Source organism: Pagrus pagrus (genome assembly GCF_965226575.1).
Source record: "Pagrus pagrus genome assembly, chromosome: 16".
Classification (NCBI taxonomy): Eukaryota; Metazoa; Chordata; class Actinopteri; order Spariformes; family Sparidae; genus Pagrus; species Pagrus pagrus.
Window position 1 is genome coordinate 27,756,866 of NC_140200.1, and position 144,179 is coordinate 27,901,044.

Here is a 144,179-nt window from a genome sequence, read left to right on the forward strand (position 1 = left end):
TTAATTGTTACGGGCACTTTACTTAATAAAATATAATTTAGGCCATAAATCTAAATTAATAACTTGTAGTTCTATCTATCTATCTATCTATCAGTAAGGCCTTCTATATACAGTAGGTGTAATCAGATGTCCTGTTTTTTTTAGTTGCTTTGTTTGTTGTTTTATTCTGCATGTATTATGAATGTAATAATAATGATATTATTTTGTCATTACAAATGATATATCAGCTTAACAGTTTTAGTGACTGTCTTTCCTTGACAGCATGCGCAAACTGTAACCCTAAACCCCTGGTGTCCCGCCATGATTTGACACTGAGAAAGGCCCTCTTTGCTTACAATAATACAAAAGAAGAACAATAATATAATAAACTAAATTCTCAAACTTTCAGATTTTTTCCATGTTCACGTGACAATATTTGAGCTTTTCAATGTAGTCTCAGACTTTTGGACCCCACTGTCCGTATAATAGATGACTCTTTACACAAGTGAAAGGCATACATTCTTACAGTCTTCAGTGTATGAACAGTCTCATGGCCAGCCAGCAGAGGACAGCATTTTGTATCAAATTCATAAAGGCCTCATCGTTAAAAAATGGTTGGCCTCTTTTTGAGGTTCATGTTTTATCAGTGTTGGTTTTATACACAAACGCAAACTGAGCATCCGCCTGTTTGTCACAGTGAGGTTTCTCAACGAGACAACCTCCATGAATTCGTTATCACACACCCATCCACCTTCAAGTGTTTTGACCAGGCCAGACAACAGGTCACTTTTAATATAAGGGAAGCCATATGGAGCACATCTGGAGGTGATTATCTGCTCAATCATAACAAAACAACCCACAGCATTTTTGTGAGGAGAGGAATGGAAAGATCTTCTTCTCATTTCACTCACTCCCTGGTGCACTGACTCTGGAGTGAGGAGCTGGTGAAATTCACAAAGTCAACAAAAGGCCAGAGGTTCTCAGCCAATGATGCTTCTCAGTTACACCAGAACTCTGAACACAGTAGGGCTGCCTCAGTTAAAAAAAACAAACCAAACAAAAAAAACGCACCAACAAGACCAAACAGTGGTAGACATGAATTATGTTTCTTTCAAATCAAAAGAAAAAGTGGAGAAACAGAAAACACCAAATTACTGTGAAAATGAATTTATTCTGCTGGTGATAAAATACAGATCCCTGATTGGTTGTTTGCATGGGAGTGTTTTTGATTACTGTTTATGATTTCAATCCAATGTTATTTACTGCCTGGAGAAACACTTAAATAAGACAGCTCCAAGGCACGTTTCTGCACGTGAGGCTTGAAGGGCGAGGGCGAGTCCACTGTCTAGACTGTGTTGACTTGCAGAGTTACAACAGATGTGTATCAACATTGTCATTAAATAAAAAAATGTGTTCTGTTCACGAATCCATCACTGCTTAGACAGGCTTAATGAATTTCCCAAGAAAATCTGTTTGTCTGCAACATATTTTGAACATTTGAACAATGTGTTTATTGTAATGCAGCACTGATGCTACCAGTAAGTTGTGTAGGTGTTTAACAAACAAAGTTAGGGGTGTGTTTATAGAGGATGCAACAGTAGTTGAAAGCCAGTATGACTCTAAATGACCTCTGAGCTGTCTTTCATAAACATTCGCTTATGGCTACGTCTTAAAAGTATGGTAGCCACGAGAGCTCAACACACTGCAAAAGACACATTTGGTGATGATCTATAATTTTCAACAACCACCAATGAATGCATCTACTAACAAATATTGTGTGTGCTTTAAAGCCTGATATAGTCTATCTTCTCCATCTGTGCCACAGAGCTCCATTGTTGTCCAAAACTATTAAAACACATTAATGAGCCACACTTTTGCACAGTCAACACCTTGAGTTCAGAACAACAGGCCAAAGGCGACCATTTTGTACCTGCCCTGATGGAGGCCTCAATGGCTGAAATGCATAGGCATGTTTTAACTGTTGTTCAGATTCAAAGCCATGAGATATGAAAGGCTTTTTCTTGAGTTCCTCAGACCTATTCATTTATTCTGGAGTAGTAGGATTCCCAAACTGAAGAGCACCAGGGACACCATTTTCATTTTGTTCGTACTCTTCGCTGTGGCTGCTGTTATCAAGTAGCTCAGTTAACTGTGGAGCTAAGTGGCTCTATTAGCTGAGGGGAGTCTGCCGTACCACAACCTCAGATGACGGGGGGAGGGACTCACCACGGGCAACAGGGTTAGGGTCAACTGGGCTCAACCACCTTTCAGGGAACATGGCTGAACACAGCCTCTGAGACTAAAAGATGCCAGTTTGAAGACTGGGAATACAGTAGAGAGGTGACTTACAGCAGCTCTGATCAGCACTATGACTCCAGGGATGAGAAGACACAGCAGGTGGAGACAGGAGAGGCAGGAAGTGCGAGCAGGAGTCCAGCACCAGCAGCGGGGGAAGATGGTCTGTAGAGCTGGAATAATTTTACATCTTAGTCTGTGAATTGAGGATTTATTTCAACCAAACCAGAGGTGATTGTGAAAAGACCAACCAGGACTGTTTTAAGGTAAGTTTTACTTCATTTACGTTTGAATTGTGTGTTTTACAATGAATTAATGCATCACTTGTCTTATTTGGTAAGAGAGAGAAACTTGAATTCAGAGTATGGTTGTATTTTTCTTTTTGATACAGAAAATAGGTGTAACTATCTCCTTTCTTGACAATTTGTGTTTATTTTGTTTACTTATTAGAATAAGTAGTGAACTTGCTGCATTTACATCTCCCAACTGAAACTACTGGGCTATCAGGCTAATAGCTCTTGAGGTACAAAGTAGTATTATGGGACAGGACAGGCCGGGGCTTATTGGTTAGCATGCCAACTTCTGTAGACATGACTGCAACACAGCACATAGACGGTTTTGGTATAACGTCAACATTGTTGTTTTCCTCACTCTCTGTTGATAATGTTTGTTCTTTTTTTGAATGTTTGAACTAAAATTATGGTCATATATTACACATAAAGGAGGACAGATGAGCATGCTAGTAATTATGGTAAAGGCTAGTGCTAGGTGCTTTTTCACAGCAGACATTTTGACTATTCATAGTAGGAAAGTACTGGTGTAACAGAGTGGCTCTTTTCTCTTCCAAGCTGAGACAGTGAGCCAGTACAAACAACATCAGGACCCTCAGACAGAAGCAGGTAAATGGAATACAGCCATCAATCCTAATATTTACAGCTGTGCTTTTGGTCCTGACAAACTTGAAAATGTCTTGTGTGAAAAGGGTCCATGAATTTACAGTATTTGTCAGATACTCCCCCATAATTTTAACTTGTGTATAACCTAAATGCTGAATGAACTGTATGTGTTGTCGAAGTGGTGAAGATCTCTTCTTAATTTGTTTGTTTAGTTTAAGTTGCAGTGCGTAGATTTGTCTTGGCCATTGCATTATAAATATATTTTCCTTTATTTTTCAGTTCACACATTCACTTGACACATCACACAATGGATACATATCTATGCATGTAGTAAATTTATTTACAAATGGTAAAAAAAAGAGACCATAAAAATATATCTTGCTTTCACATATATACATTTGAATGTATTTCTAAGAACTATGTAGACAGGACAAATCTCTAGTACAGATGAGGCAACTGTATTATAGTGGCTAACCTTGAGATCTTTGATACAAGGCATGACCTCTGAAAACTACAAAGAACAAACTTCACACAGACTCGGTTCTCAAGCTCCACAGAAGCTTATTACATCAGAGGAGGTCTGGTTTCATCTCTGCAATTCATCAATTCCTATTTGGAATCAGTTGTTTTTCCTGAACACCCATTAGGATCTTAATAGATATTATGAGTATTAGGGTCACTGTTAGGCAAAAAATCTGATATTTAAAGAATGAAGTCATAATTATTTGTGGAAAAAAGTCATAATATAAAAATAGAGAGGCACTCCATCCCCTTCTACTGTGTCCAATGGGACCTTATAGCAGAAAAAAATTGTATAGTAGTCAATGGATGGAGACATTGACCACTGTACTGTACTGTACATTTTTGATTCCGTATGAATTACACATATGATGTTTGCCAATTTAAAGATAATGTTGCAAGTCAAGAAAGTCGCTGTCATTGAGTTAATAAAATACCATTTAGTTAAGTGTAAAACCTCTCAGTGAACTATACTGTCTGGCTCAATAAATGTATATAATATACGGTAATACCAACACGAACACATCATCTTAATACAGAAAAAGTATTGATAAAGGTGAAAATCTGAGTCTGGCCTTACTGACAGCTGCAGTTATTCAAAAGGAAAGGTAGTCAGTTCTGTGAGCTAGCTAATGTACAGTACCGACTCTACAAGGTTTAGTTATGATTTTTTGTTTTGTGAGTGTCAGATGAAATGATGTCTCAAACACGACTGTTGGTCGTGTAGTCTTTATGATTCTGTATTTTCACAGTCTTAACCTTGATTCATTTTAAGACAAACTGCGACTTTCTGAAGTTGAAAAATTATCTTTTACATTGAAAAACACATTTGTAATTCATTGAACAATTCAAACAGGATCAAAAAATGTCTGTCTTCATTCACTACCATACATGTTTTTTTCTGAAGTAAGGTCCCATGGTGATCACCAGAAGGGGAAAGACTTTGCCTTGATAAAAGACATTATGAGTATTTAGTCATACTGTACTTTCAAGAAAAAGTCAGAATATTAAAACAAAAACTTTTTAAAAAAATTTAAAAATTGAGAATATAAAGAAAAATTTATATTATGAAATATAATGAATTCTATTATCAGTAAAGGGCAATAATTTCAGGGAAAAAGTCATAATACTACAGGATAAAATTCAAAATATATAAATATTTACAGAGATTACAATTTTACAAACATTTGAAGAAGCATCTCTAACATTAAGACTTTCTTCAATTATGTGAGTTTTTTCTTTTATGATTATGACTTAATCTCCTAACATTTAAACTTCTTTCTGGAAAATGTACAACTTATTTCTCAAAATATCACAACTTGTGACAACTTTTTCGAAATCTCAGATTTTTTTTTCTTCCTAAAAGCAACCCAAATATATTGTCATAAGATCTGGCTCAGACTGAGGTGTGGGGTGCATTTACAACATTAACAACAGCTCATTCGATCTTTAGAGAGACAGCCCCTCACAAGCTCATGATGTTAACACTGTGTGTGAGAGCAGGAGGAGTAGAGGTACAGTAAGATGAAGCAGTCGATCAGAAGGATGGTGTAGAAACACCTCTGCGTATGCAGGCTTCGACCCCTCTGAAAGCGAGTCAGTATCACAGCCAGCAGCAGAAAGAAGGTGGCAGTGTTCAGGAGGAGAAACAGCCTAATGTAGGAGGCTGTGCTAGAGAGACCCTCGCTTCCTGCCGTTGCCACCATGTGAACCTCCTTGAATTTGCGGCCCTTCACAAATGCCCCTTTCCTGTTTTTGCGGCCATCTGTGTAATCCATAAAGGCCCTTGACTCTGCATCGCCCTCCTCTGGACTGTCCTCATATGTACGCTTTGAAGTCCTCTGTCTCTCCTTCTTCTCATTCAACTCAATCTGTGCAAAAATGTCAGGTAGACTCTCAGAAAGCTTTTCTCCAAGGTTCACTTTCTTCCCCCCTTTACTCTTGCCCTGTTTCTTGGACATAGCAAACATCTTCTCAATGACCTCTTCCGTCTTCTTTTTGTCGGAGAACTGAAGGAGGCGCTCCGCAGTCTTACGGAAGCTGGCATTGTTGAGAACTCGCCCGAGGATGTGTCTCTCCATCTGCTGGAAGACTGGCTTGACGTGTTGGAGGTTATCCTCCATCACATTGACATATTCCTCTACTTCCTCAGGCGAGCTGTCCATCACAGCCGCTGCCTTCTCAAAAACAATCTTCTTGTTGTCCAGCAGCACCATGGCAAACAGAGGCTTGCTGGTGGCCTCTCCGGTCAGCAGGTAGATGGTGTAGGTGTGATCCTTGGTGGCCAGATAAATATCCACTCTCGTGTCATCGCCACGCAGGCTGAAGCTCTGTATATCCACGCCTGGTCCAAAGAAAATGTAGGCCACCCTTGTGTGAGGGTATCTCAATGGCATTGTGACGTTCACATAGTTTGAGCCATTGTACGGGTACCCTCGAGGGTAATTCCAGTAACCTACCAGTCCCTTGTTACTGTAGCCTGTGTCATCCATCCAGAACATCTTATACTTATCCTCCCTGTGTGATACAAATGCTCCATGAACACCATCTATCTTTGTACCCTGGAATGGAAGTTCTGTGTTGTGAAAGAAGGCACTCATTGCCCTCGTTGGGCTGTCTGGGTCCAGGTGGATGTGGTCCACGAGGAGCAGGAGCTGTGGATGAAGAAGGAGTAAATTTCTTTGGAAGTTCCTGATCTTCAGCTCTGGATTATAAGCCGAATGTCCCTCACCACGGATGAAGACCATTCCCTGTCTCTCCATAGCAGCTTCTACTCTGCCCTGGGTATCAGCAGCCAGCCCCACCTTGTATTTCAACCACTTGGAATCACAGGCTTCCGTAACTTGTCCAGTCCATGGTTTAAAGCAACTCCCTGACATGGCTGAGCTAAACAAAACTGCATTATTCAACAACGTGTACTTGGGTCCGTACAGTGCCTCAGTGATAAATGGGACACCGTTGGGTGCAAAGGTGAAAGTGTTCTGATCAGGGTGCTCATGCCCAGCATTGAAGTTCCTCCACCCTTTGATCCACTCTTTGTACTTGTTCCTGTGAACAATGTCAAAGATGGCGCGTCCCCCCAGCTTCCCTGACTTGAAGGAGAGAAAGGTGTGGTTGGTGCCTGTAGGTAAAGCACTGCCATATGTCACCACGCCCCAATCCTCAAAGTAGTGGAGTTGGGATGTCCCAAAATCTGATGGAGGCTTGGGAAACAGGCTTGGGTCATACCTGCAGAATACCATAAGAGAACAGATATCGGATGGATTAGATGGTTTTCTTTATTGGTGTTCCCACATTTTAATAACCTGCCCCATTTACATCTAACATAGTTATGTGAGTCCTTATGTTTTCCCAGAATGCTTTTTGAAAACCCAGAGAGAGCAGCTGTATCATTGCTACTTTAAAGTTTCAATAGTACAGGTTAAGATCAATAATTCTCTTCTGTCTGCAGCACAAGGTACTTTGGCTGATGATATGATATGATGGCCAATGTAGGGGCCATCAGTGAGTCCTAGTTCCTGCCCTGCACCGTTGACACGAGTCTGCCTTTGTGTGCAGCTTTTTGGCCGACTGAGCATGTAGAATCTGTGGCGGAGCCAGTCGCTGAGAGAAATCATTCCGATTGGCTGTTCAGCTAAGAAAATCAGTGCACAAGAAGAGAAACAAACAAGGGAAAGCCCTTTCAACCTGTCACTGTAGTGTCCATGATTGTGTGTGATTGATGAGTGTGGTGTTTTTCCACCTCAACCTCTTCACCAGTGCCATTTGAAAGTTTTTATCAGACATGTTCTTGATTAGAAGTGGCTACATTAGCAAGAGGATAGGGCTGGGCAGTATATAATATATATCTTATGAGACTATATATTGTCTTAGACTTTGAATATTGTTATATGTTGATTTGACATCAGTATTGTCTTTTACTGGTTTTAAAGGCTGCATTACAATAAAGTTATGTTATTTTCTGAACTTCCTAGACTGTTCTAGTTGTTCTAATACTCGCCTTTACCCACTTAGTCATTATATCCACATTACTGATGATTATTCATCAAAAATATTGTTGTGTTAATATATCGTTAAAGTACCAATAGTCATCCATACAATATTGTTGCAATATTGACATTGAGGTATTTGGTCAAAAATGTTGTGATATTTGATTTTGATTTTGTCATCCAGTCCTAGCATTAATGAAGGGCTTTTTGCAGTACATATTGTGTATCGCGATATAGCCTAAAAATGTTGTAGTATTTTAAGGCATAAATGATAAGTAAGTATGGCTTTATCATAACAGCAGTTTGTGTATCTTTAGTCCTGCAGACTTTTATCATACCAGCATTTCTATATCCAAGTCTTACAGTTTCCCTTTTTTGAATGATGATTACAGACTACCACCACCTGGTGGTATGGACAGTTATTTCCTCTCATACAGGTGCAGAACATATATGAGTTTGTTGGCCGTCAGCTGTAGTCTTTGCAGTGTGTTCAAGTGCAGCTTTTTGGCTGAGACAAAGGCGACATGAGCTGATGCAATAGTCAGGCTTCATCGCTGCTAGATCGTTGATGTTGGTTTGGTGTGTCTGGGACCAAAGCCTGGAAGCAAAGGAAAGAGCTACCCTGTCTGCACAAAAACCAAAAGATTAAAACAGCGACTGGCTTCACCACTACATGTCATTTTTCCAGTTTCCATTTTAATTAAACGAACAAGATACGTGTCAATTTGTGAGATTCAGAAAATATTGATAGATGGATTTTTAAAACTTTGAACCAAGTCAGGTTTGCTGTTTCCTTTTGCTTCCAGTCTGTATGCTGTATGGCTCTATCTTCATATTTACAGATGTAAGACTGATATAGACTGATGGTACTTTCCCAAGAGATAGAAAAGCTTTTGGTTGATTTCCATTTTAATAACAGCTCTAAGCAGAAAAAAAAAAAAACCTGTTGTCAGTCATTTCTTATGACACATTATTAAACCAAATTGAGAAGCTCACCAGATGAACTCTGTGTGGAGAGTACACCATCGCTGGCCCTTTCCAGCCTGCCCTGGCCCTTCCATCACCCTGTTTTGATGAATCAGGTCTGCCAGCCAGTTTCCACTGCCATTACGCAACACATAACGGTCCAAAAAGACCAGCTGGCTCTCCGGCCCATAGAACCAGTTGTAGTTGGAATCTGCAATGGCTACAGTGCGCTGAAATCCTGGTGAGACAGTGAAAACACAGAGAGGACAACTTCAGTGGTGATCAGCTGTCATCCAGAAATATCAGAATATTGTAAATAGTGGTCACACAAATAAAATGCTCATGTGCTCATGTATTTAACCAATATGTGAATTCTTCTCAAGTCCTACACAATACCAAATGCCACAAAACATGGCCCCCACCTACATAAACCTCAGTCCCCTCTGCTGTGACCCAGCTCAGTCCCAAACCATGCGCAAAGTGTTCACACTATTCACTCTCGTCTGTAATTATGTAAGAAAACATTTCACTCTGGTTGTGTGAGGGTTCTTAGAAACTACAGTATATGCAATCGCAGTCACACATTGGTCAACATTCATAATTGACAACAGACACACTGGCTAAACAATGAACAAACTCTTCGATAAATTAATTACAGAAAGGAAGGTAATGCTATAGCAGGTTAAGCACAGGCTATTTGCAATGCTGAAAGACAAAATGAGCAGTGCTTCCAACATTCAGTGATGGAATGTAACCAAACACATTTACTCAAGTACTGTACTTAAAGGTCATATTGATAACATTTTTATGTAGACAAACCATTTTTCAAAAATAATACATCTACAGAGCTTGCAGAGTAAAAGTATCTCTTTTCCCCAAATTTTTTTTATGATTGTGAGTCAATAATTTAAAAAATGTGTCTGGTCCAAAATGATTTGATTGTATTTATCTCTGTGTAAGAATTCTGAAAAGCGTAAAAATGGCTGACTTCTAAAGTATGTGCCCATCATACTGTACTGTACCGGTGACATTCATGTTGGCTAGTATTAGCAACGTTAACGTACATGGCAGAGTTGTGTCACTGCCACGATCAGCAAGAAAATGCAAACTATCACCTGCTGCTGAGAGAAAACTGGTCAGTAGGTCAAGACTCAGCCAAAAACCACCAGAAAGCAAGTCTGCATTGAATTAGAAGCTGCTGGAAGACAGGTGTCAGTGTGCACAGCCAAGTGTGTTTTACATCAACATGGGCTGAGAGGCTGCTGTTCTGATCACATGGACAAATAAAAATCCTCCTGGAGCAAAACTCTGTGGTCAGATAAAACAAAAACTGAGTTGTTTGGCCACAATGAGCAGCAATATGTTTGGAGGACAGAAGGTGAGGCCTTCAACCCCAACAACACCACACCTACTGTCCAGCATGGTGCTGGTAGTATTATGCTGTGGGGCGGTTCTGCTGCCAGTGGATCTGCTGCTCTAAAGAAAGTAAATGGAATAATGAAGAAGGAGGATTATCTCCAAATTCTTCAGGAAAACCTAAAATCATCAGCAGAAGATTGGCTCTTGGGTGCAGTTGGGTGTTCCAACAGGACAATGATCCAAACACACATCAGAAGTGGTAAAGGAACAGATCAATCAGGCTAGAACTGAGCTTTTGGAATGGACTTCACAAAGTCCTGACCTGAACCCCATCAAGAACATGTGGACTGTGCTGAAGAAACAAGTCTGTGCCAGGAAGCAACAAATGTAGTTGAACTTCACTAGTTCTGTCATGAGGAGGGGTTAAATATTCAGCCAGAGGCCTGCCAGAAGCTTGTGGATGAAGATCAAAAGCATTTACTGAGGTTAAAATTGCCAAGGGACATATTAGAATTACTGTATGTACAGTGTTTGACCCAGCAGATTTGGTCATATTTTTATTATTCAACCAAACTTCATTAATGTTTTTGTGACAAAGTAGTGTGTGTTCCACTCATTCCATCACAGAAAAATGAGAGTTATAAAAATCATTGGAACTCAAGACAGCATGATATACATTTTCTTTACAAGTTTATGAAAACTTTTGACCATGAAGGTATACATCTGTTAGCGGCATCAGAGCCAAAGCATTTTCAAATGATTAATCTTATTGACAATTGATTAAAAAAACACTGACTTCAACTGACATTGGACCTAACAGCAACTTCTTTCAGCATTCCCAATTCCTACCCCTTTAACACTTTAACTTACACTTGTTACTCACATAGACATTTAAACTTTTTAGTTGTTTCAACTGCAATGTTTTAGCAAAGGAGAGCACACATTATTTTTCTAAAGAAAATGTAATCTTTTCTCGTGTGGCTTACTCTATGATCACCATTTGCTTTCTGTCAACTGTCTGCAATCACAGACAGGGGGGTAGAAAGCTGCTATTGCGGCTCCAGAATCATGGCTCTCCTGGGTGATGTAATTAGAGGTGTTTTTTGAGTGCAGCAGTGCTGCCCAGCCACAATTCAGAACTGTTGGCAGGGGGCTGTGAAATGTCCAGCCTGACCTAGGGGCCCCTCCTCCACTGCTGCTCTCCCCCTGATCCCCACCCCCTGCAGGTCTCAGCTCAGCTTTGAAAGGCATCCAGGAAGGTAATGACTACACGCATGCATAACCCATATCAGTGCCAATGTGGCAGCCTAAGGTTATTTTCACATCTAAACTAATGTATCCAACTTTTGGGACTAGCTGGATGAGTCAGCCATTCATAGTTAAGTAAACACTTATGCACAGATCGTTGACCCGCTCTGTATTTGGCTGCCTAAATACTGTACAGTATATCAATGCAGAAAAAAATGGATCACATAAACTTCACCGCTTCTAAAAAGTGAACGTGTGTAAGCCACAGCAGATGACGTGATAGTTACCGGGCAGGATCGTCCTGTACAGGAAAGCAAAGTGTTTAAGGAGCCAGGGGTGGTCAAAGTGGCTGATAGCGAAGTGGCGCTGCACCAGGAACATATACTGAAACAGAGAGCGGGTGGTGTAAGTCCCGTAGGCCACTCCTTCATACAGCGAGCCATCAGTCACATCCTGCAGAAGGACCATGGACTTCTCCATGATGGACAAGACCTGCTTGGTCCACAGGTAGGCCTCCTGGAGGTAACCTGGAACACAGGAAGTTGAAATGGTTTCAGTTTGAACACAGTCTGAGATTGGCAGGTGCCAAGTTCTTGTCAACTTTTACAGTGGAGCAATAGAAAGCATTCTGACTGGTAACATTACAAACTGCCATTGGTACCATCTACAGAGCATCAGTGATATCGGTGAGATGTCTGCACATAGCCCAAGGATGCTAGAACACAACACCCACCCCAGCCACAGTCTATTCACCCTGCTGCCGTGGCAACACATACAGAGATATCCGCTGCCGTACCACCAGACAGAGCAGCTTCTTTCCTCGGGCCTGAAACTACATCTTCAACACACCCTGATGGCAGATTCTCACTAATCTAAATAATCAGTATCAGATCCACATTTGTATATAATTTGGTCCAGACAGACCTTTGGTAATATTGTGGAAGTAATACTGAAATATGATTGGCTGACAGTTGGTATGACTTGTAGAGGATGTCAAAATCCTATCAAATAGCTGAAACGCATCAGACTTTAGGCACATAGTCATGTAAGATTATGATGCTGCCATAGTGCCAATTATAGCAGCATAACTAACTAACAAGGTGGACAAACTCTTGGCCCTGGTCAGTGGACAGCGTGAGTACTGGGAGTGCAGTATGTTATGCCTGATGGAGACATGGCTGAACACACCAGTTGGGGTAGACAGAGACAAACAGAGTGGTAAGAAGTTGAGTGTGTGTGGGGGATATCTTAGATATCTTGTACTATAATTATAAGAAAGAGAAGAAAAAAACTCTGTCAGTATAGCTATAGTATAGCTTTAATTACAATAGTCATTTACTCTGTTCAAGCCATGGAAAATGCCCATGCTGGAGAGGAGAATAACATTTTTGCCATTTTTGCCAACGACAATGTGAAAATCAGAAAACTTGCAGACAGAAAGTTGTATACAGCATACTGTTTTTCTTTCCAGGCAGGGTCTGTAAAACAGTTGAGCTTATGGAGAATCATTTTGCACCTAAAATGAGAGACCAGAGGCCTGTACTATGAAGCAGGTAATTTGTGTTGCAGCTGAAATAATAAGGCTAAACCTGTCAAACACACCATCAGAATATATCTAAGCAACATCTTATTTTAATGGAATACACAAGTGTGATTATAGTCAGGTCTACTTGTGGCCTTATGATGGGCCAGTTATATTATAAGCCTTTTAATTTATGCATTCACACTGTGATTTTTTTTGTCAGTTGTCTTTCCTGCATTTGCCAGCTGTAACTCTGTGTTTTTAGCCTGGATTATGTGTTTGAATGTCATCATCTTTTTGTCTAATAATTTGTTTGCCCTTGTTTTATGACATATTCCACTCTGCTGGCATATGTCCTGATTTTAAGTGAATTTGTTATATCACTGATGGAATGAATGAAAAACAGCATCACAGCAAACAAGGTCCTCTAAGCCTGTTACCTAAAGAAACCTTCCACACACAACATTTAGCTTTAACTACGGAAAGCATGACACCACTATGGCACACTGCACCATACACCCTCTCTGACACACACACTGGATCGCACACATAGAGTTTACTATGTGAACAAGTGACCACATAAACACTACAGCCACAGTTCTTTGAGGAATCCCGGGACCATCAGTGGTAACTGGCCAGCACCCGCCCAGCTTACAGAGTCCACCCACTGGAGCAGTCCCTAACAGTGTTTGGTTTGGGCTTGGGGGACCACTGGCCTACACAGAGCAGGTATTTACCATCAAACAGGAACTCTCAGCACACACAAAGACCATATTTACACAAACAGAGCTTCACCAGCACTCACTCAGTCCAATACACTTCAGAGCACTACAGGCCTTGAGACTCTTCAGTCATTTTCCTCAAAAGTAAAAACATTTTATGAACTTTTAAATGAATTAAATTACCAAAGCCTGAGAAATGCTCAACAATCTGATCAAATAAGTTAAATCATTGATTTACAGCTGCATTTATTAATTTGTTGGCCACATGCAAACAGATGAACAAGTCTAAATGACAAAATACGGCATTTTATTCTCCCTGTTTCTGGCTAACACTAACTGTGTTAAACTGTAACACTAGCTAGCGATGCTACAAACTGCTCTATTCATTTTAAGCTATACCTTCATTAAAATAATGAAGCTACACTACAATGCACATAGAAAGAGTTGACTAAGAATAAATGCACTCATTAGTACGCATAACTAAATCAATTTATTCTGCTTGTTGGGCAGTTGGGTAACAATGTAGCTGTAGGTATGGTAGGCTATTGCTAGTAGCAAACAGTTGCCTACTTTTTCCCGTCTAGTAAACCAAAACTATCATTAATTTGAAGCCCTAGCCACATTATGAATCTAATTTTATTACTCTTTTATACTATACTTTTATATAAAGCTAAAATACTATTTTTTAGCTTTGTTTGGTGCTCCACCAACCTCCAAACATCTAGCTTTTTAGCTACATATTATAAATATGTTGCTTCACTAGCTAGTTGCTAACCTTGTCTGCTGTTTGACAAGTAGTTTAAAGTTGGTTTATAAGATCTTTTTAAATTACGTATATTTTTGCTGGGATACATCAGTTACATTGACAATGATTATATTATACATGTTATATTTCCAGTAGTAGCATCAGCAGCAGTTTGTTAGCAACAAAAAAAGAACTATTCTATCACCATGAAGGAACAAAGAAAAAGACCAATGTCATCAAAACCCATGACACAGGGCTGAACATACAATTAGACTACACCAACACAATCACTTTAATACCAAATATGCAACAAAAAAGAGAAACAAAAGGAGAATCATCAGCCACGTCAAAAGGAACACATACCAGACCAACTACATCACATGCATGTAATGTACAGTAACTCTCTAGTTTCAGCTGAGTCTGATAATGTGGCTAGTTTGCTTTTTTCCCCAATAGCATGCAGGCTTGGGCCTTAGGCCCATCTTTGGTCCCATGCTGTTAAGCCAGGGTTTTGGGTCTGAACATCCAGATTCTTCCATCTAAAGAGTTGAGAGGTGAGCCTGTCTTAATCATTAGCGCACCATCACCCTGCAGTTCAGAAGACTGTGAAAGGTCAAGGGATGTGTTTTCTCCAATTACGCTATTTGACTCGCTCATCAGTTTGTCACATCACACATGGTTGGTGAAATTCAATTGCAAGGATCTTGTACATAACTGACCGTGGAGCTGCTAATTATTTTCCAATTTATCTAATTATAAGAGGACCACCAAACTGCTGTCCTACTTACTGTTACATTTAAATAATGAAATTACCATCACTAAATTCTTATGAACCTTTTCACAGTGTCCATGTTTTATTATCGTTTGTCTTGTCAGTTTGAGTTTCCATAGGTCCCCATGGTCTCAAGTGACAATTATAGAATGTCTGTAAATGCTAATAGGTAGAGAGGGGTCACAAAGTCAGCAAAATAAGTTTGGGGTGTCTCTTACGTACCAATAGCCACACCCATGATCGTTTCCCTGGTAACCTCAGTCAGGAAACTTGCGGAAACTGGTCATAGTTCTGGTCAACAGTTCTTTTAGAAGTGAAGTCTTGTTTCAAATGAAAAGCAGTACAAGAAGAACTACGACAGAGCCAGAGGCGCTGGGTGAACAACATTGAAAATGTATGAGACTAAAATAAACTCCTCATCGTAAGGAGGTAATAACATCACAAAAACATTTTTGTTTCAAGCAGAAGCAATGCAGAAAAATAGCTTAATATTCTGATGCTATTTCACACCAATAAATATCTTTTCTAGATATTTTAAAACGTAAATTGCACCAAATCTATCGAGTTAAAGGTGCATTTTCTAAGATTTGGAAAACCCCTATCAACAGCGTGTGAAGAAGTAACGTAGTGTTGTGTGGTTATTCTGACTGTCTGTTAAAGGTTCAGCATTTTGGTCAAGTTTTGCATGTTCTTACTCTGCTGTCAGTTATTCATTGCCTTTATTTATAACAGATGTTGACACACTTTTAGACAGACTGAGAAAATGTCGTTCAATGCATAATGTTATATGTTGTGTTAGATTTGAGGTTGGAAAACTTCACTATACATTTTTGAGGACATGACAAGGGTGCGTGTCTCACTGTAGCAATGACACTGTTAAATATTGTGTACAGTTAGTAAATGATGAAATTCTTGCGGAAATGACCAGGCCTGCAGAGCTGGAAGATCCTGCTGCATCAAGCTTTAGACCGAGCGACAGTGACTAGTTAAGTCTAAAGTGGCTGAAGATCTCAGTTAGTTGTTACTTTGTAAACTGTGTACCCTGTGAAAACCATGTGGCTGTCTGATGAACTCGTTTCTTATCTGCAGTCCATTTTTCCACTATGTGACGATATAAAATCATTAGTTTTGTACACAACTGTTCCTTACTTTCTTGCTGAAAGAGGGCAGATGGGACGGTGATTTATGTATTATGAGTACTGTCATCAGCAGAGTGAAATAATGAATAAATTGTCTGTAATATTAAAATGAAAGATTCTACTAATCAGATCACACATGTACAGAAGGCTTTACAAAAAATATTCAAAACAATGTGGCATTGTAACATGTTGTAGTAAAAACAAGGTGTTGTAACTAAACTAATTGCCCTACCACATCTTTGTCTTTTTAGGACTAAAATTCCAGTCCAGCCACCCCCAGTGGTGAATTACCACCCTGCCCTACCCTATACTCATCTGCAGCTGGTCTCATCAACAAGCCCCCCCCAGTGGACATTTGTCTCCATACATTACATCAGCTGACATCCTTGACCATCATCCCATGACATATATTCTCTACACTGTGAGCTTTTGCACATCCCATGATGGAGAGGTTTGCATAAAACTTTGTTGACAGCTTTGTGAGTCTAATGTAAACATTATTGCTATACTATTTGTTATACTATTGATGTTTTTATTGTAAATTTTATATTTATGTTTGTGACTGTTGCAGTAATTAGCCTTCATTTTTCATGCACCAAACAACAAAGCAATGAATGAAAGTTTTTTTGTGTTGACAGTAACTGAAATCAAACATTCCAACCTGCTGGGAAGGCTTTTGTGCTGGCTTTACTCAAATGTGGGTTACAAGGGTTGCGTAGTATGCCTGCTTACACAGACCTGTGTTTGTTACACCAATAGCATGAGCTGTCTTAGAATTTAGTATCAATGTTTACCTCCAAAAGTTTTATTTAGTATTTACTGTGTAGCAAAAAAATGCAACTGCAACTGAATTGGTGAATATGTAGGTAAATATATACATACATATTAGTCATTATTTCAGTCTTTACAATTTTAAACACTTGCAACAATGAATATGCAAAGAAACAAATGATAAATGACACTGAGAAGGGGGGGAAATACTGCCCCCTATTCGTTTGAAGCCGGTGGCTGGGAATTACAAACAGGTCCTTTAAATGGCTTATTAAATCAAGGATTTAATGAAAAGGAAAATGAGTTTGATTTGGCTAGCTGTAGTTAACTAGCTAGTTTTAAGTTTTTTTTAGCTCCGACAGAAAATAAAATGAAGAGCGTTTACTCATGCTATGCATCAACTTAGTAAATATAGCTTGCTACTGGAAACATAATTTTGGAAGTAGCAATGCTTCAACAGAAGGGTAGCTAAACTACTAGTGTTGCTACACGTAGCACTGCATGAGCAAATAGGAGCTTCACCGCTGTTAAACTTTGATATTAAGATATATTCTTAGTCTTAAATTCAATTACAAATGTGGAATGTGGGACGTAAGACTACATCATCATTACTTGACTTTCCACTTTTCTAAACAGGATGGCGAGCTGTTTCATCACAAGCGCCAGAGCCCACAGCATTGACATTGACATTCTTAGTAAGTCATGCATCACTCTGGCAGACATCATACTGTGTGTGGCCAGTGGGAGGGATATGTGACAGACAGGGGAGATGACAGATGTTCACTATAGATGAACTATGCACAGTTCTGTTCAATCAAACATTTAGCCTCAAGGCACCAACACGCAGACACATGTATCTGGAATTCACTTCTCTAAGCTGCTGCTGCCTTCTTATCTGGCTATCTAAACCATGTCTGTCAGAATGTCCCAGGCGGCAAACTCATATAGACAGTACGCATATTTCTTATTTCAGTGAGTGGCTTGTTCAGAGCATGTTATTACTGGGCACAAAGTAATGAAAAACTAACTACTACTTTGTTGAAAAAATGTCAGCACTGGGCTTCATGTTTGTGTCGATGAAGAAGACAGTGTTTGTTCTTTATTTCTGGCTGTGCTTATTGGAAACTTTCCATTGATCACAGCCATCTTGACAGAATAATATTTGAACGTTATGTCATCCCTTTGCACAGGAAATGAATGACGCATATATGAAAATGGAATGCAGTCAGGCTTCTGCACAGTATAACACGTGACACCCGAGAGAGGCTGCAGCTAAAATGAGAGTGGCTTTTTTATCATTGCAAAAACATAATGTGTTACACTTGCACAGGGCCGGCTGTAAAGCAGTCTTTAAACAAATACAATCTGTCATAAACAAAGCAACCAAGCAGTGCCTGAGCACAATCTCTTCCCAAGGCAACACAGAGCTGGAGGAAACTCACTTTTCCCTTGGATCAACACAAAATGAAACAAAGCAAAAATAGGTCAGGCTATAACTCTCCAGAATGTTCACAGAGCTTTGTGTCTGTTGTTGTCCTACCAAAAAAACCTCAAATAAAACCACTGTGACTACTTCGGTTCTCTGTAAGCCAGCTGCCATTTAGTTCACATCAGGACTGGATCTTTTGTACCAGAAATCAAATCCCAATCCGAAGCAAAGCAAGCTGTACTGCAGGCTTTTCAAGTTCTGATGGCCTTTCTCTGCCGCTGCATTCATTATTTAGTGCAGGATATTGCAGCTTCAAGAAACTTTATGCAGTGAATAAGGTTTCACAAGGGAAATGCTAGTGAAGATGGACCAAACCATAATTCATAATGTGTGTGAGTTATGTGGAGAACTTCATCTGGAAAACAATTACAAAGAGTTTAGAGTAGCAATTAACCTCAGGCAGACTACACTGAAATTCCAATCAAAGTTTCCCTCTTAAGTAAATCTCACGTGCAAATCAGTTTCAGTCATTAATTAGGGGACAAAACATCAAAATACGTTAAACATAATGTAACAAAAGAAAAAAGAGAAATAAGTAATACACACATTTCTGATACATTATTTTTAACGGAAGGCCAAGATTTAACATGCGATTCTGTAGAAAGATTACATTTACTATAAAACATTATACTAAACTGGAAATCAGTGTTGCAATTAACAACTATTTGCATGATTAATTAATCTGCAGATGTTTCTGGAACTAATCAATCAATAATTTCAACAGGAAATAGTGTCAAATAGCCTGACGGATACCAGAGGAAATTCAGCATCTTTGCATTATATAACAGTTTGCAAAATCAGTCCTCTGGGGATGTCCTTTAGTGTCTGGCACTGGGATGTTTGTAGTGAATCCTTTGGGTCCTGTATGTTGCAGGGTGGGGCCTGCATGGATCAAAATTGTTCCAGCATGTCCCACAGATGGTCAATCGGATTGGGATGTGGGGAATTTGGAGGGGCCTTGGGCTCTTTTTCATGTCCCTCCAGCCATTCCTGAGCAGTTTGCAGGGGATGTACTTGGTCCACAACAGTGTTTGAATGGGTGGTGTGTGTCAAGGCATCCACATAGATGCCAGGACCCAAGGATTCTCAGAAGAACATGGCATTGTAATGAGATGATCAATGTTATTCACGTCACCTGTCAGTGGTTTTAATGTTGTGGCTGATCGGTGATACATGGTTTAAGGACTTAAATTATTTTCACAAAATGAGGTCAAACTAACCTTTAGATCTGTTAGTTAATCAACAGACAATTAACAAACAACTATTCTGAAAAATGATGAATCATTTTAGTAATTCTTCAAGTAAAAATGACAAATATTTACAGGCTCCAGCGTCACAAATGTCTCATAACATTCTATACTGAAAATCTTTGGGCTGTGGAGTGTTGGTTGAGACATTGGTTGAAATGTTCTGAAAGAGCCCATTATTGATTTGAAAAAGACAGGAAGGTCACTTGGAGCCAGTTCATAGCTGTTACAGGTCCAAAGATCAACTGTACAAACAACTGTTTGCAGGTATAAAGTACATGGTACACTTGTGTCACTGCCACAAAACACAAACATCACCTGCTGCTGAGAGAAAACTGGTCAGGATGTAAAGAGTCAACCAAAAACCACCAGAAAGCAAGTCTGCAAGGAATGAGAAGCTGCTGGAAGACAGGTGTCAGTGTGCACAGTCAGGTGTGTTTTACATCACCATGAGCTGAGATGCTGCTGTGCAAGATTATAATAGAAGTTCAAATATTCAGCTTTCATGATGGCTGGGTTTTGCCGATTGTTCTGCGGGGAGGGCCAGGTGGAGCAAGGAGCAGGGCCATTTTAAAGAGTCGGCCAGTTCTAGAGGAAAGAGTCGGATGCAGAGCCAGACCTTCTGGAGGAATAAACACCTGGGCTCACACTGGATGCTCAGAGACAACTTTTAATATTCTGGGATTAAAAAGTGGATTCATCTTCATTCCTGTTTATCAACCTGACTGCAGTAGCATTCTGTGGAGGTGGCCTGTCAGGTGTACTGTAATTATTGACTGCGGACTGAAGCTGGAGGGGAAATGTACTCAATGTCAATGAATTTACAGAGGAGAGGGAGAGAAGAAGAGAGAGAACCAGAGCCACTGGTGAGTGCTGAATTCATTGAGAGGCTTGACTGAATTCAAACACACAGACACACATGCCCTCGATGCGCACTGTTGCTCGCTAGCTTAGGGTGAACGTGACTCTTTGATGTGAACAAAAACTTGCACGAGTACTACGAAGAAATGCAAATGATCCTGCAATCAAACTCACGTGAGTAATGCATGGTGAAAATGGCTTTGCATTAAGAGTAAACACACCCCCTGGAAACATCCTGGGGACTATGAATATCTTATCAAATCACATGACAGTCACAGGCTGCAGAGGTTTCTTGCTCTTGACCAAAGTGTTGGACATAAATATTGACCAACATTCTCTTCATCACCACAAGGCCAAAAACACGTACACATTACAAAGACTTGAATCCTTATTTACTAACCTTGGGTCATGTAAACAAGGCTTCCTGTGAGCAGAGCAACACAGTTGGTGGGCTGGTGGTTGTGCAGGTACTGGAACCCCCAGCCTCGGACGTAGGACTTCTCATACATGAGGCGTGACGCATTGCCGATCACCTGGATGAAACGCTCCTGCTGGCCCTTGTCCAAGTACTCATACAGGAAGTCATATGCGGTGGCAAACCCAACTAAAGAGTGTGCCAAAGGGACTTCATCCCAGGGTGCATCTTTGACCAACCTGCAATTCAAACAGCAACACAAAGTTTAAGGCAAGGCATCAAACATATGTGGGGTACATGGAAACTAACATTCAATGGTAAGCAGGTGGGACATTTTCACTCTTTAAATGAAGTCCTGGCAAATGGTTTGTCATGAACAAGCCTTTTTCTTTGCCTTTTAATTATCTTTTACACAGCTATAAAACATTTATTCACTTTGAAAGCAAAATAAAGATGCTAAGTAGCATTTTACGCCATAATTACAGCTTCACCATTGCTTACCAATAAACTTCAACTTACAGGGAGACATTAAAAGTGTAGTGTGTGCAAATTCTTTGCTGATTTACAGGCGCTAAGATCTGAGAATGCTGATGTCTGTGAATTTAAGGAGTGCAAAGTGTTTGTGTTGTAAAAAAGTGAAAGGTGTTCTGAAGCGTGTTCCAAGCGCTGTAGTATAAACTACTAGTTGCCTCAATGCTCACATATACACACAGATTTAGTTAAAATCTAACAGAGCACTAAAGACATGATGTCATCTCCAAAAGGTTCAAGTGAAACACGTTGTCAGGGTTCTATCCATGATGGATATTAACTTTAATATTCGCTTTAGCACTTCATAGTAGAGGTTGAAATCTTGATGATCTTAAGCAACGATTCATTTGTTAGCATTCAAAAAACTTCAGCTCCCATAAAAATGAATTTATGCAGCCCACAACTACAATATCCACCCCTGCTCTATACAACTCTGAGCTGTAATCTCTGCTATAAAAAACACCATTCAGACCCCCATGTCCATTCGTCTAGCTCACTACTTGACAGTTTGTGTGTCTGGTTACTTTTAACTTGCAACAGTCTTAGGCTCATGGGAAATGGTGCTCGTTAAAAACTTCTAAATTGTCCATGGTCTGAAATAGCCACTTATTTCTTGAATGATGATTTAGCATCTAATTACTAAAAATGGTGTGGAGAATGCACAGAAGAAGACAGTAATGTCAGATGTAGGCCTGTGTATTTCAACAAAGGAAAGTAAGAAAACAATGAAAATGTCCTGTTTTAACGACCTTTGTGGCCATTCAATATAAATCTCTGAGTTCACAAATTACACTTAAATTTTCAACGCTTTGCTGTGCCAAGTGATGTAGATTTAAGCTTTTACGTGATGCACCTGAATGTATCATGAAGTTCATTAATGCAGCTTTAGTTATTTTGAATGTAACTGTGGGATAATGCCATGTTTTGCTCTGACATCCTTTAAACACTTTATCAGTGCCATTTAATTTCATGTTCAATAAATTCAACAAGATAATATTTCAAATTTGCTAATTATTTTTTTCTTTTCTCCATGACAGTCTTCATACTTGATGAATAGTGTGAACAAAAAACACACTATAGAGGATGGCTGTGTTATATGGCTAAATCTTGTAATTTGCGTAATCTTCCAAATGCCACTGTGATTTTTAAATGAGGTTACTCTTACATCTGGTTTGGTTTCACTTCAGCTCTCTATAGACCTTAACTCCTGAAACGCTGAGCTGCTCCATTAACTCGGTCAATCAACGATACATGGATGGGTGGGGAGGGAAGGAAGGGTATTTTGTAATAATATAGAACAGAATCCACTGACTGACTGACTAAAATGAAATCAATCAAAAATGTTTGGACAGATTCATCTATTTGATGTTGGTAATACATGGTTTCCACATGTAAAGTGGCAGTTAAGGTTTATTTGAAAATCACTTCCTGTCTGGTCATGCAAATGAACACCAGATGGATTAAGCTTCTTTATGTTGTAGTTTGCACATATGGCAAAAAGGAAGACTGTAGTAAAATGAATTCTGAGTCACAGTTGGCTGTATATTGAACGATGCCAAAGCACACTACATCTCACTACTGTATGTTTGCACAGAGTGTGTAAAAAGGAAAAAAAGAAGACCCAGGCACCACTATGCCACAGAGCAGAAGTTCTCCACTGGAACGAGGTCCCTGGAGTTGTCGGAGACATAATTGAAGGTCATGAATACTGCAGCTGACTGATTCCTGGAGCCACTCTGCACAAACCCTCTGAGGTTCAGCGACCACAATAAAAGTGTGGCCATGGAGAAAACTCACAGTGTGTTCTTAAGATGTGAAAACACATGCTCAGTGGCTTCACATTTCTGCACTGTGGCTCACATACTGCTATTGTGAAAAACGTCCTGCAAATTACACTAATACCACACAGACTAAACCCCCTAGAAATTAGCTGCTGGAAAATCCCCTTCCTCCTGTTCAATGGCTGGAGGCAACACAGCAGCCATGCAACAAAATGAGAGGGATTAAGCTGCTTGACCCCCCCTTTACTCCCTCCACATGGAAGATGAAGAAAGAGGGGGGAGTACCTGTAAGAGAGAGCGAATAGTCCCAGAGTTCAGTCAAAAAATGTAGTAAATTTGTGATTCACTTCAAGATTAACACACTCATCTGCTGCTGTTACATTCAGTCTAACAGAGGAACAAAGAATCTGTTTGATGACTAGTTAGTTGTTCATACTTTAAGCAAAGTAACATGTCACTCTTGTGTAGAAGTGGACCAATTCAGTCTTTATATTCTGTTTCTCTCATACTATTTTCAGACTGGAGAATACATTGGTAGAAATTCTATTTGATGCCAAAATGATCAAATCTTAAAAAATCTGTCGGAACTTTACTAACATCAACAAAGAAGAAAATGGCTAGACAGGGCTCACTGGAAAAGACCAAAGGATACAAAATCGCACTACAAAGGGTGTATGTAGTCAGTGGATAGTCACATTTAATCCTACAGTATTGTGTAAAAAATTAAGGCAATGAAAATGCATTATTGAGTATTGCAACATACAGCACAGGCCAGAACAGGAGTGAGCCCAATTCCCCATCTTCCATTCATCATTCACAACACAAAAATGCCGTTTATCATGTAAGGAAAGTGGCCTCAAGGATGGAAGTAACAAAACACAATTGGCAAAAAATGGAAGTGATGAAAATGCAGACAAATTAATGATGAAAGTGATAAATGTATGAAAAACAAAGTGATAAACTGTCAACTAATGTGATAAACCACCCAAAATATCAATCAAACATCCACTGACCAACTGATCAAACTTTTGGCTCTAAACTTGCGGGTGTGGACCGTTTGTGAGCTTTCTCGAAATGGCAGCAGCAAATCGAGAGGGGAAGGTGAAAGAAAGTCCATCACCTGGCACTTTGCAGTGCATCAAGCAGTTTTCTGAGTGAGCGTGATTTGGATTTTACCAAAAATTGCACGCCGCAAACGATAAATGTCAGTTGGGTGTTGAGAATGATGAATGGTAAACATTAACACAGCCCAGCTGATTATCAGAGCAACTCTTTTAAATAGAATGTCATCAAGTTTTATCAAATCAATTCACAGTTTATCACCGTTTTTCAATTCAAACACATTTCATCACTTTCCTGATTAATTCACAAGCTTTTTCATCACTTCAATTTTTGTCAGTTATGTTTTGGTACTTCCATCCTCGAGGCCACCTTCCTTAAATGATAAACAGCATTTTTTTGTTGTGAATGATGAATGATGAATGGAAGCTGGGGAAATGATAGCCCTGTTTTCATCATGTCACAACTGTTTGATCAAATAATGTTAGTCTGCTAACATTACCTAACACTAGCCATGATACAGTACTGGTCATACAAGAACAAGGAAGGCAGAAAGTTACCATGGAACCCAGCATTGGGTACAACCATTCTCTGAGCATCGTTTCCTTTGGTCTTTACAATAAAAGCTGTGGAAGGGCAATGGCTTGCAAAGTTGTGAATGGCTCTGATCCACTTCTCAGTCACTTTGCATTTGCCAGGCAGAACTAATGTTCATTGAGCTTAATCAAATTGTTAGGGAAATGAGGAAGCACCGTCGATGGCTGATGCCTGCATGATGTCCAGCCATGGTTGACCCTGAAAAACCGAGGATTGTCCAAACATGGACTAAACGACGTATGGTCAGGATGTTTCCAAAGGATCCAACAGAATCCCATGTTTTAATTCATATATAACTGTGATTAAAATCTACGAGACTGTAGTGCTTCAGGGAATATTATAAAGTGTGGTCCACGCCAAGAACGATCACTAAAACGAGAATTATTTGAGCTTCTTCACTGATCAACAATAACAATTATGTGAACAGTGGTGCCAAGCATGCACTGCGCACTCCAGCTGTGTTCGTAGCTTAGGAAAATGGATATTAATGATCTATTCCTGCTGAAAAACAAGCAAGCAAAAAGCCCAGAAAGATGTGGTTTTAGTGAATTTCTTCAAAGATGAGAAGAGTGAGGAGAATCTAGAACTCCATTACTGTAGTTGTCGTCTTTTGAGGATTTCTTTTTCACGCTTTTGTTTGAATCAACATCATTCATCTATCAGCACCAAAGACGGTTTGGCAGTATTTCTCAGGTAACATGATGTTTCTTGTTGTGTAATTTGCAGTCTGCAGTTACTAAGTTGTATAAATATCCAAGTCTGAGTTATTAGAGTAGACCATCTAAAAGTGTTTCCTAAATGCCATCAATTAGCTTACAAAGAGGAAGTAGGCTACAGTTCAAAACCAATACAAACCAATATTCTAAGCACTCATGAAACATTCATTTGTTGAAAACGTCCCAAAAAACAAATCATTTGACAAATGATTGGCCTGATAATGAAAAATTTCTATTAACAGCAATCCGCCAATAACAAAATTACTAGAGCTAAATAGAGCTAATAATATGAAGCCAAAGTGCTTTGATAGATTTAATAACTGTAGCGTCTACACACTCTGATACAGCAGGTGGTGAAGAAGAAGAAGAAGAAGGAGAAGAAGAAGAAGGAGAAGAAGAAGGAGAAGATGAAGGTGGTGGTGGCAGAGGTGGAGGTGTTTTTCAACGGTTTCAAAAAGAAGACAACAGGGGGATTTGCAACACATGTCCACAAGGGTTCAGAGAGGAGGGAAAATATATACAAATCTTAAGAATATTGAGTCATCCATCTGTGCTCACTACATCTTAGCCTTTCTTAAATTCAGATTAATTTATGAACTTCATTTTAAAATGCAAAAATGTGGAATCTATCTTTTGTCCTATCAGAATCAGCCACAGTTATCTGGATCAGCTGAAAAACATCCATATCATATCATATCAGACATTTTTGAAAATTAGGGCAGAGTGGAGTCAATTCCTGTCTGGTCACCTAGACCCTGAGCTCCAGTCTCAGTTCAGGCCACTGTAGAGAGCTATTCAGCTCACATCTGAATATTTCATTTCCTTTCATCGGGGGGAGGGCAGCAAGCAGCTGCTAAACATATTTCCTGGACCACTGACTTATCAGACTACAATGCATCTTTACCAGAGCTCCACCCACAGACAACAATGAGAACACTCTGAGGGTCGGACTGAATAGAAAGCCTAGACAGGAGGATTTTACATTAATACCTGGGTGATGCACGTCTTTAAACTCTGAAGTTATTTCTATTAAGGTTTTTTAAGTTATTTATTTAAAACTAAACATAAAGGAAGTCAATCCTCAACCTTTCTTATGTAGATTGTTTCACAATGAGCAGATTATTGCCTTAAAGGAACAGTTCACAAAAAAAAGCAGTCATTATCTACTCACCCCCATGCTGATGGAAAGGCGGGTGAAAATTTGTAGTCCACAAAATTTCTGGAGCTTCACAACAAAACAGTGTTGTAGCATTCTCTTAAAAAAATTGAAATAGATGGGGACTTGCACAAAAACAGCTGAAAAAACCCAAAACTAAACATAAAACTGCTCCATACAGCTTGTCCGGTGTAATCCAAGTCGCGGGCGGGTAAATATGGTCTTTTCAAATCAATTTGGGATTCGAAATTGAACAATCTTTGGTATATTTTATCAGAAGTGTTGAACTGAACATTAGGGCCCTCTCTCTCTGTCTAGTCCCTCCCACCCTCTCAGTGAAAAGTTACAGTGAAACATTAGTAAAATAGTTAGAGTAAATTTAGAGTCTTTAATTTGAGTAGTAAAGCTAGCAGGAGCTGTCTGTTTGATATCCAGACACAACATCTGGAAACATGTGATTTAGTGGATTACATTGTTAGAATCTGCTGTCTTTACAATGGTTGATGAGCTGTTCTGTGGCTGAACTGGCCAGGATTACTTGTGCATATTCCCGGGGTAAGGAGGATCCTAAAGTGTGTGATGTCATTTCATGAATGGATGGATAGTAACGTTGCTGGATTATTTGGAAGAGAGAACGCCACATTGGTAAGTACAGAATTAAGTAACGTAACGTTAACAGAATGGTTTCTGTTCCTGCCTGGCTGGCTGCCTTCAGTGTCCTGTCCCTATCGGGGAAAGGTGATGGTGTTGCGTTATATATTCAAGACTAGATAAAGTAAAACGGGTCAGATGAGAGAGGTCTGGCTATGCAAGACTAGATATGACTTGAATAAAATCAGCTGTTTCAGCTTTTAATGTTACCTCGGGACCACAAAGATTAACATCAGCCCATATGTTCTAACCCTGTCGCCAGAGTAATGCGTGGAAGGTATGTCATGGAGTGGAGAATTACTTTATGAAAAAAATATCTCTGATGTAACGTTTCTCTTAGTCTCATGTATGGCTGCTGCATATCTAACATTAACGTACTAGTTACCTGTCTGTATCAATGTGTCTACTTTAGACTGAGAGGGAGAGGGAGACTAAGAGGATTTAGATTTTTTCAGCAGAAGTGGCCTTCAAATAATGAGGATTGACTCAGTGTATCCTCCATGCACAATGGTGACGTACTCCCCCGCAGTCGGTGGAGGCTGAGCAGCCATCGGCAACTATCAGAGTCAAGTTCAGCTGATAACAATAGTTTGTAAAATGTCCTTTCAGCACTGATTAATCAGCCAAACCGATTAATCGGTGGACCTCTAGTAGAAAATGACTGAGCTTTTCCTTTTATATCTCATTGTGTCAAAATAGATGAAGTAATAAAAAGACAGAAAATGTACCAACTAGGCTGAGCCGCCATTCTCTCCATATAGTCCTTGGCGAGGTCGACAGCTCCGGCCCTGTGTGGGTACAGCAGGCAGAACATGGACAGCACACCCAGGTTGTTTCCATACACCTCGTTCCAGCGGGCGCTGAACTCTGCGGGGCTCCAGGGGGGCAGGTACTCCTCAGGGTGCTCCAGCATGGTTTCACCAGCCTCGCGGATCCTCCTCGCCATGTCCCGATGAGTCCCTGTGGCTGCATACTGCATCTCCTCCACATCCCCCTGACTGAAGTACAGCATGGGATGACCATTGTAGTTGCCTCCCATGAAGGGGATTCCTCTGCTGGGGTCCACCTCCACTGCTGCTGCCACCACCACCGAAGAGAGCAGGGGCCACAGCAGACTTAAGAAGAAGACTGTGGGGGCCCCGCGGGTGTGGGTTCTCATGGTCTCATCAAAGAGGGGACTGTGACATAGCCGAAGGAGCTCAGCTGAGAGGGAGAAATGGAGGGAAGAAAAGGATTTGAGAAAGCCAGCCCATATTCTGCACAGCCTTTTCTTACAAAAGCCCTGCATTCCTTGAATAATTAGATACAGCTGTAGTCCTGATGATGCAGGCTTTCCATACTGTTGTAGGTCATTGTTGAACGGCACAGTTACGTCTGATAAGTGATGGGAGTCAGTCCTTTTAAAACTTAGATAATATACAAATTCTAAAAAAATTTCGTACCAAGAATATGATGATAAACTTCTCCCAAAAAATCTACACTCACCACTACCAACTAGCAGCCAAATGTGAAGGTTGTTCTACACCTCTGCACGCTGTGTTACCTAACATTCACTCCCCAAGATTTATTTCTGAGTTGCTGTTGTCAGACAAGTCTAGCCATGCACACCCAGATGGCCAGACGAGCAGGCCTGGAGGTCATAAATGGCCCATTACTGCAGTAACATTACTCTGGTCAACTGAAACAACCTCTAAACCAAACTGCTTTACTCCATAGAACAGCAGGAGTCGGCCCTCCGTCTCTGCTCTGAACATGAGAGTAAATTCCATGACCTTAGTGCAGCTCTTGGCAAAGGCCTGGTGGAAAAGCCTTTGGTAGTGATTTAAACAGCGTCTAGACTGGAGTCCGTTCTTACACAGTGAGCTGTCCTGGGTGTTCATGTGTTTTTGTGTTGTGTTTGACAAACAAGGAAAGCTCAAGTTGGGACATAACAATGAACTTTATTCATATAGCACTTTACTTAATGATGTAAGCTGATAAAATGAGAACAAGACTGAGGGACATGAGCATGACTTTGACCTGTTGAGGAGTCACATTCCTCTGTGGTGAACGTGAAGATGGTGGCCAACTCTGGACTAATGTATCACACAAAATCCTGACCCGTATCAGGAGCCAAGGCTCTATTGTCACAGAGAACTCCTGTAAACCGGAACAGGAAATAAACACGTACTTCCTTTAGACTTTTCCACTCCATTCAACTACAGCTGGACCGATACTGGATTTTTTTGGTTGACGTCAATAATGATATTAGAGAGTAAAGGTTGTCATATTGGCAGATATCAGACATACAGTCAGGACATTCAATGGATGATACGTTATAGGGACTTGTAGGTCTGAGCTACTCAAAAGTAATTTTGAAGAAACCTCATAGCGCCTTTTAAAATCTGCAATCGTATCACTGTGATGTATATTTATGGGTACTTTCAACCAGGGGGTAGCTAGAGTTTTAGAAATACCAACTCCCCCACCCCCGCCCCACTTAGTTAATCGATTGGAAGAACAATTAACAGATTAGTGGAAAATGAAATTCACTGTTAATTTCAGGCCAAAAATGATCTTTCTTCAAATGAAGGTGTAAATGTGTGAGTTTAAAGGCGTCTCCACAACGCCACAAATGAAATGCTAAGTTAGGGCCGAGTGCCAAACCTCAACATTTTCTGTGTCTGTAGGGCCTGTAGAGGATCACAACGTGTGAAGTATCAAAAGTTTTGTTTGTATGCAATACTTTGTCAGAATCCTGTTTACTGATTCTTTGATATGTGTTGTAATACCCACCCCTAATTCATTGTTAATCCATTTCTCTATCCACCTGAATGAGCCAGGAAAATACCTGAGGTGTGTATGTTTGTAATGTCTCTTGTTAAAAGCCCCGAAGTCCCTGAAACAACCGTGGATGTGAGCTCAGGGTCCTGGTGTTGGCTGCAGACTGCAGAGTCTGCTCCTCACTACACTCAGGTTATGGACTCATCTGATGCAGTAGGCCTGTGGCAGCAGTCAGCTCTGCTGGGACTACTATTTTGTAAAAAATACAACTAAATGCAGTTATGTGGTCACTGTAAACACACACAGACTTAATGTGCTATTTAAATAGTGTTAACAGTTACCAGACTGATTGATTGTGTCCTAACAGCAGAGGTTCCTCTGGTCTGACCCATTAAAGGCTTCCCTCCCTCAGACACTGGTGCCTCTTCTGCTAAATCGGAATCGGAACATCCTACACTTACTTTCCCAAATTCTTTGCTAACTTTTTGTTGATTCAGTCTTTCAGCTCTGTCAGAGTCTCATATGAGGCAGCGTCTGTTTGAGAGGCAGAAATTCCTCTCAACCGAACATTTAGGTGAACTCTTACAGTACAATCAGTCATCGATGTTATTGATGATCCAACCGTGCGCACAGAAGTCGCCTTGTTTCTGACGACCACTAACACACAGGGAGCAGTGAGGAGAAAGCCGTTACGTTACCTGTCAGAAGCGACGCTCACAAATCCGTATTCCAGTCGTCACAACCGTCATTTCTTCCCAACACAGCGGATGAACGTAGACAGATTATCAATAGGGTTGAAAAGTGAGTTGTGGGGACGGAACAGCCAGAGAGCGGAGGAAGGAATGTGGAGCGGAGCGTCACGCTGCAGGACGAGGAGGGGCGCAGGCAGAGGCTTAAAGGAGAACTAATGGATTAAGTGTGGCCCTCCTCCCGGTACCGAGCCACAGGTACTGAAGGAAACAGGGCCGAACTAATGCCGACAGACCGGACACACACTATCTACTGGACTCTACTGTTTACAACACTTGATATCACCTCTCTTGACTTGTTGATGCCTTCGACTTCTTCATAAACCCCCAGCAACATTATCTGGCATACCTATATGTGTGTGTGTGTGTGTGCTTATACATAAGGATGTGTTATTTCCTCTTCCAAAAAAATCTTCTTTAAAAGAAATAAATCAAAAATGTCATGGTCGTTTAGAGCAGGGTGCCCAAGCCTTGTCCTTTGGGAGCGCCACAGCTGAAACAAAAGCAAGAACCTACAGTACTGTATTGTATTGTGAACATGCACAAATGGTTCTATGCAGAAGCTGTGAGAGGCAGTGAGGAAAGAAAATAATCTGGTGATCCATGTTCGTAGTCTGATCCAAATTGTTTTTTCTCCTTTGTTCATGGCTTGAGACCACAGGTAAAATGTCTTGCCAGGATAGTGTTTAGAAGTTATTTTCCTCACTTGTATCTCAGGGCTTCCTTACTACCATCCCAAGTCTAGGATTATGTAACTATTTAATACGTAGGGATCCTACACATTTGAGGAGCATACCTCACAAAAATAGGAAATCATAAACAGTGATTCATGTTATATATTTTTTGGACCACAGGTCCCACTCTGGCCAGCCCTATTCTACAGCCCTACTTTAACTCTGCAAGTCTCAGCTTTTCCCTGGACTTTTGATTATGTTTCTTTTTTTGAAGACTACCTCTAGGGTGGTCATTTATTTTAAATATAGGAAACAATTTCATTTATGATTGTAGTGACTGGCGTACCAATAAATTACACATATATTTGTTTCAACTTTTCCCACTCACACAAATTAGCTCCTATTTCAACCTTTGCAACTGATCTGTTACTCAGTGTGTTTAGTCCAAGACTTGCCAATAAAAATGAAAAAAGAGAAAGCCATATATAGGAAAATTGTAGAACATTTTATTTAATTGACATTACTTCAACACTGTAACACAGAATTGAACTGTCCCTGTGTTTTTAAGAACTTAAGACCACAAATGAATCCAACATAAGGCAAATGTGCATGTCAAAATTTCCAGGTCGGATGAAAAAAGAAGAGTACAATCACAACAGCTGTATGCATAAAACACTTGCACACACAGCACAAGAAATAATTCACTTATGATGACCAATCTCACATACATGCTAAAAGTTGTATGCTGCTTATTGTCGAAATATTCTCTCTTCATTTGTGAGATGGTGGTCATCTTAAAGGAACACTTTAACATTTGGGAAATTTAGTTGATGACTTCCTCAGAGTCAGTTCAGAAGATTGAAACCAGTATCATCTTTGTGTGGATAGCATCGAGACAGATCCGGCTTGTTTCGCCCAGCATAACACAAGGACTAAAGTAAACTAGCTAGCAGCTAGCCAAGAAACTAGTCCTACGCCGTCAAAACTTCCAAAAAACTTGAATCTAGTTTAATTTACATGTTGTGTCTTGTTTATGTAACACTTTAAAAACCAAACAGCTAGGTACAGTGACTTCACACAGTATGGCTGATGCATTTTAGTTGAAATTCAAACTGTAGTTAAGACATGGAATAAAATTAACATTAGGTATGTAATGATTTCTCTCAAACTGGAATTCAAGTTGTGTAAGTGCAAGCTGCCTACCTCGTCCTCCAATGAAAGGCATTTATATTTGTATCTTTGCCTATAGGCTATTGCTGTTCCCTTAGCTAACTAAAAATGTAGTAAACTAGCTAACTGTGCTGAACAGATGTGGGACATGGAAGACTTTTGGATTCGACAGGAAAAAGTCATGGACAAAATTTAGCAGTTTGCGGCCTTTCTTTAAATTATTTCAAACTAAATGCTTGTTAGCTAACCTTTGTTTGAATCAGACATGAGTTGACCATGTAGCATCTCAAATGTCCTCTCCCTGTCCTGTTGCCGTGTTGAGTCACAATCTTAAATTTTAGGCCCGATCCCAAATGGATTGGGCCTAAAATAAAATGTTCTGTTACTATAGACCAAGCTGATGATGGAAGACCTCCAGTTTGCACAGTCTAGCTACCTCTGCTGTCAATCAAACCCCAAGTTGCTTTTGGGGGTTTTGCTTGTGACAAACTTGGTGCTATCAAGATGAAACAGTTTGACTGTGGTCCGGTCTTAGTTCAAAGTGAGGCTAAACACCAGAGATGAACGAGAAATCAATCTTCTGTGACTTGACAGCAACAAACAAATCCACAATTTGTCTATGCACACCGACAAAATAACCATTCAGAAGTCGGCTAAAGCATATCTCAATCTGATACTGCATATGAATGAAGCACAAGTAGTCCACATTTTTACACAATCACTCAAAAAGCACATGTCACTGTTGCACCAAAAATAATACAGAGAACATCTAGCATAGTCTTCATCATTAATTATTATTATTATTATTATTATTGTTTCCCAAAGTTGTGTTTTTTGAACAGCCAACACAAAGGACAGCATTGTGCCAGTTCTTTAGCAACAATGACCTGAAGATTAACAGCCTCTACGAAACTCACACAGAAGAAACATTAGACCTTTAACCTCATGTTAACGTTACTAAAATGCATACGGTAAAACTATATTTAAATAGAAAGGAATCACAATAGCTGTGTTATACAGCAATACTGACACAATGATTCAAACGGGTTTTTGGGACAGACAGACCCAGGGTTTCCGCTATCCAGTCATTACTGTGTTTTTTACCAGTAAAATCTACGACAAGTACGACATATTTAAATCTCTCCGGTCATACTCTCAAAGCGCAATTTGAATTGTATTAAAGGAGGAGGAAGCAATTCTAGAGAAAGCATATTTTTGAGTCTCATTCCCAGGTCATCATATATCAACGCTCTAGGTATCAGTTGTTTCCGGGAATTGTTTTAAAGCTCATTAAATGCAAATAATATTTTACTATCTCCCATTTGTGCATGACAATGAAATCTTTCAAGACTCGTGGACGTGCACCAAATTGATTTGACAGAAACCCTGCAGTAACCATCTGGGTAATGCTTCTAGTGGATACGTTCTTGTGGTAATCACTTCAGGGATAAGGGGACGGTAGAATTTTTCATTTTACTTTGGAAAAGTTAGAAGAAGTCAGAGTTACCATGGAAATGACACATGAAACAATAAAAACACTACATTTCCTATTATTACTGTATGCAGACACGCACGCACACACACACACTTGTTATGTCATATTTCCACATGTACAGTACAATAAACCACGAAACAACGTTCAGATGTAGGCATTATTACAGAGAGATACTGTGGTTTACATTCACATGGTTTCTCTGAATGGGTGAGGAGTGTATGCTTCCTGTGCTCCACAGATGGTGGCGGGGTCAGGTGGGAAACTACAGGCAAAAATGGAGGCACATTCCTCTCCTGAGGCAGAGGGGTAAGGGAGGATTTTTTTTTAAACTTTTTCCTTTTTTTAAAAATTCTTTACAACAAACTCTCACACCTCTTCAGCAAAGAATCTGGAGGCCTTGGGTAGTAGCCGGTGGTGCAGGGCTTGTCAGGAGAAAACCTGAGGAACTTGTAATCCAGAGGGAGATCTAGAGAGAGTCAAATCAAACAGAAATGTCAACTGCAAGTTATCCACTACATGTGCAGGCCTCCTGTATGTTTAATTCACCACTGCTGCTGAAAAGTAACAACAAATGTTCAAGAATAATAATTCATTCTTCAGTGGAAAAGCACACTTTGTTCTAAACAGCAGGTAGTAATCACTCAGGCCAGAGAATGTTGGACTTGCTTGTGTTTGATCCTTTGCCTCCAGAGAGAAAACAACAATAAATTACAGCCCTGCTAACTCAAGTGGGCCGAAAAGTGACCACGAGTTAGTTTCAACATACATGGGCCTTAACATCCACATTGGCTGTTACATAGAGACAGAGAAAAATGGCAAGATGCAGTTTAGGATGTGCAGATCCAGGAAGCAAAGGTAATAATTTATTTTTTTTCTGGTGGGCTAACACATGTCAAGAAGCTACAGATGTGTGGGTTTGAGTAAAAGGTATGACTGTTTTGAAGTATATCAAACGCAGCTAGCTACAATGTCCTGGGCTGCACCGTGCAGAGGGTCTGCACCCTGACAATCCTGCTTCTACTGGACAAAGCTAAAGTTAGTTTGATTTTGTGGCTGTAAAAACCTGATTGATGAACTTGGACATCCTGTACACTTGAAATTGCAAAGCATTACTCTTTGAAATGGGCTCAGTGACTTGATAGTATTTTCTGTTTTTTGAATGCAACTATCTGTGCTATTACACGTAATTGACAAAGAAGTGTCTGAAATGTCTGAGTAGCTGGTTACTCATATCTTTTTCTCCATAAAGTTACAACAGGTCTGCCAAACCAACCCTTCCAAAAATGAGGAAATGGAGCCTGGAATGTTTTGTCTTCAATACGGTATTAATAAAAGAAAAGAAAAAAGATCTCAACACTTTGACTGCGTTCACACTAGGACTGCAGACCCAAAACTGGAAGTCGCTCAGCAATAAAACTTTGGTCACTTTTGCCGAGCCCAGACAGAGAAACTACGCCCCTTGAATAAAGGCCTCTGTATGCTTTAAAGGCACTGCGTGAGGGATCGTCATACCATTTCTGCAACTTTCCAAAATACAATCTGACAATCAATGCTCACTTCAAGCTGCAATTAACCTGGGTTTGAAATTCCTTCTCAAGTTCTATTTTCTCATTCCTCTTACAATTAACTTTCATTTGACAATTGAGTTCAACACCATGAATGAAATGAAAGAAGGTTATAAAAGCAGTCTTTTCGCCCACCAGTGAGTGTCCTATTCAGAACAGGTATGAACACTTTTACAGGTATGAACACTCTTCATATGAAGAACTCTAAGGGCTTTAAAGCCTTCTGAGGGCGCACTCAAACTAGGCAATGCCTCAGCATTGACTAGCGGAGTGCTCTGTACTGTACTCAAGCACGGTACACTTTCTTGGCCCTGGCACGGTCAGAAGAGGTGTGTTTTGGCAAAGTATGATTGCACGAGCAGAAGCACAGGTGTGCAACGTGGACATGAAGTATAATCATGTGTATTACACCACCTTGCATAATCAAGAAATCCAGGAGTGTGACAGGGCCATCTATGGCCGTCTGACACAAAATAAGCCACAGAAAAGTCAGTAAAGTCTTGTTCTCTGTGCTGTTCTCCAGTGTGCTGCGGCCATGCTACGACTTGATGACGTTTGTACAAGAGGTAACCGTGGCTTGGCCCGGTTTCAGCCGGAGCAATGTGAGTGCAGGCCAGCGGGGGACTGGGGAGGAGGGACAGTTGTGCTTCAGCACATTACGGAGCAACTGGGCCAAGTGTGAGTGTGCCCTGACTGAGTTCCAGTCAAACTGTGGTGTGCTTTTGCAGATCAACATGATGATGGTGAGCTGGGACGATTTCATTCAAGCTCACACTCAAAAAAATGATCAGTGTGAAAATAGCCTTAAGCTCATCATTTTGTTGGAGATTGGTGCCATTTTCCGAGGAACTGCTCTGCAGCAGTGGTGGTTGGAGCTTATTCCAAATTTGGCTGCACATCTGCATCTGGTTCAGTTTCTGACTTGATTCTTGTGAATGTTTCTGTGTTGAAATGATGGTGAGAAAGTGTTTGATGTGGAAATGAATATTTTTAACCACTAAAAGTTTAACATCAGATTGTTTGCTCCTGTTTCTACATCATGACTTTGATTCTCGGGCATGTTTTGGGGAACATATGGGTGCATTTACAGGAATACACTGGAAAACATTCACATTGCTTGCTTTTAGAAAATAAAACATGAGTTTTGCTTTTGTCACCATGTTTATAAACTGAAGAAAGTTAGTGTAACAGATTTGTTCCTTTATCTACTGAACTGCAGAGAAAAAAAACAGGTTGATGTGAGAGTAAAACCTTTATTCCTTATTTCCTGTTTCAGTCTAATAGTAAGAAGCCGTCATCTTTTATGATTTGGTCCCAGTTTAAACAGCTTTAGGTTTATTCATACCTATGTATATATTTATCATTTTCAAACTTTGGTTGATGGCCAGTTCAACATTTCTTTGGTGGGCTGTGCTTAAGGAATTATGCATTTCTACATCCTGGCTACCTCCCTGGCACAAATAGGGTGAACCTTGCTTTTAAGTTTAAGTGACTGGAATTATTTAGTGATTGATAACAGTATCTGTGTTAAAAAGATATAACCTGAATGGTGAATAAGACTTGACTCAATCGTTATTTGTTTGTTTTAGCCACACTCACATTTATTAGTACTGTTTTAACACTGCACTCTGACACTGTCTGGAACAACGTTTGTCTCCTTCCACATACCTGCTATGTGCTCCACACTAGGGATGGCCATGGTGCTGTATTTATGAATGCAATGGCAGCACCAGGTCAGCTTCTGGCTCTCCTCGTCCCCTCCTCCGCTTTTATGTATGTCAACAAAGTAGGAGCCCCACTGATTGGACACGGCAGAGGGGGCCTTCATGCCCTGATCCTGTTGAGACAGTCGACACAAAACTATGTAACTGTGTTTCATTTTCAAACATGTACAGACCTGATAAGAGGAGAAGGGAATTCTACCCTGAGCATGGGTAATATAGCAAGACTTTTAACTGGCTTTAACCCAAGCTGCTTTGAGGGTAAGTGTGACTCCAGCTTGAATCATTAATTCTGAGAAATCCCCCGCTGTGTTACTCATAATCACTCTTAGAACATCAATATATTTTAAACACAGAAACATGTGATGAGCAGCGATCATTGTGAAAACAGGATGTGGTGTAGCAAGACAGAAACCTCCCAAACCAAACTGATACATTTGTGCTTTGCTAATGTGTCATATTAGCTAATGTGAGCAAGAACTACTCAGAGATAGGATCAAAATATCTGTGATCATCAAGTTGTCATGGAGGATTGTACCCAATACATTTTTGAAATAACATTTGGAAGGAACCAAAACACAGAACAAAACAGGACTGCCTGAGGTATTTATAAAGACGGGGTATTAATACACTTCAGCATGCTGATGCAGAACTCTCTCACCTAATTCAACACAGATGACAGGGTTGGAACTCATCACAGTATACTGCTTACTCCTCTGCAGTATTAAGTGCATGCATGGGAATTAGACCACTGACTTGTCACTGCCATCAGATTGGGTATTTGAGATAATGCTGATAAATGAAAATACGACAAGCCAAAGGAAAAGGAAGTCATCTTTCTCATGAACATCAAGATTGCAACAGTGTCAGTAATGTTCTCATCTGGCTCGATTTAAAGGAGCTGATCTGTAAGACAACGGCTGTGTTAAACTCAAACAGAATTATTACTCAACAGAATTTTTATACCCATTTCACTAATGCTAAGCCACCTGTCATATTGGTGTTACAAATGTTCCTCTGTGCTTATCTAAATAAAACATTTACATACTTACTTTTAAGATAACTCCTCTTTAATACAGCACTAAAACTGGACTCACCAAATAACTGACCTCTCCCCCAAACAGTGATCATCAAATCATCGTTAAAGATATAATATGTAAGATTTCTACATTAAAAATGTCTAAAAATAACTAGACCTTTGTTATGTATTTTGTTATGATGAGTAGAATCCGATGTGTTTATTTCTCCAGAAGTTCAGGCTTTGCACCCAACTCTCTGCCCACTGTCCGGCTCTGAGCTGAGCAACACTCTGCAAATGTCTTTTGCTTTGTTTTGTTAGAGAGACCCCCAGTGACAGAAATTACATACTGGGCATTTAAGTGACCATAACTACACAAGCGGGTGTAAGGAATGGATTAATGCGCTAATGAAAGCTGCAGTCATTAGCATGTCTGCCTAACTGCCTACAGTGCCAAGGGGCAAGTAGTGCCACCCCAGTTATCTAGAAAACCATAGAAGAAGTTGGTCATGTGACCACATATTTTTGAAGAGGCATCCATTTCGCTCATCCTGCAAAGAAGGGAGACACACGGCTTGAGAGGTAAGCACATTTAAGTTCAAAAAACTATTTTTTTGCCCTCCAAAGTAAAATTTCTATGATCAAGGTTTTTTGATGGCTGTGTTTGAACAATTATAGACAACTCTGAAAACAGTTCACACATGTTTTAGTGCTTTAGTAAGCTACACCATGAGTCTATACAGTTAACATGATGCTAGCTCAAAACAGCTGGGGATGCATTTTATTCAAAATGGTGGGCTTGGGGTGATTTGTGTCAAAGGGCCTGGGTTAAGTTGTGCCAGTGGCACATGATTATTTACTATATATTACTTTATTGTATTTTATTGTTATTGTAAATTGTATTCTTACATTTGATCACTAAAACTATAAGACATTCTTACTTTTAGACCAAAATCCATCATGCCACGCAAATTCAAACAGAAGACAGACAGGGTTAGACAGGGTAAACTGTCTTTAAGTAAACCACCCACACCACAAAACTTGGAAGTTCATATTTCCCTGCAGCATTGACAAGTAGGATGTTAGGTTGTAGGCCTAGTAGGCTGGATCTGTGAAGAGTAAGAGTCAGTTAGGTGTTCATGTGATGGTATGGGCCTTGTTATAGAAAAGTGGCCTTTGATGTTGTTAAAACTTTAAATAAACGTTAAAATTGGTAATTTTGTATTGAATTTGTCTTGCTTTTATATAGCATTTTTGTTTGTGAGATTAAAATGACATTGTTACTAGAAGTAATTAGTATGAATGCCCAAGAATTACATTACTGTAACTCTCTATTAACTTGTGTTTGTAATTTAACATTGTCTGGTCCAGGAACAACAGATTAGCCTGACAAATCTGCCCAAAGTCCCTCAGGAAATGAAAAAAAAAAGACAGATAAGAGTTCATAGTTGGGGTGACACATTTGGAAATGTGTCCCTTTTTTATCTACAAAAATACACAGTGCACCACCCACAGATTTATGTGAGTTCACCCCTGTCAGCTGATATGGGCGTATTTCCTCTTGAAGCCAGCTTTGTTAAATGGTGCTATCAGACTTAACTTTTATTGTCAACTCAAGGCCTCTTCCTCTAAGCTCTACCCTGACTCCTTTGTTCCATCCACAGATCTTTGTTTAAACATGAGCTGCTGTTCTAGAATCCCTGATAGGTTCAGTGAGCCATCCTGCAGATGTACTTTGCCCCAGAACAAGAACCTGATCCAGCGTGGAGAATTTCATTTTGCTTTTATTTAGCTTGGTAGCAATATAGTAGATTAAGACAGGACAGTCCAGTTATCCCCACTTGGAGGCTGTTACGGAATCTAATTTGCCCCACCTGACCTTGTTGTAACAATACCTCAAGGTTGCATTACCAACTAGGTAATGTGGGCAAAGAGGATCTGTTTAATGGCCAAGGGGCCCTAGAAGCCTCATGTTCACTGCTTATCATTTGATTTGGATAATTTGTTTATTTGCGAAGTTGATATGGAATTTGCACCACTATAATACAGTATTAACAAGGGTATTTGTGTTTGATCATCTGTCCAGGGCCTGGTCAGCAGGACAAGCAAGATGGTCCATTTCCAGCAACATCTTCCAGCTCCTCGTGGGGAATCCCACGGCATTCCTAAACCTATTGAGATATAAAGTCTCTCCAGTATGTTCCGTGGTCTACTTTGTATTTTTACAATTCACACTTTTAAAGGAGCCAAGACACATAAAAACAATGATGCAAAAGAACCTTATAGGGATGCATCAACTAACACCAAGGGAATATGGTGGCACTCCATGGTGGCCAGAGGAAGAGGAAGAAGCTCACAGAGGTGGGGGTGGGGGCTGGGGATTGAAGGGTGGAGGTTAGCGTGTAGAAACTGTTGCTAAATGGAAACAGCTGCTTCAGTGAACTTACCTCAAACTTTCCCTTTTTCTCCAACGGCTCCACTTGGGCCTCATTGGACATTGCGGCGTCGCTCTTCGGGACACCCTCCCCCTCCATTTCCTCCACGATCATCACTGTCTCCCACTTCCCAAAGCTACTGGCAGGGAACATGTCCGACCTCATGCTATCTCCAAAGTACACTACCTGCAGGGTTAGCAAAAAAGAAGGTGACAAACAGGACAGCTTGTTTAATTTGAAGCGCTACACATTAGTGCTGTGGTCAACTTGCACTTCAGATGAATTCCTCTCTTAGCAAGAGTCAAAGTAAAATGACATGTGTTATGGCCCCCCAGGGTGATCTAGACCAGACATGACAAGTCTGAAAAAGTCATCACAGCCTCTTTGACCATCACATCTCTTTTGTCCTCTACGTCTGGAAAAAAAGCAGGCTGGGGCAGGCTTTACTGAAGCACATTCCAAAACTGCAGTGCAGGTGCATGTTGCTCAAAGCTTTAAAACCCATTTCCACGACCGCTTATTTCTATTCCCTTCCCAGTGGCAGAGGAAATGGAGTGAGGAGAGGAGAATGCGGAAGATTAAAATGAAACAGAAGTCTGCTGAACACAGGGAAAGGGCTTTACAGTAAAAGCAGCTAAAAAGTGAAAAGACAACAGCTTTACTGGTTAATTGTCACCACTCCATACCAAAGACAATTATTACAGTTAGTTAACAAATCCTTTAAACTTTTAATATATGACACAAGTGCTTTCTAGTCAGTTTTAGATTTTCTGATGCTCTTTCTTTAAACCATTCTTAACCCTTACCCTGACAATAACCATTAGTTACCATCCATTTCTGTACAGTAAGGAAATAAGACTCCCAGAGGTTTCTTTACTAACATAACCCATCAAATCAACTGGTGAGCTTGCACTCATTTTAGTTAGTAATTGTGTAGGTTAAAAGTCCTTTAAACAAGAGTCTGCCTACTGACTTGATCATTACATTACTGTTTACTGCAGCTTTCGTATAGTGTAAGACCTTTCTGTTTGCCACTGCCTTTCACCGAAGCAATTTTAAGGCTATGAACTGCACTGTAACTTTTATTTTCTCTGTGACTTTTGTTTTCTATTATTGTGCGTAGGAAATCTATTCTATTTTAGCCTACTTTCCTATTTCTTAACCTGTTTTAATTTTTTGTTTTAATGTCTATTTCTTAACTTGTTTTAATGTTTTGTTTTAATGTATTTTAAATGTTTTTACTGTAATTGTATGCACCTGTAAAGCACTTTGAGTTGCCTTGTGTCTGAATTGTGCTATACAAATAAACTTGCCTTGCCTTGCCTTGATCATTTCTGTCTACTCGAGCAAATTTCAAGAAAGTGGTAATAGATCTTTATACCAAGCTGAAATGAATCGAATTCAGGTTCAGGGGTCCTCGAGGGGCTTCCAGGGAGGTGCCCAGCAAAGAGGGGAATAATTGTTTTCACTGTAATTCAATCCATTAATAACACAATGGCAGACTATATGACTATTTTGTTCATGGGTTTCATACACTTCGAAAATGTCTAATCAGATGGGGGACAACGCAGAATGCTCAAATCTGAGGGCAGTGGTGTCAGTGGTTACCGACAACAACAAACATGGTAATGATGTAATGATGAAACATGGTAATGATAAATGTGCCTGTTGAGAAAGAGGCAAAAGCGGAGGCAGCGCAGTCGGAGGGTTAGGGTTGGTCTGTGTGGCCATTAAATACATTGCAGCATCAGAGTTTTTTACACTTAACCAATGAAAGAAATTGATGACAAATGCATTTCCAGTACTTTCAGATGTCTGTCATTGGTCTAATTTATTTTCTGTGTCCTATATTTGTCTAGTTTGAACCACTGACAACACTGCCAACCACAATCTCTGGTGGTGTTGCACATTCCAAAGTAATCCCTTCAATGTGATCTCTGGTTGTCATATTCAGGTCGCAGCTCAAGGCTGAAAATTTTAATATTTCTGTCTGTATCTCCCCAACCCAAGCCAATATCCAACCTCAATGAAATCTGAAGACCTGAACCTTTCATTTAGCCTCATTAATGTGAGTAAAACTTACCTACGTGGAAGAGCCATCTAGTAAAAATCATGTTCTTTATCATCATCAGAAATCTTTAGGATGAACCTGATAAAACGGAAAAATGTAAACTGTTTATGGACATCACAAACAGGGATGACACACATGGCCGTTTATGTGTGTGCATGTCTTACTAAATCGACCTCTCTACAGGAGTCAGAAGGCTCTACAGAGGATGTAAGGCATTTCAGTAGCTGTGTCTCATCCCTCCCCCTCACAGAGTTGTGCTATGTCTCAGGCCAGCCCTCCACATGTAAACAAACAGATGGGCTAATCGGGGTGCTGTGGGCCAGGCCTGTGGGGAGGGGGAGCTGCAGGAATCACATTTCTACCAGACTTTCCCAGAACTGCCCACAGCTGGTGTTCGTACCCTGCACCTCTTAATTCTCAGCAGTGCTGCAGCCAGAGTCATGGGATCACTATGATAAATATTTACAGAGGCCAAGGATTCCAGCATGGAGGCAACATGTTATAGAAGAGATTCATTGTAGATAAATACAGCCACACTAGCCTGAACAAGACTGAGCTCTGCATGAGGGAAAGCCCCATGAATGGAATCAGACTGCAGGCTACAGTTAAATCAGCTGGGCAGATGCTGATGACACTGTTCCCTATTTGTAAATGCAGCTTTTTGTTGTTATCTTTTATCCTTAACTCTGACCATGACTATGCTTTCTACAGCACAGCTTATGGTGTAGTGTCAAGTTATCAAACCCTTGCTGAACAGCCCCATGGTAGGACTACCCAATACAAAGAGTGTTATGCACAGACATTTACTGAGTGCTTTAAGTGACATGCTGCAAATAATCTATGTTTCTGTGTTCTTAATCTTTAATTACTACTGATAGAGTCAATTTTATTTCTGCTCAATGTTCATTTTCAGCTCTATAGATTTTTCATAGATTTCTACATTTGATGTACTTTAGAATTAAAGCTGAGGTTTAATCAGTAAACCCCGCCCCCTGCACTCAGGCCTCTCTCCAAAGCCACTCCCCCCCAAACCATGAACACACACTGTCTGATGACTGCCAAATAGTGTGTGTATCGGTGCATCGTTTTCATCACAACATCTAACTACAAGCAGCTACCTCATGTCTCATCCACCTGTAAGTAAACGCCTCATATTATCATATTGAACGTAAACAACAAACAGAGCCATTGCTAGTACTGATAGCTGTCAAGCTAGCTTTGTTAGCATTCAGACATTGCTTTGAAAGTGTATTTTGATGTAACTTATTGCTGGTTAGCTAGCAGCAGCTGGCTATGGTAACGTTAGATATGGCAAAGCTAAAACATCAAGATTAGCGGTGGGCCTGCTACACTTTTCTTCTTACCCTCAGTGATTCACAGACGAACGTGAATATCGTATTGGACTCATGATAATACAATGTTTTGCATGTTAGAGCTTCCATGATGAGAATATCATTGACTGATGATGAAGATACACCAGAGCGAAGCACATCATCACGTCAGAGAGGACGACAGGAGGGCAACCAGCAGTGTCCGAGGAAGTGGAGGCAGAGGCCGTGGACGTGGGAGGTCACAGGTCAAGGAGCAGATGTTCTCAGAAAAGATGACGTACAGTAGAAGATCTTCAAGCTCAAAGGATTGCACATGAGCAGGTCAGCATCTAAAGTAGAACATTGCTGGTGCTTTTATCCTGATAAACACCACCTACAACTATTTGTGTTTGTACAGTATATTGACCAGGCATGTAACTTGGACCCAAATCAGAATCACATTGTTTGCCAAGTAGTTTTTCACCATTTGAATTTGTGTTTTGGTGCATAACAATAAACACAGTGAGGAGAGAAATGTAAAGAAAGATAAACGGCTGGTACTTCAAGTCAAAAGCATGAATAGATTAAATGAAAAAAATGTAATGTAAGCAGGGACATCTGTACAGTTCTGTCCAGGAATGTCTAAAGTATTGACCATTGAAAGTGTACATGTTCACAGTATGCTGAGGACAGTCGAGCTCTGTTCCATAAAAATATCTAATCACGTTGCTCATCTGTTGCTTTACAGGCCAGAATTCAATGGCTACATTTGGAGCAATCACATCAAGTGCTGGAACTATTCCTTGTTTTCAGGCCTTCGACTCCATTAGTTGTCGCCAACTTGAACAGCCACTTCAATGTTGACTCTGGTTTCACCGCTTGAGATCTCCAACTTCTTTTTGTTTGAAGCCTTCTCGAGCTCGAGTCTTTCTTTTCTTGCTCTGTTTGGCAGTGCTAGCTCTGTAGGTACCGCTGGTTATGAAGTGTGGCTGTACTTTCTCTACCATTCTTGTCCTGACTCCAGCAGTGCGCTGCCTAGACTCAGGTCACGTGCAGTGAGTGATGGGCGGAGTCAGAGCAGGGTGGGCAGGTAAGGACAGGTTGATAGACAGGAAGGCTGTCCATACAATATCTTTGGGCCGCTAGAATTTAAAGTTTATTGAATGAAGTTATTACAGCCCTGTCGCTGTCACAGACCATGGATTTTTCTCCATTTTTCTTCCAAAGCATTTTATATTTTGATTGCTGTCTGCATGTTAAGAGATTTTATACAAATATAATAAAAAATGTTTCTGAACACAATTACCATCCCCAGCTTTAAGTCAAATTATATGAATGGTATAATAGCTTTCTGTAAGTGAAAACCAGAGCTGTAGACATGAGGGGTACATACAGCATGACTGAACTGAGACTGGACCCCCCCCCCCCCCTCTGAAGTCTGATGGTACAGCAGCAGATACTTCTGTATCGTTTGTCACACAGCAGCAGGGTGAACAGACTAGCTGGGTGCAGACACCCCACCTCATTAATATCATTGATGCTCAGTAGATGGTACCAATGATGTTCTAGGTTCAGTTAAACTATTTAAACCAGACTGCTAATATTGCCTTGTTCAAATTCTGTCCGTCCTATTTGTGTTGAACAGTCTACTTCCTGTGTCCTCTTGCTATCAGAAACAGCTTACTACAGCTTTAAGATGACAGTGTGGGCCTGAAGACCCATGTCTCTTATCAGCTCATCACTCAGAGGAGCAGTTTAGGCTAAAGCCAGGCCCAGGTAAACAGAGCTGGAGGCATGCAGAGGAGCTGGCTGGATTCACACCAAATCTGGCAAAAATGCAGGTCCTCCCATTCATATTAATGAGGGTAGTGCATTTTGGCTGCAGCAGTGCTGACCACAGACTCAACTTTTGGAGTGGCCAATCACATTACTGCTGATCAAACTGTAGTGGAGTGTAATTGTAATGTGTCATTTGTATTCACTAAGAGCACTGGTTTAAAACGCTTTTAAAAAAAAAAAAAAAAAATTGTGGATGTCGACAATCACCGTCAGACCTACTCTGGCAGAGGCATGGCAGCAGATCAGAGGCAGAGTAGAACTAGTCAGTAGCAGACATGGCTAAATGCTACAGAGGGAACTCATCTGACGCTTCTTTGTGTAGTGCTAAGTTTCACTTGTGATCACTCGGTTTGGTCTTGTGCCCCAGTTTAAAACACACAGTAATGATATGTCTCACATCTCGTTGTTTACTTTTATTATTAATCCATCAGTGTGGACAAAAGCATAACAACATGGTAGCTTCGCCTTTCAGCAAACTGATCAGCAGGGTTTCCTAACACTTCACACACACTGGACTGACACTCCCACATTGCTGCACCACCCTGCAGTGTTTAGCCGCAACGCTGGATTTGGTCTGAATGCAGCCTTAACAAGTCCATTATGTGTGCTGCACACTGTGTGGGGTCTGGAGCACACGTATAGTAGGTCAACAAGACAGCAGGGCAAAACCCCTATTGTCACTTAGTCTCATTCAGACCCGAATGTTATATTTCTATAAGTCGTCAAACACTATGCAAACAGAATTGGATCATTACAGGGTTTTTTTTTTTTATTCAAAAAGGGTATGACTCAGTGGGATAGTGCAATATCCTGGGCTCCCAAGGTAATAAGAAATCATCTACCTGTTAAACAAAGCCATACCTGCCTCTTCATTGGCTTGCAAAAGGAATATCATAATTCAGTCATCAACTGTCATAGCCCTGAATCCTATCTCCTCTGTTACTCATTTATAAAAACAGCACAGACACCTTAGAATGGTCACATCCCATCAGCTCCACCTGACCACATCCTGTTTAGCTCTGTGCCAAGAGGGAATTGTAATCTTCCCTGAATGCCTCTATTCAGCTCACCTGCATTAAGTCCTGTCAGGTGAAAGTGGAGAGAAGTGAAAATACAGAGTGCCTCAAGTCACCCCAGAGGAGTGTTTAAAGCAGCTATAAGTGCAGGTTGACATTGAATTCCAGAGGAGCTTTCTCCACGTGGCTTGGGAACAGAGGGGGCATTGAGCAGAGGGTTGGGAGGAGGGGTGGAGGAGCGAGGGATGCGTGATGACGGGTACTGCTGGGTGGACTTGAGGCTGGGCTGCCTCAGCTCTGCCTGAGCCTGACCTGAACAATTAGGGTTTATAAATGTCACATTTCCTTCTTTGGTTAGTCCTGTGGACTATAATACCCACAAGCTCTACAATGCTTTGAAATGTCACTGTGACCGGGCCCTGCTACAGACCTGTGTATGGTTGATAGAAGTAGTAGACCAAAGTAAAGTTACATTCACTGGCAACTTTCACTGCATTACCCTTCATTTTCTACTTCAGGGGAAAATGCAGCAAGAAATTGTGGACAACACAGATGAGCTACTGTTAATAATATTAAATGAATTACTAAGCAGTGACAGCAGAAAGAAAGACATGCTAGGTTGCAGGTAACAAAAACAATTTCACTCTGAACAGGCGCCACATGGCTCAGGGTTTAATACACCTACGAGAAACTGCATGGCACCTGTTCAAATCCAGCCGGGGACCCTTTTGACCCATCTCTCTATCTAACAAATGTATAAAATAATCAGTTAATTATCAAAAATCAGTTTCATTATTTTGGTTGACCATTATGCATTTTAAGTCAGGCCTTACTGTATTTTGGGGTTAAGGAAAGGCTGCAGGCAGGATTTAAAAGTACAACAAATCAATAGTCACTTTCATATTTACCTCCGCCAAAGAAGTTGTGTTTTCACCCGTTTCCTTTTGTTTGTTTGGGTTTTTGTTTGTTTATTTGGTTGGTTTGTCAGCAAGCTTACACAGAAACTACTGAGTGGATCTCCACAAAACTAGAATGCAGGATGGGTCTCTGCTCAGAATAGACCCCATTAACTTTGGGTGCATATCAGAATCACCCTCTTTCGACATTTTCATTAAATTTCTGAGAGAATAATGCTGAACAGGAAAAAAACAGGTATATTTAGGTGGCTGGTATCTATGAGTACGTACAATTTGACATTGATCCTAGATCAGGTGAGCTTAAACTATGGTTAAGCAGTTATGGGTGGCTTAAAATTTAGAGTGATGAGGGGCTAAGGACTTTGATAATGGATTAGGCTTGTATAATACAACTTTATTTCTGTAGTGGAGTCTCCAAGCAAAAGATTTTCACACGAGTGTACTTATACAACAGGAGTGACAATAAACATCTGCTAACATGCTATATTAAATCAACAACCAGTTTAATTTCTTCTATTTCTTATTTTGCCCACACTGTCTGACAGTTTGTGTTGTTTACCCAGGTCAGTGCTGAAACTGGTAACAGAACATTTGATCATAAACTGATAAGAATGATGCAAAAATGATAAAACAGAACACATGCTGTTAAAAGGAAGGACACTCCGACTGATCAACCACCGATCATTAATGGTTTCCGTTAATGTTCATTCTCAATAGTTTGATCGGTGGACTCTATAATGGCCGATCAGAAAGGTTGATCAGATAAAGATGCGTGACAGTTTCTCTTTGTGCCACTAAAATGCCATAGTGTGCTGCAGAACTCTAGACTTACTAACTACTAAGTTAATCAAGCGCCAACTTCAACAGAGCACTTCTGCACATGCTCTCACCATAGTAACTATCACTGGCTTGCAAAACATATAAATATTCTTTTATGTTCTGGCCCATAGATGATAATAAAGTAAAGAAACAAGATTTTGATTGGTGACAGTTATGGGCCAATACTGCCTCCAGCATTTGGTGATTGGCCATAAAAACCCTAATCGGGGCACCGTTAGTTAAAAGTGTTTTTATTTCATTTTTTTGATTACTTTTTTCCAGTCCAGAAGTACTGTGGCATGTAAACATAAACAAGGTCATGTAGAACTGAGAAGAATGTGAATCTTGCTTTTATCAAGCAAGGTTCTCTACCATGTCTGAGAGGTAGAAAGAGGTCTTTGCTTTGTGTAGAAATTGTCCCTAAGAATGGGCTGCATTGTATGCACAGTATGAAGTATGAGGGGATCTGGCAGCACTATTTTATCAGTGGCCGCCCAGCATGCTGGCACACGGCAGCCCTGTCGAAAAGTTATGCCAAGGGCCACGTTCCTCCTCTCCATCACACCAGTGTGAATCTCCCTGAGCTGATTTATCATGAAGCCCTCATCTCTTTCAGCCTCTGCCAAAAACCAAAGTTGGAGTCAACATCAAAGTGAGCCTGACATGTTGTTCAGCCAGAGGTCTGACTGCTTGCACCAATAACACACAGTACAAGGTGGCTGGCTGACCTTGGGCTCTGGTTTTCCTGTCATGGTCTTGAGCAGCTCATGGAGGTGAGGCCAGTTTCCCTGGGAGTACCAGCCAGGTTTGTCCAGCGATGGCAGCCCCTCGCTCTCCTCCACGTCACTGACTGAATGAGAGGAGAGAGAATCAGACACCACAGTTTGAACAAAAAGCGAGCTGTTACATGACCGCACAGCCTCGAGTCATCCAGCACCAAACCTTGTCAGCACAACCTCACCACAGCACACACCAGTAGGCCATAAGGAAACAGAGGAGCAAAGGCAGAGTGTGAATTACGTGGACTAAAACTGCTTCCAATGATCCCACTAATTCGGAGGTTCCTTCCTGGGGCTCCAAAGGGAACTGTCCAAAGGTTGTCATGACTAGCAAGATACAGAGCAATACAACATGTTTTTGCAACACAAAAACATGTCTTTCTTTGCTTATTTTCAGTGGATTGGGTTGAAATTTGTACTTAACATCCAAGAAACCCTAAGGATACATGAACATGTATTAATTTAAATAGCTGTTGCAGAATTTTCCTTGTAATCAAATGAATAACAACTTTAAGATTTAGGAATGTATTGGAAATAGCTAATTTTTTCCTACTCTTCACTTGTTGTAATATTACAATCAGTGGCTTTATTTTATAGATGGATAATTGTACTGTGTTGACTTTAAGGTTTCCTATCTGTCTGATACCTATTAAGCCTGTTTTTCATTAGGATCAGTAAATGTGTAAGTAGCAACTTGTATTAGCTTGGTTTGTTGAATAGAAAATGTCATCTTGTTCTCTGTATCTGGACAAGATATGAATCTTAGTTCCTTGGTTTAATACACATGTATTATTATTTTCAATATCAAGCTTTTCAGAACTAATGCCTGTGTATGTAGTGACTGATGCCAACGCTGTTACAACAGCAACACTTGTGGATGGAGAAGATGGCTATGTCTGGCCACAAAAATCCGATCCGAGCACTTGTAAATAATAGAGCGGTTACTCAGTCTTTCAGATCTGATTTGAGAAGCTTGCCTGCATTCTGAACAAAGCCCAAATGTGGTTTGATCTGATTTGCAAAAACTGCATTTCAAGTTGTTTTTGCTGTCCAGACTTCCCTAAAATCAATCTGGATACAATCTCAATGTGCCAAAATACAGATTTCAGCCAGCAGTCTGAACAAGGCTTATATGACTAAGGTAGGCTGTCAAATTTCAAATTCTTCATGTTTGTTAACAAACATCTGAACTGCTCATTTTAAGCAAAATAGGTGACAAGTCACCTTCGCATATAAGAAAAAAGGCCACTAGGCTGTTCTTGGTGCATTCTCTATTCCAGCAGCTATCACCTCAGCTAAGCAGTGGAGGGGGAAATCAGGCTGAGTGAAGGCAGAGTGCTGGTGACTGGTCTTGTCTCAGTATAACTCCAATTATGCAATACGTGTCAGCCAGGAACGCTTCCAAAACCAAATTTTACCCTCCAAATATGTCATAGTCATGCGTTCAGCCATGAAAAACGCTGCCTTTCTAAACTCGTGAATAATGACTGAGGATTTTCCACTGGTTGGCTACAAGTTTTATGTTTTCTCATAGGAAAGAGTAATGCAGTTGAATGATTCCAGAAAAGTCCAACTAATGATAAGATTAAAGTTTCTTTGTGGTGTTACTGTTTGTGGAATTAACAAACAAGCAACGATTTAAATAACTACAGTGGTACAAAATTGATACTCTGGTTTGACATGGATTATTCAAGTTCACAACAAAAAAGATCCAAAATCAAAAAGTAAAAAGATGTATAGACGAGACTAAAGGTCTACAGCGTTTCTAATGGGAGATAAACACATAAAAAAAGGCTCGACAACATTATGAGGTAATTAAACCACCCAGATCATCACCGATACCCATCTACCAAGCATCAGTGATATCAGTGAGGTGAGATTTCTGCACAGACCCTGCTGCCATCTAGCAAAAGATACAGAAGTATCAGCTTCCGTACCATCAGACTACAGAGCAGCTGTGACTCGTCCTCAACACTCTATAACAAAATACTTTAGCTTGTGTCTGCTCTCATTGGCTGTAGCTCATTGTATGGCTCCCTAACCCAACCTGCTTTTGTCGCCGATCTGAAAGCTGTTGCCAGCCTTGCTAATTAGCACTAAACAAAAAGTACAGCCTTGGGTGATGACAATGTCATTAGTTTTGCAGGTATTTCAACCTAAATATTGGCCAAAGGGAAAATGTGAGTTGCTGGTGGCGAAAGACGAAAAGTCAGTTGATTACCAACATCAGTCAGGGCCTGTGTCCACATGCCATTTTTTTCATTCAGGAGCACTGAAATCTAGCACTTGTGTGCCGAGATAAAAAAATGCTGCACGTGCATCTTGTCTCTATGACAACAATATCTTGACAACACGACACTGCCCCTTTGCAGTTTACTGTCGGTTTGGTTTTTATTTGACATTGGAACATCAGAGCATACATTAACCCATACAATGATCTTTTCCTTACCCTAACCACTTGTTTATATGCCTAATCCTAAGACATTGTTGTTGTACAACATGCACAATAAAGACACAATGCGTACACAAAGAGATTCGCAAATCAACGGCTACTACCTAGCATTGACTGACAGTTGACCAAAGCATTTCTTTTAATGACAACAGCTCTGCTGTATACCTCTATACTGATATGTAAAGTGAACGATCAGAGAAAAAGTTAGTGGGACTTGGTGTCTTTCTAATTTCTCTGTGCCCAAACCCTCACTAAGATGGTTTCTGTTCTTGTGGAAAACCTTGGTTTCCTCATACACAAGTCACCAAGAAGGCATTTTAAAATGTACTCTGGGGAGGCTGTTTTAGATGAGCTCTCTTTTGGGGAAATGAAAACTAAGTTTGAGCCTTAACAGAGGGCTGTCTATACAAATTCCAACAGCTCAGTGAGGATGCACTCATAGCTGAAAACAGCTGTGTGCTGTGAATTGAAAAGAGGTTGATGCAGGTTGTGAGTTTGAACAAAGCAGTAAAACTGTGGGCAGTAAAACAAAGATCTGAAAGATGCAGAAATAAGCTCTGTAGAGCTGGGGGTTTGGTTTGTCACTATGACTGACCATTCTTACATTACACATCATTTTAATTATTGTTGATATAAAAGCGAGGACTGCGGCTTTAAACTAAATTATTTCTGTTTATCATTTTTGATAAATTAACAAAAAATATACTCATTTTGGCGATGCATGACTTCAAGAAGCAATACTAGAAAGCACAGAAAAAGTCACAAGTGCTGCATACATTCTAAAGATGTATTACACGAAGAACAGTTTAGTGTAAATTCTCCAGTTCGTTGTTGAATGTCAGTCATTAGTGTTGTGTTGATACTATCACTCATCAAGAGCAAACAGAGAAGCTGCTTTTTCCTGCAGGGTGACTTGCACTAACATAAAAAATGTTTTCCCTTCCATGGCAGGGCACTTAATATGACTTATTACAGCTCCAGACCGGAGTTACACAGTCAAGACTGTATGCACTTAAGGCTGTGCAGGACTATGACTCTATATGGCCTTCTTAAATTCTCAAACCTCTATACAGAGAGCTTAGCTGTGGATTCTCATGATCTCTATAGAAAACAAACAGTCATTTATTATTTGTTGTCTGTACCACAGACAACTATCAGGCTGTTATTCGGCTGTTTCTACAGCAGGAATGTTTTTGTTTGTATAAATGGATTGTGTGTAGAATACTCTGACATTCTGTAAATAAAATGATGACAAAATGTCAAAATCTGTAAAGGCAGATTTATCATAATAATCCAATCAGATTATTATGGTACAACTGGTCTCTTGTGGCTGCACTGCGCTGTAATTAAAAAAAAACTTTTAAAGCATTCTATCCTGAGATTTTGTAGTTATTTGCCTGATGTTTTTCTTTTACTTCAAGTCAGTAAAGTCAGTGACTCTGGCAGCCCACCAAAGTCTAATTTATCACGCTATAGTAATGATCGGAAAATATTTTTCACTTCTCATAAGAGCACTGAATATCTTTAATGTTTTGTGCCACTGCTTCAGCAAAGCGTCTTTCACTCCCAGTCAGTCAAGCCCCCCACCCCCTGTCGTACTCACACACCCTCCCTCTCACACACACTCATACTCTGGTCCAAGGCCCCACGAGTACTACCTTCCCCCCTCATATGAGAGCAAAGTGCCAATAGTGCTTTTCACACAGAGATTCTGCATTATCGCTCTAAAGAAGGCTCGCCTTTACAACACCTTCGTTTGTTCACATTGAACCAAGCAGCACCATCTTAAAGCCGCTCCAGTGTGTCATTTCACACAGCATACCGGCGTCGTGGAACCAAAAAAGCATCGATTGTATACATCATGATGTTGACATCTGTGTGTTTTGTTTTTTTTACGTGTTTCCCGTGGTGTCCACCTCTTAATCTAAAGGTATGTATCGGCCGATTGTTTATAATCATATGGATGCTGTTATAATGTGTTGTGATTGAGATCCTGACCCCCCGTACATCTTGGTAGGTGACAAAATTACGTTTTTTTAATTTTTAATTACATAATTACATAATCACCATCAGTAAGCAGAGGACCCTGTCTGGCTCTCACTTGCGTGGAGGTATGTTGTTTTCTGGAGGAAAGTTCACTGGAGTCTCAGTCAGGAGGACTTACCGTCGTGGTGATATTTTTCTGAAGTTTCCAGAGACAGTAACTACAACAACACAACAGTGGAAGGTGACAAAGACATGTGAGTTATAGTTTTTTTGCTTTAAATCACGTCACATAATAACCACCATTCAACTGCGGGAGCCGCCTGGCTCTGCTGCTGGGGACAGACGCTGTTTTTGGAGCAGAAATATGATAGACTTGGTTGGACAGACAGGATGACAGACACTTATTTACGTATAAATTCAGTATTTTTTTCCTCATATAAGTTGCCGAAGACACGACCTGCTACCACATTACTGTTGCTTGGTCTTGTTACTGTGCTTTGTGGGTTGAAGTGTATCTTTTATTTGATGAGTGAAAGATCTGTTTAACTTTGACTGTGAACGGCATCAGACTGACACAGCCCTGTCCTGCATTGCCGCAGGACCTTTTTTTACTTGTCAGCCGTCTCCAGCACCATCTTCTGTGTCTGACAATCATGAGACTAAAATACAACTCACGTGATTTATCATGTTTGATTCATTTCAACGGGAAACAGTGTTTACTGCAGCAAGATAACTGTGTTGCGCATGTACATGCATGCATTTGCGTGTGCATGAAATGAAACTCACATTTTCATAGACGTACATCATCTCAAAACAAAACGATGATTGAGTCAAGGCTTAGTTACAACTTTGGACTAATACAAGACTGAAAGCAGTGGAGTGATATTGTCTATTGACTGTAGCCTATGTTAACGTTGTATAGCCAAAGCTGTATAGTATTTTGATGACTGGACTAACTATTTTTTTGATGATCTTACATTTCCTACAATTTCTGATTTATGTTCATGTTATTTATGATATAGCCTTTTAATATTCTCTCAAAGTGCCGGAGAGCATGGGTGGACCTCAGACCCTCCACCACCCATAGTCTTATAAAATCTTGTGGGAAACACTGAAAATGATGGCAACCAAAACAGAGTCATTTATGAGGCTGGAACAGACATGTCTGTAGACGTTCTTTAATATCTGGATTGGGACAGTCTGGTTTGTGGTGCTGCTTTCAGCTTTAACTAAAGCTTATTTCAAAGGGCAAGTCAAAGAACATAAGATAAGACAACAAATATGACACAGATACAGTGACCTTTGTAATGCAATTACACATGTAGTTACGGTAATTACCATGGAAACCGTAAGCAGAATTGCGTGCTAAAGTATCCCTTGCAAAAATATGGTAGTTAAATCTTGGTCACTGCCAAGGCTTCCTGTTCAACTGTGTTTGATTACATTCAGAGTTGTGAAGCATAGTTAATTGACCTATGATTAGTGTTTGAAATGTAGTCATGCTGTTATCTAGGAATCATCAGAGCACCCTCTTTGAAGTAGGTAAGTAGTCAGACGTGTGTGGACAGACGGTGGCTTTTAATTTGACTGACTGGTATTTAAGAGCAGCCGGTTAAAGGAAGTCACTCTCACTGACAAAACCATGGTGCTATAGAGTACAGGTCACCACAGGTTCACACTGAGGTCAGATGTGCTATAAATAATGTGACAGGAGAGAGAGAAAGAGCAGGGATGAGCACCTGCACATGTTGATGTGTACACACACACATGCACACACACACTTGCGGTAACAGCTGTAAGGACACTGGACTTGAGAAATGGAGGAATGAGTGGTATGTGGTCTGGAGGTCAAAGAAGAGCCAACTGTGCAGCCCAGATGAGCAGCAGCTCTGATGATGGTCTGTGGCATTTTTCCTGAAATAAAAGATGATGATAATGTGCAATATCTCATGGAGCCTGAGTTTATGGAGGGATTTATGTAACACCTGTCTCTGACTTGTTATTTGCTGATTACAGCACATTAAAGTGACGGTCTTTTGACAGGTTTTGCACAACCATATTTTTAGCCTTAGGCTTACCTAAAAAGAAATGCCCAAGGGTGGTTTAACCTTCACTCTTCAAATACAAGAGAAATGACCCGCACTTCAACCCACAAAGCAACGTTACAGGACCAATCAACAGTGATGTGGTAGGTAGACACAGGTAGTGTCTTCAGCAACTTATATGAGGAAAAAAATACCAAATTTGTACGTGGATAAGTGGCTGTCATCCTGTCACCGAAAATCAGCGTCTGTCCCGGGCGTCTGTCGTAGTTGACTGGCGGTGATTATGTGACGTGATTTAAAGAAAAAAACTTTATCTCACCATGTCTTTGTTGCCTTCCACTGTTGTGTTGTTGTAGTTACTGTCTCTGGAAACTTATATAGAGAAATATGACCAAATTTAATGAGGATAAGTCACAACGACGGTCAGCCCTCCCAACCAAGTCTTCATTGAACTTTCCCCCAGAAAACAGCATGCTTCTCCACGAGTGAGAGTCAGACAGGGTGCTCTATTTACTGTTGGCAATTATGTGATGTAATATAGAGAAAAAAACGTGTCTTTGTCACTTTCCACGATGCACAGTGGGTCAGGATCTCAGTCACAACACATTATAACTGTATCCATATGATTATAAACATAAATAACATAGATACATTTTTAGATTTACAGGTGGAAACCGGGTGGACACTAGTAACACATTAAAAAAATATATTTCTATGTTATGATGTGTACTGTCACACTGGAGCAGCTTTATGATTCAGTGTTAACAAAGAAAGGTGGCGTAAAGGCGAGCCTTCATTGCTGCGATATTGCGGAAAAGGGCTCGTATCTACATGACTTACATGAGTGCCATTGGCATCAGCTGGCTGCAGACACCTCAATGTTAGCAATAAATTAAATGAAAAAGAGTAGAGTATCTTAACACTGAATGTAGTGCTTCAGTGTATCATCCTCTCCTGCATGCTGTGAGAGGAAGCATAACATCAAATATATTTACTGTTGTCAACCAAATGCAAAGTTATGGACTTTGAATCTTGCTCGCATAATGTTAGCCGTCTGGCTAATAGCTGAGCCAAAGGGTTCAATTAAGAGATTGGACTAGTTTGCTAAGTCGTATCAAAGGTTTGTCCTACTTAGTGGAGTAGTGAACAACATGTCCAATGCATAAGACCCTTATGGAATTGTAATGATTGTTCCAGGTAGTAGCATTTTATTTACTTTTCCACAGGTAAGTCTGCAGGTCTATACCAGCATGCACTAGCCATGAGGCAGGCTACACCGGGACAGGTTGTATCACTGAGCTGACAAATTCACAGATACAGGCAATTTAAATTGACCTATTCATCTAACCTGCATGTCTTTGGACTGTAGGACTCCTTACTAATTTATGAGCTGATAATCAGAATCAGAATCAGAAATACTTGTTTATCCCCTAGGGGAAATTGTTTGATAATAATAATTGGCTGCATACTGCTTTTCATCTGTACAAATGCTTGGAGAGAGTTTAATCGTCTTCTTATAGTGATAAACTCTGTGTCAAATTCTTACAACTAAACTTTATTAGCTAATAAATAAAAAAGACAATTTTGAGTGCAGTATAACACATGAAGTTTCCAACTTAAACAGAAATGGTCAGTATGTGTAGAGGCCAGAGGAAGAGCAAATTCTGATGCTTTTTCTGCCAACGTGGCAAAACTCAGGAAGAGTGAGGGGGAGGGAGAAAAGAATATTTCAGAGCGTGGATCATCCTGTCTTCACACATAATGCATCCCCAGTGTTATTGCTGGCAGGAAGACAATCCAGATGAGGGGAGCATTCCAGCAAGCTGCCCCTGCCAGCGCACACCTTCAACATGAGCATCCAGGATCAGATTCCTGGGATAATAAGAGATGGAAGACAGTCCAGGAGGGTCACTGGACTTTTGTGAACTGCTGATCACAAGGATCTGAGCCAATGAAATGCTGGCGGCTGATATAAATCTTACTGACACAACTAACAGATGTTTGAAATCTTAAATTTTAAATTGAGAGTGGAAGGAGATTACAGCTGGACTGTCCTATTGTTCCCTATGATAAACTCAAAACAAGTTATGTATGTAAGTAGTTACTGCAAATGGGTCCACTATTAAATGTATGGGCCCTTGCAAAATCCTATAGCTGGCCTCCAAATACTTAATAGTTATCACACAAAGATATAAAACCTTGAAGTCAACATGGTTTGAATATGTACCTATGAAATAAAACCAGTAAATGTGCAATTACGTATTTTGAAAAACATCAAATGACAGAGTAATATAACACATTTTAATTGTTTTATATGCAATGAATATCAACACACATCACACAAAGAAAGTTTTCAAGGAAATTTAAACAATCCTTCTTGGAAATATACAGTCAAAATAGATCTTGAAAGCTCGAAGCTGCTAAATGCTCTAAAAATTCATTTGAAGAGGTCAACTTGGGCTCTTGGAACATGTGATGTATGTTTTTCCCTATTTGTTGATATTTTAAAGACTGAATGATTTATCACATGGCAGATAAAGTACTATGGAGCATGGGAGCAGTGGGCCAGTACTCACCAAGGGTCCTAAAGGGCCTCTGCTGGGGCACCAAGGAGAAGAAACCAGGCTTCAGGGCGTTTGTGATGATGACATCAAACAGCTCTTCAAAATCCTTCCTTTAGCAGCCAGAGAAACAACACAAGCCTCTGTGATAGGCCTCTGACTAGGATGTGAAGGACAATGCATGGACAGCATCCAATACACTGGGTTAAACAAACACAAACACTGTAGCTCAGTGAAGCTAAACAATCTGTACAGATGATGGAAAACATGGAGCAATAAACAGTGTACACCTACAGTGCCGTGGAGGGACTAATAAAGTAAACACTTGGAGAGGGCAGTGTACCCTCACATATAGCTACAGTTATGAACTGATAGTGAGCATGTTGAGGACTGGATGGTGTCTCCAAGGAGGCCAACAGCACTGTATGTATACAGTGTGTCAGAAGAATCTCTATAGAACCTTCCATATAAGGTGACAAGATTTTTCTCCCACATAAACGACAGTGTTATGAAACAGGAAGGAGCTCTTACTTGAAACTTATAAGCAAGAAAACCAAACATGATGCATGAAAGTGTGTCATATATATTTATCATATGATAAAACAGCTTTCCATACTTACTCAGTATACCTAAAAGAGACCGATATTACAGTTGATTCATGTTTGTTCAGTTGAAAAAGCTCATTTAGAGTTATGTAATTATATTAGAACTTGTATGACTATTACAGTTTTACAATAACTAGTATTTAAACAAAAAGTAATTATCTAAATTGTTTTGTGTTGTCCATAGAGTTACATATTAAGCAGCAATTTCTGTAAAAAAAAATGTCCAATGGTGAAACAGAGACTACACTTATAACAGGGGGCACAGTCAAAATCCAAAGTATGTTTTTGCTGTTCAAGGTGTAATTTGTTAAATATGGCCAAAATTCAAAAGTAGCTCCCAAACGATAGGGGGCAGCATAATCACAAACCGCTACTCAATATAATCTTTGCTGGAGCCATCTTTGGCTGTAGATAACTACTGTGAAGCTATCTAGCAGCAGCCGAAAACAGCAGGTAGAGCTGGAATATTTTCACATCTAACGTGAGGATTTACTTCAACCAAACCGGAGGTGATTGTGGAGTCGAACCAAGACTGTTTTGGTGAGTTTTATTTTGTTAATGAGGCAATTAAGCTCCTCTTAGTTTGGTTAAAGACAGAATTCAGCAGGCGTAGGATTGCATTAGTGAGGAAAATATGTGTAAGAACTAGGGCTGTCAAAGTAACACGTTAACTTTGATTAATTAATTACCAAAAAATTAATCCCTTAGAAAAATAACGGATTAATCGCGCTCCCTGACACCCCTTGACCTTACGTCAGCGAACACGTTCCACAGCAGCTTTGTAAACATGATGGAGGCGGTAGCTAAATGCTGCTGAGCATACTGAATGAGAAAGACTTCAGCCAGTGTTCCCTCCTGTCTTGGCTTAAAAAAAAACCCCAGATGGAACTGGTGACAGGAGAACCGTTTTGTGCGCCTTGCAGCAAGGAATTTTCAAACCATCGGAGTACTACAAGCTTAAAATATCACCTTTTACGTTTACATTTATTTACTCATCTACCAAATTACATTTGCATTGAAATATTTTTAAATGCTGCAGCAAATATTGGCATGTGTGATTAGTTTAGATTAATTAATCACAAAGCATGTAATTAATTAGATACTTTTTTTATCACTTGACAGCCCTAATAAGAATGTCTTCCTTGACATTTTTCAAGTCATTAATTATTATTTATTTATTTTGTTGACTTATTAGACAAAGTAGCAAACTCACCACTTGCATATATCTTGCAACACTGTTATTTCTTCACATTTTGCTTTTAATGTTTGTCCATCATGAATGTTTTAAACCAAAACTCATTCCATAGCTTACATATTGCCATTTAATAGAGACAGACTACCAGACACTGAACTCAAACCAGAAACATCATTGTTACATGGTCAGTGCTTTATATCCATGGCGTTTCAGTGTTTGGGGCAAAATCCCAGTAGTTTATCCGAATGCCATTTTCTGTTATTCTCCATCTCTGCTGCTCTCCTGCAGATGCTGGAACCTTGCTAAGCTAACGTTAAGCTAGGAGCCCAAACAGCTCCAGGTGCTTCAGTGTTAAGGAACCAACTATGAACCACAACACCCTGATTCACATCTAGATGGACATCCTTGTTGCAATAAAATTAGGAAGATATTACACATACACAGGATATCAAGTGCAGTAATGATGAGACACAACTGAAGCTCAGATATGCTGAAATTGAGTCATTAGTAAAGTCAAAAGTCAATTTAAACAACGCATGTCTTAAAAGGACTGGTTGGAAGGACTTTAATAGTTAGATCTTTAGATCCAAGACAATATTTGTGACATAATCATACTATAGATTAAAAGGTATTTTGACTAGTAAAAATGTGTTAGTCCATATTTTGACTCATCAGTCTTACTGAGCCAATTGTTACTGCAGTTGAAGATAATTTTACACAGTTGGAGGAGATCCGTGGCTCTGTCTGGACTGTTATCACTTCATTTAGGCCAGAATAGAAGTTCAACACATCAGAGGACCAAACAACAACTAACAAATCAATAAACTATGTAGTTAGCCGTTAACAGCCGCTTCCTCTGGACAGCTTGTTGGGTTTCGGCCAGTACCTTCTGTCGGACAGCTCTGGCCTTGTTGTGCTACTTCTGACAGTTGACTGTCACTGGCCTCCAGCCGGTGTAACTCCACTAAAGGGCCTGGAGGCCAGTGACGGTTTTCTCTGGAAAAAGAGCTGCTGTGTAGTGACACACCATAGCTGTCTTTCACAACAAAGTGCTTTCTCAACACTGAAGTGCTGACACGATCTTTTTGGTTCTGTGCTGCCTTCATTTAAAGTGTTTCCATAAAGAAAGAGGGAGGTACTCAAACAGAACAGCAGAAAAGCGAAACTATAGTCAAAAGCAAAATTCTCCACATAAAACCTCTGGTAAGATGAAGCTGGCCTAACTTCCTCTCATAGCTATCACAACATAAATCTGCATCCCCTGACCTCGTAAAGCAGTGACTTGAACACAATGTTGAACACACACTCTGACACACAGCTGGGGCTCTGGCTGCTCTCCTTGGGAGGTGACACATGCGGCGGTTCTGGAGGTCAAAGACACAGGAGGGGAGGGGGAGCCAGTGAAACAGCAGGCAAGCAGTGGATAGGGGTGAGGAACAACAGGAATGACCAGGCTGCGTGCTGCTTAACAGGAAATGGCAAGAGGGGTTGGGGTGGGGTGGGGGAGCTCTGGGCCACAGAGGCCCCGTGAGACAAACTGGCATCCAGAGCAAAACAGTTTTACCCTGACTTGCTTTTTGCCTCTGCTGGACCACAGACAACAATCATCTCTGAGTATGAAAAGTTAAAAAGACCACCTAACCAGGCAGGAGCTGTGTAAGATAACAACACCTTACAAAGCACAAGAAGGGCTTATGTGAGTGAAAGCACAGCAGCAACAAGAACATTGTGTTTTTTCAAGGCTCTCTTGCTGCTTGATCGAGTGTATAACAGGGCTTAGACTGCAAAAATAAGGCTAAACCACACAGTGTGCAGTGCAAACAGAGGACGGTTAGTAACGCACAAAGCCAGTGTTAAACTACAGCAAGCTTGCAAAGACAATAAGCTCTTTTGCTGCACTATAAATAAAGTGTTAGGTGTTAATGTGACATGATTACTTGATTGCAATATGGTTTAAGTATGTATGTGAATATTGAATAACTATGTGTGTACGTATATGTTAGCATTTTTATGTGGGACTCCAGTTGGGTTAGAGACTTTAGAAAGGCATTTTAAGTGAAAAAGAAAAACAGAAAAGGACAAGAGAAAGAAAAAGGCATTTTCTTATCTTTAATTACTGAAGGTTTGTTGTTCACAAAACATTTCTGGAGCTTCACAGCAAAACAGTGTTGAAGCATTCTCCTAAACAACTGAAGTAGCTGGAGACGTGTTTTAATTTGAGATGGGGGTGAGTAGATAATTACTGAAATTTCATTTTGGGGTGAACTTTTCCTTTAAACTGTTGGAGGTGTGGCCTCTTTCTGCTTTTTTCTTTACATTTGACTGATAAATGAAGCCTTGTGGGTGAGGAATACATAGGCTTCTTCAAAGGAAAAAAGGAAGAGTTTGATGTTCAGTGCAGCCCACTGAGGGCTGCTGGGGTATATAAGTGTAGCATATGTACAGTATGTGATGACGATGGTAACTCAAGGCAGACATGTGAGCCAGTATTGGTTTAAGGAATGAGTAATGGCATGTGAGAGCTGTAAGGAATGTTGTGAGTTGAGGGAAAACCAAAAACTGCTAGCTTGGACTGAGCAGAGACATTCAGGTTATAAATCCTTTGGGGGATATCATGGTAAGCTCTGTAGACCAGGTCCTGGTCCTGTTAAAGAGGGGTGCAGTCTGTTGCTGTGTGTGCAGTCTTACCCCAGGATGTGTTCACAAATAAGCCTGCAGTAGTCACTGTGGGAGCTGGTTATGAGGAGGAGGACCTTTCCAGCGTTCTTCATGCTGCGCAGCCAGGTCTTGACGGAGTCAGAGCAGGGCTGCAGGTAGCGGGCTGGGTCCCTCTTCACACTGGGGAAGTACGTCCCTGCATCCTCTGTACAAAGACACAAACACAGTTAGACATTGATCCCAAAGACACAATATGGGACTATCGTGCTCTGTAACATGTATAGCATGTGTTGTCTTTGTAATCATGGGATCTCAACCCTGATGTACTCCAGGAGATTCTGTACAAAGGTGTGATGCTCTCCACCATTATCAACAAAACACCAATTGAGGGAACATTTTATAAGAATTACTGAGACAAGGTTGCTTCACACAGTATTAAGTTACATTTAAAATAACATTTATTTGTCAAATAAAGACAGCATTTGCATCTGTAACAGGGGACACATCAGAACACAAAATAAACACAGCAAACATTCTGATATCTTTAACAAATGCACATTTTGGAACTTAAGATGAGTCTTAAGATGGATGGAAAGTAAACCCCATCACAATGGTTTAGCTTCTTCAAAGAACCCCACAAAACTCAACAGACTAAACAATGACTCATCTTTTTTTTTTTTTTAGCAGTCAGTCATCAAAGTATGTATATTTTTCTTTCAACAACAAACTAAACACTTATAGATTGAGTCAAATATTTAAAGCCTTTTTGTGGGAGCTGCTGGGTGTATACGCTGAACAGGTCTCAGTCTCGTGTCTCTACAAGCTAGGATCAAGAGTATAGCTAATGTTTTAATGTTTCTATTTGTTGTGCTGAATCCTCTACATTTGTATTCACAGAGGAAAAAGAGGAGCTCAGGTTCATGTTCCTAACGTCTGAGGCACCATCAGCGGGGCTTTCCTCCCTTTGAAACCCCCAGCTGCCCCTCACTACATCCTGTCAGCATACTGTACAGAGCTAAATATGGCAGTGCTATGATCTGTGTTACACAATCCCAGTTCATCACAGAATATAACTCTGGACCTATGATTCTCAGAAAAGCCTCATGAATAAAAAAGAAAACCCATGAATAAAACATCAGGTATTAGAAATAGAAGCACTTGATGCTGATTGGCAACATGTACAAAACAATGGTGGCATGACTCACTCCAGTGAGTGATCTGGGTAGCATGCCAGTGTGAGGAGCTCCTGAAGCTTGTCGTCTCCCTGATTTGCAGACATTTATGGTTGTTGTTGGTCTTCTTTGAGTTAGCTGCTAACTGCTCTTAGCTGCTTTTTAAATCCCCCAGTGGTGGCTCCCACACATAACATGTTATCAATGTTCTGCCCCTTGTCCTGTCCTGCCAGCACACCAGCTCACTCTTTTGACACAGACATTGATTTGGCGCTACTCATATCTCTGCTGCTGGCTCAGAGGTAACACAACATTAACCTCCATTCTACCTTTGTATCTTATGTAGGGAACGGTGAGGCAGATAACAGTGTATCAGTCCTGCCTCAAACAGGCTGCGTAAAAAGGGGCTACGACACATTCAAAGACTCTGTTTCCACTTTATGTTATAGTGGGTTTTTGCCTGGCACAAAACACAGTTCTGATGGTTGCCTATCAGTGTGAACAGCAAAAAGCTCTACTGAGTTGCATTTTTGTGGCAAAGCGAGAATACAGATCTGACAACAACACAGTGAAGGCCAAAACTCACTGAACATGATTTTTGATGCACCACATTTGGCCAGCACTTCAGATTTAGCAGTATTTTGGGAAAATGTTACTATTCATACAGTTGCGTACAAGGACCCCCGATACAATGAGCTTAGTTAATCTACTTAAAGAAACAATGTTTCTCTGAGTTTGTCAGTCATTTGAAGAGTTGAGATTAACCACTGAGCCAAACGTCATGTGGGACAATTTGAACTTAACCTGAAAGATTTGGATCTTGAGGGAGGGATTGTATCTTATGGCACCTCTACTGTACTTTAAGCTTCAGTCTTTGTCATGGCTTCTTGAGCCTAAACTAAATAAAAAGTCTTGAGGAGTTAATACAGCATCGAGGTAGGGCTGCAACTAATAATTATTTTCATAGATAATTCATCTTTCTTCATTTTCTCAATTGATCCGAGATTTGTTGTTTGGTTTATAAAATGTCAGAAAATGGTGAAAAATGTCGATCAGGGTTTCTTGAAGCACAAGATGATGTCCTCAGATGTCTTGGTTTGTCCACAACCCAAAGAAATTCAGTTTACTATCATAGAGCAGGGGAGAAACCAGAAAATATTCATATTTAATAAGCTGGAATCAGGGAATTTGTACTTGTTTTCTTCAAAAATGATTTAAAGATAGTTGGCAGTTAATTTAATAGTTAACAACTAATCAATTAATCGTTGCAGCTCTTCATAGCGAAACAGAAGAGGCTGACTATGTGTTTTCTACTTCCTGGAGCTGAGCACAATGCCCTCAAATCCACAAGAGAAACTGGAAACTTCAGGCACCCCCTATTTCGTTATAGAATTAGCAAAAAATAACAACTTATCGGTTCTTGTGTTTGGACTTAAAATGTGGACGATTGATTCAAACAGTTCCTGAAAGTCCTGCACTGAGAGTTACAAACATTTGGCCATGCTGCCCTCCTGTGGTGAAACAAAGGACTAGCTTGCAAAAGGAAAAAGCATGTAGGTTCTGAGATGGCAGGAGAGGGTTCTAACCAGAAGATGACGGCAAACACAAACAAGCAAAAGCTAAGATCCCAATAAGGAGAACCCAAAATTCACACCTTTGAAAATGTCCCAGATGTAAACATCTGGTTCTGACTTTCAAAATACTCTTCAGAAGTTTTAATTGTACCCACAGACCATTTCACTTCCAGTCAAACAAAAACAGCAGTTTGGCACATCAACATTTGACCCTCAGTTCGTGGGCCAGTTCCTCCTCTGGGAGCTTACAGCAGAGTGCCTGTCTTGCCTCATTACCCACAGCCAGGGAGGTCAGTGGAGGGGGGTTAGCTCCCCTGCTAGCAAAATCCCATGTCGTACTTATGTGTGTGAAAGGATAAACAACAACTGACCTCGCCACCATCCTTTTTGTTACGTTTGATGCTGGAGAGATCAGACGCTAGAATATGCCACCCAAGTACACAGCTGAAACAAGGGCCTGGAAAAGTACACACATCTCATTGTGAAAGTACCAATAGTCATTTCTACAACACTATTTGTCAAAAATATTGTGATATTTGCTTTTGTCACACAGCCCAAGCATTTATGAAGCGCTTTTGAAGAGATTCCAAAATATTGACATATATTGTGAATCGGTATACAGCCTAAAAGTATTGCAATGCTATTACAAGGCTATATCACCCAGCCCTAACATATTTATTTATTTATCTGTTTATTTGACAAGGACAATAATACATGTAGGCATTGTTCCATCTAATTAAAGAGCAACTGATGCAATGTATATAGGACTTTTAGCCATGGCTAATTTGCAGTCCTTGTCCCTTTGTCAGGCTTTTGGGAATTAAGCATTTAAGCAGCCACAGACAAGCAGCCACATAGATGCATAAAAGGTAACAGTAAAACAAACATAGCAGATTGATTGTAATGAGTAGGAACAACAATTAAGAATAATGACTGAAAGAAACAAACAAAAGAGAAAAAAGGTCAAATATGCTATGCTATGCCATATAAAACATGTAATTTAGTATTGACATATTTGCCTTTGTTTAAGCCATATTTTTGCCTTATTTTTAAAAGCTTTAATATTAGAAAATGTTTTTATTTCTGATGGTAGGGTATTCCAAATCTGTGGGCCTTTAACTGTTTGCTGGTTTACAGTCTATACTAACTGCACCCCTTGTGGTCGCTCCTTTACTGGAGTATTTTAGAAATTATTTGACTGACTAGGTCTGGGGCAAGGTCACTCACACACAAAAATCATTAGAAGTTACAAATCATCTTTGCATGGTTTATAGTTTGGAAATAGCTAAGTTCCTTTTGTTTGCGTGCAGCACGATCAATATCTGCCTTGCATCTCTACCGGTGAAAGTTGGTACTCAGAGGTTGATGTTCAGAGGACATCATGTCTTTGATTGTATCCACAGAAAACAGAGTTGCGTTATTTCTCTTTTCTGCCAGGCCAGGAATAATTTCCAACATCCCAGGCAGAGCGATGTAGAGTCCTGCATTGAAGCTGTGTGCCTATCCACCTCCACAGTCGAACAATGTTTACTGTCGGTCGGAGCACAACAGAAGTAGAAGTAAGAATATTAATCTCCTGTGTTATACTGCCTCCACACCATGCCCCTTGCGCCTTGCCACTTTTCTGTATGCCAATAAGTGGCGTAAAGTGCAAGGTATCTGCAGCCAAAAAAGTTCAATTGTACTCTGTCTGGTAAGAGTAGCATTTTGGCAGAGGTATTTGGTGCTTCATCCGATTGTAATAAACAAGAGCCAAAAACAAAGCAGCCATAAGCAGGCATGGCCCTTTTGCCCTTTGTCTGAGGCTTTTTCCATGATAGCTAAATGGATGATTTAAGTTTTCCTTTGAGTCGGCATGAGATGGTTTAAAGACACTCACCAACACACAAACCAAGCGAGACAAAAGTTGCGAGAATGGAATGAAAAGGTAATATGTGAAACATGTGTGGAGTCTAACAAACCACATTGGCAGCTATCTTGCCCCGCATGCATCAGGTGACCTTTGTTAAAAATGCTTTCAGTACATGTCGTGGTATCGCAGATACTAACTTAGATCGAAAACTGCAGGAATAAGATCAATGTATGAAACCCCCAATGGCCAATTTTACTGAGTTACAGAATCGAGTGAAACAGCAATAGACAGGAAGTCAGGACTTTTGCTCTCGATGGCCTCAATTCAGATTTTCTGGATCCAGTGACTCCTTAGGGAGGAAACTCTAATCTGTTGATGCTAGGGTCTGGCCTCCTCTATGTAATTAATTCCTTTCTGCATAATTGTCCAACATCTATGAAAGATGAGTCTACTAAGATTTTCTTGCTTGTGACCCCAAACCGAGTGTTGACCATGTTTCACTCCTGTTGAATTTGTCATTTCTTTTGGTTTGGGTAACTCCAGACCTGACATGGCCTCCATATGACATCTTCCAGTTTGCATAAACGCTGTTCTTTTAACTTATTATTTTTTAGCCCTCCATCTAGCATTAGGTCAGCAGTAGAAAGAACAGGTAAATATCATGATGGATTTTGGGACACTACAACATGTGATCAATCTAGTCCCGGAGAGAAGAGCATATTTAAGCTTTGTGCGGGCCATCAACAGGGCCATACAGTGTGTGTGCGGTCAAGTAAAATCGGCCTCTGCTTTTGCTTTGGCTGTGAATGTAGGTCTGAAGAGCCCTGAGGGCCTGTAGGCCTGTGGCTGGGCACCGTGCCATGCAGGCCGGGCGCCGGGCCTGGACAGCTGGAGAGCTGCCCAGTGCCAGAGGAAGAACCGCGACCGGCAGCAACTTAGTCTTTCTCACACATCAAAGAGACCTGACAGGATACACAAATCAACTGTTGCAGTGTAAATTAGAGCCAAGCACGGGAGCGTTTCACAAACAGCCATACCAACTCTGATGTGTGGACAAAATCTAGAAGTTCATGTGTTTTCTTTATCGCCCAGTTAATGAGCAGGGAAGACACAGGCTATCAAAACACCCATGAAAAAGATACCTTTATCTATTTTCTCATTATACTTGTTGAGCATCAAGCTCAGTGTATATGAAAGGCACATGGAGAGGACCTCTAAAGGGAAGCTATAATCTCAAGTATTTTCTCTTCAAAAAGCCTCCAGACAAACAGTGTTTTCCGGCACCTGTTGGAACCACGTGGAAAACACTGGCCGGGTCATTTTGTCTGTGGACTTTCCATTTTTAGCAGACTGACCGCAAATTGCTGCATCATGTCCCTCATGGTGCACACATTTTTTGTTTTTTTTTATGCCTTTGGTCTGTGACAGAGGAGAAGAATCTGGAAATGATAACAAAAAATGCAATAAAACTAAAAATAAACCCTTGGCCACAGGAGAGTTCTAAGTTTATGAAAACGTCACCCTATGATATCAGAATATTTATAATGTATTACACTTTTATGTTCAAAATGTGTAATAAACAATATCTAAATCTATTTCTCTCTTTAAAGCTAGTAGGTAAGTTATTCAAGAGGCATTATAAGGTGTATTTGTACAAAGTCTCTTAACATCCTGACATCAATCAATAAATCAAATGTTCTCACAAATAAAAGAAAAAAAATCCATTATTTTTATTCAGCCTGTGTGAAAACATTGGACAGGCCACCTGTTTGTCTACCTATTTACCTGCCTGCCTGCACACACTCTGCCCGTGCACTGCTCGGGACTCGAGGATTAGGTAGCCTTTTTGCATTGAGATATGTTCGTAATGGCTACTTTGGCCCTCCAAATGGAGGTTTTCAGACACACACTTCAAACTGTAGGTTATGAGATCTCTCTGTTGTCTTAATGTATTATGGTCCTTTTCTAAGCATAAAACAATCGCTACTAGTTTGCTCATATCTCTATAGGTAACTAGCTGGCTAGCTAACGTTACATTGTTATTGCTGATTTGTGTGTGTTAGTCCTTTTGAGGTATTTCAATGTTTCATCCCTCTCTTTAATGGCATGTGCTGCCCAAAGTTCAACTTTAGTCCAGCAGTGAAGTTAGGAGTACAGGTTACTAATGTTAGCCTATAAAGCACTGCTAGTGGCCAGGTAAAGGAGCAGTGTTCTTTTCTATTTGATGACTTGATTGATAGCATGAAGTTGTGAATGAATTGTGAGCATCCATGCTTTTATCTCCATCAGATATATGGCAAATGGCATTGTGATAATACCAGGATTGCCACAGTAACAACACATACAGTAAATCACCACAGATAAAGACAGCATATTGTAAATGACCCGGAAGAGTCTGTTCACGTAAACGCCATCAGCAACTTATGATGACGTACAGGGTCTTGAAAGGTTGTGCCATTTCATAGGGGGTGATTTCAACCACTACACCTTGTAACTCTGTTCTGAGGGGCATGGGGGCACTCGAAAACAAGGGGTAGAGGTAAAAATTGGAAATGGGATTGAGCCATTATTCACTAAAGCAACTCAATCAGTCAGGTTGCACTGTTGTAAAGTGTTTGGAGTCCTATCATGATATGTGACTGGGAGTCTTGATAAGTGACTTTAAGCACGGTTTTCTAAAAATAATTTCTTATTCCAAAGGTTTCCCACCATGTGAAGAAATGCTACTGAAGCAGAGAGAAAAGGCGACACAAAGAACAATGGCAGCAGAGAAAAGAAGGGTTTGGTGGTTTTTAGACACCCATGTGCAGATCACTGTGGGGGACAGTGACGCCAGTTGCACAGTCACTCAAACGTGAGGGATACTGCAATCTGTCATTATACCAAACCAGAGCTATATTTAGCTGGAGCTATCTTAAGAAAACTGTGAAGATTCATACATCAAATTTTGATCTCAGGAGGATCGTATCTTTGAGTATAAAACCTTTCATAACATTGAATATTCACTTCTGCACCTTAAAAAGTTGGAAAAACATCCAAAACACACCGAAAAGAGTTTAATGCAGAAGTTAAATCACCCTTCAGCTTAAATGTATTTATGTGTATCCACCTTGGCTGAATCTTGCTGATTCAATGAAAAAATATAAAGAAAGCAGAGAGAGCAAAATGTGTAAAAATCCTGAGCAAGTCAGGCCAGGTTCATTTTAATCATAGGGGCTTTATGGCATTTCAGTGATGAATGATCCTCCCATCTCAGGGTGCAATCTCCATAAACAATAGCTTACAATGGGGCCACAAAAAAGCATGCTGGGAGTCATCTTCATTCAGGACTCTTAGGAGACAATGCAGGAAGCAAGGAATTTCATATTTCTGCTTCCCGACAGTGCTGTTTTTTTTATTTTAGTGAAGCCATGTATGGAACCTCATTAGTATGTAATCTCACCTCCATGCCAATCAAATAATCTAATTTTATCCAATACATTTTACAATGTGATCTTGTTAACTGTTATAACTTTCATCATTTAGAAGTTTTATTTCAAGAATTACTGCCTCATTTATTTAGTCCTTTTCATACCTACTTATTTTAAGTTGTTGGGTCAAGATAGTTTTGGGAGAAATGGCTGAATCAAAATTCAAAATATCCCAACAAACACACCATATCAAGTCCAGATGTACAGTTTATAGCCCTGTTACGGTCCCAGCGACCATGTGTCTTTGTGTGACATAGTTCACTCCTGCAGACTAGGGTGAGGGTGGAGGCAGTGCTCTCACTCATGGAGTGACTTATAATAACCCTGGAGAGCCTTAGTGATGGTAGTGAAAATGGTGAGCTGCGACAGCAAAGATAAACAGCTTTTATTAAGCCTTTGCTATATTGCAGCAGCGGTTTACAATTTTGACACCGCTCTCATGCTATGCCTTCAGATCATATGTCCAAACCAAACAGAAATTAGAAACAATATTATTGTCCAAATCCTGATCTGAATCCTTTAATATTGAGTATCTGTCAAAATTAAATAATCCCTGATTCAATCTGACTTATTTTTTGTATTATAGGGTCATGATTCGGTTACATTTTTAATTTAACATTTACTTCAGTACTGACAGCTATGCCATTGCTAGATCAAGATCAAGATCAACTGATAATTGGTTTTATGCCTCGACAACTGTTATTTATGTTCTCAAGTTCTTCTTTAAAAAGATAGGGGTATTACAACAATAGTTTGAATTAATCCTGGTGGCTTTTTGGAGGTTAGGGTTAGATAAGTTAAAAGTAATATTCACCAAGAATAAATATTCCAGAGTTCAACCAAAAATACCACCCTTCAGTGATTCAACAATAAACAAAACAAAGGACAAAAAACAACAGACAGAAATTCGGACTGTTACAAAGTTGGAGTTAAAGCTGTGTCATCTTTGAAGTGCTGTTTTGATTGTTTTTTCGTCGCAGGCAAGTAGGCATGGGTGAAGAGAAAAAATGGGAAAATCATTGATCCTGCTTTTGATTTCTATGATTGAAACTGAAAGCTCATTTCCATTGGTTTTAGATCTAGAATCAAATTTAGGACACCCCCAGTCTATACAGAGTTGATGCAATACTAATATTTATCCGTCTGTTCTCTCAAAGTTAGTGTCAAGACAAATTATAATTGGTCAAGCACACAAGATAGTATGTTGAAGTCAAAGTTGAACTCACTGCAAGTGATTAACTGATTGCACTGATGGTACTCAGCAGAGCACATACCTCCACCAAGGCCTAACAGTCCCCTTTAATTCAATCAAGCCAAATCCAATATCATAACTGCTTAACCATAATTTAAGATCACTAGATCTGTACCAGCCAACCACTAGGACAACAAAACAATGCAGATGAAATCATGATCTCCATTATATCGTGGAGGAATAATAGATTTTTATTAGGATCTTCATCAAGTTGTACTCACTCATAGATTCCAGCCACCTGCATCATTATCTGAGAAATTTACATAAATGTCAAAAAAACGCCTTGCAATGTTAAAGAAAGTAAGAAAAACACATCAGATCCTGGATCTGTCCCTTTATCTAAATCTGAAGCAAAAGTTAATGAGGTCTAATCTGGGCCATCCAAGTTTAATGGAAATCTGTTCAGTAGTTTTTGTGTAATCCTGCTGACAAACCAAACCACAAATGGACATAAACAAAAACACAACCTCCTTGGAAGAGGTAATGAATTGATTTTGTCTTGAAATTTCTTGACTGTATAAATGCTGGTGTGATAGTCTTTAGTTGGCCCATTCACAAGTGGAGAAAGGAAAAAAGACAAGAACAATCTGGATCAGGGGCCACAAGCCAATGCTTTGAATTACTTGAGAATATTCACTTACTTGCTCTTGTTGGCCTGAATTTATGTTCATCCTTACAGTGACATATTCTTTTATGTTGCCATGACCTAGTTTAACATGGCAGCTACTCCACAAATTTATTGTGTTGTTCACAACCACAAAAACAGTAAGACAGGCTAGTACAGGCTAATTAAACTGACTGCAACTACTGTCTACTCAGAAAATAAGCACATTAAATAAGGTCTTTGTTGTTACCAGCTTTCAGCAGACTCCAAAAGTTTCTGCAGAGTTCAGTCGTAGACGTGTTGATGGCTGTTTTCATGACTCTCTTACAGGGATTCACTCTATTGTTGTCTTAGGGAAACATTGTCAAGTGAAAAGGATTTGGTTAGTTCTGCCATCAATAGGGCTTTCCATACACGTGTTGGCATGGTTTGACTCAGTTTGACTTGGCACATCAGCCCGGCTCAGTAGGGATTTGCATTTCCGTCAAAACAGGGCTACCTGCTTGAATCTGTGTCTTGAATAGCGGTCAGAGGAGCGGCTGTTAATACTCTTTCTCCCCACATTATAAGTATACTGCTAACAAAGCTCTGCTAGTTGGACTATAAACACATGTCATTTCCTATAAAGTCTTCACAATAAAAGTCCCCAATTATTTGGTTATTTGAAAGCTTTTACTATTAAGCAATAAAATCAGGAATTGTTGACTTTTCATCAGCAGTAACTTGACATGACTCCCAAAACGGGTGAGAACACAATGTGACAGTCAAATAAAGCAGTTGTCTGAAAGTACATAGAAAAATGCAGGAGAAAAACTAAACTTCAGAGCACAGAGATTCAGTTAGAAGCTACAAAACTACTGAGAGCTAAACACAGAGACGAATAAAAAAGTCTTTCTACATGAGTTGAGCCTCGCAACACACGCTTGTTTGAGGGGGTGACTGGGGGTCCTCAGGGTTGGCCCCAGTCACAGGACGTAACTGCAGCTCGCTTAGAGGTGCGGCTGGAACAATTTGATCCCAATCTGGAGAAAGTCGATCCCCATCATGACACAGCATAGCGTCGCACAGCTCAAGCGGCTTGGTAACACTTATAATGCAAATGCAAATCATAGCGGCAAGGTTTGATTTGGCGCAGCGAAAGTACCAGTGGGAAACAAAAATGGCAAATTACATTATTTCAAGTGCTGTAAACTATTTTTAAAAAAAATGCATTTATTTAGGGAATTTAGCAGACGCTTTTGTCCAAAGCGACTTACAATAAGTACATTTGTCACAAGAAAGAAACCACAACATATCACCGTCGATAAAGTAAGAATGAAAAAATTGAAAGAATTTTCAAGCCCTCATCTGAGCAAAGTAGCTGCTATTTATCAAGGATACCTTAGAGAACACAATGTGACAGTCAAATAAAGCAGTTGTCTGAAAACTATGTTATTGATTATAATGTTATTGACTCCTGTGCACTGAATTCTATAATCAATCGCTAACATCCAACCGTATAATTAATTAGGCTTGTATATCATTAAGCAATACAGCAGTACCATCCATCCTCCAGAGGGTTAACCTGATGAAACCCTGCCAACCAGTTCATTAGGAATGTATTGTTTATTGTATACTTGGTGTTTGTCTGAATGTGCTCCAACTGTTATTGTTGCATGCAAAACAGAAATTGATCTTATCTGAAAGCAAACATGGGCCAGATCAAAGCACAGGCGTTGCTAAGACATCATTTAGCAAGTCAGACAGAACAGTGTATACATCCCCACCCTGAACTGTAACGTCATGGAGCATATGTAGACAATTGTTACAATGGGACTCAAATTTGATATATGAAAATAGGTTGCCACTGATCCTAACAGAAGACTACTGCCATTTAAATGTCAGTTGTGGATTTGTGGTGTTTACATGTTGCCCTGTCCTCAGAGACAGAAGGCAGAGACAGGAATGGTGAAGGTAAATATTTCCTTTCCTGAACACACATATTGAGCACATTTAGAGCAGCGCATTGTAAACAGAAAAACATCTAGCTCCATCATGTCTCACCCGTCATCAAAGAGATGGATTGCAGGCAAAGCCAGACTGATACCAAGTTACACTACTTTGTTTTCTCACTTGTCTAAGAAGCTTTAAGATGATTCACCCAAATTATAGAAAAGGGACAGTCCAGTTATCTTTTCCATTCAGTAACAAACATTGTGAAGACATTGTCGCAGTGAATTAGAAAATAAAAAGATAGAGCTATGTTGTTTAGCAGTCCCACAAAGTAAATGAAAAGGACTAAAAGCACAGAAACTGTAGGATATTCCTAAGCACAATATTGCACAATCTGTCTGTCTGATGTTGCTGTGGTGCTCTCAGTGGGTGAAATCTGATGCTAACCCATAAGTCAAAATCTATGCCATACATATCAATGACAGGACTGCTACTTATCCCATGCAGCCGGCACGAGATAACAGGGACAGTGTTTTTTTATTAATTTGTTTGGCCTTTAATGTCTATTAGCTGAAGAGTGACGTGAAACAGGGCTAGAGAGAGGGGGGAAACGGCCCCTGCAAGAGATTTTGCAAGTCAAGAATAAACTTTCAACATCAGTTTTTAAGCCAACTAGGGCTGATACAAATAGTCCATTAGTCATTTAGTTGACTGACTGAAATAATTGGCAACTATTTTGATGAGGAATGGTTTGTTAAAATAGGTGCCATTTATTCGTCAAGAAAAATTTCCGAGCTTTCCCTTTTTTTGTCAAGTCATCTGAGAGAATTTGTTGCTTTCTTTGAACACAGAAAGAAATCAGCAAATCTTCACAAATATGCAAGTATATTTGCATCATAACTTTGATCTTCAGGACATTTTGGATGGGCATTTTTTCACTATTTTCTGGCATTTTATGGAGCAAAATTGATAGTAGTAATAGTTAATCAAGCAAATACTCCTCAGAATAATCTATAATGAAAACTAGGATGGTACTCTTTCAATAGCCACATATCACACTGTGAATCTATTGATCAATATGCCAAAAAAAAAATGATGTCTTTGTAATTTAATTTCAAAATCAAGTGGCACATAGCTAAGATTTCATGACAGAAAGAGCAACCGATTGAAATTTCCTTCAGTTTGGGCCTGTTTATTATTAATATTATTGAAGTGTTCTTATAAAGCAATTTCATTCTGTCTGGGCTTTTAAACCATTTCCTATTGGACAATTAGGCTCCACAGCTAGTGTTTTCTGGTTTTCCCTCCAATGTCCTCCAGCTGCTCTGCCTGAACCTTTGGTGATTTACAAAGTTTCCTGATGGTTTTACTTGTTGCTAAAGTAACTGCTAACTACACCAGGCTCCAAGTGAGCATGGCCAGTGTCAGGACTGAACACAAACTCAGAAACCAACTGTGGCCAGTTTGTTGACAGGTAATCCAGGTCAGAGTTAGTTTACACAGTTTAGTTGCTGTAAGACAGTTACTGCTAGTCATGCAATGTACAGTAGCGGGCCTATAAGCTGACTAATTAGTCTGGCCCTGGGTTGCCAGAAGCCAAACCACCTTGGTACTGTATTCCCAGTCGTCAAATTGGCAGCCACGGTCGGGGGCGTAATTCATTCATCATATCCTCAAATATATAGTAATATAGAAATATGCAGAAGCAAATAACACTCCGTTTCTGTTTTATGTGGGCTTTGAATGACGGAAAAGAGAAAGACTCCCTGGATCCATCTCTTCTTCCGGACATGCACCAAAAGTTAATGGGGTCTAATCCAGGGTGAGAACCATCCTTTATAAATTTTGTGGAAATCTATTTAGCAGTTTTTGTGTATTCCTGCCAACAAACCAACCTACCAACCAACGGACACCTTAAAACATAACCTCCTTGGCGGAGGTAATAATCATTAGTTGCAGCCCTACAGCCAAAATCCTTTGAAAGTTCATAAAAAATTTTATTTAAACATCTATGATTCTACTGTGCAATCTGAAAACCCCTTCTGGGTCAACCTTGAGATGAGATTATTTTATCGACTAATTTGTTGATAAAATGCTGTGAGCATCACTGGAGTAGAGGCAGAAACCTCAGAGACCAATATCTCAAAACATGAACAAATAAAATAAAACAAATCTGCAAGGACAGATACCAGTTTCAGTGTCCTTTCTGGAATTTGAGTGAATTTCTTTGTTTAACAGATTTGATAAAAAGAGCCAATGATCATTTTCAGTCACTCACTGTCAAACAAGTATGGCAATGAAAGACAGTATATGGAAAGTGTGTGACAAAGAGTGAGTACATTAGCTTGACTTGGGCGGCCCATCCAGGTAAATTAAGACACTCTCAAGTAGATCAAATCCAAATTCAAACCTTTTTTTGTCAACAAAGACATGCAAGTGCCATTTCATAATGCGAGCAGGGCTGTGGATCTTCATCAAAGTTGTCAAAGTGAACATGTACCGATGAATTCACATCAACTCATGCACTAAGCGTTGCCTTGACGTATTCTCTGGTTGGCTGAATACGCGGAAATTAAGTGTTTTATCCAGGCTGGGTAACTCTGTAGTGAGAGGACCTGCTGCTGCTAATGGTAAAAATGTAACGCAGAAGAAACGTGTTGTCAAACCATACTGTAAGTAGCCTGTACTTTGCTGAAAGCTCATAGAAAAGTGTGTGTGAGAGAGGCTGTGCTCCCTGAAATCTGCAGATTGACGCACAGGAACTCCTGATTTGTCGTGGTGAAAATAAATACATAAATGATGCAACAAGAGGTGCTAGGCTAAAGCTTAAATTATTATAATATTATAATATTATTATTATATTAATTAGCATTGTGTGATTAACAGTGCAATCAGCCAACTGTTGAGTAGAGCCAGGTTTTCAGTAAAGCTTTGCATCAACTTAACTGGAAAGAATAGAAAAAGGTGACTTGTTCAGTAGAGTGCTTAATTGATCAATATTTTTGCTGGTTGGAAAGCTTCTGGACTGTTTAATACTGAAACAATATAAGTTCCGTCAGGACCACTTTGTCACTTTGTCGGCGCTTGCGTGGAAAGCCTGAGGCAGGAAGAGCACACCTTCCTGCCCTTCATGGGCCATCATGAACGGCATAAGCAGGGAGCGCAGCAGCAAAGAAAAACCCAGACAGAGCAGAGCAACCAACAAGATACAATGTAAGATTCATAACAGATGACGGGGGGAGCTGGGGTGGAGTAGGGTTGCAAAAAAGCCAGCAGAGGAAGCAGCAAGTGAGGTCGGGCTAGAGCAGTTTAAATAGCGCGCTCTGAATGCAATTTCCCAATAGGAAGCCGGCACGGGGAGTCAGCTGAGCCATCAGCTGATCTGCTCCGTGTTGGCAGCTACGCTGTTGATGCTGATTTAGAGCTTGACGTCGTGGCCTGCCAGAACTAACGCTACTCTTGATTTATGTTTTTAAGATATTTGATTTCAAGTTTACGGCGTAAAGTTTACAATTCATGTAACAATTAACAATATGTTGTTTCATTTTAAAAGTAAATATAATGTTAAGTTAAAATAGAAATGAAGTATCACTTTATTCAGAAATTAATTTACTGTAGAGGTTATTTAAAAATATGTTGATTGTAAAAGGACTGTCAACCTTACACTCCCCTCCTATCATGGCGGTAGGATTAAAAAAACGTACAAGGCCAGCAACTTATAGGCCAAAAAGAGTTATTCATAAACCTTTGTTTGACTAGTTCACTATGAACTCCCCTGTCACATGTTCAATATCACACACCACGCTGTCAAACGGCGTGGCGCCCACCACCACCACGAGTACATTCTAAACACTGCACACATAGTATATATAGCATATATAACACATGGCAATCATTCATACCTCATGGAGAGAATGTTTGTCTTATTTCAAAGCCACTGGTGCGGGCACATTTAACTGCAAACAAAGACATCAAATTAACTCAACTTGCCACTTTCCACGCTAATTTAAGCCGAAGGGCTTGTGGCATGGATGACTTCATCGTCTTACTTAACTCTTTATGAAGCTGTAAAAACATAGACACAGTTGCTATGTCAACACACTAGTGCCACATGTAAAGTAGCAAAGTTGAGTCACAATATATAGAAAATGCCGACTGCTGGTTGATAAGCTGTCTCTAGAAAAGTGTGCTGCCTTTAAGACAGAGATTTGGGGAAATTGGGACAAAATTGCAAAGAGATTTTGTTGTCAAAGAGGAGAATCAAACATCAGACCACAGCTTTATGGTTAAAGGAGCCTTGTTGCATCCAGAAAGCAGCAGGCTATCAGACAGCTCAGGACATGTGGAGCTACACAAATTCAGCAGTCAATTTAGCAGTGGACGCTGAGGTGAATGAGTGGTCGGAGACGTGGTGGATTTGATGAGAGCATTTTGGTATTTTTGCAGCTTAATACCATGTTTGAAATGAAAGTGCTGACTTTAAAGCCATCTTATTTTGGATTTGCTGGATTACCATAAAAACAGTGCACATGTCCCTTCAGCAAGGCTGTCCCCTCGTTTACTGAGAAAATTAGCCGTTATTTTTCCTTAGTTGCTCCGCCTATGCTCGAAGACATTCGCTAGCTTCGACCTAACAGCTGAATCACACGTGCATATTGCAAATACAACGCTCATATACTTTTGATGTCATGTAACACCAAATCCAGTTGTTCAGGGTGAAATTATTTTCACTACTCCCATCACTCTAAGTAGCAGCCCTTCAAGCGTGCATCACATTAACTGTGTGTTGTCCACATGGCTTACACAAAGAAAAACTGTTTTGATTTTCTTTCTCAAAGTTTCAGTGAATGTGACCTTAATGTCCTCTCAGTAATTATAGTCTAGAGGAGGGGTGGTTCAGGTCACCTAACCAGTGGCCATTACATTTCTGTAGGCAGCCCCCTGCATGATACAGGGGACTGAGTCAAATCTTTCATGGGACTGACTGGCTATTCGAGAAATGGTGCAGGAGTGTAAGGTCTCAGACAGGGGCACTCTTCATGAAGTAAAACCTTACTAAAGCTTAATGTGAGCTTTAGTTGACATTAGTTAGGTAGCTAACACAATGCTACGTTAACACAGGGTTGACTTTTCAGCTAACAACAGGCATACAACTTGTAAGGTGATAAAGATAACATTAACGAGCAACATTCAGTGTCATGCCAATCTGCTCCCACGAATGGGCTTTTCTGTCTCTGGTATGAGGTTTCTGGTCCAAACATGTACAAAATTAGATGCTTTTGTCACATCAGATGAACAATAAAGTAATCTGAATCACAACCTCACATTCAATGTGTGAATATTATAGTCTAATGTTACAATATCAGAGAGTGACTCCTCCCTCCTCATCGCAGGGCATACCAGTGGAACGCTATCACTTTAATGTTTATTGGTGGTGTTGGAATACCCAGAATGTTTAACACCCCAAATGCTGGTAGTTGTACTGGCAATTCATAAACCTTTGTACGCAGTGTATAGGTACCTTATTATTTTTAATAAGGTACCTATAGGCACCTGAAATTCGAATAGGATATAAGGGAAGACTGGCAGCATTACAATGTATGCAAGTCCAAATAAAATAGACCTTAATCATAATAGTACAATGAGCATTAACCAGACAGACTACTGAAAAACCTAAAAGATGCTCCAGGTCTCACTTGTGCACCTTAAGTACCAGTCAACACAAGCTGTTACACTAATGGTGTAGGGAGCCACACTTAAGTGCATCCACTCCATCAGGCCAATGTAAGCATAACAATTGAAAAGTTCTGTGTAGACAGGGGTTCTAGCTAGTTAGCTAGATAGCTAACAGCTGAATCTCTCATGAATGACTGGAAATCATGCCACTTTTCAATGATTTTAACAGTATACTCAAGTGGATGTTTACAAGTTTCAGTACATAACCAGATTGCTGCAACACAGCTAATATGACAAAATAATGGCTTCCTCCATTTTGCACTTCATCTCAAAGGTTAGCACTTTCAAGATGGCTTGCCATTTTTCAGCAATGTGAATTTCCATGTCAAAGTTCACCAAAATGTGACTCTACCTGAAAGCTTTGTGCTGATTTAATTCGCCTTAGTGGACAAATCCGCAAACTACAGTGATATTTATTTTTTATAAATAATTGTGTAACTGGCTAGGGTTGGTTAGTGAGTAAGTTATGCCAGAAACAGTTTTGTCATATTTGTATATATTTGTATTTGTGTAATGAAATGCTCTTACAAAAAGATGAAAGATGACTAAAACATCCAGTATCCGCGGCTGTTGCAGGTCTCCAACCAGCCAATCCAATTGGCTCATCCGGCCTGTATTAAATGACTGGACAGGCTACCTGCCTGTCTACTTACATACCTGCCTGCCTGCACATGCCCTGCCCATGCTCTCATTGTGCATGAATGGAGTTTTCAAAGGCTTTGCAGATTTATAGCCAAAGCTATAAGCAAGGTAGTTACACAAGAATGAAAGAAAGTGCAGGCAAAATTTCCCAATACTAACATGGTAGCTTGACAGCAGCGAGTATTAACGATAGTTGTTGACATTCTTCATGATAATGTTAGGTATGAGACATGAGGCAACATAACTTGGAAATGGTTAGTGATGACAACCATGTGCTGCACTCACAGTACACAGCCCCTCTGTATTTACATGACTGTGGTATTGAACAGAGTTGTTTATCAATATATTCATTGAATTAAAAAAGCTAAGAGAGCGTAGACAATAGCCAGTACCACATGTCTTCCAAGCTGGCCAGCGAGAGCTGCAGAGCAGTCAGTGTAGTCAGGTGGTGTGCATTTATGTGTTTTGAAAGGGGTGGCTCTGGAAGGAGGCCTGAAGAGGGGAGGTGGGATTTTTTCAGTTGGATACTTAGCTCGCACTTGCTATTTTCTACAATTTTACCAACCCCATCTTTAAAATGGAGTGCGTCTATACCTGCCCACAGGGTGTATGGAGGTCAGGGCCTCAGCCAGGATTTGAACTTTTAATTTTCAGAAGCTCTTTCTTATTCTTCACATCACTACTTCAGTCATTTTTCAAGTCAACTAAAACCTTGTACAAAACTGTGAATGCCTTTGAAGACTGTCTGACGAGTGTTTGCCCTTATCTCCATTTATAAAATGCATTGCACTGAGACTACCAAGATGTGACACAGAGTTCTTGGAAAAAGACTGGAACCAGAAGAAAGCTATAATGACAAGCTATTCACCCCGCCTTTAAATGTGGCAATTCAGGATTGGTATACCCTTACCTTTAGACGTGGTCAGACGTCACCTCATACAAGCTAGTTCATCTCAAGCATACTAAAGCCTTAGTCTTTAGCTTTTAGTTCCAGAGTTAAAAAAGTGAGTGCAAACTGTTTTTTGCCAGTCTTGCCTGTTTGATCTTTGTTCCATTTCCACTGTTTTCCACAAAAGTGCAGCACACGGAAGAGAATTTAGGCACAATTCCATGCAAATTAAGTGTTGGTGTCAACAGCATCAATTCTCAAGGCCATAAAGCTGTCCAGCAGTAACTTTTGGAAGCCCCCATTTTGGGAAGAGCAGGAACCTTCAGACTGTGTTTACATGTCTCAGCCCAGCTAAAAGACCGCACTGCCTGAGCTTTCTATCATTCTTTCACAGCCTCACTGTTTTTTTTAATAGTCTAACTGACTGCAGCCAAAAGCTACAGAGGGAGTGTGGAACTATTTTAAATATTTCACAACAGCTCTGATAAAAAAAGATGTAGTTCTGTGATGCAGGACCTTAAATAACAAGACAAACACTTCTCAGCAAATTTTGAATAGTTACCCTCAGAGTACATATTAAGTCTAATTTCAGCCACTTTAATGGATTTAATAGCTTTTACTACATCCAAATTCAGGTCCATTTGTAGTATCTATTCATCAGCTGTGGTAAAAATCAAACCAGAGATATTTATACTGCTCGTGAGATAAATGCTATTCGTGACTTGCTCCTTATTCATTTCCACTGAGGGATGCTGGGTTTTCTTAGGATTGGAGGGGAAAAAGAGCTAAGGGCTATTGAGCTTCCTTACACATTCTTCCCACCATACTAAGAATGGTTCTCGGGGATCCTTCCCAGCCCAACACCTAAAATAAAATCTAGACCGACAAAAACAACAACAGACCTGAGCAAGAAGAGAAGCCTGGCGAAGAAAATCCACAGAGATTCCAGTATAGTTAGGACACAGGCCACCGGCGCTGATCAGCACTGGTTTCACAATACCATAAAGATGTATTGAAGCACATATTTGTACACCAAGGCCTGAGTTCAATGTTAGTATGTTCGTCAAAAACAAACAGACAACAAGTGAAGGGTTCAAGTGAGACTATTTATGGCTATGAGAAGGTTCAGTCCTCTATTAAAAAAAAAAAAAATCCTTGCTGCACTAATAAATGTCAGGTCAATTTTATTAATATAGCCAAAAACCACAAATGTGTCAAATCAGTGGGCATTTTATCCGATAATGCTTCTTCATCCTTCTTTGCAAGACAGTCAGCACATTTGACACAACTGCAGCAGCTATGGTTCTATGCATGGATAAAAGTTGATAAAAAGAAGACTGGCAGGTATGAACATAAGCCATTGCCGGGTGACAGCTGAACTAGGGTTGAGCCAATGGGTGATGATGTCTGACAGTCACTGACTACTGAGCCCTGTACGATCATAATATTGTGATTTATAAGGCGTCCCAACAGAGAGCACAAAAAAGTAGTGTCCCCTCAGAGATGCCATAAGGCAGGAGTTGTTGTTGTTTGTGACATGTTGGAGAGAGAAAATGAAAAGAAGTTTGTTGTTGATGTCTCAATGTCCCATTTATTATTTTCCTATTAGAACTGCCAGTTAGGAGAGCCCAAGATGCTCGGTTACATTGTTTTTGTCTTTTCTTTGGACCACTGTGGCCACTGTTTCTCTCAATCGTGTCGTTGTTACATGTGCTTTCTTCGCTAAGCTTCCACAGCGTAGGTAGTGGACTAACTTTGAGCTTAGCTTCCTCAGCATAGGCAGTGGACTAACTTTGATTCAAGCGTCTGAGGCTGAATTGAGCTAAGTTACAGACGTGATGGAGAGCCTTTTAACCCGACACAGGGATGTACACTACCAGTCAAACATTTGGACACACCTTCTCATTCAATGGTTTTTCTTTATTTTTATTATTTTCTACATTGTAGAGCAATACTAAAGACATCCGAACTATGAAGGAACACATATGGAATTATGCAGTAAACATCTTCTTCAAAGTAACCACCTTTTGCTTTGATGACAGCTTTGCACACTTCTGGCATTCTCTCAATCAGATTCATGAGCTAGTCACCTGGAATGGTTTTCCAACAGTCTTGAAGGAGTTCCCAGAGGTGTTGACCACTTGTTGGCTGCTTTGCCTTCACTCTGCGCTCCAACTCATCCCAAACCATCTCAATTTGGTTTAGGTCAGGTGATTGTGGAACCCAGGTCATCTGACGCAGCACTCCATCACTCTCCTTCTTTGTCAGATAGCCCTTACAAAGCCTGGAGGTGTGTCATTGTCCAGTTGAAAAACAAATGATGATCCCACTAAGTGCAAACCAGATGGGGTGGCATGTCGCTGCAGAATGCTGTGGTAGCCATGTTGGTTAAGTGTGCCTTGAATTTTTAATAAATCACCAACAGTGTCATCAGCAAAGCACCCCCACACCATCACACCTCCTCCTCCATGCTTCATGGTGGGAACCACACATGTAGAAACCATCCTCTTACCTTTTCTGCATCACACAAAGACACAGCGGGTGGAACCAAAAATCTCAGACCAACGTACAGATTTCCACTGGTCTTATGTCCATCCCTTGTGTTTCTTGGCCCAAGCACTTCTCTTCTTCTTCTTGTTCTTCCTCAGTAGTGGCTTCTTTGCAGCAATTCGACCATGAAAGCCTGATTCACTCCTCTGAACAGTTGATGTTGAGATGTGTCTGCTACTTGAACTCTGTGAAGAATTTATATGGGCTCTAATCTGAGGTGCTGTTAATTTGCGGTTTCTGAGTCTGGTAACTAATGAACTTATCCTCTGCAGCAGAGGTAACTCTTGGTCTTCCTTTCCTGGGGTGGCACTCATGAGAGCCAGTTTCATCATGTGTTTGATGGTTTTTGCGACTGCACTTGAGGATACATTCAAAGTTCTTGATATTTTCCAGACTGACTGACCTTCATGTCTTAAAGTAATGATGGACTGTCATGTTCTTGCCATAATATGGATTAGAACAGTAGTCGAATAGCGCTATTCACTGTATTGAACTGTGTACAAACCCTAGCTCTGCACAACACAACTGATGGTCTCAAACACATTAAGAAGGCAAGAAATTCCACCTAGTAACTCTTGACGAGGCACACCTGTTAATTGAAAACATTCCAGGTGACTACCTCATGAATCTGAATGAGAGAATGCCAGAAGTGTGCAAAGCTGCCATCAAGGCAAAAGGTGGCTACTTTGAAGAATATAAAATATTAATCATATTCTGGTTTGTTTAACACTTTTTTGTCTACTACATAATTCCATATGTGTTCTTTCTTAGTTTGGATGTATTCAGTATTAATCTAGAATGTAGAAAATAATTTTAAAAATAAAGTAAAACCATTGAATAAGAAGGTGTGTCCAAACTTTTGACTGGTAGTGTATGTTGGTGGTGACGGGAGGCAGGTTTCTCAGCTGGGTGAGACAGTTAGAGGTAGTGTATGGCGACAGCAAGTAACAAGAATATCATTGCCCATCAGGTTGTTTCACAATAAAAATTGTCAACTGCCAGTTTTGGTAGACATTGCCTTACCCTAAGCTGAATGGATGGAATCGCCACTTCAAATGAAATGAAAGTGTATCAGTTCCTTATGGGGGGGTAACTCAGCATGTATTCATCCCGAACCATCATGGTATGGACATCACGGTTTGGAGCATGCGGTCATATAAAGGATACAGTGCCTATAGAAAGTATATACCCCCCTGGATGTTTTCCCCTTTTACTGCTTTTATAAATGGAATCATGGTCAATATAATTGAGCTTTTTTGAGAAGAATTTACAAAAAAGAAAGTAATAAATAAAAAATATATCATGTAAAATAACTGACTGTATAAGTATTCCCCCCCTCAAGTCAGTATTTAGTGGATGCACCTTTGGCCGCGATCACTCTGGTCATCAGTGATCATCTTTGTGGATAGGTCTCAATCAGGCTTGCACATCTAGACTCTGCAATTTTACTCCATTCTTCTTTGCAAAACTGCTCAAGCTCTGTCAGGTTGCACGGGGATCGGGCGTGAACAGCCCTTTTCAAGTCCAGTGACAAATTCTCTATTGGATTGAGGTCTGGACTTTGACTTGGCCACTCCAGGACATTCACCCGGTCTTTAAACCATTTCTGTGTAGCTTTCGCTGTTTGCTTCAGGTCACTGTCTTGCTGGAAAACAAATCTTCTCCCAAGTCCTAGAGTCTCTTGCAGACTGAATCAGGTTGTCCTCCAGGGTTTCCATATTTTCTGCTGCATTCATTTTACTCTCTACCTGCCTGCTGCTGAGAAGCATCCCCACAGCATGATGCTACCACCACCATGCTTCATGTTGGGGATGGTGTGTTTGTGGTGATCCGCCAAACATAGTGTCTTCAGTTGACCTTGGAGTCTCCCACGTCTTTAGTTGAGATTTAATGAGCTTTCTTCAACAGTTGCTTTCTCTTTGCCACTCTCTCATAAAGCTTTGACTGAGGAAGAACCAGGGCAACAGTTGTTGTATGCAGAGTCTCTCCCATCTCAGCTGCTGAAGTTTTTAACTCCTTCAGAGTAGTCATAGATGTCTTGGTGGCCTCCCTCACTAGTCTACTTCTTGCATGGTCACTCAGTTTGTGAGGACGGCCTGCTCTAGGCAGATTTACACATGTGCTAGATTCCTTCTATTTCTTAATGATGGATTTAACTGTACTCTAGGGGATGTTCAGTGACTTGGAAATGTTTTTGTATCCATCCCCTGACATACTTTTCAAAAAAACCTTTTCACAGAGGTGCTAGGAGTAGTGATCAACCAGTGACTGGATCTAGCAGACACAGGTGTCTTTGTACTACAATCACTTGAGACACATTCACTGCACTCAGATGATCTCCATTTCACTAATTGTGAGACTACTAGCACCAATTGGCTGGACCTCTCTTGAATTAGGTCAGTCACTTTAAAGGGGGTGAATATTAATGCAATCATTTATTTTCGATAATATATTTTTAAAATTAATTGACATTACTTTGTAGAAAAGTTATTTTTTGTAAATTCTTGTCAAAAAAGCCAAATAATATTGACCATGATTCCATTTGCAAAAGCAATAAAAGGGGAAAACATCCAAGGGGGTGAATATTTTTTATAGGCACCGTACCTCTGAAAGTCAAAGTACAAAGTAAGGAAGTATGTAAGTAAGTAAGAGGCAGGAATGCATCTAAAAGTGGCTTTTCAAGTGCCATTAAACAACAAGAGTTTAAGGAGTTTTGAAGTTGATATCTTAACCCTGAATATGGTGAATGATACTGTTGGAAACCGATAAAGAACAAGATATCCTTGTCTGTTTATTCTGCTTTCATTAAAATGTTTGTGCTTTAAATGATCAGTTATCAATCTTTCCGACACGATGAATGCTTCCACTACAAAATCAACAAACATTTACTGGCAATTCTTTTTGAAGAGGTTTATGATAGTAACATTTGAGGATACACACAGCAGTAGCTTGTGGTTGCTTGTTTTAGTCTTTGGCCATGCAATCACAATGTAGGCTGTGCTTGAACACACTCAAGAACACTGTGGACAACACAAGCCTGGTTCATATGTCAATGTTGCATGGATGCACAAGTTGCAGGGAAATATTCATGGCAACTACTACACCTGCTTTGCTTTAGGTAGGTTTGGTTCACATAAGAAGAGTGCATAAAATTGTCTGAACTTTCACTGTCTATGTTTTGATTTCAGTTGATGATGAATTTCACAAAAAGCAAAATGAAATTCAAGTCAATTTTGAACTTACTTTTCCCTAATCTGTTGACTATTGCTTTAATTAATACAACGCTGCCATGAGCTTTGTGGATGATATACTTGTAAACAGTATATATGTCCATTTACATTTATTTTTAATTGATTTTAGTGAGGATTGTATGTGGTACAGGACTGATGATCCACCTGCTCTCCTAACTCAGAGCAAACCGTGAATGTTTGTCATCTTAGATTTAGTTGACAGAATCAAGTCTAAATGTAAGTGTAAGATTATAATTATATCTCAAAACCATGAGTATTATTATGGTGTTGATAAAAGTTATTATACAGACTACTGTTAATCTTTCTCTCTCCGATATGACCTCATAGTTTAATTAATTGTAATTTAAGTAAAGCATTAGCAAAATCTGAATGCATTCCTGGGAGACACCTGGTTCCAGTTAGGGTTTGACAATGTCAATGTAATCACCTGTGTGAGTGTGTTGAACAATATAATACCTACCAAAACTGGCAAGTCTTTCCACTGTTCCAACAATCAACAACTCTGGTGTGGTCAAAATAAACCTTTCAACAGTAAGATGTGAAAATGTTCTGGCTCCACACCCTGTTATTCCCAGCTGCCTCTCGGCCATTGCTGCCAGTGCTCTCTCTTGCTCCTCAGCTCAGTGGGTGTGTACTGTGCGACTTGGTGAAGTCGCTGAACAAGAGTCGTCAGTGAGCAGCTCCCAATGCCAAATACCCTATCTCACAATGTTAATGAGTGAAAAATAACTTTTGCATCTGCCCCAGTGATTCGAATCGACTCCAAAGATTGGTGCGGTTCTTGCTTGGCGGTATCTACCCTTTCACCAAGTTTCATGAAAATTGGGCCAGTATATATTCTGCTATCCTGCTGACAAAAAGAAATAAAAACCGAGCTGAAATCATAACCTCCTTGGCGGAGGTGATAAAAAAATGCAAATGGCTCTTAAATATGTTTTCCTATGGTGTCTGCAGGAGCTGCTCTCTCCATTTTTGGATTTTAGCACCATAATTATTTTGAGCTCTCCGCAATTTGGTAAACACTGGTGAGCCTTTCAGAAAAACATAAACATAATGGCATCAGAGCTGTTTTAAGATGTTGGGTTTGGCCTTTAACACCTTTTTTCACCACTAACCCCACCTCCACAGTCTCAGTCATTAGGCAGGACTGAGTCCTCTGTGAGACACTGGAGGACCACGTGAAGGAACACGAGGGGGACATACCGTACAACAACAAATGTCTGATGCAACAGACACAACAGGAGTGTAAGAGAGTATGAAGTTTTCTGTGTAGAAACCAAAGAAGTAGATGGTAAAAGGTGTATGTCAACTGTTTATGGAAGGAGTGGGATCTAGAATCTAGAATATAATACATCTAGAATACAATGTTACATACTGTAAATTTGTTACCAATCGTGGAGCAGGCCAACTTGGATTCACAGCATACATTTAATAATTTTTCTGTTCTTCTTTACCCCCACAACATTTCCTTTTCCTTTTCCTCACCACATCCATTTACTGAAATTCATTCAGCATTAATTAAACTACATGAAGATGTGCAGGTATTTGTAATCATTCATATGTTGTTGTAGCTAAAGCATTTTAGCCAGCAAGCTAACACAGGCAATGTTAGCTATCCAACCCTAATTAGAAGTTCACTGACACCATGAGTTTACTTACACCATGACTGTCTGAAATCTCTTCTTTGTTCACATTCACTACTCTATATACAGTTTAATGTAAACTCAACAGTTTTCTTGATAGTAAATTAAGATTTCTGATATTTGAAATTGTGTTGTGGAGTGCCATTTAATTCAGCATAGTTACATGTTTCCTGTAATAACAGGCAGTTAAGGAGCACCTTGGGGCTGAGTCAGTAAATAGGATGAACTTAGCTGCATGGCTGAACAAGCCAACAGCCTAACGGTATTTACATGTAGGGGCAGTTAGTTAGCAGTTACTTTAGTAACAAAGCTACTGGTATTTGTCCACCAGGAAACTCCATGAATCACATACTGTATATGGCCTCTGTTGTTCTTTAAGGATGCATATTGCCCTGTTCCCGGTGTTGTTGGTAGGCTGTTGGTTAGCTCTAGTTAGCATTTACTTTTGCAAAGTAAAGCTATTTGTCCAGAGTTGACGCAGAGCAGCTGGAGGACAGATGAGGAATGACCAAAAAACATTGTCTTCATAAAATATGATCCAGTTTCATCCAAATCAGTGAATTAAGTCATCAAGTTGTGTTTTTGTACAGTAATCTATGTTTTCCAGGAAATTACTAAACCTACAGTACCGAAACTTTTTTGCCATTGCCTTTTTATTCACAACAGGCGACATAGAATATATGTGCAATATATCATAATGTTTCAAAGACCAAAATATGCAATTGTGTAATAGCATTAAAAATCTTCCTTCCTCAGGTGCTGGGATAGACAGATTGCAACACCATCCTTGTAAAAGCTGCTGATTATAAGCTGGTCTGCAAGGTACAGTAAAAAAAGAAAGTACGGGTCATTATAGCACTTACTCAGCTTTGATTAAAATAATTGGTTTTAAAGTAACCCATTACCTGCTCCTAAAATAAATCCTAAAATGAGAGTACAATCTGATTTGGTAACCAAGAAATTTACCGTCTCTGGCTTTAATTCCTCTTTGACATGAGATCTGCCTTTCCATAATTCCATAATGACTTGGGCAAGATTCTGTCAAGATTAAAAAAAGAAAAGAAAATCCAGAGGGAAGCAGTGAAGGCCTTTGGTTGTTATTCTGAATTACAGCTAGCCTCCAACCATGATTTTTGTCTTTACGTCTCTGTAATTGCAGCTAACATTCAGCCAGGAGGTCCAGCTTCAGTCCTTCCATTCATAAAGCTCTAAGTGCCTCTTAGTGGCACATTTGGTTTATTAAAACGTTAAATCTGAGCCACCGTCACTTCCCAGCTTAAACACTCTATCTTTAACTCCTGCTTTCCACTCTTCCATGCTGGCGGAGGCACATCAGCCTGCAATTATTTCCTCTTTTCTCTCAGGCACCATAGCCCTTAAATATCAGGGACCAAATGGAGACAAGACAGTCCAACAGCAGAAAAATATAAAGCAAGGTGTAAAAAATACAGAGAATAAAATCTGTATTGTAAATCCAAACCAGAAACAAGCATTGGAATTATGTGGTCATCAAGACACACATAAAAACAATTCATGCATGGATTCCTGTAGCTGACGTTACTGCCAAACAGCAGTAGGTGCATTCAGTCGGGTCAGATTAAACATTGGTAAAATCAGAGCAAGCTCACAGACACAGCTATAGGATGGACAAGACGTTTTTACCAATGTGCATGTTAACTGATTGACTAACATCGTTCTGTTCAGACTCTTCATCCTTACACCATGAGTAAAAAATTATTCTAGAGATTAAGAGGTGTTTGAGTTTAACTAATAACTTGAGCTGGCTGACACTGATCCCCTGCGTTTTTTGTGTAGTCTCTAATTGAGCTTGCAGGACAGGAGAACAATGGTCATAAACCCAAGTGGACTGAGTATTTTGTTGTTTGTTAGATTATGGGGCGTACATTCATCAGGCGAACACAAATGTCACTCCACATAAATACTGATGTTTCTCTTAATTGACTAGAGCAAAACTGAGCACTTGTTTGCTAAAACGTTAACCATATCTACTTTATATTATGCTAACAGTATTACAGTTTTGTATTTACAGCCTGCTACATTGGAAGGAAAATAAATTCCTGCAGGAAAATAAATTCCTGAAGGTTTAAGCAATCCTAACCAAATGGAAAACTATGTAAACAACAATGTCCTTACCTTCATACCATAAACAAAAAAATAGCGTGGCCACCTGGGCGTAGTGTTTCCATCACCCATCATCAAACCATGACTACTGCAGGATCATTTGATGTGGGAGTGAATGCTGATTGTACACATTTACATTAAAGAAAGATTTCAGATGCAAGTGTGTAAAGGCCCAGACACAAAAGGCAAACGGTCGGCTGTTGAGCATCTTTCAGGGCCATCAGTGAGTGTCTGTGGCCCTAGTTGGTGCGGTGTGTCCCACATCATTGGAACAACACAGCCCTTGTCGGAGGCTTTTTTGGTAAAATCAGCATGTAGAATCATCGGTGGCTTGTTGGTGAGTGAAATCATTCTGATTGGATGTTCAGGTAAGAGGATCAGTGCACGAAAAGAATGATGGAAAAAAAAGGGAAAGCCCCTTAAAAGCCTGTCACTGTAGTAGCTGTGATTTCGCCCAATTTAGCATGGTTTCTCCTTATATTTCTCCCCTGCCTGCCAGTGCCAATTGCAACTTTAAATCTGACATATTCTTAATTAGAAGCAGCTATATTAGCGAAAATGGTATCAAAAAATGCTGCTAAATCAAACAACGGTTTGTATGTCCGCACAGGGGTATTTCCTTTCACACAGACACAGAACGTACAAGCTTGTTGGCTGCCAGCTGTAGTCTTTGACATGTGTTCAGTGCAGCTTTTTGGATGAGAAACAGGAGAAGTGAGGCAATGCAGCAGTTGACCTTCATCGCAGCTAGTTATATGTTATGATGATGTTATATTGGTACGTCAGGGCCTTTAGTGAAGTTTTTTTTCCTGTGTGAAAGTAGTAAAGGGAGCGTCTGAAAAATTATTGTTTTGGTATTTGTTCCAAAATTCTGGTATCAAATGATCACTGTTATTAAACTATCAAACTACTAACCTAAGTAAAAGAAAAACAAAAGTATCAGTATTATTCAAGTTGAAAATACAGCTCAGTTCAGAAAAACAAAGATCATGTTTGATCTCGTCTCCACAGATGACCAGCGTACAAAATACACACAAATGTGACTTAAGCACATTGTTTGAAGATAATGAGGAAAACAGAGGCTGTGTATGTAGGGGGACAATCCCTGTCAATTACAGAGTTAATTAAAGCCACTGCAGGAGCATTAAGTCACGTCTGGAGTACAGCAGCAGCAAGTTAAGATGTTTGGAGGGGCAAAACAATGGTTACAGCAGACCCTTCCCAGAAATACCACCCACCTTGCCACGTGTCTGAAAACTCTGAGCAGAGCTCAATATCATGCTCTGTCTGTACTACATTCCATACAGTACATCTCCCATCCCAATTACATGTTATGCACTGTGAGTATTTATTGCCATACAGAGCTTACCCAGAATCTAAGTAGCCCTTTACATTAAACCTCACAGTGGACTGATTTAGATGGGAGGCATTAATTCTGACACGCCAAAACAAAACGAAAAAAAATCCCAAATGAATTGAAAAGCAGCCTGCCTCTCTGCGGTCATAGCCACTTTCATGGTGAGATGCAGTGGCATATCTGCAGCTTACAAAGTTGTTAAATGCCGACTCCACCCACACACTACTCTGTCATTTCATTCAAAGAGTTTACCAAAGATGCCCATGGCTCTCTGAGCACTCAGCTGTGGCCACTGTGACGCTGGCAGTTTAAATGATATGGGAGAAGGAAGGAAAAGCTTTTGCAAAACCAGAGATATATTATACAGTGGCTTGGCCAAGCAGGGCTGTTATATACTGGTGATGTGAGGTTGGTGACAATCACAATGTTAAATCCTTCTTGCAATGCAATATACATGATCTCACATTCAGACGTCAAGACTTACTCTCAAGAATTATTCTGTTTTGTTAATATCATTCATGTTTAACAGTTATTTTATCTGTCTCTTGCTCCTAGCCTGTTTCTCTTGTTGCTGTGATGTGGATGTCTCTCCTATAGATCACTACAGTGTCATCTTATTTTGAGACGTTTATCTGCATAAGAAACAGTAGTCTCACCATATAAATAGATTTCTTTTGACCCATTATAACATAGAAATATCTCCAGTGTCTGGAGATACGTTTGACTGAATGTGGGTACTGCAGAATAAATATCAGGTTTTTTAAAAATCTATGCTTTCCAAGGTAATGTGTCCAGCATTGAATATGGTACATATTGAATGTTGGAGGTAACACATTACTGTAATCACATTACATTTGTCTATAAGGCAACTGTTGTTCCCAACTGCAGTAATCACAATACAGTTACCAATCAAACAAATATGTTGTTACTTTCGATACATAAATTCAACAATTATCTGCATATTGGACAGATAGAAAAAAAATCATTAAACATTGTGCAATGAATGCCTGACCTCTCCTGATTTCCAGCAACAGCAACGCTGTGGAGATGCTCTTCAGCCTGGCCAGTGCTGACTTAGGAGGATCAGATGATTTAAGAGACTCTTCCTCATGAGATAACCACTATTCTAGTGATAAACATGTCAAATAAGATGGATTGGTCAACTATAAAGTCATGGTTTGGTGAGCAAGCTACTCGAGTGAGGCAATTAATGTTTGTCCTAGGCTGTTAGGAAGCCACCCTCTGTTATGATGTTTTATATATTAATATTGTTTTATTTTGAGGCCGTTACTGCACACAACATTTTTATTAGTTATTACAGAGCATTAAAGAAACTGTGTCTGTCCTTATTAGAATAGGGCTGATATGTAGGCATATGTATGTTTAACATATTCTTAATGGTAATTACGTGACAGTGCATCTCAGTTGATGTTGTGGAGTAACACAAAAGTAAATTGATGAGAAGTGTAACAAGTTACATTCTACAGAAAGTAACTAAATAAAGAAATGCATTTCTTTTTATAAAAGTAATAACTAATGTCGAATCTATTCCTTTTTTTTGAGTGACTCAACACTGCCCATATTTTATGTATTTGTACTTATTTTACCATTTCAGATGAACATCTGAAACATACACAACAGTACATGTACAGCAATATAAGAACAACTTCATTGTGATATTGATACATATCTTTCTACAAAACTTTAAATTAACAATATCACAATCAATCAAAATCATTATTTTAGTACGATATATGATTTTAGTGAAAGGCGATACACTCCTACATCTCTGAATGCCAGAGAGTTATGTTTCTGTCAAATGTTAACACAGTACTACACTACCTGTTACTTTAGAGCTACTTTTATTATTTGAGTGTATAAAACCCCTTGATGAGAGGATGACATGTATGCACACATTTACAACTGTAAGCCCTCCAGTCCAACTATGGCTTTGTTCCAAGTTCCTCTACTACTGCAACTCAGTGAATCTCAGCTGCAGACTCAGAGGATGAAGCAGATAGCAACTTAGAACCAAAACTCACTCCTGCCTCCTGGTGTCTTAAAAGTGCACTGTGGATCACTGTGGCACACCACACACCAGTTTGTAAAAATCACAGAGACATAAACCTGCCAACTACATGATAGGCTTTATTGTGTGAAATTTCAATCTGAACATAAATCAAGGTGGTGGTAATAATGAACACTACCTGCTCTCTTTCAAACCCAAAAAATCCCCAAACTTCCAGCATCCATTAAAAACTTGGTGGTATTTCATTTTTAACTGAAACTGTCAGAAAATAGCTCTCTGGTGCATGCACTGTATCACAGTCTCACCAGTACAGAGTCTTCAGACTGGAGGAAAATATTGTCAGACTTACACAGTCTTTTTTTCCAGAAAAACATCCTGTCACTGGCCACTTGGTCAATAACCTGATGTTTTTAGCTGTGTTTGTGCAGTTACTAATGCAAATCCAGGCTAAAAATGGGCACCAGGGCAGACTGTTACAATCCTGAGTCATCTGTCAGAAAGTGCAAACACACTTCATAAGGATGTTAACTTCAAGAGCTGCTGTACCACGTGCCACAAATGTATCTCACCCAAGCAAGATCAATCAAGAAACTATCTAATAAAAATGTCACCCAGAGGGAATTGACAGGAATCCCCTCGCTGCTGCTCCACACAGTCAGAGAACCAGATGAAGAGAGAGGAGACAGGGAGGACCGTCACCCTGAAGTGACAGCCCTCCTGAGGACATGGCACCCATCATTAAAGATGACATCAGAGCAGGGAGGGCCTTCCATGCGAGGTAGATCCTCCACGATGCTGGAGCCGTTCTGGGTATAAATACCTTGAGCCCAGTGCCCTGGGAAGCAGCAGCTGCCACTCAGACAGGCAGACTCCGCGACTAAGGATATAACAGTACAGCACCAGGACAGCAGCCTCCAGACCCCCCCACCCACTGTTTCTTGGAGCGTAAACCTTCCCGGTAAGATGTCATTTTTTCTGATTTCAGGATAGTGCACAGAGGATTCCCTGCTGCAGCCTGCCTCTCACTGATGGGAGGATTGCTGGTGGAGCACTGACGGCTGCTGGCATTACAAGTGTAATGAGCCATGTGCTTTGACTAGGTTTACACTTGGAGGGACTTTGTGCCTTTGAGTCTAAAGATTAAGATGTAGAGAGAGAAGAGGCTTGAATGCATTGTCTAAAAACTTTAGGGGGGAAATGCAAGTTTTTGATTTCATAGTAATAAAAATCCTCAGAGGTGTTACAGGTGAATACTTTTTGCAGCAGTTGCTCACCTCAAGAGACCAAAACTGATACAGACTGACTGATTTTTTTTTTTTTTTTTAAATTCAAGTTGATCTTGCTGATTTAGAAATGGTATTCAGTTTTTTTTTGCAGCTATCTCCTCACTCTTACTGTTAGATTAGCTAATGCACCAACCTTCACTTTCACTGTCATGTGTAAGTGAAGTGCAACAGCACAGGTGCCATGAGATTTTCTCATTTGGTCTTTTGGTTGCTGATTGTCACTGGAGAAAAATACAGCAACAATGCTTCCTCTCATGAATGGATTCTGTCTCTGCAGGTTTAGCTTCACAAGATGGACCTGAGGGTAACAAGTGTTCTCCTGGTCCTCCTCGCTTTGGCTGAGGCCACCCCTGAGAGGTACTACCATGTGCCAAAAGTGAGCAAGGCTCCCTACCCTGTCAAGAGTCATGGTGAGTCACAAAAACAATCATGACCATTCTAGTGATGAGGGCATAAGCAGCAATTAACTCAAATACAGATGGTTCAAAATCATCTGGGGGAAATAACTAGGAATAGCAAAGATTCCTGCATCAATTTGTTTAGTATAATAATTCAACTACAACCAAGCCCATTGTTCAGTTTAAATCACTGCAGGCTGCACAGCAAAATGCTATCAGACTGTATCAGTTCCATAAGCCATCTGCTTTAGCTCAACAATTGAAACAAATTTAGACAAATTAAACTGCAAAATAGCACCAGATGACGCACCACGTTGCACTTCTGGCGAAATTTATAGGACATACGCTTCCAGATTTCTAATTAGAACACATGGAAGGGAGCAGGCACACACCAAAGATGTATTAACATTAAGCCATCAATGAACTAGAGTTACAGCCTACAATTTCATATAACTGAGTCATATGACATACTGCTCCTGAAACAACTGGACAATTCGACCAATGTCAAATAAAATTAAGATCGTAACTTTTATATACCTTTTATATGAGATATGACAATTCTCCAATCATAATCGCAAATTGGCAGAGTCAACCACAATCATGAATAACACAGTCCTACAGCATCAACTGCCATCACGGTGCACAATCCCGCAGGCCTGGCACAATTTCTCATTGGCTTAGTGAAGAAGGTTGCAGTCAGACCGGCAGAACTACTGTGAATGTGTATAGCTGTATATAACTGTGAAGTGGGGTATAGCTGTAGAAGAGCACTTGTGCTCTGGATAGATAAAGGTTTCAGAAAGAATCAAAGTAAATCAAAAGTCACTTTTCCATGTATCATAGAATAACCCTAAGCAGCAGTCATGATGTCATTGCAGTGATGTAAAACACTATATTTATATCCCAACTATCATTCAAATTTTTTGTTTGACAGTTGAGAATATATTTCTCCAGTTTTGTTTTTGAAGTGGTTCTGATGTGGTTTGACTATGTGCCTCCACATAAAAATAGAAGAGAAAGTCTACAAGAGCTCAAATCTGACAAATCTCCAAAACAGATGTTACCACGTAGCAGGCATGCCCTGACAAACTGTATTGTGGGATTAAAATCACACCACACGATTAGCATGAAATTGAAAACAAAACAAAGACTACACAGAAACACTCTCAGGAGTTCAAACAGTAAATCTAACAAACAACCCACCGCAAATTTACTGGATCTTAACTCTGTAGCTGAGATAATGAAGTCGGTATTTTTCACGATAGAGGACCATGAGTAAGAGAAGAATTACAGATAAAGACTGCAACTGAGAGGATGTTTATTGAAGGCGAGTTGAGAATGGAGGAATAAAATGAACAAAAGTACTACACAGAATATACGCAGAATACTACTTTGCAGTGGTTCCGGTCCTGGGTCAGCTACTGCGGCCAGTATCATCACCTCCACTTTGTGGTGTTTCTGGCTGCCAAAGAGTCCAGTTCTGGCACAAATATCCCTTGTGAGGTTTCAGGCATGGCTCCATGTGGCTTGAAAATGACAGCCCTGTCAAAACATTTTCTCCTCAAAACACAACAAGTGTTCAAAAAGAGAGGCCAACACTATTGGATTTGATTCTTTGACAGGTGATACTTCTCTTTTGGCAATGATGCATCCAGAATTATGGAATGCAATGGAAAGCAATGTGATAGCAATCTTATCAAAGATGCTCTAACCCTAACAGTTCAAAGATTACTATAATTCCTGAACTCAACTGTTCATTGCTTTTTAAAGTTAAAGCCATGGTAGATCAGAGTTTTTTGTTGCCATTTATTCTTTTAGTTTTTATTCTTTTTATCACTATTCCTATATTCTTAATACAGTTACTGATTTATCATATATAGGTAAATTTGAAAATTTAATATCCAAGATATCCATCTTTCCCCATGACTTTACACAGAAATAGACACATTTAATGTCACATTTGCACTATGCAAATCAGATTTAACTTCTGGCCAAGGCTAGGCACTGAGTTCCTTGGACACTGGCCATAAGTGTTGTTTTTAATTACTTTGACCCCTCATATCCTGTCATCTATCTAATGTAAAACATCAATAAAGGCATTTAAAAAATAAATAATAATAATAATAATAATAATAATAACAAATTTGGAGAAAAAACAATGTCTCCATTGCCATGTGCTGGCTTTATAGGGTAGAATTATTCTCCTTTAAAATAAAAAATAAAAACTGATATTATATACCAGTTTAGCACATTTGTATGCACTAATTTAACCCATAAAACTCTATGCTATATGGCAGGAAATGCAATGAGGTGACGTTGACAACATGCAGACCACTAAATATACATGCAGGGCCATGTCCAATGCAGGAAATTGAAGGGTGCAGTATAGTGCGGGCAAATGAAACTGAAATGCACCAGAGCTGGTGTGTTTGTCCAAAGCCAACAGACATAAGCTTGGTGAGAACATCACCTCAGACCAGTCGTGCTGTGAAGACTAACCTGAGAAAAAAAGGAGTGCTGTCCCCACAACCCGCTCTACAATCATAGGGTGTAGTCTTTTAAGTTAGGTTGTGGTCTTATAGAGAATACCAAAACTTGGGTTATTCAAGGACAAAGGAGAAGGCACAAGGAGATCAAGAATATGGAACAAAATGCTTCAAATTGATGGAATTTCTTGCTCATATACACTCCATTTCTGTTTGTCATTTCCTAAGGGAGAACTAAGGATACTCATGTCTGTATCAATTGTATACTTATATGTATATGTTCTATATCCATCTACAAGACCATGAGGAATACTGTGTAGTACCCTTTTTAAATTAAACCTCATTGTTCAGTACAACACAAAGTTAACTTATAACAACTATAAACATTTAACTGAATAAATTTGATCTGAGGAAAAATACCTGTGACATTGTGATATGTGCTTCGGATGACCTAAATAACACCTTAAAACCTGTGTCTGCATTTATGTATTCCCTAGCTGTTAAAGGCCAAGACGGTCCTCAAGGTCCTCCAGGTCCTCCAGGTGAGCCAGGAGCAATGGGACCAGCTGGACCTCCTGGAAAGAGTGGTACAGGACATCCTGGAGCAAAGGGCCCACCAGGACCTCCTGGGCCCCCTGGCTACTCTCAAGCAGGTAAACCTGGTTCCCCAGGTGGCCCTGGAAAACCAGGCGGCCCTGGTATCCCAGGTGAGAGAGGTGCACCTGGCGCAACTGGCCCAATGGGTGCCAGAGGTGCACCTGGTGCACATGGAACACCTGGACCTGCTGGATTTTCTTCTGTTGGAAAACCTGGACCATCTGGCATCCCTGGGGCAATGGGACCAAGAGGAGAAACTGGTTTGAAGGGACATCCTGGTGTTCCTGGTCTTCCAGGCACCAAAGGAGAGAGAGGTATTGGAGTTCCTGGGGTTCAAGGACCACCAGGCCAAGTTGGACCAATGGGCCCATCTGGTATGCCTGGCAAACCTGGAGTTGGTAAACCTGGTGCCACTGGCTATCCTGGAGAACCAGGCAAGTCTGGCATGCCAGGAAGAGATGGTAGTCCTGGGCCAATGGGTATGCAAGGGCCAAAGGGTCATACAGGGGCTCCAGGCACAGGAGCATCAGGGAAACCAGGCCAGAATGGTACCCCAGGTATGCCTGGACCTATGGGGGCTAAAGGTCCACAAGGCCCTGCAGGTCAGCCAGGCTCCCCTGGCATGCCAGGTGTTGGCAAAACAGGTGAACCTGGTATTCCAGGTAGTAGAGGATCCCCCGGTACTCCAGGAACCACTGGTCAGAAAGGAGAGCCAGGCCCAACTGGTTTTACTGGTCAGCCAGGTGCTGCTGGTCCTATTGGACCAGCTGGTCCACAGGGTGCAAGAGGATTCCAGGGTGAGGCAGGCCCACAAGGACCCAAAGGCGACATTGGTATGGTAGGTGCCCCAGGCCCAAGGGGAACCAAAGGTGAGCAGGGAGCTCAGGGTTTCACTGGAAAACCAGGTACCCCTGGAGCAGTAGGTCCATCAGGAATTCCAGGTCATAATGGTGCTCAGGGTCCAAAGGGTTCACAGGGCCATGCTGGGTCCCCAGGACTCCCAGGTGCCAATGGTGCCCCAGGATTAAAAGGTCACACAGGCCCCTCAGGAGCACCAGGAAAAAGTGGTGAGACTGGAAGGCCAGGACCCATGGGACCAAGTGGACCCCCTGGTGCAGCAGGTTCCCAAGGATTTAAGGGCCATCCAGGTCTTCCAGGCCCACCTGGCCCAGCTGGCTTGACAGCTAAGGGAATATCTGGTCCTCATGGTCCACCTGGAATTCCAGGTGCCAGAGGTCAAGATGGTCTTCCAGGTCCAGCAGGTCCTCCTGGTCAGCCTGGCCCACCAGGAGAGGTGATTTACCACCATGAGAAGAGTATGCCAATCAAGTCCCACGAGGTTGTGATGTCTCATGAGATGATGAAGGCTCCCATGTCCGCCTTCAGTGCTGTGCTGACCAGGGCCTACCCTCCAGCTGCAACCCCTATCCAGTTCAACCAGGTTCTGTACAATGGAGAGCAGCATTACGACGAACACACTGGTGTGTTTACCTGCCAGATTCCAGGCCTCTACTATTTCAGCTATCATATGCATGTCAATGGAGCCAATGCCCTGGTGGCCCTCTACAGAAATGAGGAACCAGTTGTTTTCACCTATGATGAATACAACAAGGGCTTCCTGGATCAAATGTCAGGCAGCACTGTTCTTATGCTGCACGCCGGTGACAGAGTCTATGTCCAGGTCCCTGATGAGGAGAGTAATGGTGTATTTGCAGCAGATAATGTTCACTGCTCTTTCTCTGGGTTCTTGATTGCCTCAACGTGATTTCACAAATCCAAATAAACCTCAAAACCTTACAAAACATTGAACTACTCAGAGAAATAGATAAATGAAAACTCCAAATTGAGATTGTAGATGAAATAAAGAATGGTTGTATTTTTTTGTAAGTTTAACTGCCTCATTCTAATCTTTACAACAAGAAAGCCTTCAATTTGCCAACAAATTATTATTTACACATATAAATATGTCGCACAATTTTAAAATTCATGGTTCAAACTAATCCCTTCCCCCAGTTCACCATGTGTGTGCCTTTGGAATCTTAAGAAACATGAAACTATATTGGAAGATATTTTAAGTGGTGCTTTACAACTGCCTGTAACATTTACAGCATGTCTTTTATTTGTGTTTGTTTTTATTAATGTCTGTTGTTTAACAATTTTCCTGTAATATACATACAAAAGACACACAAAACTGTTGTACTGTTATTAGGAATCTGCACATTCTCACAAGCACTGTGATCAGAAAAACACAGAATGAGAAATTCAAACTGCATTTTCTTTTTCAAAACAACTGTCCCATTGATTATGTTAAGTTATGTACCACTTTCTGACCAAAACACAGAATAAAAGTTCTAGTTTGAAAAGGAAAAATATCTTCTGTGTACTGTGTGTGCGTTTTGTTCTTCTTGAAAGTATGGATCCTTGACAAGAAGATTGAAAATTGGATTAAAAGGCCTACCTTTGAATGCAGATGTGTTGTAATTGTGGTCGATGGCAGCAACCATGTCTTTCCAAAAATCGGAATTCACCTCATTTCCTCGCTATTCACAAAAACATAAAGTTACATTTTACTATGTGATTGTTAAAATCTCAACCACAATATGGTACCATATCTTACCAAATATTACCTTATGCAACATGTCCACAACTCTTCCACAAAGGAGAGCCCCAGGTAGATCAAAGTAGTTGTCATAGAAATAATATTTTGCTGCAAAGACCAGAAAAAATCCAAGATAATACACATTAGCCTACATGAGAGAAAATATCATCGGTGACAAAGATGACTATATACATACACACACACACACACATATATATACATACATATATATATATATATATATATATATATATAAACATATGTATACATAAAGCCCCTTTGAATTGAATTGAATAGAATATACATATATACATATACATATACATATACATATATATATATATATATATATATAATACCAGATCTTGTGAAGGAAGTATTGAGGCTGTTGAAGTGCTTCCACTCCCTTTTTGGACCATAATGTTTGATGATGTCCTCTGTGCTGAGGTCATTGGTTCCATGCGTCGCTCTAATCAAGCAAGAAAAAATACTTTTTTGATAATACCAGTATAAGAGTTCTGTATAAACAATAAAAATATGGCAAAGGAACTGAAGACATGTTTTGGGACACAGATCAAATACATTTCATGCAAGCAAGAGCATACCGCAAGACAGTTCCATCTTCAGCCAGCTTCACAAGGTTTCCATCTTCCAGATCCACCACTAGCCCTTTAAAGCTGGACACAGAATATTATACATACACATATTTTAGCTGACATAAAATGTTAAAATCAGATAAACATTTTTGGCAATGTACTGATTTGCCACCGAACCAAAATTTAGTTAAATTTAGAGTATCTCAATTGTATGACTGTGTGTTCAGTTGAGACAGACTATAAAATAGGTCAGGGATATGTTTGATTTAGTTTCGCTTAGCACAGAGACTGTAAGCAGAAGGAAACTAGTAGCCTACCCCAGCTCCAATAGAACTGAATAAATAAGCCTTTCAAACAACTCCAGAGCTATTTGAACAAGTTTTTCTTTTATGTTACTTTGCCAGGTGATTTAAGCTGTGTGTGGACACTTGGATATATGCAGAACTTCACAGGGTTTGACAACGTATGTTTCAGTTAAATTAGCATTAACTTAAATATATAACATAAAGGGATAGTAAAATGACAAAGACAGACTTCAGCAATGCTTGCATTCTTTCAGATCCTGATGGAGTGACATTGCAGTGTAATGTTTATGTTTTTTTTATTTTGTTGATTGTCCTTTCAGTAACTCTTTTTCTCTTTGGCAACTGTCAAGCATTTGTATTCGGGTTGGGTAAATTGCTCAACTACAATAGTCAACAAAGGAAAGGAGGAAGCATGTTTATCGTGATACAGTGCAGGTTTGTACATTGTCATTCCAAGGCTAGGTTTTAAACCATAAGTATTGGATGAATATAGTCTTAATATCACTAAAGGATAACTAGGTATTCATTTGACCTCTAGCCTGGGGCAACTGCTGCTGCTGACTCACCAGAAATCCCAAGTAGCGGGGGTTAGGTTCAGTAGGTCCTTGTCATAGCCTTTATGCTCCACCAGGTACCTGGCAAAGCTCTCATAGATCAGCTGCAAAACAATAGAGATAACATCACTTACTGCAATGAGCAGCACAATCATGATGCGAAGGACAAATACCATGTGGCATTGAAAGCCAAGAATACAGAATTTTCTTCCAATTAGACAATGCCGGGGTCTGACTTTCCTGATCATTTCCTAATTCGCTAGTTAGGTGTGATTATCGGTGGCATGATGTTTTGATATTTGGAGGCAGCAGAACAAGCAGTACAATCAAAGAATATATATTGACATATTAAAGGAACAGTTCACACAAAATGAAAATTCAGACATGATCTACTCACCGCCATGTCAATGAAAAGATCTTCACAGCATAACGGTGCTGCATTCTCAAATTAAAACTACTGTGCAACTTTCTGACATTGAACATTATGCAGTAAATCATTTACATGGCAGGAGACAACTGTCCATATTTTATAACATGCTCTCAACAGGTTTAAAAGAATACTCAGGCTCTTATTTATCTGCCTGTAAGAATGACCTTCAGATAGACATCACAGTTGAAGAGTGGGAGAAGGCATGCCTCTTGGCTCAAACTCAAACCATAAACACTAGATGCAGATTGTTACAATATAAATGGTTGTTTAGGACATACATTCATAGTAAAAGACAAACCTGAAGAATTATATGAGATGTGGACACCTTTCTACAATTTATGAGTACCTTGACTGCAAATTCATCAGTTAAGACAATGACACCTGCCACTAATACATCCTCTTCAAATTAGGTTATGTATTCTTCCTCTGTATCCGGTTATTACAGCTAGAGCAAGTTTCTATTTTGGGACTAGAGAATACCATTCTATTTATTTCTTTATTTTTGGACTTTTTTCTTACTGCTGAGACTGTTGGGCATAATGCAAGTCTCTGGAAGACCCCAGATGCCAAACTGATTTGAAAAGATGTTATTAACACTCTTTTAAGCTAAAATCTGCTAAGCTAAAAGACCCAATGCACGAGTGGGTGCATGAGCTCGACCATGCATCGAGTGTGTTAATAATGTCTTTTCAAATCAATCTGGGATCTCAGGACTTCTGGAGACTTGGATTACACCAGATGAGTTGTATGGAGCCATTTGTTTTTGTCTGTTTTAAAACTGGTCCCCATCTACTTCTGTTGTTTAGGAGAATGCTGCAACACTGTTTTGCTGAATCTCCAGAAATGTTTTGTGGACTACAGAAGTTCACTCGATTTCCCATCCGAATGGGGGTGAGTAGATACTGACTGAAATTAATTTTTTGAGTGAACTTTTCCTTTAACGTTTTGCCGAAAATTTTTCCTAAAAACTGTCAATTCACACATCCAACAGACACACGGGAATATTAACATTCATTTGGAGGCATGTTTGCATACAACAACTAATTATAGGTCCTGTTCTCACTTTCTTTATAGCTCTTTTTCACTCGTCTTTAACTTCTGAGAAGACCATAGTCTGCAACTTTGTCTGTCTGCTGACCATTTAGTGCTGGGCAGGTAGTTTACAGTGGGCTTATCAGAACTTTGTCACTGAAAACAGCTGCCTAATGTGGCTGAAAATAGAACCAATGAGAACGTATGAGCCGGAAAACGAAAACATTGAGCTAAAACCTAGGAGTTCCATAGGGCTGAGATTAAATACAGAGCAACTAATGAGTGGAAAGTAATCAAACCTTCTACAGTATCTAGGTCTTGAACACATATTGGCTTGTAAGAGAAATCATTTGCATGTGTGCATCTGCATTGGGATAGGTTTAAACAGGTTTACAGGGCAACTGTTTTGTGGGTCCCCTTCCAAGGCTAAGTACTGACTGGATTAGTAGACATACATGTGACATGCATGGGACAACAGAGTGCATACATGAACACCAGGCCTGACAAAGCCATAATGATTTGCTGGGATTCAAAGTCAATCTTTTTTTGTCACTCAGTGCAGGGCCGGCCCCTGGCATAGGCGGTATAGGCAAATGCTATCCATCCATAGGGCGGCACAAATTAGGGAAGAAAGAAAAAACATCAAATTATTAACTTTTAATATTTTTTACTAATACTATTTTAATACTGTTATTTATAAAACTTCACAAAAAAAGTCCACGACAACATAACTACGTAACCCCTAAAATATGCCCTATTTTCTAACTTTCCCGCAGAATCAAACGGCACATCACCCTCCTCTTAATTAGACTTGCCCAGCGCCGTCAACACACTGGAGTTACCTGTGACTGAAACGTGACAACAGACCAGATCCCTCTGGTGCAAGGGGAGAAAAAGAAGAAGAGAAGAGGAGGAAAAACTGGTGTTTCTAGCTTTCTAGAATTTAAAACACAGCTAGAGTTATAGTCAGTTACTCCCACCTTATATGCATTTGGGCATGTTGGAAAGACTATTTAGGTATTTGGGGAGTAACCCACAAAATAATTTTGAGAAACACACTTTGACGTGTACGAACCATTCACTGTCTGCCTCAAGAAATCAGTCATACATTTTAACTGACATCTCAGTCAAGTCAGCCAGTGTTAGCCTGCTTGTAATACGTTAGTCAATTAAAATGCTCACCATTTGTTTTGTTTTGTAATTAATAGCTTCAAACTCTTGCATTTGTTCACTGAATACATGTTTTGTTCAAGATGGAGGTGGAAATACAGGTTATAATCAGTGGTGGAAAGTAACTAAGAAAGCTAAATTTACTCAAGTACTTTACTAAAGCAGAATTTATAGGTACTTACTCTAGCAGCAACAACGGTGTAATGCTGCTTACACACTGATGCTTCAGTATTTATAATCTTATAATGTCATAGATAATCATATGCCAGTCAGACGGGCCAACCCAGTACTTTTACTTTAACTACATTTTGCATCTGATACTTAGGTACTTTTACTTAATCAAAGGATCTGAATAACTCTTCCCCCACTGGCTATAATGTGGCTTAGGTGCTATTATTGGCTGGGTTTCATCAGCAGCAGCTTTATTTCTTAATATAATGTAACACACAGTGGTCACATACTCCTCTTCTCTCTTCAGATGTACTTCCTAAATATTTTGTTCCCACGCCTGCAGATCCTCGGACACCTGCCGACATCTCCACCTCAGCAGCTTCCAGCGATGCAGTAAGTGCTCCTGTCCCCTCCATGTCAGCACAGCTAAGCTCAAACTCATTCAAACCTACCTGAGATCTTCTATAGGGCAAGAACATCTCAGCGGACTTTCCATCATTACAGTAAATCGTGTGGTCTCTCAACAGATGTCTACATTATGCATATTACACTGAGGTTTAGTTAGTTTTTTGGTGCAATAGTCTTATTTATATTTGTAAATCTGTACTAATTTCTTTGATTTTATATTGTTGTGCAATACCTCACTTATATTCTATTCTATTTAATTACAAGCAATAGTTTCTTTAATACTGTGTTATTTCTACAGTACAGAAAATTAAAATAAAGCAATGCGGTGTCTTTGTGAGTGTATGAACATAATTGGTGTGTGATGGAAATTGTCTTAACATGATGGGGCACCAGCTAAAATCTTGCCTAGGGCACCAAATTGGTCAGGGCCGGCTCTGATTCGGTGTCACAGATTCCAGCTGTACACTGAGTCTGCGGTGAGTTTTGCTCCTAATAAAGCTGATGCATTCTGATGTGAGAAGATGCTGTTGCCAATTGGCCTCGAAGAGCATTTACAGACATGTATGACGATCACCGCCGACGTTCAACCTGTGAGTCACGCAGTGACTGCAGCATCAGGAGCATCGCATCATCTCACACACTCTCTCTATGTAAGCAACACCCACTCTGTTAGGCGTTTTCACCAGCATTTATTCATACAAGCGAGACACAAATGACGAGTGATTGTGGAGCGTATTGACGGCTCAGTGCTATTTTTAATCCAGATGTGTTGCGGATCGAAGCGTCACGGCCACCGTATGATTATGTATTGGAGCTAGCTGCACGCGCTACACATACTCACCCTGGAGGTCTCCTTCAGATGGTAGCGGCAGAGCGTGTGGTCCAGGTCGAAGCCGATAATATCACAGTCGGACAGGCTGAAGTATTCGCTCATTGTGGCTGAAGCCGGGGGGGGACAGCAAGGAAAGCGCGCCGGAGCCGAGCGTTACTGTCCACACATTAACTTGTGCACGGCAGCACAACACTACAGATATGTCAATGTCACTGTGTGACGGCGAGGATGGGGCTGCTGTCTGCACACGCGCTGCTCGGTCTTCACGAATGGCACCGTAGAAATAATTCACCGAGCCTGGCGTCCTTCACCCAGATCAATTTTTACTGAACGGTTAACAATAAGTTACCCATGTGGAGGGAGAAGTTCAACTCCCGTGTGCCAGAAGAAGGCGGCAGAGAGGCGGGTGCGGGAGCGTGCAGTGCTTCCGGGTGTGGACCGAAACCGTAATACCTCGTGTATATGCGTAAAATGAATTAGGAAGGCGCATACAAATATGCAAGGCCAGAAGATCACACAACCTTTGAGAGCTTTGTTACAACTCAGGCTCATCATTGACTAGTTTATGGTACCAACATTCAGAAGGCAGACTAGACAACAGGCATAGATGTACAACAAGCACTATTCAGAGGATGGGTACTGGCAACTGCATTTTCCCACAGCTAGCGTTCAATTATTTTCTGCTAATTGTTTTGCTTTTTGGCCACAGGCTGGATTTGAACCGTCTCTGTACATTGAGCACATGTTCTACCAACTGAGCTACCTGGATGTCCCGCTTTTTTAAGGTGGGCTTGTTTTTGTTGCTGTGAAGCTCCAGAAATGTCCCCTGAACTACAACACTTTTCCGACTTCCCATCAGTTATTGTTAAATGACACCAAATCAACTGAATTAACCGTACATTAGCCAGTACTGGGTTACCTTGTAAATCTGGCCTATTTAAAGCCTGCAGGATGTGAAGTATGCTTTTTTCAAGTTTTTCCATTTAAGAGGATGACGTCTGCTGCCATCCCTCCTTATATCAACCCCTGAACAGCTCAAATATTGCACCAAAACAACAGAACATTCAAAGTGTTAACAATTTTAATGTTACACAATGCACAATGCTGGTTTAAAAATGCATGTACAGTTATTCCAGTCTTGCCAAGTCCATCAGATATGCCTGCTATGAGAGATGCACAAAGGAACATGGTCACAATACATTGAAGTTCATGGTGTGCGGCATGTATTGCCCTTAAATATTAAGCAGACAAAACATTATTGAATATGAATAGAAAACAATATCTGTTTGTGACTGTCTTCATTACCCTCTTGTTGTGAAAAGAGATGACATTCATCCAGCTTTATCAGTCTAACTTACTACAGGCCATCCATGATCCTCATACGTGACCCTGAACCATGTTAGTGCAGCACTCAATTTGTATTGTGCATTTTTTAGACAATATATAGGCTACATGATACTAAATGAAATATTTCTGTCTATTAAATGTTTTTCATTCTACTTGTGCTTCTTGTAAAAGTTAATAATGCTAAAAAATCTGTCTGTTTTTCACTACACAGAATATTTTGAAAAGTAGTGCTGAACTTTCTTCAAACAAAAAAGTATATCTGACTGTATCACCTAAAAGCCAGATGTTTAAGCTAAAGTCGCTGCTGCACATATGGGTTTTAAATGATTTGAGAATTCCACTGATTTCAATGTTTTATGTCACCACGGTCTTTTGAGCAAACACTAAGCGTGAACCAAATGTATGTAATTATGTAAAATATGTCACATCTGCCAGAGATGGATGTTGATTAAGACAAACTGAAGAGGTTATTTTATGCCAACCCTGGAAGGTATGTGGTTTTACTAGTTTGTCAGTACAGTAGGCAGTTGAGCCACTTGTTCAGTCAATTTAAGCCAGAAATCACATAAACAATACAAAATAATCATAACTGTAATCATGGCACCAGATTTCTGATTTCAAGAAAATATTTTGTTTGTTGCAAAAGCATTTTCTCGCTCTCACAAGAAACACAATCCAAGAATTCTTTTTGACAATAAGCTTGTACAAAAGCATACACCGTCCTGTAGACTATAGAGTAATGAGATGACAATGCAAGCCTTCCATAGCTGCACACTTGAGAAAGGTTTTCTTTTCTACTCCAGCCACCAGCCAGAAGTATACATCCATTTCTCCACTTGTTCTTATGCCAAATGCAAAGGATTGTGTTCCACAAGAAAAGAGGGAATGATGTGTTTTTATTGCACTTCATCAAGTAATGTATGTTTTGGCAGCACATAATTGATAGCATTATCTATTCTCCGCTGTTCAGCTCTTTTTACCAGTACTGTATTAAGTACCCACTGCCTACTAAATACTTACAGTATAATTTATTTCTTCATTCCACTCAACTTCACAATTGCTACTCCCACGTTTGGCTAATATCACTGCCCTAAAATATGAGGGAAAAAAACAGAAGTAATAATGTTAACATTAGATAAAGGTAATAAACCAACATTATTAGATATTAAGTTAAACTGCCTTGTTGTGTTGATGCTGCATACTTTTTTAACATTAGGACAGTTCACAATAGTCATGTTTAACCTGCTGTAACTCATTCTATCCGTATGTGTAAATATCTAGGCTATTTGTGAGGTCATGAATTTAACTGGAACAGGGATTTATTTATCCGTATTACATTTGAAACAAACTCATATAGTAGGATATCGGTAAGAAGCAGTATTTTATATCTAGACCTGATTAAAATCATGCCATGGATTCACCTGTTACAAAATTGGCTTCAAATAGATCTCCAGGAAAAAATAGGCTTACAGCCAATTTCTACCAATTCTTTTGGAAGGATTTAAGAAACTTATCATTGAAAACCTTAATGGAATGTGTAGAAAAGAAGCATAAAACAAGGGTTGATCACCCTGATCCCTAAATCTGGGAAAGACAAACGAATGTTAGATAATTTGAGGCCAATTACTTTGCTTGACACTGATTAGAAATATTTTCTGGGGTTATTGCTGCTAGACTGAAGACGGTTATTTAATCCATAATTGCCAAGACACAATCAGGATTCTAAAAAGGAAGGTTCTTTCATAACAACATACGATTTGTATCAGATTTACTTGATTATAGTGAAATGATTCAAGAAAGTGGGTTTATTTTATTTTTTAATTTAGAAGTATTTGATTTTGTTGTACACCCTTTTATGTTGAAAACTTTGCAACACTTTGGTTTTGGAGAGAAATGTCTAAATGTAATTAAGATTCTATATAATGGAATTTATAGCTCTGTTGCTCTAGGACATGGCACTTGTTCAAGATTTTAAGATCAAGAGGGGTATTCCTCAGGGCTGCAGCAGCTCACCTCTTCTGTTTATAATGGTTTCAGAGATAATATCTATATTGATCAAAACCAGTATGTGACCTGTATTGGAGGTTTAAATGTGATGGGGAGACAAATAATAATAAGTCAATTAGCAGATGACAAGACTTTATTCTTATAAAATGGAAATCAGATTCCCTTAGTCAATCTTATCTATTCTCTAAGGCATGAGGTGAAAGAAGACATTCCGTATTGAAAAATCTCCCCTGGTCTAAGACAGCTCTGTTTAGAAAGAATCGATGTGCGTGACAGTTATGCACTTAACAAGGTTATAGGAATATTCTGGTACGAGAATGTTTCCCTAACCCAACCGGAAGACATTCTGTTCTCAAGGAATTGAGAGCTGATGAGGTTAATATTATACAGAGGACATACATTTCATTCCCTTTCCCTCCTAAGGTGAAAGAGGTGAACTTCAAAATCTTAAATGAGATTTATCCAACAAACGAATTCCTGAGACTGAGTTTTAACTTTGATGTGAATAACTGTTTTTTGTGAAAATGTAATTGAAAGTTTGGAACATATGTTGTCTCATTGTGACCCAGTGCAACTGGAGTGACATGCAGGGCTGGCCACAGTCCAAGGAGATTAAGCTATCACCACTGACAGAGAGAACAGTCAAATTTGGAATTTCTGCGAGAAATCGGGATTCGCATTTTGTTATCAATACTTTTCTGTTAAATTCTTTGCACACAAAAGCAGACACTTCGAAGCTTAAACCTGTTAAAAAGAGTTAAAATTGCAAAGTAAATCTCTGTTGATTATGAATGATAAAAAAGCTGTACTCTCTTTATTCATTCTGTACAAATTAATTTGAGATGAGCCCTGCTTCTTTTTTTCTTTATTTTATTTATTAATTCTGATTATTATTCTGATTATTATTATTAATTATCTTTTTATCTTTTTGTTTTATTTATCTGTGTTTTGTTTTACTTGGCTCTGAACGAGTTGTATTCATAGCTACACTTTTCTCTGTCTCTGTTGTGTAGGCACACGTGTAGTTCTGAGTGTATTTTCATTATTGATATACATTTCTTATTTGTAATTAATTTAAGAGACTTAAAATAATAATCAACCTCAATCAAAAACAATTTAAATGATGTTGAAGAATTCTGAAATTTACATTTATGTATGTGAAATTTTCCTAATAAAACATAAAGGTTGACTATAGTACATAGTTTCTTATCTTTGAATTCAAAATACGTAATAATGTTCTTCCCCTCAATGTTGATTTTATGTTTTGTTTTACATAATATATAGCTCTCAAGTTCTTTCCAAAATGTACTGCTATATGTACAACCATAAAACAAATGAGTTACATTTTCAAGTTCAATTTACAAAAGGTACATTTGTTATCGATGTCGAGAAATCTTGAAATATACATCTTAGATGGTATGTTATGTAGTATTTTTAAATGTAATTCTCAGGTGTTATTTTCTTAGCATTGTAGAAGCATTCTCTGATATGTTTATTAGTACATTTTTTACTCAGGATGTCAATACCGTTTATATAAAGAATGTTAGAAGTTGTATGTTGCACATTCTGTTCTTTATAGCTTTTCATTAATTCTATCATTCCGCTGGGAATTGAGTTAATTACTGAGCTAAATTCCTTAAATTTTATAGGGAATGTTTTCTGTGTAAGAAAGTCTTCATAGCTCAGGTGCAGTCCTCCAATATGGCCGCCTGAGGGCACATGACGTCACGGACGTGAGCCGGGCCGCTCCCCATTCCTCAGCAGGTGGAGAAAATTGGCACACGGGGACAAGGACCGTGAACTCCCGACCAACGTCCCACCAGGAAACTTCACGTTGAAGTTGCAGTCAGTCGCTTCCCTCAGTGTGTTCTGTTAGCTAGGTGTGTGCTGAGTTCAAAGACCACTGCTGTGTGAGCCTGGGGTTGTTAAGACTCTTTACTTCATGGAGCGCGGATCATGAGTGAGGAGAAGGGATTTCCTCAAACTATTTCCGTCTGTATTCCTGGCACAGAATGACTTGCTGTGATTGACAACTATATCATGGAGATCCAACAAAGGTTTGCAGAGTGTTGGCAGAGTTTTCTGGCATGTTTTAAAAAGCCGAACCAACCTGGGGATGAGACCAGGCGTGAGGAAAAAGCTGACACTGTGATTGAAAATCGCGGTGCTGATAGAAGTTCAGAGCCAGACCTTCATTCTAAAAGACGGTTGCCGCCGCAGCCAGTGGCCAAAGCCGGGCTCTACATCGCCCAGTATGACTACTCGGCGCGCACTGAGGAGGACCTGAGCTTTAATGCTGGGGACACTTTAGAGGCTCTGGATAAAAGTGCTGGTGACTGGTGGTTGGCGAAAGCCCTCACCGGGATTTCGGCCGGCAAAAAGGGATACATCCCCGCTAACTATGTGGCACCTGTGGAGAGCATTGATGCAGAGCCGTAAGTAAACTTTGACCATCATCCCTGCTCATGTGTGTATATCACTGTCTGGAATAACGATTCCCTTTTCAAATCCCCGTCTGTGATTTTGTTTCTAATGACATTGTCTGAGGCCTTTCACACTGGAATGCCTAATGACAGAGCCTACAGTCCTGTAAAGACCACCGATATGATGCTCAGGGGGAAACCGTGCTGAACAGTGTCTGCGGAGTGAAGTCTCGAGTTAAACTGGTTAATGATTGGCTGTGAGCAGGAAATGTAAGCTAACAAGTTAATCATCTCCATGAAGGAAAGGCTCGAAAACAAAAGGAACATCAACAGTGCATTAAAATGCCTTTGCTGGCATTTCATGGACAGTTGTTTGTAGGCTACTGTTTAACCTGACTACATCATTCTGGTTAGCTAGAATTTCGTTTAGCAAAGTTTCAGATTGCTTCTTTAATACACCATGACAGGCCTTGACATGTTCATATACTAGACTGCAGATTTTGTTTTCACTAAAAAGTATAATAAAAAAAAGCTTGAGATGTATTCATAACCTACTTGGCGTCACATCTCAGTGAAACCAGTTTCTTCACAGCTGTACTCTGGTTTTTCCTGTTTAGTTGAGATGACAATAGCTTTGATTCCCTTGATCAGTCTTATGTCATAGTTTCACTAAATGACAAACCTGATGGACATGATGTGAGACTAGTGTGTTGCATACTTTGTTGTCACTCTGGTGTGGGACTCTAAAGGTGAGGGCATTCAGCTTTGTTAACGTATTTGTAATATTTGGGTTTTTACCTTTCTATTTCCCCTCTTCTTATAAGTGTAACACTGACCATTTCCTCATACATCTGCGCATAATTTTTCCATTCTTGTGCTGCCTCAACTCTGATAAGTTTGATCAAAGTAATTTTCAGTTCAAGATTCTGGAAATGTAGTTTAGTCAAGGCCACATTAACCAGCTAGGGGGACCAGTCATTGGTTTATTTAACTGGGACTGTGCCCAAAGAAAGGTTCACCCAAAAATGAAAATACAGTCATTATCTAATCACCGCAATGCCAATAAAAAGTCAGGTAGAATTTTGTAGTCCACAGAACATTTCTGAAGAGGCAGCATTCTCCTCAACGACTGAAGTAGATGGGGAGTTTTGTCTGGCTTTATTTAAATCTCCAGAAACTCCAAGATCACAAATTGATTTTTAAAAGATGCTATTTACACCCTTGACACAAGGCTGAGCTTGATCACCCACTGCAGACGAGGTGTGTGCTAATGCTTTTAGATTAGCAGCAACAGTGAAGATTTAATTTCTAAAAAAGGTTGTAAATAATGTCTTTTCAAATGAATTTGGGATCGAGGGGCTTTCAAAGACTTGGTTAATGCTGTACAAGCTGTAGGGACCCATTTTATGTTTGTTTTTTGTTTTTTCAGTTGTTTTTCACATTTGATGTCCTCATCTACTTCAGTTGTTTAGGAGAATGCTGCAAAGCTGCTTTGCTGCGAAGCTCCAGAAATGTTTTTTGGACAAAAATAATACTAATACACCATAACCCTAACCCACTAATACAGTTGCACACTATTTATATATATATTATTTTTACATAAGTTACATCTCCATGATATAACTTTTTTTACTAGTTTCACGTCGCTGTCTTGCCGTATCACATGCTTCACTAATTTACATGTTGTATTTTTAGCGATTGAAAGCGTTTTGCTGCTTGCAACAGTGAGACAAAAGCATACCTCTCTCCCTCATTCTCCATCCTTTTGGCTAGTGGCCAATATGACCTGTTGCACAGACACGTCATTGTAAGACAGTCTAACTAGGGCAAAAAAACAAATCGCGTTCTGGCAACACAGTAATGCTGTGTAACTTAATCGAGTAACTGTTACATGATTACTGATTTTGAAATTGTAATGCCTTACAGTAACATATTATTGAGTAATGTGTTAGTTAAATAGTAAAGGCCTTAATGGATAATGCAGATGTAGTTCTGTATCTTTGTTAATGTCAACAAATTCCATGAAAAGACCAAACCAACAATATTTCATCCATCTTTCACTTTCCGACCTGCCTAGCCTCTTTCTGACAGCCCCAAGCCCATTGGTTCCTAACAGACGTAAATCTTTTAAATGGGTCATGGATTTCATTTTTTCAAATAGGATAAAGTGTTTCTTTAAACAGCTGTGTTTTGTAGTTTTAACAAATGTTGTTGAAACAGGAGGATGAGAACAACAGCTAACAATACTTGTTATAAAGCTATCACCAGACTGTCTTTAACATTAGGTTTTGATAAAAATGTTTGATTGGGTAAAAATTATGGTGTTTTACGGTGTATTTACAAAGAGTCAATCAAATTAGCAGTCAACACGGTGGACCTCTTTTGCCCCTGACAATTGATGGTATTTTAGATTACTATTTATATCCAGACATTTTTATAATGTTTGACCAGCTCTACTTCCTTTGCTTTAATTCTGATTTGCAGATGGTATTTTCCTGACACGAAGAGGGTGGATGCAGAGAAGATGCTGATGGCAGGAGGGAACCAGCATGGCGCCTTCCTCATCAGAAACTGTGAAAGTCAGAAAGGGGAGCTCTCCCTTTCAGGTAAGTTAAGCTCAGAATTAAATTTTTTCTTCTCTTGACCCAACATTCATTCATGTGAATTTTAGTTTTTTTTTGTGGTTGTTTCTTTTTTAGAAGTGGAATTATGTATGTAAATTTTGAAACAAATGAAAATCTTTTTTCAAGTAGTTGAATTCAGAAGGCATAAAACACATGCTTGTTAAATCCAGCTGCTAAACCTAGGGGTTTTGATGGTCAGTATTGACCATAAGTGATATAACTGATTCAGTTTGCTTACTGGAGGTGTGTTGGAATGGGGTATCCCTCCCATAGAATCTCAAAATGGGTTCAAGGTTCAACCATTGACTATAAAAATATGGACAGAGCCTCTGGGTCTGAAGGCATTGTGGAACTGCTTTAAACCTGCATTCTTTCTGATGGCCAGCAGTGATTGACTTCATTGGTTTCCAAAAGATCTGATTGTATGTAAGCTTACGAGAAAGCAATGTTTATGTTGTGTTATGGTCTCAATCACTAGTTTCCAAGTCTTCTTCAATACAGTATTATGTTTTTGGGTGGTTTTTTTGTTTGTTTTTTTGTAAATTATTGGCCCATTTAAAGGAAAATAGACAATAAAGAAGTGTATGCTTTAAGCCATGGCTAGCTTGTGATTGACAAGAGACTATCACAGCATTTGTACGGCAGAGGCGATGTGTGCCAAAAGCCGTTCTGCGTTTGGCATGCAGAAGTGCCAAAAAGTGCAGTTCCTCAAATGGCAACTTGAGTCTGACTCCAAGCATCTGTGCTATCTTGTAGCTAACGTAGAGTAAGGTATTGTGGCTGTCACAAGTGGATAAACAGCTGTAAAACTAGTAACAATAACTTACATAAACACAAATGATGCTGCAATCAAACTCAGGAGAAAATTGCTTCTCTTTACATGTGACCAGAACTAGCTTGTTTGCCTTGTCTAGGTAGCTTTCAGCTAGCTGGGCCTTGTTAAGTAACTAGGTTTCATTTGGCTCCCCTCAGCTCCTACTATGCTGTCCAATTTTTGATTAGCCAGGAGCTCTTCAGAAACCTATGGGTGATGTCTATGGCTCTGATATCCTCCCTAGGCCACAGTGCCAGTTTCCACTTAGTTTCAGCTAAGTGATGAGGGAACAGTCCTTAATTCCAGACAGACATCCATTCTTTCAACATTAAACTACGGCTATGTAACTTTTGTAGAATAAAAGACATGTTCTTTTTTTATTCTGGAAGAGTCAGTTCTCTGACTTTGTGACTCTTCTCTACTTGCGATACTGTTTGTCTATATATTAGCATTTGCCATTATCTCAGAATTGCCACAATTGTGACTTGGCTTTTGGCCACTGTTTATCAAAGGTCAGCTACATACGCTTGAATAAACATTAATGCCATTTAAACATAGTAATTATTCCAGTGTTTGCTAACCAGCTCATTTTTACAGCCGGTAGTTACAGCTAATAGCAGAACTAAAGAAACAAAGAACATTGTGGTTTTATGTACCAGGATGATTAGAAAACCAAAAATGATTAAACAACCTGTTCAGCGCTTTAATGTCTTGATAGCATTGCTAAAGTGGTGAGACTAACATTATATTTATGTTTTGCTAGTGTATTATTGCACTTGATTAATATTATTTTCTCGAATGAAGTAAAGCTAGTCAGCTAGTTAGCATTCTGTTATCTATGTATTTCACTGCCACAAAACACACATTTCCAAACACCCCTGCATTGTTCAGTGAGTCACTCGTTCCCTTGATTGAACGATGAATGAGCTGATGAATGGTTTCAAGGTCATCAAGTTAAATAAATAAAGCTCTCTGCTACCATAAAACCGGTGAGATAACTTTATCCCTCTCTCTCTCCTCTAATCAGTCTTTCCACTCTGGCTTAGCTCTTTCCATTATGACTAAATTCTTTCCATTGTCATCCTTTAAACCTTGTTGATGACATAATTCATTTCACAGTTAAAGTAAATTCAAAGCTGTTGTTGAAACATTTGGGGTCGGGCTTGATGCCCCCCAAATTTGTCAATTTTATGACCTTAAAATACCCCTGCCTGAGAGTAACAGTGGCAAAAATTATAGTTCTTTATTTCTTTATTTACACTGACTTTCAGCATATAAAATAGTCAACTGTTTAGGTGGAAAAACAGCCTATTAGAAGAGCAAAATGCATAAAACTACATACAAACTTGCATAATTTCCAAGTTTATGGCTTTAAAAACTGTAGTAAACTTTGTATTACTGGATTTGAAATGTCATTGGCTACATGATGCATCAGTTTGCAAAAATGCGTACATGCTAGTTTGTTAGCTTGTTTGTTTGTCGGTTTGTTTATTGTGCCTTGCTGGTTTGATTTTATATTGAAGTAGTTTGCATGAATAGAATCAAGAGAATTGAATGATGTATGGCATGACTATAAGAGATACTGAAGCATTTGCCTATTCTGTTAGCTGTGTTTGTAAAGTTTGGCAAACTAGCCAGACTGTTTACAGGTTCAATTTTCAGAAAACAATATACAATACTGTGCAAAAGTTTTAAGCAAGTGTGGAAAAAATGCTGTAAAGAATGCTTTCAAATATTTAAATAATGATTGTTTATTTTTATCAATTTACAAAATGCAAAGTGAGCGAGCAAAAAAAAAAAATCTAAATCAAATCAATATTTGGTGTTACTACCCTTTGCCTTCAAACCAGCATCAATTCTTATAGGTACACTTGCACAAAGTCAGGGATTTTGGAGGATTATAGTCAGGTGTTTGATCAACCAGTTATACCAAACAGGTGCTAATGATCATCAATTCCACATGTAGGTTGAAACACAGTCATTAACCAAAACAGAAACAGCTGTGAAGGAGGCTTAAAACTGGGTGCGGAACAGCCAAACTCTGCTACCAAGGTGAGGTTGTGGAAGACAGTTTCATCTCACAGGTTATACACCATGGCAAGACTGAGCACAGCAACAAGACACAAGGTAGTTATACTGCATCAGCAAGGTCTCTCCCAGACAAAGATTTCAAAGCAGACTGGGGTTTCAAGATGTGCTGTTCATGCTCTTTTGAAGAAGCACAAAGATACGGGCAACGTTGAAGATTGTAGACGCAGTGGAGTAAGTGCAGCAGATGAAAAACACATCAAGCTTATTTCCCTTCGAAATCGGAAGATGTCCAGCAGTTCCATCAACTCAGAAATGGCAGAAACACCCATCTACTGTCCAGGGAAGTCTGGCCAGAAGTGGTCTTCATGGAAGAGTTGCAGCCAAAAAGCCATACCTCCGACATGGAAACAAGGCCAAGCGACTCAACTATGCATGAAAACATAGGAACTGGAGTGCAGAAAAATGGCAGCAGGTGCTCTGGACTGATGAGTCAGCTGAAATATTTGGCTGTAGCAGAAGGCAGTTTGTTTGCCGAAGGGCTGGAAAGCGGTACAATAATGAGTGTCTGCAGGCAACAGTGAAGCATGGTGGAGGTTCCTTGCAAGTTTGGGGCTGCATTTCTGCAAATGGAATTGGAGATTTGGTCAGGGTTAATGGTGTCCTCAATGCTGAGAAATACAGGCAGATACTTATCAATCATGCAATACCATCAGGGAGGCGTATGATTGGCCCCAAATTTATTCTGCAGCAGGACAACGACCTCGAACATACAGCCAATGTCATTAAGAACTATCTTCAGCGTAAAGAAGAACAAGAAGTCCTGGAAGTGATGGTATGGCCCCCACAGAGCCCTGATCTCAACATCATCGAGTATGTCTGGGATTACATGAAGAGACAGAAGGATTTGAGGAAGCTTACATCCACAGAAGATCTGTGGTTAGTTCTCCAAGATGTTTGGAACAACCTATCAGCCGAGTTCCTTCAAAAACTGTGTGCAAGTGTACCTATAAGAATTGATGCTGATTTGAAGGCAAAGGGTGTTCACACCAAATATTGATTGAGAACTCTGTTGTTTAAATGTATTATGGTTCTTTTCTTTATAAAAAGCATTTAACAATTGCTACTAGTTTGCTTATGTCTTGGTAGCTAACTAGCTAGCAAGCCAAGATTACATTGTTATTGCTGATTTGTACATGACAGTCCAGCATTTTGACTGTTTTGTTGCATTTCCCCCCATTTCTTTGACACCCAAAAATGTAACTAAAGTCCAGCAGTGGCTGTGCTTGGTACCACTCCTTTAATATCAAGAGCATGGGTTGTTAATGTTAGTCTATGTAGCACTGCTAGGGGCCCGGTAATTGAGCAGTGTTATTTTTTATTTGATGACTTGATTGATAGCGTGAAGTTGTGAATGAATTACAAGCATCCATGTGCTTTAATAATAATAATCATCAAATAAATGTCAAATGTCATTGTGATAATACCAGGAATGACTTTGACGGCTACTGATGACGTATGAGGGTCTTGAAGGGTTTTCCTATTTCATAAGGGGGGTTTTAACCACCATCCTTGAGGGACAAGTGGGCACTCAAAAAGAAGGGATAAAATTGGAAGTGAGATTGAGCCAAAGTTAGCAACTACCTTGTGCACATAGTTGAACACGGTGGAGCAAAGCCGCGTTTAGTTTACCTTGTGTTGCGTTGCACCAAACTGGCCAAAAAAATCAATCAAGGCTGCTTTAAACCACAGTTAATACTCTCAATACAAACACATTTCTATCATGACGCCTATAATGAAAACAAGTCAAAGGAATAATAAAAATATACATTTTATTTTTTAACTCATGAAAAATAAATGGAAACATTTATGCACATTAAGACTGTTGAAATGTCTAATGCTGGTCATGGAAGACGATGAGAAACTTAGCTTAACATAGCTTGATTTGATTAAAAACTTTAGGCCTACTGTACCATGTAAATCACTGATTACTGACTTGTCTTTCAGTGCTGGACAATGGGAGGGTGAAGCATTACAAGCTGAAAAAACAAGATAATGGTCACTACTTCGTGTCAAGGAACAGATCCTTTCAAACAGTGAATGAGTTGGTGGAACATTACTGCAAACAGGCCGACGGTCTCTGTGTGCGTCTGCTTGAACCATGCAAAAAGGTAAAACACCGTGAACGGAACAGCAACTGGACACATCCTGTTTGTTTTCTACATCCCACTGTTGTCTTGTTTTCAGTCAGTAGGTTCAACCTTCTATAACGCATAGTTCAAGTTCCATTGTCATATTAGTGACAAACATATCATTATAAACAGTGACTCTTCCTGTTGGTGTAGATGGAGGCTCCACAGACTCATGGACTGTCATACAACACTGTGGACCAATGGGAGATTGACCGCAAATCTGTCAAGCTGCTGAGGAAGCTAGGAGCCGGTCAGTTTGGAGAAGTGTTCGAGGGCCTGTGGAACGATACCACAGCAGTCGCAGTGAAGACCCTCAAACCTGGTACACTAATGCCTCCTTCTTTTCTCACTGAAGTTGTTTAACCAGAGACAATGTAGAAAAAAATAAAAAAATAAGGATAGACCTGTTATGGTTCTGGACAATTTTCAGGGCAGATATTCAGCATTTTTCCGATTATCAGTATCTGTGATTTTTGTGTCAGATTGCCGATAAAATTTAAAAATGCTCTACTTTGGCTCTGATGGAGCATCCTCTCTCTGTCTGTAGTCTCACTCAATGTTCCACCCACAACACTATATGATTGGTTATACGTTACAGGCAATAGCCTATCAACACTGAATTATCTGAATCAGCAAAGTAACTACTTACTAAAGATATCAAATAAATGTAGTGGGGTGGAAATATGAATAAGGGTGCTCCAATCAGGGTTTTCCGGGCCAATCACCGATAACTGGAAGCAGTATCAGCCGATACTGATACTTTACTTTTTTGTCATATAGTTGTTAGTTATTAGTGGCGTAGTAAAATCCCCATTAAAATGTTAAGAAAATAAATAATTTATTTATTTTACACCAACTTAAAGGTCCAGTGTGTAGTATTTATAGTATTTAGCCGCATCAAGCGGTGAGGTTCTTGAAGTTTCTGAAGACGTTGGAGAAGCTCAGGAGCTCCAGTGGCCCTCAGAGACAATAAATTAATTTGGATCATACAAAGAAATATTGGAACACTGTGAAATATATTCACAGAATTTATTAACTCGGTGATGAGCAGACTTCTTAGTTTATCTGTCACGCTAAGTCATTACTTTGACTGTCTTTGGCACACTCCCAGCCCTAAATATCTTAGTTAGTTATCGCTCCATGTGTTGTCTTACTGCAACAGACAAGGAATGAATCTAAATAAATCTGATGTTTATTCTTGTATTATGCCGTCGCTTGTCCTGATTTTGTTAAGCGTCTTGGAGTTTTTGTTTCTTCGACAACGATTCACGCTCCTGTGATTTTTCGTGGACAAAATACCTTCATCAGATTGTGGTTTCAAACTTAGTTTCAAACTTCTCACAATACAAATTGCTTGGTAGGAAACGGCAGCCACACGCCCTTCTTCTTCTTCGTCCTCCATCTGGTGCATTTCCTGCAGGCACCCACAAATTCTAAAAAGGTGGGCCAATAAATTATTGTCCCAATAATGGAAAACTTACATTATCGGCAGATAAAGAAATTATAGCCGATGAATCTAGCCGATAATACAAAGCCAAATTGCTTTCGCTCGTAGCACTGAACTGCTGCACTTGTGTAGAGCAATGTAATGTAGACATGAGCCACACATGTCGTCACTGGTGTGGACGTATTTTTTACAAGAACACAACACGATGGAAAAAGTCTTATCACAGCTATGGAATATCAAATAAACCATCTTTGCTCACTACATCTAAGCCTTTCTTACACTCGGGTGTGCTGAACTACAGGATAGCAATTTATTTTTAAATATGAAAATGTTTGTTGCTATTGTCAGCTATTTTAATGTATTGGCTGAAAAAAATCCATATCATGCATCCCTATTATATTCCGTTTCTGCCAAGTCTGTTCTGCTAGATGCCAATACATTGTACACACTGTACTTTTAAAGAAATTGGTTTAAAACAAAATTAAAATGTGTCTTTAAACTGTAAAAAAAAGATTAAAGAAAAATTAAATAAGAATTTGGGAAGAATTCTGTGTCTCAGTCTAAGTTGTGTCAGTCTTTGCACTGAGGTCTTTGTGCCCCGAAGCCACTACTCCACCACCAAGTCACTGCTTATGCCTGGTTACTGTCATCTCTGACATAAGTTTGATAAAATGTACACTGATGAAGTGTCTGTAACTCCAAACTCAAAATACTTGTACCTCCAAACTGTACTCAGTTAAAGTACTTCAGTACATTTGTTTAATGTATGCTATTAGTTTGTAAGCTGTTAGCTCTCATGCTTTAGGGCTCTCCACAGCGGCTCTCCACAGCGCTGTGTCAGCACTAGTTGCAAACACTTGCTGGGTACCCAGTGCAAGATCTAACGTTAGAAGTATTGTTTCATGGTACCAGTCCACCTCTCCCCTCAGTCACAAGTGGCTGGCTAGCAGGACCTTGTAAAAATGCTGTACTAGTTAAAGCAAGAGGGCACTTAAAACCCATATTGATATTGAGTGGAAGAGAACTAGTGAGCTCTTGCATAATGACAATTAAATGAATCTTAAATCAACAGAATGTCTGTGTAGGAGCCAGTATACAAACACTTTACTACATACTGTGTATCACAAAAGACATCAGTGATCACTCCAAAACAATGCCATGTCAAAGAGTCACTCCTAATATACCATCGCTGAACACCTCTGGCAGGTACCATGGACGCTGAGGACTTCCTGAGAGAGGCTCAGATCATGAAGAGGCTGCGACATCCCAAGCTGATCCAGCTGTACGCTGTGTGCACCATGGAGGAGCCCATCTACATCATCACAGAGCTGATGACGAACGGCAGCCTGCTGGAATATCTCCAGAGTAAGACAACCTCACTTGAACATGTTTTTATGATCTACTGCTACTTTATGACAGGGTCAGAGTCCAATGCTTCTTCCCACTTGTTGCAACTTTCCAGAACAGGCTTATAAATCAATTTCTTATACGTAAATTTCCTTCCAGTTTCCAGGGTCTGCCCACTTCCCCTTTGAGTTCGTCTGAAATTTTTTGTATTTTTTCAGATTGGATGGAATACTTATAAAGGATACATTATGCAAAAGATAGAACGTTGAAAAAAGAGAGGCTCTAGTGATGTTCTTTTTCAGACATGCAGTTTGGCTTCCTGGCTAATTTAGAGTCCAGAATTTGCTCATGCTGCTCTGCTGTCAAAAGACAAGGACACATACTAATGTTTACCCAGTTTATCTGTTGGCACCAAGCCTGACATGACAGGTAAAGATCATGTTGAGGAAGAGAACAGGTTCACTGGTTTCATTTATCGTCATCTTAGGTGTGTGTGTGTGTGTGTGTGTGTGCGTGTGTGTGTGTGTGTGTGTGTGTATGATCATTAACTTCAAGCCTCATGAATATACTTTGCACTTTACATGTTTATATTACTACACAAATCCCAGTTTAAATGTAATTACTGCTTTTAAAACATAGTTTTTATTTTCCTTTAGATTTTTTTTTCTCGAGGTTCCTAGATCTTGCCTTAGAATCAGAATCTTCAGGATGAATGTAATCCACTAGTATAGCTCATTTGTATAATCGTGCCAGTTTGCCAAAATGTAAAAACATATAGGCAAAAAAACAGAGCTCATGCTGTAGCCCACAGCATGGAAGTTACAGAATCCAACATAGTGCTTTCTGTTAACATCTCCCAGTGCATTAATGGAAATGTAAGTCCATAACTTAGGAACACGATTGTTCCCCAAACAGAAGTAAGACAAAGAATACCTAGAGACCATCTTCACCAGCGTGAGACTCGTCTACATGTTCATGTTTTGACTGATGAGTACTCAGCAGTCATTACTACATTATTATACGAGTACTCAGCAGTCTTTACTACATTATTACACGAATACTCAGCAGTCTTTACTACATTATTACACGAATACTCAGCAGTCATTACTACATTATTACATGGGTACTCAGCAGTCATTACTACATTATTACACGAGTACTCAGCAGTCATTACTACATTATTACACGGGTACTCAGCAGTCATTACTACATTATTACACGAGTACTCAGCAGTCATTACTACATTATTACACATACTCAGCAGTCATTACTACATTATTACACGAGTACTCAGTAGTCATTACTACATTATTACACGAGTACTCAGCAGTCATTACTACATTATTACACATACTCAGCAGTCATTACTACATTATTACACGAGTACTCAGCAGTCATTACTACATTATTACACATACTCAGCAGTCATTACTACATTATTACACGAGTACTCAGCAGTCATTACCACATTATTACACGAGTACTCAGTAGTCATTACTACATTATTACACGAGTACTCAGCAGTCATTACTACATTATTACACGAGTACTCAGCAGTCATTACTACATTATTACACATACTCAGCAGTCATTACTACATTATTACACGAGTACTCAGCAGTCATTACTACATTATTACACATACTCAGCAGTCATTACTACATTATTACACGAGTACTCAGTAGTCATTGCCACATTATTACACGACTACTCAGCAGTCATTGCTACATTATTACACGAGTACTCAGCGGTCATTACTACATTGTTGCATGAGTACTCAGCAGTCATTACTACATTATTACACGAGTACCCAGTAGTCATCACTACATTATTACACGTACTCAGCAGTCATTATTACATTATTACACATACTCAGCAGTCATTACTACATTATTACATATACTCAGCAGTCATTACCATATTATTACGTGAGTACTCAGCAGTCATTACTACATTGTGCCCCATGGTTATTAAAGCCTCCTTGGAATCTGGCATTGTTCCCCCCAGCTACTCTTAAAAAGCTGGAGGACCAGTTGGAGGAAAGAGCAGTTGCTGCCCAACTCCATCAGCACATGTCCTACCATGAGCTCTACAAACCCCTCCAATCTGGATTCAGACCACAGCACAGAGACTGCCCTTATCGAAATCACCAATGACCTCTTCATCGCAACAGACTTCGGCGATGTCAGCATCCTCAATCCCTGGACATCTCTGCATCATTTAATAGTCTCCAACACCATCCATCTAAATCGCTTATCAATCACAACTCTCCAACAGAAAACAGTTTGTCACCATCAATAACTCCAGCTCCACCCAAGCCTCAGTCATCACAGGCACAACAAGGATCTGTACTCTGGCCCCTCCTCTTCACCATATACGTGCCCCCCTTTGGTCAAATCATCCGCCGACACAGTCTTAGTTTCCACTCATATGCCGATGACACACAGCTCTATCTCAGCACCGACTCATCCACCCAGTTCCCCCCTCAGTCCCTCTGAAACTGCCTGCACGCCATAAAAACCTGGATGTCATTTGTCTCAAGCTCAACAGTGATAAAAAACTGAGTTCATGGTTGTGGCCCCCAAGGCGCTGCTCCAGAATGTTGGAGATGTCTCTGACGTGGAAGGCTGCTCCACCCCGCCCTCTCCCGAGGTCCCTGACCTGGCGTTATCCTGGATTCTTCCCTCTCCTTTCAGGCCCATATCAAATCCATCATCAAATCCACTTTTTACCATCTAAAAAAACATCTCTAGACTCTGGCCATCACTCTCTGAATCCGTGGCAGAAACCCTTGCCCATTGATTCATTACCTCTTGTCTCGACTACTAAGCCTGTCTGAAAGCTACAGCTCGCCCGTATGAGTTGGTGTTTTTACATGATATATGTAATGTAAGCCGATAATAACTCAGGAACTAAGATGAATAGTTTGTCCAGACATACAGAACAGGATGACATCACCTAACGAACCAAGCCATTTCAAGCTGTAGCTGGCACATTTCCAGAGCCCAGTGTAAAACAGGCTCAATAGGTATCAGACAGATAGAAAACCTTGAAGTTAACGCAGTACAAGGTTGGTTGCAAGAAAGTGAAAACTACTACTACTGCTACAAATTTTGGAAAATGACAGATTCTTCGTTCTGGGATCTAGGATTTTACAATGTCCCATGTATTTAATAGAAGTTTCAACATGATTTTCTTTTAAAGAAAATCCATGACATGAACTGAGACATGCAAAGAAAGTTGGCATGGAATGACCCTTACATGACAACAGTTTTGCCAAAAATGGAAACGTTTTTCCTTTGCATTTTAAAAAAGTTACGTGTTCATAAGACAACGTTGAGAAAACGATCTTTGTGCACATCAGTCTGCAAAAAATATTTAAAAATGTAGTATGCATGCCAATAGGTGGTTGTGTAACTTTGCAACACCACATAATAACACAAATGCTTTCTTCCACAGAGCATTGAGCCATCACATTACATGTTGCAGCAAATTCACACTTTGCTGGAGGATTGTTAATAAACTCAGTAGAGTTAGCAGCACAAACAAAACAAATACAATTTCTCCAGGTTTAAACTGATAGGCTGAATAATTTTCTCCTTGAGAAAACCTTTAATCAACTTTCTTTCTCTACCTCTAATAATACCTCAAACTGCGTGGTGGTGGGACTGCGACTGATGCTGTGCCTCTCTACCTTGATTACAGAAGATAAAGGTACCACACTACGGATTTCTGACCAGATTGAGATGGCTGCCCAGGTGGCGTCAGGAATGGCTTTCCTGGAGCTACAGAACTACATCCACAGAGACCTGGCAGCCAGGAATGTCCTAGTGGGTGAGAACAACATCTGCAAGGTGGCTGACTTTGGCCTCGCCAGGGTCTTCATGGTGGGTTTGACATTTAAAGTAGTATTGTAATAAATGTAAACTACTGTAAAAAACTATTTCCATTTTCGCAGGCACCCATCTGGTTAGGTGGCAGTGTTAGTTCCTCCTTTGTTCTCTTTTGTGCACTTTACAATGCTCACACCATTCTCACCCCCAACACAGACCCTGTACTACTGACACCACTGATGTACACATCCCGTGACATTTGTTGTTCTGCTTGTGCATAACTTAGTTACTCCTGTTCCATGGTTTCATCTAAAACAGTGTGTCTCCCATTTGATTATGACTTTAAGAGCTAGGTTGTGACACATTATAGAGCCTAATGGTTAGTTCCCACAGAAAGCAAAGCAAATTTTTCGAATATACATACAAATCCAGTAGTCATGAATCAAATGGGTTTGCCAACTCTCCGTGAGAGGTGAAAATAATCCACTTTCAGTGAAAAATGTGTGTGTTGCGGAGCTTTGCCGAGTGTTTTGTTGAGAGAGACTGGCAGAGAGAGTCAGGTGCAGAGCCACACCTAGAGGAATAAACACCTGAAGTCAATCGTATTCACCTCTGATCCGGAGCCGTTTACGAATGGGACAAGAGCTCAGAGATTACTTTTGGAATTTAAAAGTGGATTATCTTCACTGTCATTTATCAAACCAACTGTAGCAGCAATCTACAGAGTTGAACTCCAGTGTCGGATGTTTATGTACCTTAATGTCTGCTGGCTGTAGCTGGAGGGGAAGTGTACTTTATATTACGAATGTACAGAGGAGAGAGGAAAAAGTAGAGAGAGAATGAGAGTCTCTGGTGACTGTGGAGTTCAGTGAGAGGCTCAACTGAATTCAAAAACACAGACACACTGGCTGTTTCTTTTGGTGGATAAAGAATCACACGGCTAAACAAAAATTATCCAACAATCAAATTCGCTTTGGGTTTGGTGTGAACACACCATAATAAATACTCCATAATTCAAGCCACAAAGTCTGTCTCATTTTAGGTATTATCAACAATGTTGAGATACAGATGTATCTCTAAAATCCACTTTTGTCTGGCCATGTTGCAAAAGTCTGAATCTTAATACTAAAACTGATGGACTGAAAGTAAAAAGTCTTGTGTTCCTCATTTTGTTTCTAGAAAGAGAGTGAAAATGTGTATGAGGCCAAAGAAGGAACTAAATTCCCAGTGAAGTGGACTGCTCCTGAGGCCATCCACGACAACAAGTTCAGTATCAAATCTGATGTTTGGTCCTTTGGAATTTTGTTGTATGAGATCATGACATTTGGACAGATGCCGTACCAAGGTAAACCTTTCATTAAATTTGTAATAAATCTTGAATAAATGTTTCTCTGACATAGAAATTTACAAAAATGTATGTTATGTATTCGGAGTTTTATGAAAAGTCAAAGTGCCATTCTTTATGGCTATCAAAAGTCTCAAAACTTTCCAGGTAAAAATGTAATGCAAAATAATTGTCCGTTGCAAAATAAGTTATTGTATAATGTCTTTTGAATGATTCTTCCAGCCATGACCAACTTCCAAGTGGTTCAGAGGGTTCCCCAGGGCTACAGGATGCCGCGCCCCCCCAACTGCCCCAAAGTCATGTATGACATCATGGCAGACTGCTGGAAGGAGAACGAACAGGAACGGCCCACATTCGAGACCCTGCAGTGGAAGCTGGAGGACTTCTTCGACCTGGATGTGACCTCCTACGACGACGCCGGCCATTACTAATACATTGTCCAGGCTGTGACACATGGAAAGAAAGGAACAAAGAAATGTATTCTCCCTGCAGTGACACAAAATCAGAATCAGCTGAATCCAAACATGAACACACATTGATGTTTTTATGAAGTAAGATGAAAATGTGATTTGAAATACCATTCATTGCAGCCAAATGAAGGAACTGAAATGTTTGAACTGACATGCAGTGAGGAAGCTTTTACTATAGCAACAGTTGCAACACATCTGGGCTTGCCTTGTTTGACAGCTGACTACACTTTTAGACAGGTTGTGTACTTGTCTAGCCAAACTCTTTGAGCGTACTTGACTTGGAGAAAGACGGAAAGCTGCTATCTGTGCATCTTGATTAACCAGTTCTTCTTGAACCTAGCATAGCACAGATTTTTTCCACTTGCTACCAAGCTATTTATGAGTCATGTTTACTTGCAAGCTCAGTCTGTTTGGCTTTGTGTCAACTTAGAGAGTGAAACATCTGAGCTTACTATTGATGGCACATGTAGTGACCAGAAGTGATTTAACATTATTCAAGGTAGGTGACTGTCTTTTGCCCCCACATCTAGAGGAGCCCACTAAATAAAAGCACAATACAATTACCTCCTTATTATACAAGCTACAACTGCTTTATTTACATCAAAACTATTTCACTTTAAGGTCAAGTCCACGCCTTCCATTATATAATCAGATTGTTCAAGGATGTTCTCTTCTGCCACTGATAAAAACTGCCACAAGGAAGCTTAAAAGAAAAGAGCATGGTCAGATATGAACAGCGTCCTGCAGGTGCCATGAAAGGGGGAAAAAAATCATGCACACAAAGTTTAAAACTTGTGTTCTCAAATTACGTGATTTGAGCATAACACTAACATTTTAGCAAATATTTCAAGCTGCATTCATGTATTTTTTTAAATATTTTTTTGTATTGTTCGGCACCTTACCTGGCTATGTCTTCACCACGCAATCTGATATCCCCCATTGATGTTGATCCTGGAAAATTATGATTAGTGTTGCTCCAGGACCATCATAGAAACTGACCAATCATGTTTTTATAATGTCATAGCTTTGTGCCTTCTGTAAAAAAAATATGCACACGGTAGAATTTTTATTTCAACCCGGTGCATAATACTGTGAAAGAGTGTTATTGAATCCAGTATTTTTGATCCTTACATGTAACCAAAGCTTTTGGATTGGTAAACCTAACCAATTGCTTTTTTTGCCTAAAACTAACCAAATGTTTTTGTTCCCTAAACCTAAACAAATATTTTTGTTCCCAAACCTAATCAAACAGAAAGCTAATAAGAATGGAAAAGGTGAACTGCATAATAATGTTACAAAGGACACCCCAGTCTCCTGACTGAGAGTCCTATACTTACCATATTCAGCCATGATGGCTTGCACCAAAGAGTTTGTCACTTTCTTGTAAGTTGAAATGATGGTCCTGGCGCAACATTAATTATGATGTTATAGAAACAACACCAACACGGCAATATCAGACAGACGTCTTCTCTAGTCGGATAGGGAGCAGCACAGGCAGCAGGGGTACCAACATGTTAGCAGTTGCCTACAAAAACCAAATTAATTCCTTCATATTAACATTGTTAGGTTATCATGTTCAATACGTGTCTCCTTGTGCTCTCAATATTTTATTTTGATATTACATTGTGTGTCATTTTAGCATTAGCCTATTGATAGCTTTGGTTGCACACACTTTGTAGCCAGTGGTGAAAGCTGTCATGCGGGACTTAGAGTATAATGGTTCAATGACTGAAAAATGTGACACTGGACTTACTTCCTCCTTTTTAATGCAGAGCTGCTCTCAGATCTATGGCCACATTCTTTGTGACCATGAGTAGCCACAATATTGAAGACACCACACGCCTAATCGGACGCTCGACACAAATACAGCGTGGTTAACCCTGTTGGATCATCTCATGCTCTGATGATTTTTGTAATTGTTTTTATTGTCATGAACAAATCCTTATTAATTGTACATTATAGCCATGGCAGTGTTTATATATGTAATCATACTGTATTTTAATGTAAATTCATTCATGAATAATTAATTAAACACCTTATATTTACTATGATGTTGGTTGGGTTATTGGTTGTAATTTAAAATAGTTTGAATTAAGATCAACAGATCGACATCAAGATCAATCAGAAGACAGAGAAAGCTAGTGACTGTACAGGGTTAATACATTAGAAGAGATGAAGAGGATATAAATTATATTCAAATATAAATGCACGTAAATTAATTCCAATATGTAAAATAAGTCAGCAGGCTGCAGAGCTTTCTCATATTATATTCCCTTTATATGGCACTGTCTCACTGCTGATAGCTCTCTGATGAGTTATTTAAACATCATACTCATAATTTACCATTACCCTTTAGTTGGACTGGTGTCACTCTCAATGTCTAAGGCCTCAGGGTCATTCCATACCAACTCACCTTGGCCCTCCTAGTTTGTGTCATAGAAAAACACGTAAAAACCTCTATTAAATTCATCTAACCTTGCAAAATCCTAAAGCTGTACACCAAATACTTTCTCAGGATTTGGCCTTCTGAGCTTAATGTACTGATTTTTGTGATTCAGTGTATGTGTATTCTAAGTCTCACCAATTTCTTATTTTTCACTAGATTGGGTTGAAATCTGACTTAAACGTCCAAGAAACCCGAAGGTATTCATGTAAGTGGTTGTTGCAAAATGATGAAATTAAGTTCTTTTCAATAAACATTTCAAGAAAATCCATGACATGAACTAGGAGGGCCTAGGTGAGTTGATATGGAATGACTCTAAAATAAGTGATCAACATTGCAGGATATGTTTTCTTATGATAAATAAAAACACAAGCAAGGTTTCTATGGAACAGTTTTCATTGAAATATTCTAAAAAGCTTAACTTTAATTTCATTTCTTTTTTATTTCAACCCCATTTCAAATGCACCAAATTTCAGTGCAGCCTAGAGGTGTTTTATTTTATGATTCAAAGTTTTAATTTGTTTCCTTTTTTATGTTTGACTTCACGAATTTCATATAAGATACCATTAGTTGTATTTAAATATGCTGGCTTTCTTGAAAAAATAAAATAACACGCTACTGTACCTGTAGTCTGACTGTCAAACAGTTTTCATGTAATGTCCTGATTTGACCACACGGTGGTGCTGACATCCTCCTGCTTACACTCATGCTTGACGTCCTCTAAAATCTCACTGTAGCCAACACATGCAGTTAGCTTTCCTTAAAGCAAATCAGTCATGTGTGACACTTTAACCTCCTATCTTTTGTGACAGCCTAAATATTGTATTTTTAGTGTCTGCGCTAAAGATATGTTTCCTTCTGCCCATCTCTGTCAGAGAGGAGAGTGTGAGCCGAATTAAATTAGTTCACAAATTACAGAAGGCTGTGACTCTGGTGACCTTAGGGATATTTCATATGAATATCCTGGTTACATTTACATTTAGGGCATTGGTAAAGAGGTCGTATCTTCACTGCAATGGACCAGGGTTCAAATCTGACCTGTGGCCCTTTGCTGCATGTCATACCCCTCTCTCTCATCCTGTCACTCTACAAGCTGTTATATCTAATAAAGGTCAGAAAGTAATGATAATTTTTAAAAAAGAATAGTATTTTTTTAATTTGAACAACAGTTTTGTTTTTGGTGTGTAGGCTTTTAGGTGTTCGAGCCTTGTGGTGAATGACTACAGTATACACAAAATAATACCATAGTTGATAACTTTCAGCGGGAGCCTAACCCATCTGTAGACAGGTCTGAACGGGCATCTTTTGTACATTTGACATATTTGGATCTTGAGTTAGCATGTAATTTCAGATTATATTGAGAGTTAAGACATATGATATGCTATTTAAATAGAAATAGTGACAGTGTACCTATTTTTATTCACACAGATTAAGACATTTAAAGGTCCAATTTGTAAGAAATTATTGGAATTAGACTCAATAACCAACTATCTTACAAATTGGACCTTTTAGGTGCAAGACTGAAGTGCCAACATTTACATCAGCTTTTATTCAGGCTTTAAATATTTTTGAGTCCCTTTGGCAGATGCATACAATATTTACTGGGGCTGTTTTCCAGATTGGTTGTCTAAATTGAGATACCATCTTGACAGAATTGCTAGACTTCCATCAAGAAACCGGAGCCAACATCACATATAATACTGCGATCTCTTCTACCTCAGAAGATGAAATTCAGGTCCTACACATGTAATGCGAACGTGATATGAGACGTTTTGTAGAAATGTTGATATAAAACTTACAGTGAATGCACTGAAAACCCCATATATGTTTATATTTGTATGACACATACAAATATAAACATATATGGGGTTTTCAGTAATAGAAAATTACAACATTCTTTTCTGGTGACTGGGCTGATGGACGTGGGCTGTCTGAAATTTAAGCAGTTTAGTGAAGGAGCAAAAGTCACTCATAGTGCACAGACCAGCATTTTATTCCCAGGATTTTGCACAAAAAATGTCAGGGCCTTTTTCACTTTACACAAAACATGGAAATAAAAAAACAGAAGTCCTTTTCAATCTCAATACGTTTATGAGATAAAAATAGAGTTGACTCACACAAAGTATTATTTTGTGTATACTGTAGTCATTCACCACAAGGCTCGAACACCTAAAAGCCTACACACCAAAAAAAAAAACTGTTGTGCAAATTAAAAAAATACTATTCTTTAATTATCATTATTTTCTGACCTTTATTAGATATAACAGCTTGTAGAGTGACAGGATGAGAGAGTGGGTATGACATGCAGCAAAGGGCCACAGGTCAGATTTGAACCCTGGTCCATTGCAGTGAAGATTCGACCTCTTTACCAATTGAGCTATAGGGGTGAGCTTTATGTGAGGTAGTTTCAGGTGTTGTCCAAACAAGGCTAAAGTTATTATACCTGTTCTAAATGGCCACACTTAAAGGAACTTGGGGCAGGATCAAGAAATAAGACTCAATAGTGACACGATGGCCGTTGCGGCCGTTAGGGTAACTGAAGCCATCAGCCAAGCTGGTGCGGGAGCGCGCATGAACTCTTCACAGCAGTGCAGGGACGCCGGCTCAACCGTTATGGTTGATGCAGTCTGAAAGGCACAGGCGAAAGCAAAGACGGCATATTGGGGGACAGAAATATCGTCTCTGATATGGGATTGCTGTGTGTAAGCGGCTAATGTTACTACACAGACACAAACAAACCGTTAGCCTGTGGCTACATCCAGCTGCTAACGTCACCTCCTGGATAACAGGTTGGGCTTTCGGTTCCATATATAAAGGGACATATTTCTAACTATTCGGTTTCAGACTAAAGGACCGTGGAAAATGCGCAGTCTGTAACTATTCAGTGTTACACAGCGGTGGACTCAGTCACATGTTTGCAGCTAACGCTACTTTGCACGTTAGGTCACTCCGAGTCCTTGGTGATCTCATATGATTTTCAAATCAAGCTCTAAACATGACCTGTAATGTTTTCTTACCTGGTTACTAGGAAATGAGCCATGTCAGCATCTGTTTTCAGCCCCAATTCAAGTTGAAGCTGCCTCCATGAGTCGAACGCGTGTCCGATGTTTATTCAGGTGCCAGCCCGGCCTTGGGTTGTAATTTCGTTTCGACTCACGACATGCTGCTGATAAAACCTTTGTTTTCTTCTTAGTATGACTTTTTAGTGGACTTTGTGTGGTGGTGGGTGGTGGGTGCTTGTCTTCTTCCCGTATCCAAGTCGAAAGCCATCGAGGATGCGCATTCAGCGTCATCTGACGTCACATCCACAAGACTGCGCAGAAAATTCGGACCACGAATTGCAGCACATTATGCAGCACACAGCCTGTTCAAGGCAATGGAGAGATACGTGGGTGGGCTCATTCTTTTTTGGTTTTGAACGCTTCATCGCCCATTAGTATTAAAAAACTTAAAATGCATGTTTATTTTTTCACAAATCCTGCCCCAAGTTCCTTTAAAGTGAAGTGAAGGGAAAAGCCTGCTGTCATAGAGAGGGACGTGGTTCGATTAAATAAATGTATGTATTATGTTTAGTATGAATGGGGATAACATGCAAACATGTAGCACATCGTTTGTACAGTGTCAGCACAGCTGTCCTTGTCATCCTCTGTTGTACACTGACCTTATTCCTAAACATTAACATGCAAAAATGCAAATGTAAATGTCTCAAAATGCTAATGTTCAATGCATTTGTCAACAGACTGTTCAGATTACACACAAAGAGTGCCACAGCCAACATCATGGTAATATTTGAGTGGAATCCTCAGAAAACTGGAAAACTGCTGGAAGAGTTTGGACAAACAATATGTAAGGGATTTGCCAGCAGTCGGGCTAGAAATCTTTGTTTGTCCTGATGGTGATGGAGGAGAGAGGTCAACAGAAGGTCAGCGAAAGAGTTACTGTATTTTTCTTCATAGTGTTCAGAGTGTTTTATCCAATCTAAAACCTGGAAAATTCAGGCTTTTTATCAAATTGTAAATTCTATACTACCAAAAATCCATCCTGCTCATACAAGTTCATATGTATATTACATACATACTATGTACTATGTATGTATGTATGTATGTACTGAATGTATACAGATTTTTTGCCTCTAATCGTCTAAAATAACTATGAGTTAAAGGGAATGCTACATCAGTATTATAATGGCAAACCCTCAGTATCATAACAGACCTGTAGACGATCAAGAGGTTCATCTGTTTATTAATAACACTTTAAAAAAGTGTCCATATGAGAATAATATTGCTGTCCTGATATCAAAATTATGACCAATACAAAGCATTAATCTGCTATGCAGATTATTAATTTGTTAATAGCAAGTAAGCAGGTTCATTTATTCAAACCAAAATAAGGTATTGTAAGAGTCAATTTTAAATGTGTGTGTAGCTGATATCTGTGTGCAAGAAATAGCTAATTCCATTGCTTCAGGTCGATCACTGGAATTGCACTTGCATTAGACTGAGATCAGCTGCTTTCTTAATGCTTCTCCATAGCCCAGTTTGTGCATTAATATATGCTCACTAATATCATGGTTATGATCAAGTTTTTGGAATATCCTGGTTATGTATTATGTCCATTTAAATAAAGGTCGAAGGTTACTTGTCACACGGTCAGATCAGTATCTTATACTGTCATACATCCAACATTTTAAACCTTTCAAAACCCTGGACACTTCTGACAGGGGAGGGAGAAAGAGAGAGACTTTATTAGGCCATCGCTGCCTGTAATATGAAGAGAAAAAACAATTATAGGCAAAATAATAGGTGTGGAAGAGGTGGATATCACACTTATACACAGGATTACAAAGAAAGGGGAGGGGGTTCAAGCATTACACATTAAACTTGCATTTGTTCAGGTGCTCTGGTGGGATGAGCTGACGGCATCACGTCACAGTCTGGATCAAGCATGCGCAGTAGTAGTATAACCTGTAGAAAAAAAAACAGTTTTAAACCTTATTTTGGGACAAAGGCACAACGCTTTTTAAGCTCTTTTTTAGATTTGGCAGATTTGATGTCCCGGTGACCATTGAAAGTGAAGTTCTGGCTCTCTCCCCGTTCATTTGATAGGGGCCTGGTCTTGTCAGACCAAAATAACTGCCTGGGGGCCAATATGGCTGTTGAGTGGCAAGACTTGGTTTAAAGCACTTTACTATTAGTCAGTTATTTAAGTTTAATTTATTCAGAAGACCTCAATTAAATCAAGATCTCACTTTACAAGAAAGATTTGGGGGAAAAAAGCATGTACATCCGAACAAGACAATCAGTCACACAAAGCAGTCACCACACTTACACACACCAATTAAAACATTCCCCCGTATTATTATGATTATCTACAAGCACAACTTTGAAGTCCTTTTGATGGGTACTTTGGGAATATGGGGGACCGAGTTCGATGCTAGTCATCCTGTCCTTATATAACTTCTGCATACTGGGCTTAGCCAGGGTTGTCACAGATCCTGATATTCACAGACAGGACCTCAAGGCAGAGCTGGGGGTAGAGTGTCTGTTTTGGCACCTCCAAGTCTGAGGCCATGGTTGCCAGCCAGAAAATGTTGGACTGCTCTCTCTGGGATTGAGTTGCTGCACCAAGTGAAGGAGTTTGTGTTAGGTCAAGTAATATTCTAGTACCTTGGGGTCTTGTTCAAGAGTTAGGGTCTAATGGAATGTGAGATCAACAGGCGTTTTTTGCAGGCGTTTTACCAGACCCTTGAATGAGACTGTGTATACTAGCAGCTGAAATGAGCTTCCTCTGTAGGTTACCCGGGCTCAGCCTTAGAGATAGAGAAAGGAGCTTGGAAATCCAGAGGCAGCTAGTAGCAGAGCCACTACTCCTTCATGTCAAAGGAGCCAGATGATTTGATTTGGCATGAGACCCTGGGGTAGGCCCAGAACGTGCTTGAGAGACGTATATCTCATCGTGCTTGGGGATGCTTTTGGATCCCCCCAGAAGGAACTGGAACACGTTGCTAAGAGAGAACGTCTGGACTACCCTAACTTGCTTGGCCTGCTGCAACCAAGACACAGCCCTCGATAATGGATGGAGGGATGATTTCCCTTACTTACTGGAATACTATACTTGAATTTGCCATGAATTCTGAGGTGCACAATGTTTCACATACCGTATCATTATCATCATCATATAGAAATCCATTTTCCCCACTTGGTAGGTGGTATGACGAATTGTCAGTAAGTCAGACAGCAAGGCCTTATGAATTTAGATATAATATGTAAAAAATGATCAGACCTTTGCTATATTATATTGAATTGTGTACTTACATTATCCCACATTTTGCCAACAATGTTTAAACCAGAGAAATGGAGAAATGACTTCTGCATGTCAGTTATGACATCTCTACTGATATGTTCATGCCAACTCCCTCCACTATCCCCAACTTCATCTTCTTGCTAAGGTTTTGATATTGTTGACTTGGCTAAGATCTAAGGATCTTGTATGTGTTCTTTAAGGTTGAAATAGTTTTTTCAGCAGCAAAAATAAATGGTGAATTCTTCACCTAGATGTCTGAAAATCGCATTCATTTCTGAGAGCTTTCAATGATCACCTGTTAAAGAAAAACAAGCAAACAAAGCTGTAAGAAAATGTTCCCCTGAGATAAAAGGGACTTTATTATTATTGAGCACTTACAAGTGTCTCCAGTCACTGGCTGAGAGAGCAGATAACTACAACTAAAATAAAGAACAAGCTCTCACTCAAACATGTGAAAAGTGATTGTTATAGGCCTTATTATTTTGCAAGGCTAAGCACAGGCAGCACTGTAAGCTCACTAACTCGATAATTAAGTTGTTCAGAGAGCCATGGTATAACAAACCTGATCCTTCATGCTTAATTCATTGGAGAGGCTCTGCTGGAATGTTCAAAAGCTTTTTAAAAACATTTCACAATGATAAACTATTTGCATAATTTGGATAATGAATAAGTAGAAGTGCAAAATAATTCATCTTCCGCTTAGTGTTTCAGGAACACATAAGGCCAAGGATCTACCTTGGAATGCACCTGTCTTTTTCTATTAAAAAGCATATTTCTCCCTATTTACCGTAATGTTTCACAATAACATGAATGTGCTCTAATGCAACCCAGTAAAACCACAGCAGATTTGACGTGGTCATAAATTACAAGCAGACAACGGGTGATTGCCTCTCAAAGGGAAACAAGTGGATGAGACAGGTTTAGTGAGAATTATTCAAATGAATTGCTCTTGTTTGCATAGAGAAAGGGGGATTTTGAAAAGATGGGCTGTCTGGAATGGGATGGGTAATTCTTTCTGCAGCCAACATATTTATGAGCACAGAGTTAATTCCCTTATTCACAGAGACATGTCAAAACTCTGGATGTGCTTCTCCTCCTCTCTCATGTCTGCAGGCATCTATGTGTGATTGACTGTGACTAAATTCCAGTGTATATGGAGAATGTAGAGTGTGTTTGGATCCCTGTTGAATACACTGTTTAATTCAAACAGTGTGATTTACATGTTGTGGGTGAGCATTATGACACCTTTATACCACACAAGCTATTTCAAAGACAATATAGCTGCACTGAAGTCAAGATTCCCTTTAATGGCATATGTTTTATACTATTTATAGACAGATTTTTTCAGCTATTTTTTCAATAGCCAATTGACATTCTTTAATTACCTCTCCATATATTATTACATAGTGCAAATTGTGAACGCTGTACATACATTAGGCATTCTCTATGGGCCCCTCCCTGCATCCATGGCTTCTCATTCTAGTATCATTTTTTTTTAATCTATTTATTTTACTTTTGTTTTTATTGTGGTTATTTAACATCTTAATATACCTGTCTTTTATCTGCCTGTTTACCCTGTGTGTTTTAATGTCTGCCTGTGAAGCACCTTGTAAATCTGGTTTTGAAAGGTGCTTTATAAATTTTAAGTTTATTATTATTATTATTATTATTATTATTATTATTATTATTAAATGACTCAAACGCATCCTGAAATACAATACTTAGTTATGACCTGTCGGATTTAGGTTGCAGAACTCTATTCCTCTACCACTCAACTGTAAAGCAGAATTTGTACATAAAAATCACAATCATTGCTGTAGACCAAGCTTAATTGAGCAAAACCTGAGCATGCAGAGCACTCTAAGTATAGTTGTCAGCCAACATAATCTTTCAAATCACTCGATCAATCAGCCACAGGAAGAGAAACAATCATTCTGCAACTAAAAGGCTGTTTCTTCATGCTCTTTGTCAACAATGCACACCTGAAAGCAACTGTAGCATATTAAAAGGAAGTGATGTGACAAGTAATGTAATAGTCTCTCTATGACGTTGTTCACTACAGCTCTACTGCACTTTGAGTGATGTGACAGCCTACTGACTCACAGGAAGGACATGCGTTTGTATGTGTCTTGTGTTCTCTTATCATTCCATCATTTCTAGCATTCTGTTGGAAATCACAGGTGGTGCTGACATACAGTTTCTCCAAGTCTGCAAATAGAGATCCAGACCCAGATGTTAAAGTAGAAGGGAGAAGACTCTCAGTGGTGCATGGGTTTAAATATTTAGGAATAATAATATATTCGCAATTCACATTCAAAACACAAGTTCAATAATCAGAATCAAATTCAATTTGACAATTTTCAGACACATCAGGAATAATTCAACTACAGAGGCTTCAAAGTTATACATCAATGCCATGATTCTTTCACACGTGAACTATTGTCTTACCAGCTGGACACATTACGATCAGTAGAGACACTTTATAAACAAGCCCTGAAAACATTGGATAAAAAGTCAAATTCACAGAACTAAGGAATATCACATCTTCAACTCTTTCTCCAAATTTATAAAAAAGTGGTTATTAAAAAATTAAATATGCTGTCATTATCTGGGATAATGTGATTATGTCTTTGTCTTTACTAATGTCCTGTGTCCACGTGCTTATGTCTGCACTTATGCTTTTTTGTCTGTGTTCAAATGCTTATGTGTTTTAATGTGCTTAGTTTGTGCTTATATGCTTATGGCTTTTGTCAATGCCTATATGCTACATGAAAAATTGCTCTCGTATGTGTTATGTTTTCATATGCCATCAACCTGCCAGGGACAGCTGTCATGGTCTGGAGTAGTGGTTGTGGTATTTTAGTTGTTTGTGCTTATGTGTTGTGGTTTTTTTTTGTTTTTTTTAAATACCATCAATCTGCCAGGGACTGCAGTTGAAAATTAACTAAATCTGGCACATTTACATGATAGACTCTGGTCTCTGGACTCTTCTTTAAATAAAACAAATGCATACTGTAGCGAGGAAAAAAAAAAAGTTAAACACATGAAATGTAAAACTTACATTGGTTGAAATAGCTAGCTAGAACTGACAGATTATTAGCTGATATATATTGCTAATGTATAAGTAAAGGTAACATTGGCACCAACTTGGGTTAAACATTGAAGGGGGCAAAGAAATATAGGTAATGTTAGATGATGTCATGTTGTGAGGAGACTCTGCATGCTCCAACCAACGTTTGGTGCAGCTTTGCCCTGTAGCTCTTATTTTAGGCTATTTTAATTTACTTTAGCCTGGCTTGTAGCTAGTAACTAGATTTTCACATTCTGGACAACCCCCCCTGTGAAGAATGCAGGAAGACACCGCATAGTAACATTTCATGAACATTGACTTCTTATTTCATTTCTGACCGCGAACACAACATGCAGCCTTTCAGTAACTATGCTGCAACCTGAGTTTATCCAGACACTGCAAAGATGAAAGTTACCTAACTACCCATAACAGAACTTTTCTGTGGCTGCGGTAATGTGCTATTACTTCTTCTTCTTCATTTTTTGATTATGTAATTCACTTAAAATGTATGGCCATTTCTTCTTGAGCCATTGAGACATACAGTGCTCTGATTACAATATTATTCTCTCATTTAACTGGTGTTCTCAGTGCTGAATGTTTTGTCTTCCTTTAGCCAAATTCTTTAATAAAAATATTAAACAAACAAACAAACAAACAAAAAAAAGTAGCAGGTAAATGGTTAATAAAGAGAGCAAAAAGTAGCTTATTGGATGAATGGTTCATAAAGATCAGCCTGTCCTCATCAGAAAAGCAACCATAGAGGTCAATAGTGAAACCAGCTTATTACGACCCATATTACACTTCTTGTTTCTTGTCTCTTGGAATTATTACAACAGCAAAGGAGGAAGTCAGGCTAAGTAGTAAAACGAGAGACCAAGTCGACATGAGGTAGATGGAGGTTGGATGGTTGACAGGACTTTCACCCAGGAGACTGCTGTTCATGTCCGGTGTAAAGTCAAAAGTCATCAATGAGTTATTTTAACTTACTTACCAAATAAAGTGATGTCACGCACATAACATACTGAAGTTATGTTTGATACCTAGGTATGTTTGTAACTGAAATTACATAAGTAACGTACATATTTTAACTAAAACTGTTATTTTCCAAAACCTTATCATGTAGTTTTCATGACTAAACCCGCCCAAACTGTGAGTGTATGATGAAGGTCTGGTACGCCATACACTGTAACAGTCATGTTGTTTTTGAAACAGTGATGTATGTTGATTTGGGAGTCACTGGCAATCCACCTATTCAGTTGTTTAGGTATGTAGATGATATCTTAAAGCAATGGGTACACGATTGAGCCATCCAGCTTCTACATCATGTGGACTAGTAATGGAGAATACTAGTTCACATCCTGGGCATTGCCAAGGTGCCCCTGAGCAAGGCACAGACCCCTTCACTCATTCTCCTCTATACACTGTGTGTGTGTGTGTGTGTGTGCATGCATGTGAGTGATAAAAAGAATCTCCCCTTGTGGGATTAAAATAGTAATAGTATAATAAATCAGATAGAGAAGTTGAGGAACCACTGATCTGACAGAACTTTTCAAACATTGAAGATGGCCATTGAGTACAGCCAACTGTATGCAGAACAATTCAAGTCTTTAGTTCTCCTTCTTTTGTCCTTGTGGACTGAACCCGTGAGCATGCTCTAAGCCCTGCTGGCTGGGAGATGAGGATGTCCTTAGGGTCAGTTTAGTGTAAGGAGGCTGAAACAGACTGTAATTATATTTGTGGTGTGGGGTTAGGTGAGGTTCAGGAAGCAAGCTCTGTTGGGGTTGGAGCATGGTGCTGTGTGGGTGACATGATGGATGGACTCCTCCCTGGCTGCTCACATTGATCCCTCAAACTCTAATGGCCCAGAGAGAGAGACCAGTATGGGAGCATCTTCTCAGAGATGAATGACCTGTACCTGGAGTCCTGAGCCCTCTCTTTCCAGGCCTGGACTATCCTATCTTCATCATGTATCGATTGGCAGTGGCAATAAATGGCGTGGTGCGGCGGCTGGCTGATGAGCATGGACAACAGAGCAGGCTCCTTTCTAGCAGCATGAACCTGGAATTCATTAGCAAAGCCACAGGAGTTCTGCCCTTGCATATGTATCTCTTTATTTAATTATCTCCACTTTGTTGGGGTGCAGAATTGGCTAAATTATGTGCTGCATTTTGTTATTGTAAAACCAGAAACACAGGACCAGCCAGAGCCTGTTATGATCAAAAGGTACAAATTAAGACTGCTGCTTGTCTGTGTTCTGAT

At 39.8% G+C, this 144,179-nt stretch overlaps 4 protein-coding genes across 4 annotated transcripts; 2 read left to right on the forward strand and 2 right to left on the reverse strand.

The window, feature by feature from the left end:
* Window positions 1–3,482: 3,482 nt before the first annotated feature.
* dse (dermatan sulfate epimerase) lies at window positions 3,483–31,003 on the reverse strand. The gene is made up of 6 exons (XM_084376702.1): window positions 30,887–31,003; window positions 28,154–28,628; window positions 20,920–21,173; window positions 11,539–11,778; window positions 8,675–8,882; window positions 3,483–6,917 (listed from the first exon to the last, which is right to left on the reverse strand). Exons 2-6 carry the CDS (start codon window positions 28,582–28,584, stop codon window positions 5,171–5,173), a joined length of 2,880 nt encoding a protein of 959 aa, XP_084232828.1. The 5' UTR covers window positions 28,585–28,628; window positions 30,887–31,003; the 3' UTR covers window positions 3,483–5,170.
* A 1,092-nt stretch (window positions 31,004–32,095) lies between these two features.
* Window positions 32,096–108,641, reverse strand: nt5dc1 (5'-nucleotidase domain containing 1). The gene is made up of 12 exons (XM_084377984.1): window positions 108,237–108,641; window positions 104,197–104,288; window positions 103,335–103,406; window positions 103,089–103,198; window positions 102,758–102,837; window positions 102,589–102,670; window positions 63,299–63,473; window positions 58,826–58,923; window positions 49,716–49,837; window positions 41,028–41,201; window positions 37,510–37,678; window positions 32,096–34,742 (listed from the first exon to the last, which is right to left on the reverse strand). The coding sequence occupies exons 1-12, from the start codon at window positions 108,327–108,329 to the stop codon at window positions 34,630–34,632; spliced, it is 1,380 nt and encodes a 459-aa protein (XP_084234110.1). The 5' UTR covers window positions 108,330–108,641; the 3' UTR covers window positions 32,096–34,629.
* Window positions 96,210–102,502, forward strand: col10a1b (collagen, type X, alpha 1b). Its single transcript, XM_084377983.1, has 3 exons — window positions 96,210–96,321; window positions 96,927–97,059; window positions 100,031–102,502. The coding sequence occupies exons 2-3, from the start codon at window positions 96,942–96,944 to the stop codon at window positions 101,893–101,895; spliced, it is 1,983 nt and encodes a 660-aa protein (XP_084234109.1). The 5' UTR covers window positions 96,210–96,321; window positions 96,927–96,941; the 3' UTR covers window positions 101,896–102,502.
* Window positions 108,642–113,356: 4,715 nt separating the features above from the next.
* On the forward strand, window positions 113,357–132,152 carry frk (fyn-related Src family tyrosine kinase). Its single transcript, XM_084378308.1, has 8 exons — window positions 113,357–114,016; window positions 116,489–116,610; window positions 121,478–121,641; window positions 121,816–121,984; window positions 124,316–124,474; window positions 128,162–128,343; window positions 129,469–129,634; window positions 129,857–132,152. The coding sequence occupies exons 1-8, from the start codon at window positions 113,622–113,624 to the stop codon at window positions 130,063–130,065; spliced, it is 1,566 nt and encodes a 521-aa protein (XP_084234434.1). The 5' UTR covers window positions 113,357–113,621; the 3' UTR covers window positions 130,066–132,152.
* The last annotated feature ends 12,027 nt before the right edge of the window (window positions 132,153–144,179 follow it).

What these genes read in the sequence shown, in the direction of transcription:
- dse (XM_084376702.1), bottom strand. Translation starts at nt 28,584, where the DNA reads ATGAGAACCCACACCCGCGGGGCCCCCACAGTCTTCTTCTTAAGTCTG. An exon ending in GTACAGGACGATCCTGCCCG is followed by an intron (nt 8,883 to 11,538) that starts GTAACTATCACG and finishes CTGTCTCACCAG; the next exon opens with GATTTCAGCGCACTGTAGCC. An exon ending in CTCCACACAGAGTTCATCTG is followed by an intron (nt 6,918 to 8,674) that starts GTGAGCTTCTCA and finishes GGTATTCTGCAG; the next exon opens with GTATGACCCAAGCCTGTTTC.
- col10a1b (XM_084377983.1), top strand. Translation starts at nt 96,942, where the DNA reads ATGGACCTGAGGGTAACAAGTGTTCTCCTGGTCCTCCTCGCTTTGGCT. An exon ending in CTACCCTGTCAAGAGTCATG is followed by an intron (nt 97,060 to 100,030) that starts GTGAGTCACAAA and finishes TGTATTCCCTAG; the next exon opens with CTGTTAAAGGCCAAGACGGT.
- nt5dc1 (XM_084377984.1), bottom strand. Translation starts at nt 108,329, where the DNA reads ATGAGCGAATACTTCAGCCTGTCCGACTGTGATATTATCGGCTTCGAC. An exon ending in ATTTGTGAACACATCCTGGG is followed by an intron (nt 58,924 to 63,298) that starts GTAAGACTGCAC and finishes TGGCTGCTAAAG; the next exon opens with GAAGGATTTTGAAGAGCTGT. An exon ending in GAGGCCCTTTAGGACCCTTG is followed by an intron (nt 49,838 to 58,825) that starts GTGAGTACTGGC and finishes CCTCTCATTCAG; the next exon opens with TCAGTGACGTGGAGGAGAGC.
- frk (XM_084378308.1), top strand. Translation starts at nt 113,622, where the DNA reads ATGGAGATCCAACAAAGGTTTGCAGAGTGTTGGCAGAGTTTTCTGGCA. An exon ending in GCCTCGCCAGGGTCTTCATG is followed by an intron (nt 128,344 to 129,468) that starts GTGGGTTTGACA and finishes TTTTGTTTCTAG; the next exon opens with AAAGAGAGTGAAAATGTGTA. An exon ending in TGGACAGATGCCGTACCAAG is followed by an intron (nt 129,635 to 129,856) that starts GTAAACCTTTCA and finishes TGATTCTTCCAG; the next exon opens with CCATGACCAACTTCCAAGTG.